General features: G+C 42.8%; 4 protein-coding genes across 9 annotated transcripts; 1 reads left to right on the top strand and 3 right to left on the bottom strand.

Annotated features, from left to right (window-relative positions):
* Positions 1-3,386: 3,386 nt before the first annotated feature.
* On the bottom strand, positions 3,387-39,851 carry LOC307238416 (uncharacterized protein). The gene is made up of 45 exons (XM_080011383.1): positions 39,814-39,851; positions 38,333-38,386; positions 38,152-38,175; positions 37,797-37,865; positions 37,073-37,126; positions 35,372-35,452; positions 35,194-35,238; positions 34,079-34,126; positions 32,058-32,150; positions 31,305-31,373; positions 31,084-31,149; positions 30,791-30,844; positions 29,816-29,881; positions 29,636-29,707; positions 29,338-29,406; positions 27,835-27,903; positions 27,380-27,439; positions 25,808-25,867; positions 25,482-25,550; positions 25,326-25,397; positions 24,022-24,093; positions 23,772-23,834; positions 23,592-23,666; positions 23,426-23,491; positions 23,224-23,292; positions 23,054-23,128; positions 22,603-22,671; positions 20,962-21,030; positions 20,804-20,869; positions 19,700-19,768; positions 19,557-19,625; positions 19,337-19,405; positions 15,332-15,403; positions 15,145-15,216; positions 14,735-14,803; positions 14,518-14,586; positions 14,370-14,426; positions 13,257-13,331; positions 13,013-13,075; positions 12,852-12,914; positions 12,663-12,737; positions 12,425-12,464; positions 12,033-12,084; positions 5,392-5,806; positions 3,387-5,244 (listed from the first exon to the last, which is right to left on the bottom strand). Exons 2-45 carry the CDS (start codon positions 38,378-38,380, stop codon positions 3,928-3,930), a joined length of 4,458 nt encoding a protein of 1,485 aa, XP_079867509.1. The 5' UTR covers positions 38,381-38,386; positions 39,814-39,851; the 3' UTR covers positions 3,387-3,927.
* A 1,393-nt stretch (positions 39,852-41,244) lies between these two features.
* apol1 (apolipoprotein L, 1) lies at positions 41,245-60,220 on the bottom strand. 6 transcript variants are annotated; one of them, XM_080011041.1, is made up of 34 exons: positions 59,833-60,220; positions 58,930-58,974; positions 58,294-58,365; positions 58,009-58,074; positions 57,827-57,904; positions 57,661-57,735; positions 57,502-57,573; positions 57,220-57,288; positions 56,707-56,778; positions 56,522-56,590; positions 56,370-56,432; positions 55,123-55,188; positions 50,832-50,900; positions 50,667-50,732; positions 49,492-49,557; positions 49,172-49,222; positions 49,049-49,084; positions 48,809-48,880; positions 48,617-48,676; positions 48,434-48,496; positions 47,829-47,876; positions 46,983-47,048; positions 46,680-46,757; positions 46,538-46,606; positions 46,374-46,427; positions 46,187-46,273; positions 45,643-45,693; positions 45,312-45,386; positions 45,142-45,192; positions 44,876-44,932; positions 44,109-44,186; positions 43,864-43,903; positions 43,586-43,637; positions 41,245-43,470 (listed from the first exon to the last, which is right to left on the bottom strand). In XM_080011041.1, the coding sequence occupies exons 1-34, from the start codon at positions 59,833-59,835 to the stop codon at positions 42,519-42,521; spliced, it is 2,991 nt and encodes a 996-aa protein (XP_079867167.1). In that variant the 5' UTR covers positions 59,836-60,220; the 3' UTR covers positions 41,245-42,518. The 6 variants fall into 6 exon arrangements, with proteins under 6 accessions (XP_079867167.1, XP_079867168.1, XP_079867166.1 ...); XM_080011042.1 differs by having other exon boundaries at positions 48,434-48,493; positions 49,049-49,087; XM_080011040.1 differs by having other exon boundaries at positions 46,538-46,603; positions 49,049-49,087.
* A 1,715-nt stretch (positions 60,221-61,935) lies between these two features.
* On the bottom strand, positions 61,936-100,860 carry tep1 (telomerase-associated protein 1). Its single transcript, XM_080011618.1, has 56 exons — positions 100,791-100,860; positions 99,431-99,930; positions 98,607-98,789; positions 98,315-98,464; positions 97,436-97,600; positions 96,412-96,546; positions 95,712-95,783; positions 95,420-95,547; positions 94,360-94,517; positions 94,112-94,221; positions 93,905-93,983; positions 93,121-93,313; positions 91,790-92,135; positions 91,170-91,322; positions 91,005-91,070; positions 90,732-90,853; positions 90,514-90,585; positions 90,262-90,405; positions 89,187-89,478; positions 88,982-89,103; positions 88,722-88,835; positions 88,370-88,487; positions 88,012-88,200; positions 87,724-87,911; positions 87,486-87,627; positions 87,114-87,293; positions 86,817-86,909; positions 86,019-86,154; positions 85,396-85,555; positions 84,409-84,542; positions 84,236-84,324; positions 84,021-84,135; positions 82,652-82,687; positions 81,538-81,745; positions 81,253-81,373; positions 80,670-80,794; positions 78,964-79,063; positions 78,337-78,492; positions 77,574-77,789; positions 76,778-76,834; positions 76,106-76,241; positions 75,279-75,530; positions 74,384-74,541; positions 73,222-73,329; positions 72,980-73,084; positions 72,233-72,362; positions 70,122-70,207; positions 69,754-69,880; positions 67,198-67,337; positions 66,982-67,103; positions 65,446-65,592; positions 64,550-64,649; positions 63,956-64,067; positions 63,571-63,653; positions 62,281-62,385; positions 61,936-62,068 (listed from the first exon to the last, which is right to left on the bottom strand). The coding sequence occupies exons 2-56, from the start codon at positions 99,926-99,928 to the stop codon at positions 61,949-61,951; spliced, it is 7,896 nt and encodes a 2,631-aa protein (XP_079867744.1). The 5' UTR covers positions 99,929-99,930; positions 100,791-100,860; the 3' UTR covers positions 61,936-61,948.
* Positions 100,861-104,143: 3,283 nt separating this feature from the next.
* Positions 104,144-107,862, top strand: LOC307238415 (uncharacterized protein). Its single transcript, XM_080011382.1, has 5 exons — positions 104,144-104,874; positions 106,050-106,145; positions 106,328-106,433; positions 106,630-106,730; positions 107,835-107,862. Exons 1-4 carry the CDS (start codon positions 104,340-104,342, stop codon positions 106,685-106,687), a joined length of 795 nt encoding a protein of 264 aa, XP_079867508.1. The 5' UTR covers positions 104,144-104,339; the 3' UTR covers positions 106,688-106,730; positions 107,835-107,862.
* The last annotated feature ends 15,989 nt before the right edge of the window (positions 107,863-123,851 follow it).

A 123,851-nucleotide genomic window follows, 5' to 3' on the forward strand; every position in this document is an offset into this window, starting at 1 on the left:
GAGGTTAGTTAGGGGGTGATGGATGTTGATTTGTAGTTTTCCCAGTGCATCCAAGGCAATAGCTATATATCCATGCCCATGTTTTCCTACAGATGAATCTGTTATCCTCCTCTACATTCCTTTTTACTGTCCTAGTATTGCAGGAAGTTTGTAGGATACAGATATACACAAACAGAGGAAGCGTTAGGGACATTAGCACAAAGCACCTGTCCCTCTTCATGGTCACTTTCAAGGTCGAATTCTTGACTTCCCCAATTTTTTAGTGCTCCCAGTAGTTCCCCATAGCAATCCATGGCAGGGAAACCCACCCTTTATTCCTGTTTTGGGCTACTCTGCCTTTTCTCTCTTTCTGTTTCATCCACATCTCCTTGAATATTTACCATTCCTTTCACCACCGGATGCTGCCCTTGATTGTATGGCAGTGGAGGTACTTCTGTTGGCCCTTCTTCTATTTTACTTTTCTTTATCTTTTCCTCCTTTTTTCCCATCAGCATTTCCCAAGCTTTTCTCGTGCTTTTGTTCCATCCTTCTCCCTCTTGTCTGAACATTTTCAATATATCTTGTTCCCTTTCTCTGTTTCTCTGTTTCTCCTTTTTCTTTTGTGTCCTATTTTGTAGTTTTTTTTATCAGGGTTTCCATCTCCTCTCACAACGCCTGGTCGAATGTTCCCTCTATTGGCCACTTGGTTTGCTAATTTCTAGGTAAGCTTAGTCCATTTTTCTGAAGTCTTTTTGATTTTCTGCTCCATTCAGTGGGAACCTTCTCTCCAACATCCACAAAATAGAATGCATAAAATCAAGTAAAAGTGAGTGCAGTGCAATAAATTAATATACTGTTTAGTAAAAGGCAGCGGCAAACATATAGGTCTTGATTTAAAAGAGGTCAGAGTTGCAGCAGACATGCAGTTTTCAGGGAATTTGTTCAAGATATGTGGTGCATAAAAACGGAACACTGCTTCTCCATGTTTAGTTTTGACTCAAACAGAAAACAGTCCCAGAAGACCTGAGAGATCTGGATGGTTCATAACGTAACAGAAGATCAGAAATGTATTTTGGCCCGAAACCATTATATGCTTTATAAACCAACAGTAGTATTTTGAAATAAATTCTTTGATAGACAGGAAGGCATTGTAAAGATCTGAGAACTGGAGTGATATGATCTACTTTCTTGATCTTAGTGAGGACTCGGACAGCAGTGTTCTGAATCAACTACAGCTGTCCGATCGATCTTTTAGGGAGACCAGTAAAGACACCGTTACAGTAGTCTAGTCTACTAAAGATGAATGCATGGACAAGGTTTTCCAAATTCTGCTGAGACATAAATCCTTTAATCCTTGATATGTTCTAAAGGTGATAGTAGGTGGACTTTCTAATTGTTTTAATGTGGCTGTTAAAATTAACGTCCGAGTCCATTACTTCACCAAGATTTCTGGTTTGGTTTGTGCTTTTTAACATTACCGATTGAAGATTGTTCTTCCTTGGCTCCAAGAACAATAATTTTAATTTTGTTTCTGTTAAGTTGGAGAAAATTCATAGATTTGTTTAAATGCACTTGCTCAGTGATCGTATTGGACCATAGTCCCCTGGTGATATTGTCATGTAAATTTGTGAGTCGTCTGCGTAATCACAGGAACAAATTTTTGTTGTTTTCCATAATCTGAGCCAGTGGGACCAAGAAGATGATAAACAGAAGAGGCCCCAGAATGGAGCCTTGGGGAACTCTGTAGGTAATTACACATCTGAGCAGACAAAAATGACATGCAGACACAAAGTAGTCCCTGTCCTTTATGTAGGATTTAAACCAGTTTAGTACTGTGCCAGAAAGTCCCACCCAGTTTTCCAGTCGGTCTAATACTATATTGTGGACAATTGAAAAACAGCTTTTTCAATAATTTCACTTAAAAACGGGAGGTTTGATACAGGCCTATAATTGTCCATTAGTGAGGTGTCTAGATTGTTCTTTTTTTGAGAGCAACTTGGCAGCGAAATAGTACCAGGGAGGAAATTTATTACCCGGTACACAGCCCTCCTGTTTCTTGGTCGTATTGTTGGTGCTAATTAGCTGTGTGCTAGCATTATCTTGTCCACTGACTTGAGTCCATGGTAAAGTGGTGTCGTTCCCACATAGTCCATTCACTTCCACGTTCACTTCTAACAGGTGAATTGTGGTTTCCAGCACTGCAATCTTCTGTAGAAGTTTGTGGAAGTGGTCTGTGGAGAAGGGGGGCATCTTGCTGCTAATAAGTTTAGCTTACTGAAGCGAGGAGAGCCGTGTCCAATGTAGCTAGTGCTGGTAGTAATCCTTTATGAACAGTTGGAAAATAAGTGTCCAGTTGTTAGATGGAGCCGCTGTTTCTTCTTTAAGTGTTGCAACAGGAAAAAGGTGCTGAGATGGTGAAAATAGAAGCAAAGCAAAACACATCTGCTCCGCATGAAGGACAGACGAGAAAGTGTTCAAGACTGTTGTGTCATCAATAGTTCATTTTGCAATTCACACATTTAGCCAAGCATTATTTTCAACAGGTTATGGTGGAAATGGTGTTTTGAAATCTTATTCCCGGGGCTTGTGACTGGATGGGGTGTCTGGCTGGTTGTGGTGGGGTGGGCCTCGCGCTTGCGTGGGGCGCTGGTGCGGCAGGCGGTTCAGGCAGGTTGTCAGTCTGTCGGTGCGAAACCTGACTCTGTGCCTGGCATCTACGGCCCGGGTTCTGTGCTTGCAGCTGCGTCTCGTGCCTGCATGTGGGGGTGGGTTGTATGTGTGTGCCTCAGGGGTGCAGGGTCTCCTTGTGCTCTCTGGGACCGGTTTATGTGTTTCTCCGTAAAACCCCATCACCACACACTCAGGAGAGGAGGCCTTGTCATGACACATGTCCATCTGCTCTGGGGCTTGTGGTATCAAGCCCCCTCTCCACAATAAACTGTTTTCTAAACCCCATCGTCTTCAGTGTTTCTGTGCCGGAGAGTCCCTATTCAGGTGCCACTGTGGCAGTTCCGCCTGCCACATGCCACCCAAGGTGCGTTTTCAGGGCCCTCCGGCACAGAAACACAGAAGATGATGTGTTGTAGACACAGTCTATTGTAGAGAGGAGGCTAGGTGAAATTAGCCAGGAGCAGATCAAACATGCTATCCTGAGTGAGTGTGAGGATGTTTTTGTTTTTTTTACCGGTTGCTCGTTAGCCCAACCACCGAGCAACAGGTATGCTACCCAATCACCTAGATCCAGGTCAGGTGTGGCTCAAACCATCCCATCCCCACACCACAAATACATTGGATTTATATATTGCTTTTCTAGGTACGCAAAGATGCTTTACAGGGCGTGTAAAGATACAAAAAAATATATATATATTTAAATATATTTTATTATAAAAATTAAATCCATGACACGTTTATCTGAAAAATTAGAAAACCGGCACCAATGGAAAAAAAAATACCACTGTCAGTAAAATGAACCCAGACAGATAAGTTCTCCATTCTACACATTGAAATAGTAAAAAACTATGATGGCACGAACAGAAACATTTTTTATAAAGAAGCAAAACCCAGAGGACAACAAAGACGAATGAAACACCTTGATAAAGTGAATAGAGTGTAAACATCTTTCTAGAAACATTTGTAGAGTGTAAATAACTTTAAGGCACTAAGCTTCCATTGTGTAGACACATATTTAGAATCTCACTCTGTCTGTTTTCAGGCACATTTCCCATGACAAGGCTTACATTGGTTTTAAACCTGAAAAAGACAAAAGTGGAATATAATTCAATTTGGAAAATAACAACAAGGACTTGCCCTGAAAAAAGTCAAATAAAAATATGAAAACCTAAAAACGTAGATTTCAGTGTGTGGAGCTCTTAAAACTCCTACTTTCACCTCCCCGAAACACCAGATGTATGAAAAGTAAAAGGTATGGACACGATCTACTAAATGAAATTAAATATACAGCCCCCCATCTGAGAGGAGGTCGGAGCGCCGGCGAGATCCGCGGTGAGCGGCGTCTCTCTCCCGAGCGCTCCTTCCCCGTTCTCCCTCCCCCCTGCTCCTTCTCCAACACTCTCCATCCGCTCTCCTCTTTTCCGTCTCGCGCCGTCTCCGCACTTCCTCCTCCCCCTGCACGGGACAGCCACCGCGGCTCCTGCCGTCCTTACCTCTCTCGTTCCTGCTGCTGTGGTGTCGTCCGCTCCTGCCTGCCCTCGCCCTCTCCGCCTCCATCCCTTCTCCTTGGGGATCTCTCTCGCTCTTTGAGTGTCTCCTCTCGTGCCGCCTCCCACTCTTTGCCCTCTCAGAGTCCACCGACCCGTCTGTCCACCTCGCCTTTCCCCTCTCGCCCTTCCCCTCCTCCTTCTTTGCTCGCTCGCACCCAACACTCCCTCTCTCGATTGGGACTCCTCTGTCCACCGACCCTCCCCTATTCTTCTCCTCCTCCTCCGTCTCAAGCTGCAGTACTTCTACCGAGATCTCCTCCTTGGAGGTTCTCACGCTCTCCCTCTTCCCTCGCTGTTCATCCTCTAGCTCCTTCCCTCTCTCTTCCTTTTCCACTTTCCTACTGTGTTTGTTTTCCTCCCAGCCCTTTTTCTCCGTCTCCTCCTCCTCCACCTCTCCTTTCCCCTTCAGGCTCTGCTCCTTCCCCTTTGTCTCGCCTTCCTCCTTCCTCTTTTCTTCTTCCTTCATGCTCTGCCCATCCTTGGCCATCTTGCTCCCTTTCCGCTCCTCTTCAACCTTCTTGTCCAGCTTCTCCTCCAGAAGGTCCAACTCACGCTCCAGCTCAGCCAGCTTCTCCGGGTCTGTCTCCAGCTCATCCTCCACCTCTACCTCCACCTCCTGCACCTCCTCGTACTCTTCTAGCTCAATGCCGTCCATGGTCTTCTGCAGCTGCGTCTTCACCTTGTTGAGCTCCAGCAGACCACCCTGCAGGTCCTTGCACACCTCACGGATCTTTGTGGCGAACTTTGTCTTGGCGCCCTTGTGGAGCTTGTGCGAGTCTTTGGCCAGGAAGAAGACATCCAGGGCCAGGAAGAGGGCAGACATGACCCCTGTGGTGATGCTGATGGCCTTGGCGGCCCTGGCGGCCCCGCTGGCAGCACTCAGGACCTGCACAGTGCTGATCAGCTTATCGGTGTTGATCATCAGGGCTTTGCCGGCACGGCCGCCCTCCTTCATCACATGCTTGATGTTGTGGTTCAAAGCCTTCTTAGCAGCACTCTCGGAATACTTCTCGAAGTCCCACTCCTGGAGAGTGTCCATACCTTCCTATGGGATGGGGATACAGAGAAGGTTTTCAAGATGAATACTCTTAACTACATCTTCTGCGAACTTAATCACCTATGCTGCTTCCACACCCACTCTGGACTGGCACAGTGAAGAGAAACTTTGACATGCGGTTCTAAAAAATGTTACCTGCACAAACTCCATGCACTCCTGGATGTCCTTGATCTCGTCCTGGTAGCCCTGGATCATCTTTTCCACCTTTTTGCGATCCATGTTGGAGTGCACTGTGTCAGTGATGTTTGCCGTCGCCGATGTGATGCTGCCAGCCGTGGCTACACCGATGCCCACCGCCGTGACGATGACCGATGCCCCGAAGGTGAAGGGCGCCAGGATGAGCCCCGTGATTGTGGCCACGCTGCCAGCCACGCTGGCCACCCCTCCGCCCACAGCTGCCGACACTGTCCTCTTGTGGAACTGGTCAGCGGCGTCAGCCTGGGCCAGCAGCTCCAGGATGCGGTGCTGCAAGGACGCCCCCCGTTGGTTGAAGAGCCACACAAACAGGCGCGCTGCCATGAAGACACGGTCGGCAGCCTGCTCCACAGCCCTGAGTGGGAGAGTAGAAGGTCATAAGGGATAAGAAATGATGGGATCGACTATGGAAGTGCCCCTTTTTAGGGGACTACATGGAATCTCAAGTAATCATAGACACCTTCGTTTAAACAAATATTTTAATACTGCGTGGTACAAACCCCAAATTAGAGGTAAACAAAAGGTTAACAACATACAAATTTGACAAAGTGTATATTAAGGAACCAATAAAATAAATGTGCTCAGCAATAGCTGAGCATCTAAAAAATATTCAAAACTCCTTCAAAACGCTCATGTTAATTTAGGAAATAATATGAAAGTTGTGAATGTTATATGAATGTTTTGCAATTGTAGTTACGGGCCAATATCACTAGTATTAATTTGACTGGACAGGGAACTAGTAACAAATTTGAAGTGTGTAATGAAATTGAAGCATTTGACTCTTCTGGCTTTGTTTGCCCTGCAAGAAAACTTTTTAAGGTTCCAGTAGACAATTTCCTCCTGGTGTGGCCCATCCACTGTGACTTATTTCTATGTTCAACGCTCAACCCTGGCTATCGGCTGGATGATGTTTAGTCACCTCTGTCCCTCCATTACCAACACCTCAACCTCCTGCTCAGTTCTGATTGGCTGGTAGTGATGCAACAACGCTAACGGAAGTGACAACTCCAGGCTCCCGTTCAGAATCAGGAGTCAGAGATATGCAAGTTACATCAACTGAATCAAACAAACCAAGAGAATTCAATAAATCTTGAGCCGAATCTTCAAAAAAGCTGAATCTTTTCATCACTGCTGGCTGGCTACTACTATAATTGCCAAAAATGGAAAAATTCAACTACATAGCTACAGTTATGAATGAAATATGAAATAGAAGCACAGAAATGTTCAACATAAATATAAAAACTGACTAGAATATATCGTAACATTTTAAGGAGAACCAACAGATAAGTAAACATGTTTTTGCATTGTGTATGCCACAATTAGACAAAGATAAGGAAGGCTTCCTAGGGGTCCCCCATCAATCACCTATAGAAAGGTGATGCAGGGAGTTTGTTGTCACAAATCAACATCATGAACTATACATTTGCATGAAACCAAGATATACTGTATTTAGACATATGAACAACGTATTCAGACAACGTGAATAAGAATGAAAGCATCTCGCCAGAGAGGCCTCTTCAAAGCTGGAGGGGTGTGGGTCACTCTGGGTGACCTGAAGCCTTTCTCAGAAACGGACTAGGCTTCTACCGAAATATTTTGAACCCGGAAGTTATTGTCTCCATCTGGTGGGTCATAAGGTCAGAAAAATAGGAGTGAAGAACACCTAATGAGAGGTCCAGATGTTGAAGACATTATGAAAACTAGGAGTCGAATGATTTGAAAAGAATATAAGATTCCACAAGCCCAGACTTTGTTAATGTATTCTGCAGACCTCACTCAGTCTTATCTGTGAACTCAACTTTGCCTCAAGTGCTGCCTGTTTGTGAAAGAAGCCCAGTGTGGTTTCTCCACGACAGAATTGGCGCTGCGAGCAGGTTTGAGAAACAGGGTCCGCACTGGGCCACACAAACAGCAGGCGGCCGCCTCAACTTAAGAGGTTAGCGACGTTCTTACTGATTAGTTAGGAGCTTTGTGTGGTTAATGCTGACCGATTGAGGCTGAGCAGTAAGTAGGACTCTCCAATTAAAAAAACAAAAGTATAAATTTAACAGCAATTGAGAAAAGCATGTGCATGTATAAAAAAACAATGGATTCAGCTTTATGGGTAGAAATGAGAGGAAAGGCACTATAAAGGACTGAACAGGCAGGTCTCTAAGATACCGCCTCAGAGAAAGGTCTCTTGAGGGTCTGAATGGTTAGAGTAAGTTGTACTCCGGAGATACCGCTTTAAGGAGATAAGTCTTGATAGATATCTGCTTGGTCAGAAGTGAGTTTTTGTTCATGAGATACTACCTCTAATAGAGAGGGACTGCTTGGTCAGAGGAAAACTCAAGTCTATGATACCATCTTAAGGAGAGAAAGCTCTGCTTGGATAGACTGATAGGTTCTGCGATACTGCCTCAAGAAAGTGCTCTCCTAGACGGACTGCCTGGGGAGCAGGGAAAGTGATAAACTTCCTCACTAGTGAAGTAATACCTTGATTTGGTATTCCAACAGACACCAGGTAAGATAACGGATCATCATTTATGCAGAAGGCAGTGAAACAAGTGATGCAGCACCTGAGGATAAAGCAAAGGCTTGGATGTGTGTATCACCCACAAACACAGGGAAAAATTGAGAGAGTGAATGGCACGCTTAAGGTGAAAAGAAATAAAATCTGTGCAAGCACGAAACTAAAGTGAGTGGACACATTGCAGCTAGCACTAATGAGCTACTGCATGCAAGCTAACCGAGAAACGCATTCAACCCCGCATGAAATGCTTTCGGATCAACCCATGCCGGTGCCTGTGTTACGTGGACCACATGAAGGGCCACCATTAGAACAATTGCATATGGAATTAAGAGAATATATCATACAACTAACTGCAATACATAAAGTGATATACCAACAGAAAATACAACACAAAAGATACCTTTATAGAAATACAGAAGTTAGAACAGGAAGGTGTCACACAGCACGATCTGCTGGCGAGACAGCTGAACTGCACCAATAAATGCACAAACCATTAACAATGCATTTTACAGGGCGATTTCTCCAAGGTGGCTTAGGCGGTGTAAAAAAACACTTCAATTTAAAAACCCTGCCTGGGACTGGGATCTGAAAATTATTCTAGGGGGGGATTGATCGGATGAGAGGACTTTTCGTTATGGATATTGTGTTTTGTCCAATAAGGATTGATGTCATTCTTAGTTTATATCCAGATCGGAGGAATTTTCTTATAATTTGGTCTCATTGGCTATATATGCCGTCCTTCAATGACATATACATAACATGATCTGATCATGCTCACGTGATAGGACAGCTGCACATACGGCCACCCCCCTAACCTTCATGGAAGATGGCAGCGTATGTACTCTGTAGTTATCTGCCTATTTGTTTCAGGTCTGTTAACTCAGAACAGTCTTGCGTACATCTCGTACATCCAACAGGAACTTTTGAACATCGGATCTTGGAATATTGACAATTTTTTTGACGTTCTCCGGCTCATTCCAGAGATCACCAAGACAACGGAGACTACCAACCCGGCTACACTGGCCGCTAGGCTAAAGCTAACTCCTCACCAGCTATCTGCCCAGCATTTTCTTTGCAAATGTTGGGTCTCTGGCGAACAAAATTGATGAGCTGCGGCTGTGGATCACCACTTACAAAAGGATTATGGACTGCAACATCCTGATTTCACAGAAACATGGCTCAACATGGTTCTCGATAACCCATAGAGCTAACAGGGCGCTACGGCCTCCGGGCTCATGACTCCGGTAAGACCAGAAGTGGGGGACTGTGCATTCATGTAAACAAAGCTTGGTGCACAGACACTATTATTATCGAGTCACTGCTCTGCAAACCTCAAGTATCTCATGGTTAAGTGCTGCTTAAGATGGGGGTACATAAGAGCAGCACTGAAGCTACTAGCTAATTGTTAGCATTAGCTAGTAGCGGTAGGCTTCTAGTGTATCATTGCGTTCACCAGCTGCTAATAGCTTACAGTACAGATATACACACGTCTTCCTATTATTATTCAAGTTCTCTCCCAACCACCCCCACAATAAAATTGAGTAGCTCCTTTTACTGCCTTTGTGAGGCAACTTCCGGTTTTTCTGATTCCAACCATCCGATCATGACTATTGGGGTTAGGGGTGCAACAGATCATAAAACTCACGGTGAGGATTGTATCACGGTTTTGAGTCACGGATCGGATAGTTTTTCAGTTAAGCAATAAAACAAAAGAAAAAAGAAAGGGAGACAAATATAACTTTGCTTTCCATTTATTCTGTAAATCACTTAAAGGAAGGAACTTTTGCCCATGGCAAATGCAAATGCCCATGCCTGTTTAAGATATCCAGTGTTTAAATAAAATGTTAAAAAATGTAAAATATTCAATGTTCAATTGTTAAATGAAAGTTCAATATGAGGCATGCACGATACCTTCTTTCTTTAAACATGATAGTAAATGAAAAAATAGGATTAGATCCTCCAATAAGAAACCAGTATCATGTTCAATTTCTCATGTTTATAACAAACTAAATTTCATGAAAATCGGTTCAGAATTAAGCGAGTTACAGTTAATTATGTAGAGAAGTCTCAATAAACATGGTATTTGCTTGCAGATCTTGACAGCTCCAATATGGTGGACACGGAGACACATAGCCGCGATATTGGCTTCATTCACAGCTCATTGATGACATGTTGTAAAGTAGCAGCAACATAGCACGACGTACGGCAAACCAATCATTGCGCTTCAGAGTAAAACAGCACACAGCTGTGTTGTTTATCTGCTTTTCACCGCAACTGTGCATCGAGATTTCTGGAATTATTGCTGTAACTATTAATTACAGCGATAGTAAAACTGTATTTCACTATGATGGTTACATTTTGCAATGATTCCGCGGTTCACACGTGTGCTGAACCGTGAGGGGTGACCTGTACGGATCGTGGACTAACTACATTCCGTTACACCACTAATTGGGGTACACTTTATGGATATAAATCCGATTACGACTAGAATGTGATCGGGCCTCCCCCAATTATTAACCATAAAAACTGTGCTTGATGTCAACACTCTCACTGACTGTAAACAATATGTGCAAATGCTTGAGCCATGGTGTTTTCCGGATAAGTAAAAAACAGAAAAAGCCACTTTTACCCAAAACAGTGAAGCAAGTGAAGCAAGATAACAGCATAAGCAAGTACTGCTGGATGAGCTGTATGTGTGAACGCAAATGTCCGAATCATTTGACCCAGATATTACACGGACATTACCCAGCCAGCACCCTAGTACAAAGTCCGGGCAATGTCCGATTGAGCAGTATGTGTGAACAGAGCAGGTATTATCCGGATCATTTACAGCGAGCGAGTGGGCGTCTCTATCATGCAACAGTTATTTACCTTTGTGTGAATCTTCGTGCAAGAAGCATATCCATCTATCGCGATTGACATTGATGACGGACTTTTTTTTTTTAATCCGCCACAAAAAAATCTGAGCATTGAAACGGTGAGTGCAGTGTTCCGAAACTGGAGCAGAGAGAGAGAGAGGGAGGGAGAGAGCTGTCGTCCTCTCCACTCAACACACCTTTTTACAGTCCCATGCAGAAATTTTAAAAGGGGCAGGTGCTTAAAAAAATCAAATAAAAATAAAAAGGCACATGGCACCCCCAGCTCCCGTTCTAGGCATTTTGCCGCTTTAGGCAAACAGAGCAGCACAGCGGAGCACTGATCACTGGGAGGAGACTCCCCATCAAGGCGCCTGTGATCTGCACTCTGCTGCGCGCACATTGCATCGCGTGCCCCCCGCAAGCATGGCAACATACAATATAATCTCATAGGGAAAGATTCCAATTTATTTAATTTCTCCCTGTTGCTATGGGACTTGAATGCTTGAATTTTAACATTTAGGGGAATTTTGTAAAAACTGGATGCTTTTTTGTCTGGATGCTTTACTTGATAATAATAAATACTGCACTTCTGGGGGGAAAAAAAAGCCAGGCTACTGATAAGTGTGTAGCCTCGTCCGCCATCTTGGGTGTGCTGTAAAACTCTGCAGCGTTATTGCGTCACCTCCTGCCTCCTGCACGCTCTACTCAGGCTTCACCCCTCGTCTACACAAAACTGATTATTTATTAAGTAGCTCAAAATAAGTAGTACGTAGTCGTCCAACTGAAGGGTGGAATCACCTGGATATATGCATGGCTGCAGCGAAACCCTGGCAGGACTTTGTTACATTCTCTACCTGGAATTTTTCCCTACCTCTGTTCATTTAGAACCGCATTTGTAGTCCAGATTGAGCCTGGTTGCGGTTATCCGGTGCTATCGAGCCACCTCACCTCATGAAACCCTGAAAATGTTACTCTGCCTTCACAGTTCACCCCTCTGGTTGTGAAAATTGTAGAGCTGGTTGTCTAGTAATCTAAAGGTTGCTGGTTCGATCCCAGGCTCCTCCTGCTAGCATGCTGTAGTGTCCTTGAGCAAGACACTTAACCCCTAATTGCTCCCGATGGCTGCGTCCGTCGGTGTTTGAATAATTGTAAGTCGCTTTGGATAAAAGCGTCTGCTAAATGCAATGTAATGTAATGTAATAATTACTCACATCTGCTCATCCTCCTCCTGGAAATTGGTCGTATCGTTCCATTCTGCCCAACCTGGAAAACCACAAAGGGATTGATAAAGTAAGCAGAGGGACAACAAAACAAATAAATGAACAAACCAAAAGAGATTAAACATGATCACTCTGGTACCTTGTGTTCCAATTTGAGTTCTGTGGCCATTATTGTTTCTATTTTGGTTACAATTTCTGATGGATATTTCATTAATTTAAAAAAAGTTTTTTTTTGTTTTTTATTGTTTTACTTTGACACTCTCTTAATCATTGGAGTATACTGTCCTGCGGTTTAATATCTAAATTAAAATGCACATTTACTGATTCCGGGAATTCAACAAACAAAACAAATTTGGCCAATATTGGATTCTGGTCGAACGCACCTTCAACTCTATTCCACCATTCCATTAAGGCTTCCCTTTCCTGAAAACAAAAAAACTCATGTCAAGATTGACACCAAGACAAAACATCTAGTAGGCTCTCTCATACACACACACACACACACACACACACACACACACACACACACACACACACACACACACACACACACACACACACACACACACACACACACACACACACACACACACACACACACACACACACACACACACACACCTCTTCACCCCCCAGGGAGCCCTCTTCTGTGGCGTACGCTGCCATCTCCACAGGCTGGATCTCCACTTGATTCTCCTGGATCACACACAAACAAGCACACACGCACGCACACAATTATTAAAACAATCCATTACCACGAGTACACAACCGATGTATATTCCCTTATGAGCTCTGCCTCCCTCTGCCAACCTGCACTGGGGCCAACTCCTGCATCTCCACACTCTCCTCCAGAAGAGGAAGCTTGTCAGAGCTCTATGAGGCAAACACAGGAACATAGCGTTTAACACAACTAAATTTTCGGGAAACACAAAGTGAAGTAACCGCTCAACATCCTGCGATGGCGGCAGTACCTGTGCAGAAAGGTTTGGCATCGGAATTCCAGGAAGTGTCCTCTTGATTCGAAATGAGACTACCTGAGGGAAGGGTGGAAAAATAATGGCTTCAACAAACAGAAAAAATCTGAATCTTTCTGCCCTGTTGACACTTTGCCATTTTGCAGTGTGAAATAAACGCCACTTCCATAAACGCAATTTTCTTTCTTTCATATGTGTTTTTTTTATAACGACTGAAAAATATAACAGAATGACAAGTCACCCGTTGCTTCTTTTTGATGGTCCTCCTGCGTCTAAGTTGGCTACCACCCTCTGGTGGCTCCATGTTATCCCCATCCTGAACAAGAAGAAATGGCTGTTAAAGGGGAAATAAACAACTCTTGCCCCGCTGTCGCAGACAACCAGATCACTTTACAATCGCTCAGAGCGCTCCGAGGACATGATCAACACCACTTTGGAAATAAGAGAGAAGAAAGAGAAAGGAAAAGAGAGGAGCTGCGTTTTTTTCTGGATAAAAAGCACTAAACTGATAACCGATTTCAATGAGTTGTTTATATATTCAAGGGTTTATGATCTACCTGGGGTCAAATGTCAAGATTATGCATTTATATATCAAGGAGAATGAAGTAATATACACATATACTGTACACATACACACACACGCATATTATTCATATAAACATAGAATATATGTATACTATTTATATAAAATATTACTGCAGGAACGAGACTGAGAACGGTGATGCGCGATGAGATGCTTGACGCTCAGACGCAGCACGCATGCCGTGCTATTGTATGCAGCCTACAATAGCGACTGGTCAGAGAGCTGGTCCGAAGTCTGAACGGTCGCTAAGTAGTTAAGTCGTTATGTAGGTTGTTAAGTGAGGAGTACCTGTATCTATCTGGATGAATAAATGTAAAAACATATATATATTATTTTAAGTATTTCAATTATTTTATATCTCTACCTAAAATATTTTGATGATTATGACAAATTATTATCATCATTATTATCATCATCATTACTTAACCTAATTTAAATAAAATGCTTATAACTCTAATCCCAATTCTACAATCAAAGTTTGACAACAATTGCCACACTTACTACTACCAACAACAATGACGCATGGTTTTCATAGATACATCAGGAACAACAGCATTATTATAGTATTTAGTTTAGTAAAGTAGTATAGCATATTAGTATTTTGTTTATCACTGATTGTTCATAATGACAAGCAATAATTTGTTTGAATGTTTTTATGTTTGTCTTATTACCGAGTGCTTTTGTAAGTGTACAATATATGTGAAAGTCAATAAAAATATTTGAATAACAATTCTGTATTTATTTAGTATGGTGAAGCTAATGAGGGTTCACCTGTTGCTCTGCTGCTTTTGGCCTCCTGAACATCGCCCCAAAGCTGCCTTTCTTCTCCTGGTCGTGTGGGGGGGGACAACAAAATAATATACAGAGACACGCCCCTAAAAAAAGCCCAAGTGAAAGTGTTCTACTGATCAGGTCTTACTTTTGTGGTTGTGTTTTCGCTAAGGCTGTCGTTGCTGGCTGACAGCTCGCTGTGCAAGGGCGCGTTGTCCTGTTGAAAAGGAGAAACGGCAGGCACCCATTATGGCTGTATGGCTATGTACCAAGGTCATGATATTTCGGTCTTGATTGATTCCCAAAAAAATATAAAGTGAAAGCAAAAAACACCAAAGTGTTCTCTCCTCTGTGGTGAAGCTCACCTTGGCGGCTGGGGTTTCTGGGAGGCTGTCGCAGCTTGCAGACAGTTCATTTGAGCCACTGAGGGGGTCCTGAGAAAAGAGTCCCGATCTTAAATTATGGGCCAATCCATGACTTTTACTGATTATTATTTATACGTCTAGCATATTTGACATGGCACTAGTAGGTTGATTTTAGTATTGTGGAATACTGTGGAATATTTAAGCCTATCAGATATTCAAACCTATCAAAACTATCCATCACAAATGAGAATAACTGCTTGAAACTGCACTGAGATAGGCGTCGTCTCTCAGTTTAAATATCCTGGAGCTCAGTGCGACATCCTGACACGACACAGTGTTTGGAAAGGGAACTTAACAAATGTCCAGGGTGTGGTAAATTACACACACCACCGGAGGGAATTCAGGAATACCTTGAGGGCCGTGGATCTTGGAGCTGGTTTGGGACTCCTCTTGAACATGCCTGAAATTGCTCCGCTTTTCTCCTGCAACATATCAAAAGAATCAACAATACTGAGACCTTTTTTTTTTCCCCCTGCATTTTCATTTCATTTCATGACACCCTGATTCATATAGGGATATAATTTCATACCAGCATACCTTTGGTGTGGCAATGGATGAAAGATCACCACAACTAGTGGAAAGCTGCTGAGAAGTCCCCGGGTCCAACATCTAAACAAACAAGCAACGTGGTTACATTTCAGAAGTGAATAAAATTGAGATTGACACAAAGGCATTCAACAAGGTGCAAGTAACAGTACAACTCCCACTAATATGTTCCGATAAGTCACAGATATCGCCATCTTGACTTCTACATAGATTCCAAAACAATACTTTTAAAACTTTTTTTTAAACCTGATTTCAATTATTTGTTCTCCTTAAAGATCAAATACTGCTTTGAAATAAAATGTTTTATTTTTTACATTACATTGTTTTTTTATTACAATTTTTGCGTACTCTGCTTTAAGTCTTTAAGCACGCTTGTACGGCGGCCCTGAGAGCTCAACGCACTGCAATTTAAGAAAACATGCAAATAGACAAAACACAAGCAAATAACAAAAAACACAACGGCCTTTACAGAAAACACAATCACATTACCAGAAAACACAAATGTGTCCCACCACAGCAAAACTCGCCATCTCGCGCAATTCTAAAATCGCCAGGAGCAGCCAAAGGTTGAAAAAACCTTTTTTGAAGGAAAATTAACATTTTTTCAGATTCGCGTTCCTTTGTGTTTTTTTTATCTCTCAACATATTTTCAAAACCGAGTTTGATTTATAAATAGTAGAAAAATGTTAAACCGTGGAGTTAAATATTCCCGTTAGATTACATGGGGAAACACAGTTCACTTACCGGTACGTGGAACAGTGCTGAATAACGCCGATCGAAGGTTTCCTTTAATGCGACCGTCCAGGTGAAGATCATTCATCCATATTCCATGTGATATGAAGTCACAATGTGAAACCATTTTGATAGAATTCAACCTTTAAATTGTACTACTTTTACACACATGGAGCCACTGTTGTGACAGGTGAAGAAGAAAAATACTTTGCGTCACGCACCTACCTCACTTCCGCGTACAGACAGTTAAAGCGCAGCACGGGGGTGTTTCGGTCTAACTTTTCTGTTAAAACGTCCTCCTCCGAATCGTTATGGATTACACAAAGCGGGTGGCGGAAGCTCTGAATCATAATTCGGACCTTAATCTGACCAGTGCGATCGATCCAAGTCAGTGTTCGCAACGCGTACTGGCCTTCATTTTCCGGGATGATAGTCAGTTCTCCGACAGCGACGCTGAATCTGATATTACTCCGGACTTGGAGAGCATTTCAAACAGCAGATTTCAGACTTAATGTGACGATGAAACGGAATATTTTTAAGAACCATCGGAGGAGACCGAGACAGTACGTCCAAAGTTGATGACGTGATGAAATCCGTTGAGGTTGGTGACATTTTCAGATTTCAGATTTTCTGAGACTCATAATATTGATAGACTTTACATTTTGTTGTGTTGTTCGTACTTTTAAACTCCAAAATAATTCAGCTTTTATAAAACATGTTTATTCTTACTGTTAAATAAAAGCTTTTTAAAAAGCAAAATGAGTTGTGTTGTTGAGCTGTTCATGATTGGCCCATTCAGCAGTATGTAAAGTAGCCATGAGGCTTTGTTTGTCCGCCAACCCTATTTGCATTCTGGGAGCTGGCTGAATGAACCTGGTGTGGGTAAAACTTTTGAGGTGATTATCTCAGAAAGACAGTTTGCCACACCCTTGTCACCAACAAGTCATAGCTTTAAAAATATTTGCTTGATTTGCACAAGTGACACCTTGTTTGGAAGCTGCTTTCAATGATGCAAAAAAAAAAAAAAAAAAACCTCGAAAGCTACCAAATGACCCTTAAGTACGCGCAGGTCACAAATGCAAAACCACATTATGGAAGTGAGCCACACCATTATGGAAGTGAGCCACACCGGATGCACTGATTCATCTGCAATATATTATATGAAACTAATTTTTTTTGTGTCTGTAACCCTCCGTCTGCTTCCTCTATTCAATTAATATTTTGAAAAAAATATTGATTGAAAAATCAATCAACAGTTTTTATTTTAAGCCAGTTGAGTTCAATGTTCCAGAGAAAATAGCTTCTACCAGCTCCATGATAGTGTGGTGAAGTTCGCAAACGATTAATGCGGTTGTGCTTCCTGTTAATGCGGTTGTGTTTCCTGTTAATGCGGTTGTGTTTTTCTTAAGTTGCAGTGCGTTAGCTCTCAGGGCCACCGTACGCTTAAAACTGAAGCCTTAATATGTCAGGGAAAATGGGAGAGCTCGTTTTTTTCCCCTAAAACAACGCAAACATGTTGAGAGGAGGTGAGGGCCCAGGAGATGGCCCATTGTGGTAAGGAGTACAGAATTGAAATCCTGCACTTGAGTATTGGCAAGTGCATGTTGATCCGTTAGCATTCAGTCACCTTCGCAGATTGCGATCTCATACTGAGAGAATCCTCATTGCAGAGTTTGACAGCAATCCAGTTATAACCATCCTTGATGTCTACTCACCCACCAACGCTGCCCCAGTGGAAGTGGTCAACAGGTTCTATGAGGATCTTCGGACCAGAATCAGGAGTGTACCAGCGCACAACTTCCTGGCAGTACTGGGACAGACTTTAATGGAAAGCTAGGTCCTGTCGATGCACCATTCACATGACACCCCAAACCAGAAGGGGAAATATCTAGCAGAGTTCATGACCGAGGCATGGTGTTCTGACCGTGAACACTCAATTTCAGAAGAGACCAGGAAAGATGTGGACTGGAATGCTTCGTCACACCAGAACTTGAACAGTAACCAGTTTAAGGAGAACAAGAGTGCATGGAAGGAGGCTCAACAGCAGCCCTTCAACACACACAACAGGCTCAAGGAAGAGAAGCTGATGGTGAATGTGTGGAGGATAGAGGTGGAGCATCGCGAGAAGAAATACGGCAAGGCCTGGAAACTCATCAATAAAATCACAGTGCACAAAAAGGCAAAAGAGGGACTGGTTGCAGGGACAAGCTTGGAGGAGAGCGTTACCACCAGGTTCACTCTCTTTTGTAATCTGCTTGGCAGTACTCTAGATGTGGAAGGTGCTGATGAGGAGATCCCCGACATCCTCATGGACTGGAATATCAATGACGGGCCTTTTACTGCCAAAGAGTATGCCAAAGCCAGAGAGTCCCTCAAGCATGGAAAAGATGAGGGCCAGACAACATACCTCCGGAAGTTCTCAAGAATTGTGACCTGGATGACGTTGTGCTGGGGATCAGAAATTATGCACTGATGAAGAATGAAAAGCCAGACCAGTGGTCATACTCCAACATCATCCTTTAGACTGGCACGCGATCCCAGAGAGACAACTACAGGGGTATCAGTCTGTCGTGCATTGTTGTAAAGATACACAATAGGATAATCCTGAACCAATTGAACGGTGCGATTAATCCTCACCTCAGAGACAACCAGAGTGGATTCCGAGCAAAACGCTCCACTGTTGCTCAAATTTTGGCCCTCAGTCCAACAACTTATCAGCAGTGTTGACGTTCATCGACCTCAACAACGCATTCGATTCTATCCATCAGTGCAAGATGATGAGAATCTTGACGGCCTCCGGAATAGCACCCCATCTGCTCCGGTAATTCAGTCGAAGCATACCAACACACATGGATTCTTGATAGTGAATATGGTGACCTCCAACTTTAAAGTTTTTTTTCTATCAAATAAAGTAATTAACGTTAAAACGTTAATTACGTCATAAGTTGAAATAAGTGACTTATTGACTTAGTTTAAAGACCCATTCCTCTAAAAAAAAAATTAAAAAACAACAACAACTGACCGACCACACTTCCGGTAGCTGTGTCAGACTGAAACGAGAAAAATTTGAACGCATCTTGGAGCCTCAATGGAAGCTTTTTGTGCAAAATCCCACTCTCCATAGCAACGAATGGACTTACAGTTTGTTCTTGTCATTTGTCGTTTTAGTTGTGAAGTAGGCTTGACTCTTAGAGTACCAAGTTTTGCACAAATGTGAACTCTTTTAGGAGTTTTGAGTTTCATGTGCACTAGGCTCGCTCTCACCTCGCTCTGGAGCAGGTTTTCGGTGCTGGTCGACCTTTTGAAGAAGCCGGCCAGACCTCCTTTTTTCTCCTAGAAGAAGGTAGGTGTTTAGATATGGATTTTGGCCAAAAATGATGCCAAGTTTTATGTAGTGGCAATACAAAAATGTGATACTTAGCCATTACTGCTGCATTATTGTCATTAGATAGCAGAAAATTGTATTCTTTTGACACTTAAGTACCTTTTGAGCAGCGGCATCAGAGAGATTCTCACAGCTAGTGGAAATGTCCTTTTCAGCAGCCACATTTAACTGCTGAATACAAATTATAAAATCAGTGCAAATCAATATCGGCTCTACTACCCATTAAGGTAAATGTAGTTTACCTCATCTGCTGCAGCGCTTTCAGGTGCTTTCTGGGGCTTCTTAAACATGCCACTGAAAATACTTTTCTCCTGAAACACAGGAAGTTTACGTTAGGTGACGGGATGATATCACTGGTGCTTAAACGGTATCAATGATCTTTTATTTTGGTCCGGTTGTTTGAGGAAACCTAATACATATGTCAGATAGAAATGAAGATGGTTATGTTTCATTTGAAGTTAAGTTGAATTTTGCCCAAAGACCTTGACAGGTTTTGACAGAAATTTCTGGAGTCCTGAGTCAGAGGTTCTTTTCCTATAGCAATTTTGTGTTTTTTATACTGTACATACTGCATTAAAAGTCACACATTGCTTTTAAAATCATCCTCAATTGTCATCTCTGCCTAATAATTGGAAAAAAAAAAAAAAAAATTCTGTTGCTCAATTGGTATTGAATGCCACAGGATTCAATGCCACTTGATTCATTTCTTCATCTTCATACGTATATAGGATTTTTGTTGAATATCATTTTTGTGACGTTTAATGTTTTGGTCCAAGTGAGAAGCGTAGTATAAGCTGTCCACCCAAGTTATTTCAGATTGTTCTATATCAGTTTTAGGTCATTGAACCAAATTAAGCTCAATAATTTCCATTCCCTTTCAATCACTGATCTTGTTCTACTTTTTCACCGCCTTATGGATTTTATTATAACTCAATATTTTCAGCACAGTATCCTCTCTCCTCCACGTTAACTTAAGCTCAATAAGGCCCCAATTTTGTTTTACATTAATTTATGAAAAATATTAATATAAAATGATTGCCTACACCCAGGAACATTTTCAATTTACTTAATTAAAGTTCAATATTTTTTGTCTGATTAAGCCATTTTGACAGTAAGCCCTTAAGGATGTCCCTGCTTAACAATAAAGTGCATTTGCTGTCAGTTTATTATTGTGTGATTCAAATGCATAAAAAGTCCCCAAAATGCACAAATCAGGGTTTCATTTTCTGAGAGAAGACCCCTCTTGGGCTTGGAAATTCCTATTTCCATGGCGGGATGTTTCAAGAATATTTTTAAGTGCCATTACTTATGTTTCAATTGGAAAAAAAAACAACTTCAGAACACACCTTAGTGTTTGGAATTTCAGACAGGCTGTCGTTACTTGCTGAAAGCTCCCTCTGGACATCTTTTTCCTGAAACAGAAAATAATACATGGTAAAGACAAAAACAGACCCCACAGCCACAGATGATTAAAAAAAAAGAAAAAAGAAAGACAACCACTTACCTGTGCAGTTGTCTCATCTCTGGATGCTTTGGGTGTCTTTTTGAGAAGTCCGCTGAACAGCCCTTTTTCCTGATGAGAATCATGAGTGACTGATAAGATCATAAGTGACATAGCATTGAATTTAATGACACATCTTACCCAAAAATGTATGAATTACATTTTATACGTCCATCTACAATACTTCAAATTAAAACTACATACACTAAGTAGCCAATATTGACGGAAAGAGAAGTGGCTAGTTTTGAATTTGTGGTCTCTTTTGCTGTTAGCGAAACAATTGCGTAAATATTGTGAAATATGTATATAATAATTATTTTTTGCTCCTGTAGAAGCCTTAAGTCCGTATGATATCATCCTTGTTGTAAGAAAAGCATGTTGTGGTGTGGGGATGGTCTGGTTGAGCAGCCACACCTGACCTGGACCTGGGTGGTTGGAGCCCAGGATCAGAGTGGCTGCATTCCTGTTACTCATTGGTTGGTCTAACCAGCAGCAGGTAAAACCGCCATCCCCACACACAGGGTAGGAGCGGGTAGAAGCAAGGAGCCCCTGTCACAACATGTTCTATCTGCTCCTGGTTAATTCCACCTAGCCTCCTCTCTACAATAATCTTCTCACACACACACACACAATAGCCTTCTCTCTACAACAACCCATTGTCCTCTGTGCCGGAGGGCCCTGAAAACACCATGTGTGGCAGGCAAAACTGCCACACATGTTTAATTTGCAATGTCATGGAGAAGTAGTGTAACAGCGACGTCTCTGATTGGAGCTCGCTTCACTAGCTGATGGGTACATAAACATCTTCAGCCAGGTGCGCAAACACTCACATTTATATACAGTTAAATTGTAGGGAATGACCCTATATCCCTATTCTGACCCAACATTGAATTTAATAGACCATTCAGAGAAAAAGCAAAACCAGTATCCCGCTTTAATTTTGTGCTAGTAAGAACAACATTTAAACGCATGCATTTAAAATTTGAATAGATACATGGCGCCCCCCCCGCAGTGGTGTACTTCCATCAGGTTAATTTTGGTGTACCTATCGGCGCCTAAAGTTGAAGAAAATCTCCTCATGATTTGATTTTGTTTCATGTAGCATAAGAAAATCTCCCCTTCAAATGAATTGTTTTAAATTTTGGGTAGCATGGAAAAAGTCGGACAATCGTGCTCCGGGACACAATTTAATAGATTCATTTTGGTGACTACTAGCACGAAAAAGCGTGATACCGAGTTGGTTGGCCATATTGTTAGGACTTTCAGAACTCTTTTCATGACATCGAACAATGGGGGTCCAAGGAATCTAACAGAGTTGGTTTGGTTGAAATTGGACAAATGGCCTCAGAGGAGATTCTAGAGAAAATTCTAAATGGTGGAAAATCTCATCAGGCGGAAGTTATTGTGCGACTTTGCCCTGATGGTGGCGCTAGACGCATGGTCCAATTGGACAAAATTTTGAGGTTTAGACTATAAGGATCAATATCTATCAATGTGCAAAATTGTGAAAAAGAAAGTGGCAAACAAGTTGCTGAATAATAATAATAAAACTAACATTACTTGACACTCTAATAATAACAATATAACGACACTGTTGGAGTTTAGGGTTTCTTGTTTGCTGAAGTGCAGTAGACTCCCTCTCACTTCACTGTCGAGCAGGTTTTCGATGCTTGTCGACCTTTTGAATAAGACAGCCAGACCTCCTTTTTTCTCCTAGAAGAAAAGTTATTCCAAATGTCTGAGTTGTACTAATGAAAGACACGAATAGAGCAGGAAGGGCCAAAACCTACAGCAATGTGTTATTTAAATACAGATTTTGGTGGCGACTGTACTAAGTTGCATCAAATAGCCAAATTCTGAACATATTGGATATTTAGGGTATGCAGAACAATGTAATTTCAATTTTTTTCAGTCGAAATCAGAGAATTAACTCAGACATTAATGATCCACAGCCTCGGCAAAGTAAGAATAACATTTACACTTAAGTACCTTTTCAGTGGTATCTAAATGGAATATAATCAGTGCAATATAATTTCAGCAGAAACCTCTTTTTCATTACATAGCAGAATTTTATTTAGTTTTTTTTTAAAAGTACCTTTTGAGAGGTGGCGTCGGAGAGACGCGAGTCACAGCTCGCAGAGATTTCCTTTTCGTCGGGAATCTTTAACTGCTGAATTCAAATAAATGTAATTGAATCAGTGCAAATCAGCTCCCAATTACGCTTAAATTTAGTTACGAGATAAAGTTGAGATCCAGTGTGAATACCTCATCGGCCGCGGTGCCTTCAGGCGCTTTCTGGGGCTTTTTGAACATTCCACTGAAAATACTTTTCTCCTGAAAAGCCAGCACAAAGTGGTAACAGATGTCGACAGTGGAATGCATAATGTGAACTCAGGAACATAAAAACACTGCAACAGGTTCTACTAAACAACTTTTTACGCCTAGAAAAACAACCTCCACAACCCACCTTGGTGATGTTGTTTACAGACAGACTGTCATCGCTGGCAGAGAGTTCTCTCTGGCAATCTGCACTCTGAAAATAGATAAATAAATAACCTTCTATTACATCTTGGAATAAAAGAGTCCAAAGAGGCCCGAGACTTTTTTCCAGAGGGGGAAGAAGCGTGACTTACCTCTGTACCTGTGGGTTCTCTCCCTGGCGCTTTCGGGGTCTTTCTCAGACGGACGCCAAACAAACTTCCATTGTTCTGATAGACATGGTCAGGAAAATGGATATTAACATAGTAAAGTAGATGTAATGGACACAATTGGACAGAATGGTCTGAGCTGGATCTGTTTAGGATTAAACTCACCTCGTTGCTCTCAGACAAGTTCTCGCTGCTTGCAAGGAGTTCATTGTGTGCAGAATGCTTGTCCTGTGAGCCACAACAAAGGAGGGAATATGCACAATATTCCCATTTTTTAATGTATTTATAAAACAAGGGATTATTTGTAGACAAAGCCTCTCATTTCCAGATGATAAAAAAGTTTTTTTTACTGTTCGAGTGATATAAAATCATCATGTGTCACAGTCACAAGTACTTTCTAAGAACGCATTCTTACCTCTTCAGGTGGGGATGTTTCTGCAGGTTTGGGAGACTTCCTGAACATCCCACTGAACAGTCCGGCTTTCTCCTGGACACACACACACACACACACACACACACACACACACACACACACACACACACACACACACACACACACACACACACACACACACACACACACACACACACACACACACACACACACACACACACACACACACAGAACTTCCGGTTGTTTCTTTTGAAGGCTCAACCCAAACCATTCAACATCTTCAAGTCCCTTTTATAATTTCAATTTAGACAATGCCTTTGAAATCGTGAAGGAAGCTAAATGCACCACTTATGATTGAACGCATCCATGCTGAGCTGTGTTTTGTAATAATGAAAAACAAATAGATAATAATAATAACAATAAATATAAATAATAACTCCAAGCAGCAATTTACAAGTGTCAAGCTAAAGAGGGAGAAGTTAGACCATAGAGCATCCAAATGAAAGTCAGGCAACGAGGATCCATTGTGGAATTACTCGGACAAAAGGTGTGAGTTGCACACATGTTTGAAAAATGTGGTCATCAGTCAAATGAATATTTTGACTTTGGCCTGTTGGTGGCGCTAGATGCATGGTTCAATTGGGCCAAAATTTGAGATTTTGACTACTGGGATCAATCCATCAACGTGGCATATTGCGACTCGTAATCAAGAACATTAAATACATCATGGATTATGGAAGTGTTCCGAGTTGCGACTAGTAGTGTCAAAATTGCGTATGTTTTAGAACGTAAGATACACTATGTGGTGCCAAAAGCACATAAGTTGTACAAGACTGCCATCTAGTTGCCACAATAAATAAATATAAAACATTTGTTTCAATTGCATGGAGGTCATGGACCAAGTTTTCCAAGTTTTTCAGAACATACGCCTACTTACTGTTTGAGCGTTTACGACTTACAGCTAGAAGCATGGTCCAAAATTATTACTATTATTGACCATTGGGATAAATCTCCATCAATGTGCCAAATTGTGAAAAAAATAGACTAGACGGAACATGGCAAACCAGAAAAAGTGGCGCAATAATAAGACTGACCTTGGTATTCTCAGACAGACTGTCACTGCTGGCTGACAGCTCAGTTAGCAGACGGTGTTTGTCCTGTGATACATCACTTAAGTTTGTATCCTTTATTATCAAGTATATATATAGATAGATATATATATAGATAGATAGATATATATATTATGATAAATAAAGTGAAACTTTAACCTAACTGGCAATAAACATAACTAATTGTTGAATATGGAAATATAATAAAGTGCCTACCTCCTGTTGCTGAGGGTCCTCTGCACGTTTGGAAGTTTTCGTGAACATTCCGCTGAACGCGCCTCCTTTCTCCTGAGGTGCGAGAGCTCACAGGTTAATTCTATAAGCCTCACTTTAGCATCAGCGTTAATACCTGAGCACGGCGAAGCAACCCACCTTGGTCTTATTGGTTTCAGACGGACTATCATTACTGGCAGAAAGCTCCCTCTGCCCAACGAGGCTCTCCTGAAACAAAACAAAAGGAGAAGAGGAAACAGACAGCTCTGTATTGAACAACACTTTTTTTCCCACAATTGCTCATGGGAACCATGTTATTTACTTCTCATAACGGAATGTGGGTTTTTTGATGGTCTCTCCCCCCTCCCCTATTCACTTGATATTCATTGTAAACTTCCTTCTTCAGGGTTAAAATAAATAGTAGAAGTCAGGATTATGTGTATATTGATCAACCAATTTCTGTTCTTACGAAATCATGAACTCACCTGCTTCTCCTTCTGTGCTTTGGGAGGCTTTTTGAGAAGTCCACTGAACAATCCTTTCTCCTAAAAAAAAAGAGAACTGTGATTTTTATTAAAAAAAAAAAAAAAAAAAGAGTGACAAAGCTTCCTTATTTTCAGAAATTCAAAGTGTCATTACACTTTTTCCCCCTGACCCTAACAGATATTTTGTTATGCCATGATTTTCAGAATAAAATAATAATGACAAATATGGCTGCAGGCAGCAATATGCGGGGTCCAGGGTAGTCGGTCCTTCGTTTAAGTTCAATGGACAAGTGTGCTTTGGCTCTCTGTTCCAGTGTGATTGGTAACTGCAGATGTTTGTTTATTCCAGCCTTGTTACAGTGTAATTCTATAATCGGGCGGTGTTGGGTGTGTTTCCTATGCCGCAACTAACAGCAGTTATTCTGAAGTAGGGCTGCATTATTATGGCTGAAATGATTTTCACAATTATTTTAGTCAATATTGTGAGCACGATTATTTGTCACAAAATATTAATCCATTTTGGGGAACACAATTATTTTATTGCACATTGTAAATCAACTGAAAACTGCCCTCACAGTAATAATAAATAATAAACTCAAATGTACAAATCTTTCAATCAAAATAGGACTTTCTTCACATGAATTCCGTCTTATTAAGGTTATATATAAATTACATCCAAACAAGAAGGTCAGTCACATTACACCTGCAGGTTTTTTGCAAGAAAAAAAAAAGCAGTCTAGTCCCTTCCCTGTCTACTTTAGATGTATTTAATTTTTCCTAATTGAACAAAACAAAAAAAGCCTGTGTCCTGTGTCCGCGGATCCTGTGTGTATTTGCGCGCTCCATGGAGCCTGCAGTGGGCACCCGCTGGCACACCGATCCGCGGATTATTTACTTTGCCACACCTGGAAAATTGCAATCATACGTAATACAATGGCAAATTGCATTGCACATCAGTTGAAAGTCCAATTGGCGAGCAGGCCGATTGGAGCCGACAACGCCACCTGCTGGAGCCGACGGCGGTATATTTTATGAGTACAGATTCGGAACGGCCTGGTAGACTGCAGTGCTATCACGTGATCTGTGTACTCCCTCAACTTCAGCATGCACGCAAGCATAATATATGTCTACGCATGGCACAATCTTTGTGAGCTGGCGATTGTTGATCACAAACTCTATCCAAACAATGCCATGTTGCAACTGCCCCGAATACAGATCTTATTCAGATTGTCTATGGGTTTGATGGATCCATGACATCCATGAAAGTCTGACGTCAGTCACAATTTGCAAATGCTGCCATCTTGGTGAGGACCTGCTTGTTGACCAATCACTAGACTGTAAGGCTTTCATGTGACCTGTGCGAGCAATCATTTGCGCATGTGCGTGCGCTGCAGCAATGCCGACGGTATGCCAGAACTGCCCTGATCACACATTTTATTCATCTTGTCTATGAGTGCGGTGGATCCATGAGATCCACAGACTACTGATGTCTGTTTTTCCGTTAACAAAAGCAATAGTAACTAATAATTAAGCTCAGTTTCTATGTGTTGTAGGTCTATAATGTCAACTTACCTTGTTCTCTGAGAGACTGTCACTGCTGGCTGACATCTCGGAGTGAACCTGGCGTTTCTCCTAGCACGCACACGCACACGCACACACACACACACACACACACACACACACACACACACACACACACACACACACACAAGTGCAAACTGCTAAATTAGTTGTGGATCCACTCTGGCCTCCATTTGGACGCCATTCAGGTCTTTGCTAATACAATTTATTTAAATATGCGGTACATACACACCACTCCTCTATAGCAAGGGACATATTTTGTTGGAATTAATCAGTCAGAATGGGAACACACTTGGTTGAAATGCTGGATAAAATCTAGTAATTTCTTTGCTATGCTAGATGAGTTTTTAAAATACCTCTCCAGAGCTTTCTCTCCTTGAATTTTAATGGAAAAAAAACGGATATGAAAGTTTTGAAAGTATATGAAAGGTTTCAAAACACCACACCTCATCTAGTTGGGAGCTCTCGGCGGGTTTGGATTTCTTGAACATTCCGCTAAACACACCTCCTTTCTCCTGAATCCCAGAGAAGGCCACAATAAAACATAGAATATGACACCATCAACGTAGTCATAATTCCTTTCTACACATGGGTAGGGCTGGGTATTGTTTAAAAAAAATTTGATACCAGTTCCCTTAAAGTGATACCGATACCAATAGAGTACTTTGTTTATTCTACTATACCTATCATGTGAATGGAAGCATTTATTTGCATAAAATGCCACCACTCCTCCCCATCCAAATGATTGTCACGTAAATACATTTTGAAAGTATTCAAATCACTGAAATAAGTATATATAAAAATGTAATTGTAAATAACTGTACAATGAGGTATTTGGGCAGTGTAATAAAAGAAAAAAAAAATTGCCAGTACAGGAGGAATGATTACGGCGAGTAAAACTTCTGTCACTGATTGGTTGACTACCGCTGCTGTGGTAGTCAACCAATCGCATGTCGCATTAAATCGAAGAACGCTTGCGGGAATTGGCTGCGAGCAAAACAATACAAATAGTCATTTTTCTTTGGATCTGGGTACAGAAAGGATTAAATGCAGGTATTTTCTGACTGGATAAGTTTCAATACTACTTGGTATTGGGTTATTTCTATTGGGTTTGAGTACTTATACCTAGCCCTACACATGGGGTAGCCGTCTTACGTCGGAATGAGCAGGGAGTACTCCAAGAAAGAAATGCGTTTGCTGGTTAAACTGGCTGCAAAGTTGTGTCTCCGCTGATCATGAGAGGGTAAAACATGTCCTCCAAGTTCAAAATGACCAAATATCTTCCTCTTCCCCAAATCACCTCTCTGCTCAGGAACTCTGCACATTCACATACTGCAGGTATGTGAAGGGCCAAAATAAATAAATAAATAAATAAATAATAACCATAATAATAATAATAAATTTTTTAATTTATTAAATAATATTAATATTAATATTAATACCCCTCCCCCTCCCTTTCCAATGACCTAGGAGAAGCTACGGTGGCTGCAAGCTAACATTAGCTAAGTAATGCTAAAAAACTATTATTCTTTCGTCTGATAGCGAGATAGCGTTTGCAGGATGCATATATTATTATCCGTTTGCTGAGTCAACGATAGAAGATAGAAGACCCGGTAATGTAACGGAGGTTAGAGGAAGAGGAAGGGCCAGTGTTTGGTCCATTCTGGGCTACTGTAGAAACATGGTGATGCAACATGGCAGCGCCCGTGGCAGGGGACTGCGCCTCATGTAGTTAAAAACAGATTCTAAGGTAACGAAAAACACAACAATTCTTATTTTCATGGGATTATACACTAATTAAAACATACTTGTGAATATTATATTACATTTCTGCCAAGTCCATTCTGTAAATCCTACACACTGCACCTTTAAAATAAATTAAATTCAATTAAAATCATGGAATCCGTCTGTTTTGTGTATTGTAGGAAAGGTGGAGGGCACTGCTTTACCTTGGTGCTGGTGCTCTCAGACAGACTGTCATTGCTGGCTGAGAGTTCACCGGACAGCGGCTTCTCGTCCTGGGTTGTTCCACAACAATCAAATCAAATTCGGTAAACGTGACCAGTTAACGAGGAAAAAGGCAGCAGAAAAATCAGTCACTGATCAACAGAAATTCAAAAACGTCCACAATATACAACTTAAGCGCTGAAAGAATTCTAAACCTCACCAGCTGCAATGTGTATCTTTTACATATCTCTAAATGTGCCAATGACACACTGACACACAACGGTAATTCCAATGCTTCACCTGCGCGGGCATCTCCTCTCCAGGCGGCTTGGGCGACTTCCGCAGGATCCCGCTGAAAAATCCCCCCCTGTCCTGCACGCGTCAGACGGAGCCAGTTGGTTACCTGATCCACGGCCATTACATAACGACAATAAAGCGCTTATCCTGAAGCTTTCCAGATGGATTCATTTGGGATCTCACCTTGGGGTTCTCGGAGAGACTGTCGCTGCTGGCCGATAGATTGCCGCCGCAGAGGGGCTGGTGCTCCTGAGGGAATTGGATGATACGCTTCAATACGACGGTCGAGGTAAAAGGGTTAAGCGCCCCGATATGACCCGTTTGACCAGGTTTATCGATCGTTGCGTAATTCACCCATGGAATGATGTCATGGTGGGCAACCTCTAGTTTGGGCCTATGTTACTATAAAGGGATATTCCAGAAGCAATTGTGATTCAAGCAGTAATGGTAATGGTCAATCAGTAATGGAGATTCATATCAAGCATATGAGATTTTAATTGGAGTGAGCATTGAATTGGTCAGTTTTACTTTATTAAAATAGACGTACGACATCCGTTTTGGGGACCAAAAGTTGGGAGGGCCCTTGTCATACTGTAGATACAATTTACACCTAATTCTACTTGGGGGGGGGGGGGGGGGGCTGGTAGAGAGGGGGGAGGGAGAGCGGGGAGAGATGGGGAGGGGGAGAGAGAGAAGTGGGGGGGGTGGAGAGGGAGACAGAAGGGGATAGGGAGAGAGAAAGATAGAGGGGGGGAGCGGGGGTGTGAGTGTGAGGAGAGAGAGAGAGAGAAAGAGAGAGAGAGGAGGAGAAAGGAGAGAGTGGGTGAGCGAGGGTGAGGAGAGAGGGAGATGGCCTGGGAAGGGGGAGAGAGAGGGGGAAGAGAAGGAAAGATGAGAGAGAGAGAGAATGAGAGAAGAAGGAGAGCGAGATAGGAGAGAATGAGAGAGAAAAGGGACAGGGGAGAGGGATGGCGGGGGGAGAGAGGGAAGGAGATATGCGCATATATATATATTTCCTTTTTTTTTCTATGTTAATATAAAATTAGGGTTTATTTGTAGACCATCATGAAGACTTAGACTTTTTACTGTTTAAGTGATGTATAAAATCATCATGTGTTACTGGCCATCACTGTAGAAAGGTACTTAATGCATTCTCACCTCTTCAGGGTTGGGAGACTTCCTGAACAATCCACTGAACAGTCCTGCTTTCTCCTACACACACACGCACACACACACACACGCACACACACGCGCACACACACGCGCGCACGCACGTAAACGGGGGGGGGGGGTGTAATACGCGGATGTAATAAGTGCAAGACATTTATTACACAATATGGCGTTATAACATAATGCATTGTTACACGGTAAAATAATGCCAGATGCCTGTTTTGTTCATTGTAGTTGGTCATGTGCTGATTGTATTTATGTAATTAAAGATCAATAATCACCTCGTTGTTATTTTCAGATAGACTGTCGTTGCTTGCAGAAAGCTCCTGGGGAATCTCAAGATTCTCCTATATTAGATGATCGAAGAAAATAAACAAAATAACACAAGACGTGAAATAATCATTGGCCATATGTGCTAACATGGCAAAAAAGGGGACTTTTTTTCACCTACAGTACATGCAAGCAAGCGCTTACATTAGAAGACTTGAGACCTAGAACGTACCTGTAAAGGTGTCTCTTCCACCGGCTTGTGGGATTTTTTGACAAGGCCAGAGAAGAACCCTCCTTTCTCCTGCTTATGAGAAATGTTAGGCACAACCAGTTTTTACCCTTCAATACTTCAAGTTCGGGCAACCATAATCCGCCCCCCCCCCGGACGTAATCCTGACAGTCCCATCTTCCACAGACTCAGAATCAATGGTCAATGTCAATACACTAGTTGGCAGAACTTAGCCAGTGGTGGAAGAAGTACTCAGAGCTTTAACGTAAAGTGACTCAAGTAAAAGCGAAATTATTATGTTGATGTTTCTAAAAGTAGATAAGTACCAGCTATTAAATATGTAAATAAAGTATTAAAAGTATTTAGTCATTCCTTTTTACTAATTTTACTGCATTTATGCACAACACCATACCTGCAACTAGTGTTTTGTGTAAATTGTTTAGTTTGTTAAAAAAAGGGGGGGGGGGGTCTTTTATACAAGTAAAGCGATCAAAAAAATAATAAAATAAACTTTTAAGTTTAGTTTAAAAATTACGGCAACCTTTGGAGAGTGTGTTAACATCAAAATGAAAGGCATCATGCTGAAAAAAAAAAAAAAAAAAAAACTACCCGAGTACATTTAATATTAATCATTTTACTTGACTGGAAGACTTTTACTTTTAATAATGTACTGTATTCTTAGGATATTTATACTTCTCAGATAGGATAGTAGGATACGATATGAGTACTTTTTATCCTACTGGATGTAAAACGTACTGGTTTGGGCTCTGTACGCTTGTCCTGCTTGTCCTCATCTTTAGCCAATCCCAGGTCCTCAGTGCGGGGGTCCGGACTGGGCTCACTACTGGTCTGAGGGGAGAGCCGGAACAGAAGGAAAACTTCAGGACCTAGTATGGCTACCACTGACAAAACAGCAGATGCTACGAACTAAAGACAAATTAAGACCACTTTGCTGTCCGGGGTCCTACATTTCCTCTTGGTCACTATATGAAATTAACTGAATAATAAAACAATAGAAATTCCATCTAATATTTGTCCAGTGTATACTCACTGAACAAATATTGCTGTAAAATACTGGATCATTTGTAAAAATGTATTTAAATCTTAAGATTAAAATAAAGCCAAAAAACTTGATAAAAACAAATAGAAAAATAAACGTTAAATTAAACAGTAAACAGAATGGCAATGACCCTCAAAAATGGCGATGTACAGACACCGATGCGGGGTTAGGCTTTTTGTTTTGTTTTAGTTATTGACAGTCAAACCATGACTCTTGCTGCACTGGCACATTGTTTATTCTCTTTTTTTACTTTTTTTCCTCTTTTAAAATGCAGATCAGGGGGGAGGAGAAGTCTAGCATAGGTAAGTAATATTCTTTTAATATTACACATATAAAATTATTAGTGTAGATGTATTTCATTTTTGGAGAAGAAGTTCACCTGTTACAAAGTTCGGAGTTAGCTACTAAGTTAGGGTTAGATTTATGGCTGGGGAACTGTTTGGAAGCACTGCTGCTTCCGAACACATAATACCATATAATTGGAATACCAAAGGGAATGTTGAATATCTAGTTCCTGCAATCATAATCTATGAGTTCCTGTTTTACATTTGGAACTCAGTAAATCAATCAAGGGTCTTCAAAGTCAATTTATATCAATGTTGTGTATTTGAATCAACACTCAACATCGACAAGTACGCAAGAGAAAGTACTCAATGCAAAGCAACGGAACTACTGGGATCCACCCAGATATCACAGTATCACTTTGTGAACATACAACAATATTTTCCTAAAAGAGTGACCACCATCACCACAAAAAGCCAATACGCCCACCACCCATACAGCCAGCACAAAGCAGTTAGTGCAAATCCAACAATGTGCTGTACCTTCGGCGAGGCCTTGAACGGTAATCCTTTCATCAGTTCTTTGAAGAGTCCCTGTCAATTAGATTAACGTACCACAAACATCTCTCCGATAACATAAGCAAGTGCAACCAATATGTATGATCAGACACACACACAGACACACACACATTTTTTAACACTGTCTGTTATCAGGCGCTTCCTCTTGTGTGTGTTTCAAGACTCGAGGTTTATTTGTCACATACATATACTGTACATACGTTCATACATATATGCAGCGAAATGTCAAGATTCATGATTCAAGAGGTTTATTCGTCACATACATATACATACTTTCATACATATATGCAGTGAAATGTAATGCAACGCAACCGGTGATTACACACATATGTCCTAGGAAAATTTCTTTCTACTAGACCAACTAACTGATTCCTAAAACGTAATACAGTATGTCGAATACTTATAGAATAAAATAAAAATGTATAGATAAAAACGGAAAAAAATACTAAGATGTGCAAAAGTCGACCGGAGCGCCAGCGACCGCAAGGGGCGGCGCCACTATCGCCAATGTCTTTGCAATGACTGTCAACCATCCAAATGTTAATGTTGGAAGATCTGTAAGTCCCACAAGCGTACACACGCTTATGGTACATGGTGGTATACTTGTACTTTTATATTTAATTTTCCTTGTGGTTCATTTGATTTATTGGGCTTTCTTGTGTTCGGTCACACTTCTGTTTATTTTTTTAATTTCGACTTTATATTATTTATACTCTGTTGCTGTTTCACTACACAACTTAAAATGTCTTCTCTGGTCTTGTGTGTTTGACCATCCAAACCGGTTTTGTTTGGTTTACTGGTTGCTTAAGGAACTCGGATGTGTGGACAAAGATTAACAGTAACACAGAGACACACACCTGTTTTCCACCAGGAGTCTGTATTGCAATGGCCTCTTCTGATTTATCCTAAGCAAAGCAAGTGAAGACATACAATACAATGAAAAATGTACCAGACAGACAGACAGACAGCAAAATGAAATCGACAAAAATAAACAGAAAAACAATTTAAAAAGTAAATAAATAAACAATCGAGCACAACATTAAAACCACCGACGTTTGAAGTGAATAGCATTGCTCATGTCATTCCAACAGCATGGGGTGGGATATATGAGGCAGCAAGTGAACAGTCAGTTCTTGAAGTTGATGTGCTGGAAGCAGGAAAAATGGGCAAGCGTAAGGATCTGAACGACTTTGACAAGGGCCAAATTGTGATGGCAAGACGACTGGGTCAGAGCATCTCCAAAACGACAGGTCTTGTGGGGTGTCCCAGGTATGCAGTGGTTAGTACCGACCAAAACTGGTCCAAGGTAGGACAAACGGTGAACCCGCGACAGGGTCATGGGCGCCCATGGGCTCATTGATGTGTGTGGGGAGAGAAGTCTAGCCCCTCTGATCCGATTCCACAGAAGAGCTACTGAAGCACAAATTGCTGAAAAAGTTTATGCTGTTATGATAGAAAGGTGTCAGAACACACAGTGCATCGCAGCTTGCTGCGTATGGGGCTGCGGAGCTGCAGACCGGTCAGAGTGTCCATGCTGACCCCTGTCCAACGCCAAAAGCACCTGCATTGGGCATGTGAGCGTCAGAACTGGACCAATGGAATGGAGCAATGGAAGAAGGTGGCCTGGTCTGATGAATCACGGTTTCTTCTACATCATGTGGATGGCCAGGGTTAGGGTTTGGTGCGGTCTGAGATCGAACATCTATAGGATGTGCCGCAACAACAAGACTGATCCTTGGGTGCCCCACCTCAAAACTTACAAGATTTAAAGGATCTGGACACCTTCAGAGCGTCTTGTGGAGTCCATGTCTCAACAGGTCAAAGTTGCGGCACGAGGGGAACCTACACAATATTAGGCAGGTGATTTTAATGTTGTGGCTGTGTCTGTGTAATCGGGAAGTTTGTAATGAGAGAGTGTAAGTCGCTGTAGTGTGCCTACTGATGGAAATGACAAAAATTGCACATAAAATACCTGCTTTGAGTCATCTTTGGGACCTTTGTCTGATGGAGGAGCTGCCTGTTATCGCAAAAAGGAAAAAATTAGATCATGGGATTAGAGAAATAAACTAGGGTAACTTTTTACAGCTAACCAAAAGAGCCAACATTTGTTTGAAAAAAACTTCCCCTTGAGTGTTTTGATTCTACTGTACCCTCTCTGCAGGCCTCGGAGGCACCACCCTGGGTCTGACCGCTTTCCCTTTGCTCTCCCCCTGCATCAGGTTGTCGTTGCCCTGGTGAGGGCAACGCAAGGGCAATACAAACAAACTTTAATTTCTGAGATATAGTAAAAATAAGTACATATAGCGAGACATTTGAAGCAATATCATGTCATCATTCGTTTTGACAGCAAAACTGTATATTACGATATGATACCATACCACTGAGAGCTTGTGCTAGCTACTGTGAGCACTCAATAGATTGATCGAGAGACAGATGTTTCCGAGGTTCCGTAACACAGATAGTATTGCACTGGGGTCACTGAATGTTCCACTTGTGTTGTTTAGTTAAAATGTCCCTCAAGAATGGTGTTTTAACTATTACGATCGTTCCTGGATCATGTAGTGCGGACACAAAAGAAAGAGACTGTTCCTTGAAGGGTTCTTAGATCTTCCTGCGGTGCGAAAATGCCTTCTGTGACCGATTATAGTTTTCGGGGTTTTGTGAAACGCAGGCTGAGTTACAGTTTTCGGTGTTTCCATTAGAGCAGTACTATGTAACTTTTGGGATTTGGGAAGGCACCCCTACAGTTTGAGTGCAATTGCACATTTACACCACGGTCATGTAACTCGGTCCGGTGTCTGAAAATTATTTATTTTACCGGACAAATTTGAATCTTATGGGTAGTGTTTCAATAACAGTCTATGTTACAAACGCAGACATAATATACACCTAGATTACAGCACACCAGAGCCCGTGTGGAAGGACAGTGCCCCCTGCTACCAGTGTCAGTACCAGATGTGCTTGGCCTGGCAGATTGGCTTGCAAACCAGAGAGTGATATAAAGCCTGTTGATGTGCGGCTGCTGGCCGCACCGCTGGCCCGTCTCATTCACGTCGTCGGGGAGGTGGAGCAGCTACGTTTTGTACGAGCATTATTACTGGACACTTTAACCGGCAAATTTATAATTAAAAAAACTTTTTTTTTTTTCATATACATTTTACCAGGCAAAAAAACAGTAATTACCGGAGCCAAACATCAAGCAAGTGACGTCATGGCGTAAACATAATGCACTTTTCCCACAGTTTCGTAACCGAACACAGAAGTAACATACAGTCGTGCAAGAACATGCGTTCGGGGGGGGGGTGAAAGAGGTGCCATCCTCCATATTACAAATCAGTGTAGCATCAAAATGGTTTTGAAGCTGTTATTTGAAGCTAAAAAAGTTACAGTGTTACTGAAAGCGCAGCGTCGGCTCGGGTTGTCCGTCTACGCGGTTGTCTGTGAACGCTATGTGGTCCCCAGGGTGCAAGTGGCTGGATGTGAATGAGTTCCGAGAGACGAAGCTTGGACTTATACAACTTTGAATGATGATGTCACAAAGCGTCCCGGTCCTGAAATCAAATTGTCTCGACGTTTTTCTACTTCTGATAAAATTACGACCATTTTTTCACTAATTTCTGCTCCAAATATAGATAGATACTGATCAAACTCAAATGACAAGACGTCTGACACGTCAACCATGTCTGTGCCTACTGCGAGTGTCATGTTCCAGATACTTTTAGCCCGAGAAACGCTGAGCAGATTAAAAATAAAAAAATCCCAGCAATAACTATAGTATTATTAGGTCATGCCGCTTGCACTTTAACAACGCCTATAATAAATAATAGTAAAAAATTATAACCATACTGCACCTCATTCCCTGCCATTTCCATCATCTTGATGATCTGTTGCGTCCTACTCAGCTCCTGGTTAGTAAATGAAAGCCAACAACAACTGATCCATGATCAATGCCTCAAAGATCTGCAGTGACCTTCGTCCCCCTGCTCCACTCTCATCAGCACCTCTATACAAAATAAATATATTTTGTAAACTACTGAAATAAGTGAATAGTGAAAAAAACGTGTGACACAGGGAATGGGGAGGAAGATAAGGGAGAGGATGAAAGAACAGGGTTCTTTCTGGCATTACAAAATGAAATTCAGGGACTTTCAAGGACTTGAAGCACTATTTCTTTTATTTTCAAGGACTTCACACCAAACAAATATAATCAATTTTCAATGTGATCTTTATTAATATAATTTTTATATAATCTTAGTCTCATTGTCTATTATTTAAATGTGTATATCTTTATTATTTATCTCATTGTCATCTACTATTATAAGTGTCTATTTCCAACCATGCTGGATTAAATTTAGCTTTTTTTTCCCCGAAAGGACTTTTCAAGCACTTCAGCACAAAGGGGGCTATTTTCAAAGTATTCTAGTACTTCAATTTCTGAGGATGAAATTCAAGCACTTCAAGCACTTCAAGCACATAAAGGACCTGGTAGGAACCATGAAATAATTTGTGATTGGCCAGTGTTCGAGCTCATTAAGGTTAAAAATAGAACAAATAAAAGAGAAAGGAAACACTTACAGCATTTTTAGAGCGTGGGGTCACTGCAGGTCGTTGTGTCTCTTGCGTCTCGGTGGGATCTCCATTGACCTGTATTTTATATTTACACATACATGGGTGTGTGTGTGTGTGTGTATAAATAAGATAAGCGATAAGATCAGATAAGAACACTTTGTTAATTCCAGGGGAGTGAGCAGGTAAAAAATAACATATTGAGATGTTTACGGGTTATCCCTTAGCTACATTGTGCTGATGTTTTTTTATCTATATCCAAATTAAATATCATAACACAATTAACTGTTATACATTATACGTCAAAGGAAATATCATTATATGGAAGTGGACCAAATGATAAAATGGGGAATTATGAGATTACCTCATATCCTGGCTTTGGTAGAATCTTAGAGAGGATAGAGATCATGCAACAGAAATTGATATTTTATTAGTAAGAATAATTCAGTCGTACTGTGAATACAGATATGATTAGTGGTTTTTTTTTTTTTGGTTGACAACAGATAAAGCTAAATATTTGCTGTGTAATTTGGAAGTCCTGTCACCGATTTCGGAGTCTTTTTGACGTCTGGTTTTCTCATACACTGCTCCATCTCCCCCTAAAAAGCATAAACAAACACAGTTACAGTTATTATTTAGGACAGAACCAAATAATACAATTAATTAATTATTATGGGTAAGTTAAGCTGGCAAGAAATAGAGAGGAGTATCGACGGTTCGATTTTTTTTTTTTTTTTTTTAATCAATGTGTTCTTGAGCAAGACGATTAAAACACACCGCTCCAAAGCAAAACACATGCGACGCTTCATAGACCAGTGCGCATGCGCAGAGTAGGGAGTACCGACAGCATAATCCAACTTCCCTGAACTAGAAAGGTTTTCCATAACAGTCCTTGAACAGGACGTGTTGGACATTATAAAGTACTTTTGATTCATTTGGTTCATTTCATGCAACTCATTAATAAAGTATATTACTAACGTATCCTAATTCCCGTTAGAAGGCTACCTGTAGGGTCCTCGACTTTAGGAAACGCTCTTAACTCCACATAGAGAAGTGCCATAAAGAGGAATTACAATTGTTGTAGCCTCAAATAAAGAATACGGGCTGAAATGTACGCACACCGAGGCCAACAGACCGCACTGGCGACTTGCCTGTCACCTTGGAGGCGATTTAATCCTGTTTTAACGTGCATCGAGCTTGGTTTCTATGTCCGAATAAATCAATCAATAAATAAATAGAACAATGACACGCGGTCCTGTGTTCGTCAAGACACTCCCGGCACTTTCTGCCCCCACACACCGGCACCGCCCGCCTCACATCTGTACAGGGCTCCCGAGCCGAGCCAACCCCAGCCAGACCGCGATCGCGACCGACAGGCTCGACTCTGTTTCCGAGACGCGGTTCCCGACGAGTCACTCGGTGAAAGAGTCGCTCGGCTTTCCGACTCTTTGGCGGAAGCTGGTGTGACGCACGGGTGAGCCAGCGAGGACTTCCGATGGACGATGGACGAGAGTCGGAGGAGTCGGTTGTAAAATGGAATTCCCACAAGAATAATTGAATTCTGTCGAAGTTATTTATTGAAGCAGAAGAATACATTGGGGATCCCATAAAAAAAAAAAAAAAAAAAAAAAAAAAAACGTTTGGCATAATTATCTCCAAAATATTCATTGTGGCAGAGAAATTACTGTGATAAGTGTGAATCACAAAAAAATTAAAAAATAAAAATCAGTTGTAAATCGGTCACATTCAACACAGAGTATGTTAACTTTTGCCTCGGACTTTAATGTAGTCCTCGGTAATTCTTTTCAGTTCGCGTCAACTTCTGCGCCGGAGTGACTCCCTAAGCCTGAATCGTTTAAATGATTCGTTCAGGACAAAGGAATCGTTCGCGAGTCTCGCGTCAATGGAACAAACAAACAGTTGAGAAGCTGCTACCGTGTGACGTGATGAAATATAGGCATATGATGTGAGTCGAAGAACTGTATCCCCACCAATGATTACAAAACTAACGCCGACGGCTTTTTACCTGGTCCCAGTGATCGGAGAAGATGTTTGACACCAACGCAGCCCTTTGTCTTCCTCACTCACCTGGGGAATGGGCGGGGCTAGTTTGGCTCTACCTGTCAGTAAACCTGGCTCGATTTTCTTTTTTTTTTTTTTTTTTTACCTGAATATGACTCGTGTGACTGACTCACTAAAATCCAGTTTCACTGGCGTCACCAACAATGGGCGGTGTGTGCCCTCCCCGGGCTGGGACAGGAGGCCCCCAGGTTGCCTAAGGAGGATGTTTCCCAAAATAGACGATGACTTCCCTTGATCCTATCCACGCAACAGAATATAGCTTGATCGAATCCGGAGATACAAGCGTTTTTGAATTGAATGCATTGTCACAAAAAAATCCTAGGCCTCTGGGTCTAAGCAAAAACAATTATAAATAAATACAACTATTAAAAAACATAATAATTATGATGATGATAATAATAATCATCATCATAATAATAATAATAAATAAAAACAGTCGGGGGGGGGGGGGTGATGTGAGATATTTGGGCGTATAGAAGCTGTGTTGGTTTTAGTAATACTGCGGAAATACTCAACCGACCTCAACCTCTAATTCCATAGGCGCACGCACTCAAAACAGTGGAAAACTGGACCAGTGCAGACTTGTTCAGCTGTACAGCTCTCTTGCCATAAGACAGGAAACTTCACCGATGGTCATCTACCTTTTTTCCAAATCAGCCCTTTTGATAAATATGCAAACACAGAGAATGCGATGATACTTGATTGCGAAGTAAAATACTGATAGAATCTGATAGGACTACTCAAGTGTGATTTAGATAGCTCGAGAATAGTTATAGCACCTATAGCAGCCTATGCCATTTATGAGAATAACTTACTTTGAAAACATATGGCCAATTGACCTTCAATCTCCAGTAATATTCGTTACTTTAAAAATGGGTGGGGCTTTTATATCAATTCGCGAAATTATCAAACAAAGCCATTCAAATGAAGTCAGATTAACTAAAGCCTTAGATCTAGAGACAGACCCATCACTCATACTCACGGTGTCTTGGGCCTTTATTTTCCGATATTGAGCATTAGGGTGTGGATCAAATAACGTTCTAAAAGCAGTAGAATTAATTAGCCCAATAAAATAGCATCAATTTTAGTTTGAGTTTATATAGATAATGAATGTGACTTGTGGTGAATGTATAGTTTGGCTAAAATCAACTTATATGCAGCGAATGCCCAACTCCTCGAAAAAGCAAACAAGGTCGAAGGACATCATGAAAAACAAACTAATCTGGGCTATTTATTTAACAAATATAGATAAACAAAAACTCATGAGGGATGCTAACAATGGAGGTAGGTCATTGTATGTAGTGTTCAACATAGTGTATTAGTGTGATCCACGCTCAAAATGTTTTTTTAAAAGTGTATAGTTTATTATGTTACATACATTCATTAAATAGAACACGGATAAACTATCAAGGGCATTATTCCAGCACCCTTTTCTTTAAAAATGCTGATCAATGTCGTATGGAAATCCAGTTTACTGTCCCATGTTGTTACAGCATTATACAATCTGTCTTTGAATGTTAATTCTTAATCATTTTCTACATCTTAAAACAACAACATCGTATCACACTTTGAAAACCAACCTTTTGACCAGACACCAAGGATTGATTTGCATAGCAGCTTTGAAACCCACAAAACGGGAGTTAAAAAAATAGACCAACTCTGAAGGTGCATTCATTTTGACGTCATTCTAAGGCATTATAAAGAATAAAGGCAGTATTCCTAAATGCTACACAGAATCATTACACACCAAAACCAAATCCATATTAAATAAAACTGCTAATTGTGTTTGCAAACGCCCAAGCAGCATACAGTGAAAATGGAAATCCTTCAATTATAGAGAAATATAATTAATATTTTGAATCTAAATATCAAAATAGGCTTATTTGCTCAAGTTTAGTATCTCTATTTAAAAAACATGATCATGTCGGTCTTAGACATTGGCACACTCCAAATATATACCGAATACCGCAGAAATATAAGGCCCTTAGGTCATAAATTCACAAATGCTTTCCATATAGTTAAGCTTATTTAGTTATATTAATTATTTTTATTGAATTTTTAAAAGGAAGTGCGCACACGCATACACACGCGCACACACACGCACACGCACACGCACACACGCGCACACACACAATTAGGTTTCACGTAAAATGAAAAAGCAAAGTGAGAACATTTACACATCTTGGCATTCAAATAACTTTTAGTTGGGGCGGGTTTAGTTTGAGCTGCTCAAGACTGTATAAAGTAAAATTTTTTTAATGTAATTCGCGACTCTTCTTTCCTTCAGAAATTGCGTACATGGTTTGAAATCATGGTTTGTTCTCATATTTGTTGATGTTATCTTTTGACCGGTTTAGCCATCTCCCCCTGGGCCCCTGAGAACCTTTGGGGGGTAGGGTCTAGGTATTTTGGACCTTGGTTTCCCGTGCCCTGAGATTTTCATGAAATCTTTTATTTTATTTTATTTTTTCTAAATGTGTTGTACCTTCTCTAATACCTGCAGAGGGGGCATGATCATTTGTGAGGTAAAATCAGAAAATCCTGAAACTGAAACCCCCCCGCTTTAAAACTTGATAGCGTTGATGTATAACGTTAATATAAATCTATAATAGGGACTTTTTCGGGACTTTGCTAACCAGGAAGCTGTGTTCAAACGTACTCTCGGTTCTCGTAATCCTTTTTGATGGCTTTTTTGATGCGGTCGATTTCGTCTTCATCCGAACTGTCCGGTTTCTCCTCCTTAGCCTTCTTCTCGACCTCGCTCTCTGAAGTCACTGCAGCATCCTCGGAGGACTCGGTGGATTGCAGCTCCTGTCGTATGCCGTTGAGCTCCACCAGACCCTCGTGCAGCTGGTTGGCCACCTCCCTGATCTTGCCGGCAAATTCTGACTTGGCTCCCTTCTTGAGTTCTTTGGAGTCTTTGGCCACGAAGTAGATGTCCATACCTACGAAGAGTCCCGTGAGGACCCCCGTGGCCATGCTGGCGATCTGCACCGCCCTGGCCGCCGTGCTGCCCGCCACATTGGCGATCTGCACCACCCGCATGATCTCGTTGGCGTTGATGAGGATGGCCTTGCCCGCCATGGCGCCGTCCTCGTAGATGTTGTTAAGCGCAGGAAAGTCCCTGTTGTACGCGTGCTTGTTCATCTTGATCAGGTCAAACCTGCGCAGGTTCTCGATTCCCTGCTTGATGAACGTCATACACTTGTTGATGTCGGCCATCTTCTCCTGGTAGTCCTCCACGATCTTCTCCACCTTCTTGCGGTCCATCGAGTTGTTGACCTGGTTGGAGATGCCGGCGCCAGCTGAGGTGAGACCTCCGGCGGTGGCCACGCCGAGCCCTACGGCCGTGACGATCAGGGATGTTCCAAAGGTCACCGGCGCCAGGGCCAGGCCAGCGATTGTGGCCACGCCGCCGATGGCGCTGGTGGAGCCGCCGGTGATCTGGGCAATCTTGGTTTTCTTGTTGAAGCGGTCCAGGCCGTCGGCGATGGCGTTCAGATTGATGACATGCTGCCATAGGCTCTCGGCGCGCTCCGTAAATAGCTTGTTGAAGACCCGGATGGCCTTCTGGACCTTCTCCGCTGTCATAGCAAACGCCCTGGGAAAAGGAAACTCAGTGGTGAAGGTATACAATCACCAGCACCACTGTTTCTTGAGATTTATAAAGACATGCATTCATACACATAAAAGAGAGTACAATAACTATTTCTTACTTTGCTTCTTCTTTTTCTGTCATGTCATCATCTTGGGGCATATCCTCCCATTCTGAGTCAACACAAAGAAGAAGTACAAGAATCAATGACTGATCCCCCCCCCCCCATAAAGGCTAATCATCTCGCTCAAGATGAGACTTTACAATGTGAGGACGAGGTTAAGGCTCTGCAAGAGTTGGGGCCCTGAAATTCCTGTATACAATAGGAAAGAACCCTTTATGTTCTGGTCAACACAAAACAAATCTTTTGAAGAAAATCTGTACATTCTGATTACTTACGCTCCACAGTGTTCCACCAGTCCATGAGACCATCCATATCCTAAAAGAGACCAGCATGGTTGACTTGGGCTTTGCAGCAGGTTGGGGCCATCACGTACAGCAAAAAAACGTTTCATAAACTAGTATCGATAACTACTTAAAAGAAATGTGGAATGCTCCGCACTAATAAATAGAGGACATTGTAATCCAAGAGCCATACAATAAGAGTCTTCGTTCACAGCAAAAATTTTGCATCAGAAACAAACCTGATCGTCATCGGGTTCTGTCGGTTCGATACGGAGGTCCTCCAGCTGGTCAAACAAAGACCTACTGCCACCTTCATTCTGAGGACAAAGACAATATAGAAAATATAATTTTCTAAAAAATATATAATAATTGTATTAGTGTGAATTGAAATGCTGCTTTATTTGTCTCAGTTGAAATGCATCTCTCATAGAGATAGAGATTATTTTACTTTTCACGTCAGGCCCAAAAATAAAACGGAAATTATATTACGGTTTCTCAATGGGCTACATCACTTTTCAGATTTTGTTCACGTAGGTATTTATTTGCAGGAGTGGAAGGGCCACCATTTCAAAGGCAAGTGAGGAAGGAGGAACAGAAACAAGTCTGGGCACATTGCAACCTAATCTCATGTTGTCCGTAGCGCCCTGGGACATGTGTCAATAATATGCAGTAGTGCACTGTGTGGGAGGTGAGTGGAGGGTGGATGAGCAGGAAAAATGAAGGCAACGACAAAGAAAACAAACAAAAGATGAAAAATCACATGCTGGACATAATTGTCCCTATAGGGAACCAGTGAAACACCCAAGAGGCAATCTCTGAGCTGCAGCAGGAACAAGTTTGTTTTCAGTCCTACACGAAGGACTTAAGACAAGGCAGCCTTTCAAACAAAGTATTTGGACACTTTACAATACCTAAATCCAAGTTATTCTAGTATTTGTCTCAATTATTCTGTGTACTTCATCTGTTCCCATGAAGGTTTGTTTTTGTTGGAGCCAATTACACATACCTCTGTTGTATTGTTGCTGGGAGCTTCATCTGGTGTGTTCCTTTGTCCTGTTCGAATCTAACACACACACACACACACACACACACACACACACACACACACACACACACACACACACACACACACACACACACACACACACACACACACACACACACACACACACACACACACACACACACACACACACACACCCCAATAGCATATTAAAAAATGACATTTAAAATGTGACATCACTTGCACATGTCACATGTTTAAGGTTGTACCTTGACATGAGGCATGAAGGGATTGCGTTTCTTTGGCCTTCCGATGCTGGTCTGAAAACAGCACAATTTAAATGTGTTAACATATGGACGAGCACTTTTGTTTTCAAATTTCGATTTAGTGGTACTTGAAATGCACACGGGAACTCGAATGGATGGTTTAATCTCTCGACCTCCTCCCCTTTGTTCTTCTCCGCTTCACCCTCATTCTTCTCTTCTTCTCTTAGGCCTTCGTCATCAGAAGCCGTCTGATAAAGGTGATGGACAAATTTAAAGTAATGCTCACCTGCATAGAGTACTATCATTGTTTGGCTGTTGGAGCTGCATTTTGCAATGGTTGCACACATTTCTTATTAGTATGTAAAGCAGACACATTTGTACCCCGACTGAAATGAGGTTGGCAATAGGTTAGATGTAATACACAATGGGCATAAGTACTATATATATATATATCAGAGAGGAACTGATACGGGTAAACGGTGTGAAGATGAGTGCAAAACCCACCTTGTCCGTGGCACGCGGCATGAACGGATTATGCCGCTTGGGTTTTTTCACCTTGGGATGAAAAGTGACATCATAATCAATTGCTGGGATGAAGCAATTCCATTAGGACTAGCGGTTAATAAGAATTTAGCACAAGCTGCCGCCATGAAAAGCCTAATCCTTAAAGGCATAGGGGCGCACAAAAACAAAACAAGTTGATTTGATACCTGATCCAACCCTTTTTAATTTATAGTGACAATAGTTCTATAAGCCAACTGAAAACAACTTTGAGGTACTACAGGAAGTAGGCTGTAGGAAGTAAGGCTGTAGGAAGTAAGGCTGGGATGTTTTGCGAGGCACAGGGAGCGAGGAAAGCAGGAACTGCGATGACAATCAGACTCATCTGACCTCATTGCTTGCTTTAACCACGCCACAACAATCTGGACACTGTTCCACATCTCCTATTAACCTCATCTGCCAGCCGCACCAGTTACGCTTGCTCTCCTGTCAATGGCTGTTTGTTGTCTGGGGCAAAAAAAAAAAAAAAGAGGCACAGTGGACTCACGGCTTTATTCTCTGCGAGGTTAACCCCAGCTTCCTGTTTGGCCTCAGTCAGGAGGGAATCGCCCGCATTCACAGCCTCATCCTCCGACTGGGGCAAAAGCAGAAATAAAAACTCATGGTAAGAATATCCTTTTATATTCTAGGGTTTGTGAAAGTCAGTGTGTGTGCGTGCGTGCGTGCGTGCTTACCCGGTTGTCCTTCTTCTGTTTTTGCGGACCGCGTCTCGCGACTCTGCTCATCTCCTGAAATCAAAGCAGGGCATCAGCAGTTATCCTCAAGGGCAATATCTCAAATGGATTCCAGATGAGTCCAGGCCGGTCGTGACAACTCGACCAGAAAGAGCTTTCTTTACCTCCTCTGTGGGTCGGGTGGGAACGGGGGGAGTTTCTCTCTCTCTGGGGATCATGTTTTTGTTATTCTGCTAGTGACAAATTTGCAGAAGTCAGAACAGCCGCTTGAAGCTGAAACGTGGTTGTGCATATGAGCGAGCCTACCTCCTCTGCCGGTCTTGAGGGGAGCGTCGGCATTCCGGCTTCGTCTCTCCCTTCCCGCTGGATTGGACGGCTCTTGACCTAGCGAGATAGGACAGGTGCAGAGTTCAGTGTAGTGCAGCCTGCCTCCGATGGGCAAGGAGGTTTTATCAACAATTGCTGAGCCGTAGCAGGAGGGAACTGGGGAGGGGGGATTTTTGAAAGAGGTGTGCCTGCTGAGTGTGTGTGTGTGTGTGTGTGTGTGTGTGTGTGTGTGTGTGTGTGTGTGTGTGGTCACCGATGACACTGAAATAAAAATACACTGACCTTTTTCAGTTTCTCTTCCACTTGGTTTTCTATTTCCTTGGCGGCCTCCATCTCTTCTGCATTTTTCTGCTCGAGCACAAATGTTACAAACTGTTAGCCAATGGAACGTTACCGAGTGTAATAATATGGCTCTGAGAAATAGTCGAGTCTGACTGGTCAATAGTTGCAGCAGTCAATTATTTCTAAATACTGACCGTGGACTATTAAGAATCACAATCCCTCATTTCACGCCACCTGCATGCTAACCCTAACACTAGCTAGCGGTGATCCTACATAGAAACTACAATGGGAGACTTGAAGAGATGAATGCCGATATGAACAATTTCACATTAATAAATACATAGGTTAGTCAGGGATATGTAGGGTGAAGTTTCCTTTTTGTCGGGTGAATAGTTCTCCAAGTTGTTGAGGACAATTTTTAGAAGAAGGGGAAGCTTTGCAGGGATTCTAGTTATAAACTCAGTTCAAATCAATACTGTTTCTCAATGTATCCTTTCATTTTGTAAGTAGCCGTGGAATAAGCCAATAACGTGCAGCCAGCAGGTCATTATCGCAAAATAACCCCTTTCAGTAATAGAAGACCTGCTTGACTTACTTAGCTGACACAAACGTTACTGAGCAACATTACATGTCATGCCAACGATGGAATCACAGTGACACTCGAACGACATCATGATCACCCATGACAGTAATAAACATGTCTTCATCATCATCATCATCATCATCATCATCACCACCACCAATGCCACCAGTATCATCCCCATCGCCATTATTGTAATGCAAACCCCACTAATGCCCCCACCACCAACAGAACAACCACCACCGCAATGCACTGGACATCATTACTTTACTGCGGAATGGATTCAGCTTGGACATGGCTCCAGCCATCACGCTCTGCGAAAAGGAGGTGGGAGTCAGTGTGAGATTTACTGTGACGGTTTGAACGTGACAAATTTAGGATTTTTTTTTTTTGCTGTTATCTATACCAAAGCAGTCTATTGGCTTGCTTGCACATTCATAGGCTGCCATGAAGAATAATATAATGGCAGTTTTTTACAGGCACCTTCAGGTCGCTGAAATTAAGAGTACGGTCAATGGTAAGTGCTTCCGATGAGGAGGATGCAGATTCAACTCCTCAAGGGTTTTTGGAAGGTTTGGGCGGGGAATGGGACACTTTAAACCCTGGACAACTACGATTGAGACTCTTGAGACGGAGGCCCTTGTCTGCCCACAGTTCCTTGCTCAGTAACCCAGTGGATAAAGTCAAGTATCAAAGTAAACACATGGAGAAAAAAAAAAAAAAAAAAAAGTACGCTAATTAATCGTATCTCAGAAGTAATGTGCTGATAAAGTCTAATAATGAAGAACAAGTTCTCATTTTTGATATGAAACACGAACAGAAACAGATGTTCAGTGTACAAGACTAGAATGTTCTCGAATCAGAGCAACACCTGCTTGTTGCCAGGTGGTTTCTCGCCACTGGCTGACGGTTCCTCTTCATCCGACTCTTTCTGCTTGTGGAGAGGAAACGAGTACTCTGATTAGTCCAGATATAAAAACAAAACAGATGGTCTTCCATTCTGTATAAAAGGCTGACTGGATAAATGATACCAACAGCGCTCGTCCTTTCTTACTTTGCTTGCAGACAGATTTGCAAACAGATTCAGCTTGCTCATGGCCCCAGTCCGTTTATTCTGTAAATATAGACAAAGCGTTTTAAAGATGAACACACATTGGAAATCTCCCTTCCTCCCTTAGTTACACCCAATAACTGCAATCAATTTACAAAAGAAAAAACTAATTAACAAGCAAAATACATTACAAACCTGTTTGTTGCTGGAAGGACCCTCTTCACTTTCCTTCAATAGCTCTTCGCCTTCAGAGTCTGAGCCCTTCACCTGTGAGGTGAAATCACGCTTTACAAACATAAACACAAAACTAAAAGAACCCCTATATAGGACTTTTTTTTTTTTTTTTTAATGGAAAATTTATTTCAGAAAGGTTAAATAAAAAGGGTGGATCTAGATGATTGGACGGTAGAATGGAACCCATTAGAAGATGCCCACCTGCTTTTCTTCCGAATCTGCTGGCCGCTCAGCCTTCTCCTTGATCAACACAAAGCATTTTAAAAGCATATTTCACACAAAGTCTGAAGTTTAGAAGAACAGGTAGAAGAGTGGGACAGTTACCTGAGCTGAAGCATGGAACTGATTCTTAAAGAGCTTCCCCATCACTCCTCCCTGCGGAACAATTATGTTAGGGTTAGAAGTAAGGATACTCCATTAGGACTAAAATTGGGCTTAAGCATTCTCTAGCCCGAGTCTCGTTGGATGAAGTTCAATGAAGCAAACATCTGATAAGTGGTGGGATTGTCTGGTGGAAAATCAAGAATATAAGGGGATAACAGCTACAAGAATCACAACAAATTTATTTTCAAAAAGATATTGTGTTCCGAAGCCTGTATGCAGTTTCTCAATGAAACATTGAGATTGAGATTTTTCTTTTTCACCTTTGAAGTCTTCTCCGAGATGCTGTCACTGCTGGTGGATAGTTCTGTCTCTGCCGACAGGTCCTCCTGCCAACGAGGGGAAATGAGAATAGACAAAGCGGTGACCGTTACACAAACACATCAAGGAACTGTAAAACTTAATTACAAAGTGAAATGAAAGATAAGCCCCACAATTATAAAACAAAGCACAACACAATTTACTTTTACATTTTGGAGTCATCTTGAGACATTTGCCAACAGAACTGACTGATAGATAAAACATAATAATAATAATAATAATAATAATAATAACAATAATAATAATAATAAATATAGCTGCAGGTAGCAATACAAGGGGTCCAGTTTAGTCATGTTAGGTATGTATTACAGGTTTCCGAGGTTCCATAAATCAACACAAAAGAAAGGGACGGTTCCTCCTAGAGCTGGACGACGTGGCCAAAAATGTTATCTATTATGTTTGTTTTTATTCTTATATTGATCGATGTCAATAATTATGACAATAAATATGTATTATTATTAATAATAATAATAATAATAATAATAATGCTCAATTTCCAGTTTTAAGTGTATTCTCATGGCTTCTCAAGTTAAACACTGAATCAATATATAAACCAATTATGTAAACTAATAATAATAAAATCATCACTAATAATAAATCATATAAAATATATATTAATATATATTATATACGTTTAAATATATAATATAATTATTATTGTTGTATGAAAAGTTCCCAAATCTGCGCTCTGTAATTATATGTTGGGAAGTCTGGAGCGAAGCGAGGGGCGCTCTCCATCTGTGTCAGACCAGACATCACAAATCGCGGATTCTTTCTTTAATCGCTATCCTTTTATGGGGATAGGGGCCGGAGAGGGCTAGTATGAGATTAGGTTGGTGTCTGAGGAAGATCCGCTGCATCAGCTCCAGGAGGCCTCATCCTCTATCCCCGCTGCCCGGCACCTTCGACAAAAATTACAATTCTGAACATTTTTAAACCTCTGATTAAACCACTACGAACTGGGCAGGCAAGACCACCCACACCCACACCCACGACCGACCGATTGGAGAATAATAATGTTAAAAATCTGGCTGGACCCCTAATAATTATAATAATAAATGAAGAAAATGCATGGGGAATGACAGTTTTGTTTCCCACATGAACATGACACCCTTACCTGAGACTGAGACTTGGCCCACAGACCTTTAGGCTTCTTGAACACTCCGCTAAACATTCCTTTCTCCTGCAGGGAGAAATAAGAAGCAGGCGTTCTCTATACGACAGTCGCTTTGATGCAATTCTCGATAAAGAATTTATTCTTTAATATTAATAAAACCTTCACCTTTGTGTTGGTACGCTCAGAAAGGTTGTCAGTACTGCCGGACAGTTCAGCGGGTGCAGACAGATCATCCTTCGAGAGGGGAGTGCACACATTTAGGGTTATATTATTTCAGAAATCAGATCAGATATCTTAGAAATCTAGCTTTAATGTAAACATTAATACAAAACAAATATACAATAGCAGTCTTAATACTTCTTGATTGAGAAGTATTAACATTGTTGTTATATATTTGTTTTATTTGTGTGTTAACAGGAGCATTAGCTGTATTCACATTTAAATGCATTGTTAATTTATCAAAAAGATTTTTAAAAAAGTAGACAAGACAAGTACAATATGCAGAATTTTCCCCATTACGGTGGGGTGGGGTGGGGTGGGGATTATGGAATAATGGGATTGCTAAAAAAAAATCATAATTGACATGACAAGCGGCATAGTCGGGTTAGTGACGGGAAGTACTTTCTCTGCTGTCCAGGAAAATCCTACATCTGCAATCCTCTTGGACACTTTCTTGAATATGTCCCCATTTCGGTTCTTGTGCCCATCCAAATATCTCACTGTATTTTGCTCCCTCATCAAACTCAACATAAAAACACTTTGACTTTCTGACCAAAAGTGAGCGTATTTACCGGCAGTTGCCATGGTGTCTGCCGAAACAACTTATTTCCGGGTCAAACGTATGCGGTGGAATCGCTGGGATTTGTGGCACATATGAGTTTGAATACACCGATCATTTCCAGGTTGCGGCGTTTACATGCCACAATAAATGGAATGCTTGATTAAAAAAAAAAAAAAAAAAAATCAAAGTTTGTGCTTATTTTCAAATTTAACTTGATTAAGATAATCCGGGTAAGGTGTTTACATGACAGTTGCAATATTCAGAATATTGCTTCTAACTGATTGTGATTGGGTTATTCAAGTGCATGTAAACACACCTGCATGTGTCAAACCAAACTATCCTCTACCCCTACTGGTCAGCATTTTCAGTTCAAAAGCTGGCACAAATAACATTCATCTGAACAGTGTAGGGAAATACAGGACAAACTTTGCATACTTTACTTTGTACACTTGGTAGACTTCAGACATCTATAATTCTATTTGTGATGGAAAATACATTTCAGAAAATTTAAATAAAAAGATCGGATTGAGATGAATTGGACACATTAGAAGATGTCCACCGGCTTTGCTTTAGGTTTCTCTGAAGACAAAAGCTTTTCTCCACCCTGCATGACAATTCACACGACTAGTTACGTCTTCCCTTGGTTTACTCAGTGCAAGTCAATGTGATTGTAATAAGCCCTGGAAACCATACGTACAGTGGGGCAAAAAAGTATTTAGTCAGCCACCAATTGTGCAAGTTCTCCCACTTAAAAAGATGAGAAAGGCCTGTAATTTCATAGGTACACTTCGACTATGAGAGACTGAATGGGGGGAAATAATCCAGGAAATCACATTGTAGGATTTTTAATGAATTAATTGGTAAATTCCTCGGTAAAATAAGTATTTGGTCACCTACAAACAAGCAAGATGTCTGGCTTTCACAGACCTGTAACTTTTTCTTTAAGAGGCTCCTCTGTCCTCCACTCGTTTCCTGTATTAATGGCACCTGTTTGAACTTATTATCAGTATAAAGGACACCTGTCCACAACCTCAAACAGTCGCACTCCAAACTCCACTATGGCCAAGACCAAAGAGCTGTCAAAGGACACCAGAAACAAAATTGTAGACCTGCACCAGGCTGGGAAGACTGAATCTGCAATAGGTAAGCAGCTTGTTGTGAAGAAATCAACTGTGGGAGCAATTAATAGAAAATGGAAGACATACTGACACTAAACACTGATAATCTCCCTTGATCTTGGGCTCCACGCAAGATCTCACCCCGTGGGGTCAAAATGATCACAAGAACGGTGAGCAAGCATCCCAGAACCACACGGGGGGACCTAGTGAATGACCTGCAGAGAGCTGGGACCAAAGTAACAAAGGCTACCATCAGTAACACACTACGCCGCCAGGGACTCAAATCCTGCAGTGCCAGACGTGTCCCCCTGCTTAAGCCAGTACATGTCTGAAGTTTGCTAGAGAGCATTTGGATGATCCAGAAGAGGATTGGGAGAATGTCATATGGTCAGATGAAACCAAAATAGAACTTTTTGGTAAAAACTCAACTTGTCGTGTTTGGAGGAGAAAGAAAGCTGAGTTGCATCCAAAGAACACCATACCTACTGTGAAGCATGGGGGTGGAAACATCATGCTTTGGGGCTGTTTTTCTGCAAAGGGACCAGGACGACTGATCCGTGTAAAGGAAAGAATGAATGGGGCCATGTATCGTGAGATTTTGAGTGAAAACCTCCTTCCATCAGCAAGGGCATTGAAGATGAAACGTGGCTGGGTCTTTCAGCATGACAATGATCCCAAACACACCGCCCGGGAAACGAAGGAGTGGCTTCGTAAGAAGCATTTCAAGGTCCTGGAGTGGCCTAGCCAGTCTCCAGATCTCAACCCCATAGAAAATCTTTTGAGGGAGTTGAAAGTCCGTGTTGCCCAGCGACAGCCCCAAAACATCATTGCTCTAGAGGAGATCTGCATGGAGGAATGGGCCAAAATATCAATTTTTAAGTGGGAGAACTTGCACAATTGGTGGCTGACTAAATACTTTTTTGCCCCACTGTATATACACTTTATATATTTATTTATTTATTTTTAACCTGTGCTGTCAGCATATTGAGTATTTGTAATCCATTGCATCTAGGACAGAGTTAGTCTGCAAGTGGAGTTCAACTTCTCAACCTGCAATGAAACTCTTTATTAATTCTTTAATCATCAAGAACTGCTGCAATAACTCTGTCCTGTGGACGACCTGTAGGATGACAAGAGGACAGTTTTTTGTTGTAGGGAACCACCACCAATCCCCCTCTGGTTAACTATTTTTCCAGGTTTGGGTCTATGAACAACTAATCACTACTCCAAGAGGGGGAGAATCACCACAGGTGAGACAAATAAACTTAAAACCAAACAACACATTCACGGAAAAACCCAAACATCGGACGAATGTATTGAAAAAACAAAGTTTATTAGGTCCAGGAAAACTGTAACAGCAATTGGACATGTGGATTGCTTCCTGTCATAGTTATTGCAGTAAATTAGGGAGGAAAGGAGAAGGATGCAACCAGGAGGGTGTTGGGGTGCGTTCAAAGCAGGTGCCAGTGGCGTGAGAGAGAGAGAGAGAGAGAGAGAGAGAGAGAGAGAGAGAGAGAGAGAGAGAGAGAGAGAGAGAGAGAGAGAGAGAGAGAGAGAGAGAGAGAGAGAGAGAGAGAGAGAGAGAGAGAGAGAGAGAGAGAGAGAGAGAGAGAGAGAGAGAGAGAGAGAGAGAGAGAGAGAGAGAGAGAGAAGTGTCCACCGGTGAGTGTACAGGACTTATCCAAATTGGTTCTGGTGCATAAGGTCGGCACAATGCCGTGGTGCCTCCAATCAGCGGAAAGGGCCCCAGAGCCACCCTGAGCTCCACAGCCGCTCAGACACCCCACAGCTGCAGGAAAGCCCCAAGCACTCCGCCCTCCAGCCACAGAAGACCCCCGGGTCCCCAGAGAAGCCAGAAGCCCGTGGAGCAACCCCCACGCCCGGCCCCGAGGAGCACAAACCAGTCCCAGGGAGCACGAGGAGACTCCGCACCCCTGAGGCCCCATATACAATCCACCCCCATGTGCAGGCACAAGATGCAGACGCAGTCGCAGAACCTGGGCTGTGGGTGCCAGGCACGGACCACAGGCTCGGAGCCAGGCCACAAGCCAACAAACCGACACCCCACCCAAACCCCCTCCCCCCTCCCCACTAACACCAGCAGGCCAACAGAACCATATAGACTTTTAATCTCACATAGTTTGTGGGTCTAGTGTATTTTGTTGTAACTATATTGTGCTTAAAAAAAAAACTAAAAAAAAACCCAACTTCTGCGTTTAAATAAATCAATTGTAAATGTAAAGTGTCTGCACGTAAAGTAACTGAGCTTCAATTCAATTCATCAGCTATAAATAAATGTGTGACCCTGCTGATGATGTCTGTTCGGGATATTCAAATGGCATCAAATTGAAATTGAAATAACTAAAACTGTAATAATTTACAAGGTAAGCAGTGGTGTAATTTTAGGGTGACAACAATTCCACAAGAATGTAAGGGGATAACAGCTTGCACAAAGTAGTTCTGCCCAAGTTTCATAAAAGAAATGCAGATGCATTACATGAACACAATACCAAAAGCCGCAGCAAACACCATAATCTGCCATTTTTTCTTTGTTTACCTTTGAAGTCTTCTCTGAGATGTTGTCACTGCTGGTAGATAGTTCAGTGTCTGTTGACAGGTCCTCCTGCCAACGTGAGGATAGGGAAATTGATAAAGCGGTGAAAAGTTACACACAGCGAGGGACTGTAGAACTAAATTACAAAGTGAAATCATAGCCGCCGCCAAATTTATCAGAGCAAAGCGCAATAGAATCTACTTTTAAAAATGTTAGTCATCCTGAGACATTAAGCACCAAAACTGAGTGATAGATTTAAAAATACAATAATAATAATAATAATAAATATAGCTGCAGGCAGCAATACATGGGTCCAGTTTAGTCATGTCTGGTACAATTTTCAAGTTTCCATAATTTCTTCACATATTATTTCTGATGCTCATGTGTTTGACCAATAACCGTGGACCTATGTCTGGAGCAATCACCGTGCACTTACATCACTGAATGTTCCTCTTCTGTAGTTCAGTTTAATTATCCCTCAAGAACCGTGTTTTTACAATTATGATCATTCCTGGATCATGCAGTGCGGACACAAAAGAAAGGGTCGGTTCCTCCAAGGTTCTTAGAACATCCTGCGGCATGAAGGTGCCTTCTATGACCGTGTGGCTGGCCAAGAGAGCGTGGTCAAGCAGCCATTGCAAACAGGCAGTGCAGGCTCCCATTCCGGGGCCACTCAGCTGCTGCCGGGTTTAGGATCGGACGAATCAGCGGAGTCCCTCCGTTGATTTGCCCGGTCCTGAACCCAGAACTAATATAGGTTTAGTTGTCCCCGCAGTGAAGGCCTGCAAGGATTTAAGTTGTAATTTTGGCCCACAATCCACCTTTTTATTTCAACAAACAAAATACACTCCAACCGGCGCTGTTTTACCTCCACCTGCTTCCTCTTCCTCATTCCCTGGTCCTGCGCCAGAACACACCTCCACAGACCGATTATAATTTTCGACGTTTTTTTAAAACACTGAACAGGACACTGTTGTCCGAGTTTCCTTTAAACGCAGCATTGGCTCAATTTGTCTGCCTATGTGTCGCAAATGGCTGGATGGGAATAAGTTCCGAGAGATGGAGCTTGAACTTATAACTTCGGATGATGATGAAAAATGTAATAATCCCAGCAATAACAATAGCCCTGCGGACTGGACCCCTAATAAAAATAATTATAATATTAATAATAATAATAATAATAATAATAATCATCATCATCATAAATTAAAACATTATTTATTTAGCCCACATGGACACGACCCCCTTACCTGAGACTTTGTCCACAGACCTTTAGGCTTTTTGAACACTCCGCTAAATATTCCACCTTTCTCCTGTGGGGAGAAATAAGAAACAGTCGTTCGCTACACGGCAGTTGTTTCAATGCAACTCTCCATATGGAATCCAGAATGAAAACCCTCACCTTAGTGTCGGTACTCTCAGAAAGGTTGTCAGTGTTGCCGGATAGTTCACCGGGCGCAGACTGATCATTCTTCGAGAGAGGAGCGTACGCGTTTAGGTTAACATTGATTTGATCTAGTCATTTCTCACGGCAAAAGGCCGAAAGCAAGCGGAATTAACAACACCAACAAAGACAGAAAATCTCACCTGGGACTGCATTCTAGTTCCTAACGTCCAGTTAGACTTTTTGAACATAGCCCCAAACTTGCTGCCCTGCTCCTGGGAAGGAAAAAGAAAACCCCCAAAACAACAGTTTAAAATTGCGATCAACTACAGCATTCAAAATCCCCGAAAAGAAACAAACAGAGCATTTCAGCCCTTCCTATTGTTTTAAACATTGACAGCTATTGAATGTGTTGGATTACAGTTCAGACACCCCACAAAGGGCCGGCAACCCAGTCACAATAAGCTGAACCATGCAGGTTTACACACACACACACACACACACACACACACACACACACACACACACACACACACACACACACACACACACACACACACACATACACACACACACACACACACACACACACACACACACACACACACACACACACACACACACGGGATGAATGACATTACAAGAACCCAAACTTATTCTATGATCCAGCAATAGTAGGGAGATGTCACAGAGAATGTGTGTCTATTTACACTCACCTTGGTGCTGTTGTTTTCGGATAGACTCTCGTTGCTGGCAGCCATATCACCGTCCAGGGACAAATTATTCTAAAACACATACACGATAAGAATGATAATAACAAGCTTAATATTCCTCCAGCAAACAGCATTAGTTGGCTGTTATTTATAACGGGCGTTAAAGGTTGTATACACAGTAACCTGTTGGTGTCTTCCGCCTAGTAGCGCAAGCCTCCTTCAAAAGCAAAACACATATATTGTGCAATAATGTTCAATATGAGAGGTTTGGCAATTCGGATTTACCTGTGAGGGTGGACAGCTGTGACCTGGCTTGGGCGATCGCCTTAAAAACCCACCCATTATGCCGGTTTTCTCCTAAAAATACAGCAAATTAGCCATCTAATCAGATAGGTGGAGAATATCCGGAGTCTGGGGATTAAGATGTCGGGGACAGAAGCTCACCTTCGATGCGTTTTTGCCGTCGTTTAGACTGTCGCTGCTGGCCGACAGGTTATTATTTTGCACGGAGAGGGTGGCCTGTAAGAAGGCATACTGAGAGTTCATAGATACACAGTAAACAGTAAAAAACACTTTGGACTCTTCTCTGGAGCTCATCCCAGCGACAGACCTGAGTAGAAGTCTCTTCCTTTTGAGTCATAGGCTTGGTGCTCTTCTTCAGGATTCCTTTAAACATGCCCCCTTTCTCCTGACACATACCAAATGTCCAGACAACAGAACATGAATCAACACTGTTGTTTTATGACACAATAATAAAGTAAACTGAAATTAGAAGTGAAAGTTTATGCTTACCTTTACATTGTTTTCATTAAGACTGTCACTGCTGTTTGAAAGTTCACTGTTTGCGGAAAGGTTGTCCTGAAAAGGTCACATTAGGGTGTACTGTATATAACTTCATAATTGACTCATACCATAGAGATGAAGGGTTATACATGATAAGTTGTATAAGTATATCTTCTTAAATGGCATCGTAATGAAAAATTATCAAATCTACAGAATACTGTCACATCCGTTGGTTAAATCCATCCAAAAGTACTGAATTCCATTAAAAGTTGGTAAACTACCATGCCAATGTACCTGCGTTTCGAATGAGGGGTTGGTGGACTTGGACGAGCGTTTGAACATTCCACCAAATATGGCTGCTTTTTCCTGGATGAGGATTATTGAATGGTGGAGAGAAATTAAGCATATTTGAGTGATAGGGTTATCGCAGTAGTATCGGGTAAGACTAAAGCATTCCTATCGGGGGTCTAGACTAATAGACTAATGAGCGGGACACAAACAAAAAGCAGGATTTGTCCAAATAAACCAGTGTTTCAAACACACAAAACATCGGCTATCGTCACAAATCCTTGTTGGAGAGACACCAAATTGAATGTGATTCTTTGAATTAACAAACATAATACATGTTTGTTCATACAAAGAACCACATTCATTCACATATTATATTGTAAAGTAAATTCATGACATAAAGCCGCTTGCGAAATGAAACAACTTCCTTAAAACATCAGGCCCCGTAGTTTTAGTTTTTAGATACCGGGATCAAACAACATCTTGTTACTTTTCTAACTAGTAGGGTGCTATTTTAAATGGGTGCTGGCTTATTACTGTTCACCAGACATATATCACTTAAAAAATGGGATGACCTTATTTTAATTTTTTTTCAACAGCTTGTTTCCATAGTCCTGTAACGAGAAAAACCCTGCCACTCACCACCACACTTCCATCACACTCCAGATCCAGATGGTCATAGCGCTCCTGTCAAAATACACAGATTCGTCAGGAAACACGCCATCTTCAAGCAATGTGCTGAATATACTTCAAATACCTATGGTATCCAACACTAATATAGCAAAATGCTAGCTTAGATAGATACTTTATTCATCCCCAGAAGGAATGTGTTGTTGGGAATGTATTACAGCAGCCAGCATCAAAACAATGGGGAATAAAAATATTATTATCATTATTATTATTATAAAGTACTAAGACTAAAATACAAATAAATGGCAATTTACAATCAACTTAAATACTAACAAAAAAAAATGGCTATATACAATAAACGTCAAATTAACAATAAACCTGCAAGTTTGTTTGTATACATATAAAATAAAATCAGTACATAGGATAACACAGGATAACTATTGGCGCTACCATAACATATTTATGCACAAGAACTATTTGAGAAACAAGAATCACGAGTCATGTGGATATTATGACCACGGGCAGGCAATCATTGGTTAAACAGCTAGCAGCTAAAACAGTCTATGAAGTTCACACACGTTTATTAAAACATGGCAGTATACCTCAATACACCAATGACCCTGACACGATCCCTGACGACATCGCGTCTCATTGTCACAACATCGACATTATAACAATTGTATCGAGTAACGAGTGTACATATAAAATCACTGTGATGCGGCCTGAACTATAACATTTAACTACCGCGATATCACGATAATCAAACTGGCATGCGATATCTGGACTCGTATCGCGCTATTGGTATCACGTCGATACATCGCCGAGCCCTAAATAACTAATACTCATATGACATCACGGTATCTCAACCTCGCCAACACCGCGGGGGAATTGAATGGATCGAGACCTCGTATTTACCATGGCTGCCGTTGTTTACGTCGTTAAGTTTCCCCGCCGGCGGCTTCCGCTGGAACTTATCAACAGCAAGTTTCGACGCGAGGCGTTGTTGTCCCGGTGCTGACGGACTGCGTCGGCGAGCCGCTCTCTGGGATCGACGGGCTTTTGTCGACCTTCGTGAGGAACAAGAGCCTTCCCACACAAAACGGAAAAAAAAAAGAAAAAAGGAGAAAAGATAAGAAACGCCGCAGGGTTCCTCCCCGCACCTGAGCCGGTTCGTCCGGTCCGCCGCTCGAAGGGGGGCGTGGCCCGCGCCTCACCGGGGAGCTCTTTCGCCGGCTCCCGCGGGAGCGACGAAAGGCTCCTTTTCGGAGATTCGGCTTCTTGACGGAGCCACTCAGTGGGAGACGAGTCGTTCGGTTCTCCTTGGGCCAATGACTCGGTTGGGAACGAACGAGGGGAGGACTTTCTGCGAATGACCCACCCGAGCCCGGGGAGTGAGTTGGCTCCGAGCTGTGAATGCGATTCACAAGCATTCGTCCCACTGCCACGCCGCGCTTCAAGCGGTCATATTCGATACGACTCGCGCCCCCCCCCCCCCCCCCCCCCACGGTAACCGAATCGGTCGTGAATCTAGAGTCGCGACTGCAGACGCCAGAAACGAACCGTTCGCGAGTCGTGCGTCGCTACAACCAGGGCGCGTAGGATGAAAACACCGACAAATGACTGTTTTACTCTCTGGACTGGAACCTCGTCGGCAGGTCGTGTCGGGTGTGTGGGGTGGATTTCCTTCCACCTCCATGACAACAGCCACCCGAATTCCCGACACCGTTTTGCGGGTGTGTCCCGGGGGGGGGTGCAAGGGCGCCCCCCACAGCCTCATTCCGTGCATTGCAAACACACCAGGTCTAATGAACCGTATTCTTTTGGGGCAGATTCTCCGGCAAGTACCGGCATGGGGGACCTGTGTAGCTACACTTGTAACACAAAGAGGAGAAAAGTATACAAAACAACGTCCATATTATTCAAATGATCTTAATCAGTTTACAAAAAAGCTTAAAATGTACTACTGTAATGCATTTCAAGATAATATTCTCTCAGTGACTATTAATACAGGAGCGCCACTTTTGGCCATCGGGCCCCCAGTTGAATAGGCCTGACCTATATGTCACATGGACTCCGGCATCCCGAAGACCCCAAACAGCATTAATCAAGTACAGGAAATGTATATTTCATGGCTGAAATTTAAAAAAAAATAAAATAAAGGGTGAGGAAGGGGAAGATTAGTCAGTCTCATTTTGATCATAAGTCTTAATATGAATGTACTGTACCCAAATAAAGTGGATAAATGCCAATGTACGATTCTCAACGTACTGGGTAATGTTTTTTTGTTGAAATTTTCTGTTAAATTCAAAATGACATTCAAGACAAAAAGTTTCATTGATAATAAGCCAAACATTTGCAGGATTTAGGTACTTATCTTATTGCTACTACACTGGTCAATGATTCACTTGACGGAAGCAATTCCACTCAGACCCCAAAGCTGTTAAACCATTAAAAGATAAGGAGGTGTTGACATAACAGGCCACGTTGTCCCAGGGTGAAACAGAAGCAGCTTTTTGGGCCGTCTAATGAAAACATTAGTATTGGGACATTCAAGTAGTTAAAAGGTTTGACCAATGACATGCTCAGTTCCTAACAGCAGAAGAAAAACACACAATTCGTACAACTCCTTTATTGTCGACCCCAAATGAATTGATTCATTATTCTTCTAAACCTAAATTCTTCATTATTCCCACACCTCCACTAGGCTCTCATTTCATATTCCCGATAAATTTTCTAATTCCAAAACAAACAAAACAAAAAAAGACAGAATCAAAGCATAATTCCCAAAATAATAATAAATCGTTATTAGGTCGAAGGCACAAACAGAAACTTCATAGAGCGGCGTATAAGTCTTTCGTATTAAGCACTGAGACACATTTAAGAGTAAAATGCTGTAGGATAAGTCAAAGCTTGCGTTTGATGCGATGCTCAGTGTCCTTTTTGTCATATCCTTTCCATGTGTATTTACTGTGTATTATGCTTATTACGCTTAAGGCGTTCGGTCTGGTCTGGAGTTCGGGTTCGTGCGGGATCACTCCCTCCAGGAGAGGAAGTAGATTTTCCCCTGCGCGTCTCCGCACACCAGGGCGCCGGGCCGATGCAGGTTCACCTCCAAAGCCAGCACAGGGCCCTCGCACACAAACATGCCCACCTTGACGGAGAGGAAGGAGAGAGAGATAGAGCGGCAAAAACATGTGAGTACAGAGTGTGACCGCATGACCGAATAGGAGGAGATGTTTGACAAAGACATGGGGGATGAAATATGTCTTGAAAGCTGCTGATGAACTTCATAGGAACTCTCTGCGGGCTAATCAAACTCACACCCAAACCTGTGCGTTCTCACCACTCCAAAGCGCAACGTACCTGTTTCTTGGTGTTCCTGTTCCACAGTTTGACCGTCCTGTCGTGGGACGCTGAGATGATCGTAGTGGCGGTGGTCCTCAGAGCGCTAATCCGGCCGCTATGGGCCTGCGGAGAAAAGATCATTGTCATCCACAGCGGCAGAAATATCATCATCTAAAGTTGTGTTATATGGTGTTACATATGGGGCTTTAGTCAGTTATTATCGATTAAAATATAAGTACAAGAGACTAAGTTGGAGTCCAGCCCCCCCAACCAGTACAATATAATGGAACCCTAAAAGCAACCCTAACCCAAGTGGCAGTCAACGTAAACACAATTCCTCCAAACGGCGAATGGAGGTGCGATGAGCCAGCCTTCGTAATGGGGAGTGAAAGGGAATGCAGCAATCGTTCAAAACAAAGGTGAAGGACTTTTCTAAATGGATACAACTGTCTAGCTTAACAGACTTGTGCGAGACTTGGATGTAGCAGCTTGCATATTCATGACGTTTTTAACTTTTGATGCCAAAATACGGTGGCAACTGTGGAATCAATGTATCGCAGAGTGGAGTGCCAGGAAAAAGCTAATTGCTCGAAAATGCAGGAGCCCCGCGCTTCCCCTTTAAGTGTAACTTTCATACTTGTCACAGACAACTTTAGTTTATATTGGGCGCGGGTTTTGCAGACAGGTTTAATGTCTATTAGGACTAAAATAATCAAATTTAAATGAATCCAGAAGTAGAAAACGTAACTTTCATACTTGTCACAGACAACTTTAGTTTATATTGGGCCGGTTTTGCAGACAGGTTTAATGTCTATTAGGACTAAAATAATCAAATTTAAATGAATCCAGAATTAGAAAACGCCTTTATGAAACATTTCTTAAGTTAAGATTGATTAGCTCTAGACTAGGAAGTCCTAGACTAAAGTAATAAAGGACTAGTCAGCTCCTTCCGTCTGGTCTTGGTGTTGGTCTTAATCCAGATAATCCATTTTCTCTATTGTCAAAGTCGACCTGGAGGTCTGCATCCATTAATCCAAAATTAAACCGGCCTCTGGTCATCATAAATTTAAGCCTTCACTTAGACCTAGATTAGTTTAGTTAGATTAGGAAATAAGATTTTTTTTAAACCGTGACTAGGGAAATGCCATTCCAGTTAGTCCAGATTAAAAGTGTGAGTTGGGCAAGCCTTAGGTCTACATCCAATAAACACCAACCAATGAGTACTCAAAGGAAAAAAAAAAAAAAAAAAGTCAATGACAAAGACCTTCTTCCCGCATTGCCACCAGTAATCATTCTGTTCATTCTTACAGGTTTCCTGGGGCTCCAGGAGGAAAGCGCCGGTGGCTGGTTGAACCACATGTTTCCCTGAAGGTCTCCACACACGATAAAGTCTGGGGAAAAACACAAGTCACGTTGTTACAGCGACGATTGAAGGTTCAATTACCCCTTACCAATCTTTGGAGATTTCCACCAAGCAAAGGTGGGTATTGGTTGGATGAACACATCAAGAACCGTTTGAACTAACGAAATCCAACCAACCCAAAACGGAACAGGAAAATGTTTGACCGTCCTTAAAAGCATTCTGTTCGATTTTCTCAAATCTGTTTTTTGTAGCTGAAGCTGAAATCCATCGTGGCATTTCAACCGATTGAAAGGAAGTGCTGCAGCTAGAGAGTGATATTGCTCTCAGTACCCATGTCCAGGGTGACGGCTGTTATCAAGGTCGCCTTCTCTGCGGGAAGGTCGCACTCCAGTGCGGCTGAGCTGAACGACGAGTTGAGTGTACTGGCGGGGCCCAAGGAAAGCTGAAGACCATGGGAAATGGACGCATCACAGTTTGAAGTTGTACAAAAAATTTTTTTTAAAACACATCAATATCCTTTAAATGTGGTTCATCCGTCATAGATTGGAAACCTCAGAATAGCAGCTGTATGTAATTTATTGCTCAAATCAATTCAGCCAGTTTTAACAGCATGAAAAACATTTTCTGGTCATTATTCCTTCTGCAACAGGGTTTGTTTGTTTGTTTAGAACTTTTCATCTTATATTATATTTTTATTGATTTTATTTATGTTAATTGTTTCAATTTTGTCCATATTTTGTCATTTTATTTTTATATATTTGTTTGTATTGCTTTGTTTTTATTTTGCTTACTGTTTTGATGTGAGCTACTGAGACAATTGCAATTTCCCTTCAGGGATAAATTAAGTGTCTATCTATCTATCTATCTATAAACATAACAGGAAGGTATTATGAATAAATAAGGGGCTGGCCATGTGACACCCACTATGAATCCCAGATGAATGGCTCCTTCGCAGTCTCCCACCAGCCACATGCTCTTAGCGTCGTTGGGGATCGTCCGCAAAATGCGCACGGTGTTGGTCCAGCTGCAAAGCAGACGGAAACATAGAGAATTGATTTATACTGCAGATCAATATTTTGTTCACTTTGGTGCAGTGTTTTTTGGTTTACGTCACTTTTCAAAGCATATTTTAGATCAAAAAAATAAGAAGCAAGCAGAGTTAGATAAAGGAACCAAAATAAATGCATTGCACAAGATAACCAGACTGACTTAGTATGTTCTGACGTGTTAAAGTAAACCTAACCAAATGTGCATTTTTAAATCTAACCGAACTTTCTATATTTGACGCATTAATGAATACCGTATTAATTATTCACTAGAAAGTGTCAAAAAGCTGCTATTTTATACATAGGATTCATTCTGACATTACAAAATGAAATTCAAGAACTTTTTTTTTTTTTTTTCAAATTTTCAAGGACTTCATGCTTAAAAATTTAATCAATTTTAATGCAATCTCCATTCACTGAAATAATATAATCTTAGTCTCACTGTGTAGTATTTATATGAGTAAATCTATCATATCTACGGTATATATATTTCCAACCATGCTGGATTAGATGTACATTTCCGTGGCATCATCTAAATATGTTAAGATATTATTTGAATAACAAAACCAGGAGGAAACATCAAAGATGTTCACAAAAGGGGCTATTTTCAAGGTATTCCAGTACTTCAATCTCCGAGAACGGGATTCAAGCAATTCAAGCACCTCAAGGAGCTGGTATGAACCCTGCAGAAATAAGCACTTTGGAAGACATTGTGTTTTTTTGTCTCCTCTACAACTTTTAACAGTTAGATAAGTTTAAGCGTTGTTCTTTTACTGGTGAACGCTGCGTGACCACTTCTTCTCCTCCTCGCTGACATCGACGTCGACAACGGTTCCGCTCTTTAACACGGCCATGAGGAAGGAGCAGTGGTAGAGGTGAAGTGCTGGCTCTGCCATCTTGTACGTGGAAGTCTTCACAAAGCTGGAAGCAAACACACACACACACCAATCATTATTCAGCAGAGTTTATAGCTTGAATAATTACGCTCTCTACGTATAAAAATATCTTTAATATGAGGGGTCCAGTCGGCAGGGCTGGATCCCGCTTGTTTTTTTATTATTTTTCTCCTTGGCATTTCTCAGGCGAAAAGTTTCTGGCCCAAGACAACCAATGAACCCACAGACATATCGATCTACATTTGGAGCATTAGTTAGTGAAAAACCGATGACATTTTACCGGAAGTAGCAGAACGTTTGCACATCGACAATACGCCAACGTTCTACAACTTCCCATCGGGTGGTGGAGCAAGATGAGTTCATGGACCGGGACGCTTTGTGACATCATCATCCAGTTTGTTATATATGTGCAGGTTGTGGCGCTGGGGAGGCATTGGCATCATGCGAGATGTAGACGCCAGTCGTGGTTGCTTAGGGCAATATCTGCACTGGGTTGAGACGACGTGAGACAACACCCAGCTTTTCGTTTGATACTTTATTTACAAAAAAAGGGGAAAAAAACAAAAAACGTATCTAACCCGTTGCTATGTTCCTCCTTATTTTGCAGCATTCGAGGCAGTTGCAACTAGGGTTGGGCACCAAAACCCTGTGCCAATATGGCACCAATTCCTATACAATCGTTATCCACTAGACCAAATCGTAATGCAGATTTGATGCCTCATTTCGGTGCCACTCAAATGAGCACCAGGAATCTTATTTTCATCGTCATCGCAATATGAAGATGCACGATAAACATATTGCAAAAGACTGAAGCTGCACGATAAGCATATTGCAAAAGACTGAAGTGCGAAGGATTAGAAAAATAATTTAATTTACACACGCCATGCATAGTAAGCTGCCGGAAACCTTTCTCACCCCCAAGTCAGTCAAAAACATATTCTGTGTATGTGTCCTCACACATGGAGTTTGCTTGCAAATCCAGAGCAACGGGTCTGAATCATTTCAATTTTATTTTAGTCCCAAAAGACTTTAAAGTTGATGAAATGCTTCTGAGGGACATGCAGTGTTTAATCCGTTTGAATGGAACCTCGTTGTTGGGAACTTTCACACAGAGTGATTTCCTTCCAGAGACACTGTAAGGCAGGACTCTGGACTACAGGTAGGAGACAGCCACGTTCTAACTTTCAGGATAAAGATAAATAACACGAAACAAGTGTACCGGCTCTCATAGCGATATCTCCACCATGCACAGACAGGGAAAATTGTAACTTGTAAACCTATAATTAGTCACAGAGAGTCGTCACTGCATCATTGCGTTCAATGGAAACTCAGAAAATTGTAACCTCAGGGCTCAAACACGACTGACTAGAAGGATCAAAGTCCACTGTGGTGGTATGTGGTGTTTCTGCATCACCTCGCATGGCTGCGCTGAGGGTTCCACACCAGCTTCCACACATCAAGCGAGGGAGTACCGCAGCCCACGGCAAACTGGCCATCGGGCATGGAGCAGGCGGCTGTGATGGGGTTTCGGGAGGCCTGGGAACGTGCGGAAAGGAAGACCTGGCGTTCAGTTACAAAGTTTATTTCTCAAATCTTTCATGCTCAAATGAATATAGACCACAACGTATACCTGCTTGTGGCCGACCACAGCGTTGTGCTGCCAGATCTCCACCAGGCCAGATTCATATCCTGCCAGCAGCAAGTTGTCTCGCTTGCAGTAACACACCACTGTTACGGGGCCTTTCAGGCTGGGAGGACTCTCTGCAGGGTCTGGAGGAACCACAGGTGTTTGTAAATGAATTTTGGAAGAGATATCTATCTATCTATCTATCTATCTATCTATCTAATATACAGGTACATCTCATAAAATTAGAATATCATGAAAAAGTTCAATATTTTTTGTCACTCATTTCAGAAAGTGAAACCCATATACTGTATTCTATAGATTCATTACACGTAGAATGAAATATTCCAGCCTTTATTTCTTGAAATTTTGATGATTGTAGCTATAGATAATGAAAACGCAAAATTCAGTGTCAGAAAATTATTAGAATTGTTAGAATATTACATAAGATCAAAAAAAAAAAAAAAGGATATTTTAAACATAAATGTTAGGCTTCTGAAAAGTATGAAAGCCCAGGTTGCTTTGATAGCAGCCTTCAGGTCATCTGCATGGGTCTGGTGTCTCTCACCTTCCTCTTGACAATACCCCATAGATTCTCTATGAGGTTCAGATCAGGTGAGTTTGCTGGCCAGCACAGTTGAACCAGCTTTTGGTACCTTTGGCAGTGTGGGCAGGTGCCAAGTCCTGCTAGAAAATGAAATCAGCATCTCCATAAAGCTTGTCAGCAGAAGGAAGCATGAAGTGCTCTAAAATGTCCTGGTAGATGGCTGTGTTGACTGTGGACTTCAGAAAACACAGTGGACCAACACCAGCAGATGACATGGCAGCCCAAATCATCACTGACTATGGAAATGTCACACTGGACTTCAAGCAATGTGGATTCTGTGCCTCTCCACTTTTACTACAGACTCTGGGACCTTGATTTCCAAATGACAAGAAAATTTTACTTTCATCTGAAAAGAGGACTTTGGACCGCTGAGCAGCAGTCCAGTTCTTTTTCTCGACAGCCCAGGTAAGACGCTTCTGACTTTGTCTCTGGTTCAGGAGTGGCTTGACACAAGGAACGCTACCTTTGTAGCCCATGCCTGGGATTGGTCTGTGTGTAGTGGCTCTTGATACGCTGACTCCAGCCTCAGGCCACTGCTTGTGGAGCTCCCCCAAATTCTTCAATGGATTTTGCTTGACAATCCTCTCAAGGCTGCGGTTATCCCTTTTGCTGGTGCAACTTTTCCTACCACACTTTTTCCTTCCACTCAACTTTCTATGAATATGCTTGGACACAGCACTCTGTGGACAAGCAGCTTCTTTAGCAATGACCTTTTGTGGCTTACCCTCCTTGTGGAGAGTGTCAATGACTGTCTTCTGGACATCTGTCAAGTCAGCAGTCTTCCCCTTGATTGTGTCGCCTACTCACCCAGACTGAGAGACCATTTCAAGGCTCAGGAGTTTGGAGTTCATTAGCTGATGAGGGTGTGACACCATGACTTTCCAATATTGTACTTTTTCACAATAATCTAATTATCTGAGACACTGAATTTTGGGTTTTCATTATCTATAGCCACAATCATCAAAATTTCAAGAAATAAAGGCTTGAAATATTTCACTCTACGTGTAATGAATCTATAGAATACAGTATATGAGTTTCACTTTCTGAAATGAGTGACAATTTTGAACTTTTTCATGATATTCTAATTTTACGAGATGTACCTGTATATCTACATAGGTATGTATAATATATATACAAATGTTAAAAAGATTTGTCTGTGTGTGTGTGTGTGTGGGGGGGTGGGGGGCACAGGAGAGAAGGCGGGGGACAGACACAGAGCAGAGCCTCCGCTCCGTGTCTGCCCCGTTTCTGTGATCGCGCTGCCCTTTTTTTTTTAAATATTTTTTTTTATAGAAAGGTTAAAAATACGCAAGATTTAAAGGAAAATATTTTAACGGGAGGACAGCGGGAGAGTAGGGTAAAATAAGGCAGTATCCCGGGAAAACTGGAGGGTTGACAGGTATGTGCACTTATGCACACACCTTAGGCAGTTATAGGCAGCTTGTGGCTCACAGTGCCTATGATAGGCCAGCAACAGCCTTGACAAAGACACATTGATTGATTGACATACAGGCAAATCAGTATTAAATTCAGAGGCATGGTGCACTGCTTGTTTTTGTTGATTGGGTTAGGTAATGAGTGGGACAGAACATCATAAATGTCTATGTAAGAGCTGAAAACAAGTATAGTATTATTATTGTGGTGAATGGACAATGTCTTGAATCTGGTTGTGAAAGTTGAAAACCTGGACATTTTAGTGTTTTACAGATATTTGTTTGAGGTTGAGGTTGTAATGTTATGATTTGAGCATATTTTTTATGCTAAATCCAGTACATTTCAGGGTTTCTGGACAATATAAAAAAAAAAAAAAGAGAAAATATTAAACACAATTTGGAACAGATAAATGTGTGATTAATTTGCGATCGCGATTAACTATGGACAACCATGCGATAAAATATTTGTATTGATTGACACACACACTCCCACCCCACCCCCATGAATTTAGATTTCATTACCCGTCGACAATATCCAGCACCTCAGCGACAAGTCCTCGGACACGCTGAGGAATTCTGGGACTCCCCGCTTGGAGACTACTCCGCGTATGGCGCCGTTGTGCCCTTGGAAAGTGCTGAAGTGCTCCACCTGCCCATGGAGAATTGCAGATGGATCATTGTAATTCAGATCAGTCGTATATTTTCTCAATTCTCAACCTGAAACTATAAAACTGAATAGGGAAATTTAGTGTCATTTAAAGATTTTCGGTCTCAGAAAAGTATAGTGGGTTTGCTGATGAAAGGTTCACTGCCATTAGATAGTGAATTAAATAGTCCCTAAGAATTACTGCCAACATCGATTTAACCAGTGTACATGGGACCAATGCTACCTGGAAGGGCTTCCAAAGCTGTGCAGTACCGTCACCAGACGCAGTAGCGATCACCATCTCCTCCAGGACAAACTCTTTGTTCTTGTCTAAAAAACAAAACAAAAGTTCTATCATTAATATATCATCGTTGAACACATATCATCAGTTACATTTCATATTAAGGTGCACCAATGAATTTTAAGCAACACAGAGTCTAACACGTTGTTCCAAAGAACACTTTGGACCTTGATTTTCAACTTAGGAATGCTGTTATAATAAATTATTATTATTATTATTATGAGTGCAGTGCCCATTAAAAACATGCCTGTTTGAAACAGCTGCACTGCGGACATACACCGATCAGCCACAACATTAAAACCACCTGCCAAATATTGTGTAGGTCCCCCCTGTGCCACTGAAACAGCTCTGACCCATCAAGGCATGTACATGACCTCTGAAGGTGTCCTGTAGTATCTGGCACCAAGACGTTAGCAGCAGATCCTTTAAGTCCTGTAGGTTGTGAGGTGGAGTCTCCATGGATCTGCTTGTTGTTCCAGCACATCCCACAGATGCTTGATCAGACTGAGATCTCAGGAATTTGGAGGCCAAGTCAACACCTTGAACTATTAGTCATGTTCCCCAAACCATTCCTGAACATTTTTTTCAGTGTGGCATTATCCTGCTAGAAGAGGCCACTGCCATCACGAAATACCATTGCCATGAAGGGGTGTACTTGGTCTGCAACGATGTTTGGGGTAGGTGCTACGTGTCAAAGTAACATCCACATGAACAACGGGACCCAAGGTTTTCCAGCAGAACATTGCCCAGAGCATCACACTGCCTACACCGCCTTGCCTTCTTCCCATAGCGCATCCTGGTGCTATCTCTTCCCAGGTAAACCACGCACTCGCACCTGGCCATCCACATGATGTAAAAGAAAATGTCATTCATCAGACCAGGCCACCTTCCACTGCTCCATGGTCTAGTTCTGACACTCACATGCCCAATGTAGGTGCTTTCAGCGGTGGACAGGGGTCAGCATGGGCACTCTAACCGGTCTGCAGCTACGCAGCTCCCTTACGCAGCAAGCTGCGATGCACTGTGTGTTCTGACACCTTTCTATCATAGCAGCATCAACTTTTTCCGAAATTTGTGCTACAGTAGCTTTTCTATGGGATCGGACCAGACGGGCTAGACTTCGCTCCCCACGCACATCAATGAGCCTTGGGTGCCCATGACCCTGTCGCAGGTTCACCAGTTGTCCTTTCTTGGACCACTTTTGGGAGGTATTAACCACGGCATAGTGGGAACACCCCACAAGACCTGACGTTTTGGAGATGCTCTGACCCAGTCACCTAGCAATCACAATTTGGCCCTTGTCAAAGACGCTCAGATCCTTACGCTTGCCCATTTTTCCTGCTTCCAACATAGCATATATGTATGACCATATGTATATGTATGTGACATATAATCTCTTGAACTTCAACTTCAAGAACTGACTGTTCACTTGCTGCCTAATATATCCAACCCCTTGACAGGAGCCATTGGAATGAGATGATCAATGTTATTCACTTCACCGGTCAGTGGTTTTAATGTTGTGGCTGATCGGTGTAAGTGACTCAGTCGGGGAGCCCTAAAGCCCCACCCTGCTGCTGCACATGGTTCGCTGTTTGCGAAGCCCCGCCCTACAAGTTGAGTGGCTTGCTGTTTGTGCGTTTATTTAAAGTTTATTACTATTACACATGTCGCATGTCCAAATTGCACAAAATTTGACACTGCACATCCTTGGGAAAACAGTGATACACCCGGCAATCGTGAAGAAGATCGGATGAACGGTTATCGAGATAATCAAAGGAAAGACAGTCCTTATAGTTTGATTATTATCATCAGTTGTATTAGTAATAGATTATTAGGACTCTCTCATATAGAGTCTGAATAATATTTATAATAAATAAATAAATAAATAAATAAATAAATAAATAAATAAATAAATACAAACGAGTCAAATAGTCTCGTGTCTTTTTTTGTTTATTTAGATTTAGCAGGGTGTGATTGAATTCTAAAGGGCCCAGCTTGTGCAGCTTTGTATTTATTTATTTTTTGTCTGTGGCATGTGGTCTGGGGAATCGTGCCTTTGCTGGGAACGATGGAGCAGTGATGTATGCCTTGGCGATGGGCGATGATGTGGCTGGACTCTGAGAATTTCCCCCGATTCCACACGTGTAGCATCCCCTCTGAGCAGCCGCCAATCACATACTGCCCCTGGGTAATGCCAAGCGACAGAATAATAGGCACAATAGGCAGAGAACAGGTCTTCCAAAAAGCCTTCCCAAAGAATATTTAAAATCTTCTAAACAAAACATCACAATCAAAACATCACCTCTGCTTTAATTTAGCAGACACAGTTAGACAAACAAGTGTTACATGAGTATATAGTTGGTGACAGGACTGTGATAGATTGAACATTTAGGGGCAGTTTCGCAAACAGGGTTTCATCTAAATCAGGACCAAGATAATACTACTTAAATTAATCCAGAATTTAAAAGTGCCTATCTGACATGTTGCTTAATTTTTTTAAAGATTAATTAGTTCTAAACTAGGAAGTCTGAGACTAAGCTAAGGATTTAAGGACTAGTCAGCTTGTTCTGTCAGGTCTTGGTCAGATAATCCATTTTCTCTATTGTCGAGGTCAACCTGCAGGTCCACATCCATTAATCCAGACATAAACCTGCCTCTGGCCAGCTTTGATTTAAGCCTTCACTTAGACCTAGATTAGCTCCTATCTTCCTTCTGAAAATCAGTTTTCTTAAACCAAGACTAGGGCAAGAATGAGACTATTACAAGTGTATTTTACATTTGTAATACTGAAGCCCACTCACCAGGCAGCAGAGAGAGGTCATCCGGCTTTTCCAATCGGTCTCCATCATAATGGAGCCAGACTCTGGATTCCACATCCTCAGCCGGCCGTCGTTGGACGCGCTCACCTGGTAGCGACAGAGGGAGGGAAGCCGAAATGTGTTAATGGTGGCGGTGGCGTGGAGTTCCCTCCTGCAACATGTTTCCTCAGAGGTGAGTTGTTGTCAAATCCAGTCGAGACAAAGGGGTGCGACGTTGGACTTACAGCACAGTTATCGAGCCAGGCGCAGGCGGTGACCCAGTCCCTGTGGGCATGAGGGCAGGACTTGGAGAGCGTTGCAGGAGAGGAGCCGACGTCCCAAAACATCAGCGCCTAAAGCAAAGAGGCTCACATGACTACCACTGTGGTATCTGGCACCAAGACGTTAGCAGCAGATCCTTTAAGTCCTGTAATTTGATGAGGTGGGGCCTCCATGGATCTGCTTGTTGTTCCAGCACATCCCACAGATGCTTGATCAGACAGATCTCAGGAATTTGGAGGCCGAGTCAACACCTTGAACTATTAATCATGTTCCCAAAACCATTCCTGAACATTTTTTTCAGTGTGGCATTATCCTGCTAGAAGAGGCCACTGCCATCTGGGAATACCGTTGCCATGAAGGGGTGTACTTGGTCTGCAACAATGTTTAGGTAGGTGGTACGTGTCAAAGTAACATCCACATGAACACCAGGACCCAAGGTTTTCCAGCAGAACATTGTCCAGAGCATCACACTGCCTACACCGCCTTGCCTTCTTCCCATAGTGCATCCTGGTCCCTTCTCTTCCCCAGGTAAACCACGCACACGCACCTGGCCATCCACATGATGTAAAAGAAAATGTCATTCATCAGACCAGGCCACCTTCCATTGCTCCATGGTCTAGTTCTGACACTCACGTGCCCAATATATACCACACACACACACACACACACACACACACACACACACACACACACACACACACACACACACACACACACACACACACACACACACACACACACACACACACACACACACACACACACACACACACACACACAAAAAACCTTTAGCATTTAACTAAATTATGCTTCTAAATCTCTTCTTTCTGAGTGGAGAAAAAAAGTCGGCAGTTCATTTTGTAAAGTTTCTTATTTTTCCTCCTCAGAAAAAAAAGAAGATTATTAAATAAACAAATTATTTTATTCACATATGTAATTCCAGGCCGATTAAATTAATGAAAAATAAATACCACAACCTATTGTTAAAGATTCTAGTCTTAAGACTTAAGTCTTTATTCAAGATTTTCAAGTCTGACGTGTCTCCAATAGCAGTGACATCTGTTCGTTGGGTCTCACGAGTTTCACCAACACTCTTTCCCAGAACAATAAAAACATACCCCCTACCTTGTCTTTCCCGCCAGAGAGCAGCTCCCCCCCGTCGGGGCTGAATGCCAGGCAGGTGACCCCCCCACTGTGGGCCCTCAGCACTGAGACCGCCACCGGGTCGACCCACGGGTCGCAGCTCAGGTCAACGACTGACCACAGAGCAACAGTGCAGTCGTCTGGAATTTAGAATAAAAAGGTGTGGAGCCGGGGGTTATGTGGTAGGTAATCACTCAGAAATGTTTTTTTGTTTACAACCTTCTAAAGACTAATAATCATATTTAAACCACAGCTCATTCTGCCATTACAACATTAAATTCAAGGACTTTAAAGTACATTTTTTAAGCACTATTTTTTCCATTTTCAAAGACTTCAAGCTAAACAAATCCAATCACTTTTCAATGTAATCTTTATTCATTAAAATATAATATAATCTCAGTCTCATTGTCTATTATTTATATTATACTGTATATTTATATATCTATTATACATCTCATTGTCAGCTACCATTAGTTCAAGTTCAAGAGATTATTTATCACATATGTTGTCTGTTTCCAACCATGCTGGATTAAATGTACATTTCCCTGGCATCATATATGGCTTAAAAGTGATTCAAGAAATGTTTTTCTTCCATTTCCATTTGAATAACAAAACCAGAGGGAATATCACAGGTTTTCAATGATCACATTTCCAAGAAACTTTCAAGCACTTCAGCACAAAAGGGGCTATATTCAATGTATTCCAGGACTACTTCTGGGGATGAAATTCAAGCACTTCAAGCACCTTCAAGGACCTGGTAAGAACCCTGGGTCTGGTATATTTATTGTGAGCGTGAAGGCCAATGTACAAACACATACTTCATTTTCAAAACCGTAATCCATGTAGTTTTAAAACAAGCCGCCGTTTTGAAACTCACCACTGGAACTCGCCAGGTACGATGAGTTTTGGGCCAGAGCCAAGATGGCGCCCTCTTGCACCCCGAACTCTCTACAGGGTTCCAGCTTTGCCGTCTCTTCCTCCGTCAGGCCCGTTGTCTTCCACACCCGCAACCGCTTGTCCCCTCCACCAGACACCAAGAGCTCCGGACCTGGCCGCTCCGTGTCAGCAGCCAGCCACAGCAGGCACAGGATGGACACCTGAAGGCCCTCACTGGCCCAAGCCATCTCACCTGACAGGCCAAAGAATAAAGACATCAGAAATGACCAAGTGACATGCTCTGAGACACAAGACACACCCGGAAGAGTGATTCCACAGGGTTTGCGAAAACAAAATCAAATATCAGGGTATATCTTTTGACGAATACCTATATTGATCATTTCACAATATTTTGGGGATGACTATTGCTTTATTGTACATGACTAATTTCTCTATTATCTTTGAGTTTAACTTTCTGGTTCATTGTCATGTTGATTTCATTAGTTAATGTATATGACATTCCATGATTTTTTGTTGTTTGTTCGTTTTTGGGTAAATTATTTACATTTTTTTCTTTCTGTTATTTTTTAAGGTTAAATCTTTTTTTTTTTTTTTTTTTTTAAATAATCATTAGCTTTAGTGTATATTGGCCTGTTTCTAATGTGTTCAGCTAACTGTTAGGTTTTATTGTACATTTTCACAATTTCATATATTGCGATTTTATTTGTTATATTTTTCCCCCTCTAATTGTTTAATTATTTTCGCCTATCCTGATGTGAGCTGCTCCGATGCTGTAATTTCCCTCCAGGGATGATTAAAGTCACCTACCTGACTCCAGACTGAAGAGCTTGAGCCCGTTACCCTGGTAACCCACAGCTGCATAGCCTCGGTTGGTGACCACACACAGAGCGGCAGGATCCGAGGAGCTGGACTTGGGTTTCTTCTGAGGAGGCTCCACCCTCGTCTTGAAACACGACATAAGGAAGTGGACGTTTCATTTTAAACTCTTGTTTTAATCACTCAGAAAAGTTTGGTTTGTTTTTTTTGTTGCTTTTTTTTTTTTTTTTTTTTTTTTACACAACCCACTGAAGATTACAAATCATATTTAAACCAGGATGAATTCTGTCATTACAAACTGAAATTCAAGGATTGTTAAGCATTTTTTTTTTTTCCCATTTTCAAGGACTTCATGCTAAACTAATAAAATGCATTTTCAATTTGATCTTTATTAATTACAATATAATATAATGTTAGGCTCAATGTTTATTATTTATAATAGTATATCTATTAGTGATCTCTATATTTATATTATTATCTCATTGTCATCTACTTTATAAGTGTGTATTTCCACATGCAGGATTCAATTTAGATTTACTTCCCTGGCATCATCTATGTTGCAAGGAGAAAGGTTTTCAATAATCATGTTTTTTTTGAAGGGTTTGAGTAGAAGGACAACTTTGTGGAGAGTTTTGGGAAGTGAAATAACGGACAGAAGTTTACCTCGTCTTCTTTGAGCACCAGCACTCTTTGGCCGAGCCCACCCGACCAGAGCTGGAGCTGTTTAAGAGACGGAGGAGAAGACAGAGGTTAATTACGTGTCGTTTGATTAAATAAGCACAGGGTCTCATTCACTAAATGTGAGCAGGACAAAAAAAATGTACATCAAACAAACGTTGTGGCTAATTTACATAGGGATGGGAATTCATCCATTTTTCAGTGGCTGCTTTTCATTTTCTTGGTCTTGAATGAATTTCTAATATTTTCTTTTTTCTTTTTATTTTTTTGTATTTTGACAATTTTTTTTTAATTGACTTTTTATTCTATTACATTATTATTTCATATCATTATTATTCATGTTTATATCATATTTTTTTATATTTTTCCATCTTTTGTAACAAGAGCAGTGACAAGAGTCTTTGGCTTTGTGTTGTGAATGGAATACTCACAAGAATTGAGTCGAAGATTCACTCACTGTGACCCCGGAATCCCAAGTAATTTAAACTTTTTTTTGTTAAGAACCAATCGTTTACGAGCCTTATTTTACTAGTGTCTAATTCAGAGTTTTTCCAACCTCCCAGAGGAGAAGACCACCCCAAAAACATCATTGTATCTCATCGTCATGAAAGGTTCGACTCTTTATTCAGATTCGGTTCTTGACGAGTGACTCTGGAAAAAGAGTCATTCGATTTGATTCAGTTGGTGCAAGGCACGGTAAGAATTTTTCCCATGATGTAATTGAAATGTACTCTATGGACCGATCTATGATTCAGCAGATTGAGTCGGCCCCCACGCTCACCATATGGTCCGAGCCGGCACTGAGGAGCATGCTCCCCTCGTCCAGAAAGGTCAGGATCTCGGCGGCTCCTGCGTGAGCCTGGTAGCAGCCCACGCAGGTCCCCCCGGGAACTGACCACACCCTCACCTCCCCAGACAGCGAGCCGGAGCACAGTGTGGAGGACGAGGACGGGGAGAAGGCGAGACTGCGCACCGAGCTCCCGTGTTCATGCTGGGACTAGAGAGTGAGAAATGTCAGCACATTGAGAGGGTTGTGTTGAGCCGATGATAGATAGACAGATAGAACTTCCGGTAAATTTGCAACCATTTTTCACTCATTTCTGTTCCAAATGTACATCCACATCGATGAAACTCAAACTACAAGACATCTCAAAAGTCCCAGTTCTAACAACAGCTCAACCATGTCTGCGTGTACTGCGGTTGCCGTGTTTCAGATACTTTTAGCCGGAAAAATGCCAAGAAGATTAATAATAAAAAAATCAGCAAAAACAATAAGGTTCCAGCACTGCAGGCTAGACCTTTATTATTATTATTATTATTATTATTATTATTAAAACACCTATGACACAAATATACAACACAATTGTTTTTCTAAATAATGCATACAGTATATAGTGAAAATGTTTTTGGTCATAATATGTTTTTGTAACATTTTACAACCATAGCTTTGTAATTTTTCCCCCAATCAAACCGAGTAGGCATTTTCTGTTTAGGGTAACAAAAGCAGAGCTCCTATTTTACATTTCATTCATTTACTCACCCACCATCACAAACTGCTTTCGGAGCAAGTTCCACAACATCACGGTCCCATCCCAGCAGCCGGCGGCCACAAGTTCACCTTCAAGGTTGAAGGTCACACAGTTCAGTGGGCTGCGGCAAGGCCAGGCGGCGACCTGGTGACATTTAGCAGCGTCCCATACCTGTGATGAATAACAATGACGTTCAGTGATTAATTTCACAAATCCCATGATTAGCTGGACAGAACAATAGAACAGAGGTAAGGGTTATAGGATAAACAACAAAGTTATATAGGGGAGGCTTCGCAGACAGGGTTTAATATAAATCAGGAATAAGATAATCTTACTTAAATTAATCCAGAACTCAAAAATGCCTTTCTGAGACGTTGCTTAAATTAAGATGAATTAGTTTTAGACTACGAAGCTCTAGCTCTACTAAGGGCTTAAGGACTGGTCAGCTCCTTCTGTCTGGTCTTGGGGCTGGTCCTATTCCAGATAATCCATTTTCTTTATTGTCAAGATGGACCTGGAGGTCCACATGCATTAATCCAGAGATAAACCTGCCTCTGGTCAGTTTAAATTTAAGCCTTCACTTAGACCTAGATTAGCTCTAATCTTTCTTCTGGAAATCAGATTTTTTTTCAAGAGGCTTACTTTTATGTGGTAGTCCAGGGATACGGTGGCAAGGTGCTTCTTGTCCGCAGTGACATCACTTCCCGTTATCCTATTAGTGTGTCCGTTAATATGGGCGGTCCTGCGGAGAGAAGAAGAACATTTGGGGTGATATGTTAGGGTTTTTGCCTATCAGAATGAGAACGAGTTTATCCTGCCAAGGATATTCATGTATATATTTATATACATATGTGAAATTTGTCATGGTGAGGATTGGTGCATTTCTGTATAGACAACAAGTATTAAAAAAAAGCTTAACAGTCTGAAAAAAAATGTAAAACAAAATAACAATAATAAATATAGCTGCAGGCAGCAATACATGGGGTCCAGTTTAGTCGTGTTGGGTGCGTTTTACAGTTTCCCGGCTTCTCAGAAATGCAGCACGACTTTCCAAGTTTACTTGAACGCAGCATGGGCTCCTCCCTGTCTGTCCTCTCCTGGTTGCTTGTCTTGTGCAGCAACCGCTATGTGGTCTACACAGTGCAACCCTCCTCTCTCTAAAACAACCGTCCATGTTTGCCTGTAAACCAGAACTTCTCATTGGTAGAACTCACCATGTGGTCTGTGGAAATACAGTAGAGCTGTACTCTCAGTGACGGTGGCCGTTTGGCGCCGTGTCCGGCATGAAATGTATTGAGTTTTTCCACTTGGGTTACATTTTCAGTGAGTTACGTTTCTATGAAATACGAATAACCTTGTGGTATTTCTGTGGGTAATTACCATTGCACGGCTTTTACTTTTCCGACGCCTCGCTGGATCTTAATTCCATCACGGAGTCGCACATGTCAGTGTTTTCGAGGGACGTGCTGATTAATTTTTAAGGATCGTTTTGGTTTTTTTTTCATTAATCTGGCAAAGTACAGTAATGTGGAACACAGATGTAAAATATCAATCGAACAGATCTACTGACATCTACCAGGTAAGTTGTATAAAAATACACGTAAATTAATAGTTTGGTAATGTTTAAAGACTACAAAGTGACAGTCTAGACCGCACACTGGGCACCGGTCCAACTGGACATTCTAAATGGAAATCTGTACGTTTATAGTAAATAATATGATGTCGTCATAAAGTGTCTTACTGTAAATCTCATCTTGTTCATTTTAGAATGAGACATCTGACGTGTCAGTAAACCAAGACCAAGTAAATATTTTGGGTCAAATTTGTTCAGTTTTTCACTAATATCTGCCCCTATGTGGATCGATTTGGATGAAGTTCAAACCACAAGATCCTGTGACAAAGCGATTTAAACAACTCAACAACTCAACCAGGTTCGTAACTTATGCCCAAGTATATGTTCCAGATAGTTTTAGCCAGATTGGATATATTTAAACGTCAGATGTACTGGCATGTCTGGGTTAAAATTGCTCAAAATTTGGTTGTTTTTTGGCCAATATCTGCTCTGTATGAAGATGTATTTGGATGAAACTTAAACCGGGAGGTCCTTGTGACAGCACAATTCAAACAGGACGTAACCATGCTCGTGTGCAAAAACAAAAAACACAAAAAGTCAAATACGAAAATAAAAAATACAAAATATTAAAATGCGATTCTATGCATTACTATATTCTAGTATGTCTTTTTTACATAAACTCAGTGCATATTTTGAATCCATTACTTACATTATAAAGTATATGACTTTAAAAAAAGGTTTTTTTATAAACTATGCATGTAACATTTCCCATCACCTGCATCCATTGTTGATGTCCCAAATCTCAATTTGTCCATTGTAGGAGGTGGTCGCCAGGAGTGCGTCACTCATGAAGGCACAGCTGGAGATGCCGTCGCAGCGGCTCATCAATGACTTCACTTCCTGTCAAAGGAGAGAGTTTCTCTGTGCATTCAAATTGCATTCTTCATAACCTTACAGATGCTGTCATTTTTGAGTAGTTGCTTTATCAAGTCATATCCGAAAAGAATGAAAAAAATCACTTAAACCAGAACAGGTACATATATGGAACAGTAATAGCCTGTGGTGATGGTGCAGAAATAGTGATTTTGTTTTCATTTAATTTTTCCAACATAAACAAATACATCATCCAATACAAATACACAACAATACAATGAGAAACATAAATGTAAAAAAAAAAAGTATAAATAAATAATCTTATATAATAAAAGGCACATCAGTTGTAAGTTATAAAGGAAATCCGCCAAAAATTTGAGAAAATCAATCAATGAAGCACTGGACGGATGGATAAATAAGATACATAGACAGAGACTGACAGAAAGACAGACAGAGGTATAGAGGAACAGACAGAGTGTAGCTACCTGTCCTGTCTGTGTGTTGATGAAATGCAGTGTTCCCTGCCCCGTTCCCACCACCATCAGCCTCTCGTCAGGGCTCAGAACCACACAGGTGGGCTCGGAGGAGAAGGTAGACACCAATTCACTGGGTAAAAAAAAAATAATAATAAAATAAAATAAAAAAAATAAAAAAAGGAATAAACAACATTTCAAAAAGACCAAACATAAACCCCCAACGAACAATAAATTACTTTTGGCTCCACATAAATTCACTTAAGTTCAATGTCCAGTTGTAATATGACAACTGACCAGTTCTGCCCTTGACTCTTATCTTGGTGGTTTAGCAGCTGGACGGCCTGGATTCCGCCATTTTCCGCCAGGCTTTGTGCCCAGGTATGAGCGGAGGTGCCGGGGGGCTCGTTGAGCGCCTGCTGAGCGAACAGGGTGGGCCAGGAGGACAGGAGAGGGGCAGGGCGGTGGAGGAAGGCTCGGCAATCCTCCATGTGACTTTGGCCAGCTGAGTGGACACACAGAAAGGGCTTTAAGGAGGGTTAGATGTCCAAAAGGGACTTGGTGCGTCAGGAGGCTTTAATCCTGATACGAACGCCACCAGAAGTGTTTGCTGTCCTTTATACACATTTATTTTTTCTTCCCTGAGAAAGACAAAAGAGGCTTCACAAAGCTGAGATCGCTTCTGAAATAATTTCCCCCATGCCTTCTCACGACCGGCACTGGTCCGCAGCACGGTGGTTGGGAAGCCACTTGTCAGATTTTCGGAACAAGCAACCATATTATTATTATTTTTTTTTTATACCAAGCCCAAAGAAATGCAACCTTGACCCGTGATCTTTTTCAAGCGACTTCAAAAACCAAGAAGCCCAAATTTGCATATTATAAGCGGACTCCCTCTGTCCACACTCGCCTGCTGCAGACAGGCGGGCTTGTGCGGAGAGGGAGAGAGAGTAGAGAAGCTGGTACGGCTTTAAGGAAGAAACGGGTTATGTATTTTAACACAACATCAAACTATATCAATATAAATGGTATTGTCTCATGCTATATCTCGTTTGAAAGTATATCGATGCACTGTAAAAAAAAAAATCTGTATACCGCCCAGCTCTACCGAGGGACACTTTATTATTTTTCATAGGTTCAGAGGTTTATGACAATGACAGGCCGATATCCAATAAAACGCAAATATTGTCAAACCCTAGTAGCAGCAGTGAAGAAATATGATGCAATGGGCATTAGTAAAGAAAGTGGCAATCCAGCAGCAATAAATACAAAATATTTTACACACACACACACACACACACACACACACACACACACACACACACACACACACACACACACACACACACACACACACACACACACACACACACACACACACACACACACACACACACACACACACACACACCTGAATTCTCTTCTTGTCTTGACTCGCTCTTCTTTTCTACAGGAGAGAAAAGAATACACATCCGTTTTAGTTTGTTATTTTTGTTGGGTGCCGAGGAAGAAACTTCATATTCGCACTCATTCGAAATATTCAAACTATCTAAACATCCAATATGCCAGGAGAACACTGAGTTAGTGCTCTCCCGCAGTGTCCCGTAGGGGCCGCTCTGATATGACCCAAGAAGTTAGGCTTTCTTGCAAGCTTCCCATGAGAACTGATTTCACTGAAATTCATAGTTTTGATCGGTTTGTCAAAACTGTAAATCAAAACCACTGTGATACTCTTGGCCCTTTAGCTTCTTACAATCGCTCTGCTGTCAAGAATCTTGGTGTAATATTTGACAGCGCCTTTAAATTTGAGACACAGATTCGACCAGTGGCCAAAACCTGTTTCTTCCAGCTTTTTCCAACCCTCCTAGCCAGGGTTAAGACATATCTCTCTCCTAATGACCTTGAAAGAGTTATTGATGCTTTTATTACTTCTTGGTTGGACTACTGCAATTCTCTGTATGTGGGTATCGATAAATCTTCTCTAAATCGTCTGCAACTACTACAACACACAGCTGCTAGTCTACTAAGTGGAACCAGAATGCATTAAGTTATAACACCAGTATTGGCTTCCCTTCACTGGCTTCCCGTCTTCTTGAGGATTGTTTTTAAGGTTGTCAATGGGCTGGCGCCACCATATCTTGCCCGTAAAAAACCTTCAAGTCTCTGTTAAAAAAACACTTGTGTTCATTGACATTCCCCTTGAGTAACCGGTCAACGTGAAAGTTTCGTCTGTTGTCCTGCAATTATTTTATTGAGCGACACACACACACCCACACCCACACACACACCTTCCTTTTTTAATAATTAGTTTATCTTCATTTTTACGTGTATGGTTTTATTCTCTTTTATTTGCTATATAATTTTTTAAATGTAAGCTATCCAATATAACTGTTTAACTACATTTCTAGGGTGCTCTGTATTATTCATGGATTTCAAATTTCAAGTCTGTTCAGCACTTTGGTCAACTACGGTTGACTTAAATGTGCTATATAAATAAACTTAGAAAAAAAACACAACATACCAGACAGCTCTACCTCCCCAAGACACTATTCAAATGTATGTGATGAGACCTGCAGAGAACTGTACGAATAAACCCTCTACTATTCCAAAGACATTTTGGGCATTTGAGACTTTATTCAAACAGTTCTAGTTTAATGACATTGTGAGGAGGAGAAAAAAAAAATAAAAATAACATTTCCCAGAAGCACTCAGTTTGACGGGTGTGATGCCGCGGTTGCAAACCTCACGGGAACTTGCGGGAAAGCCGCAGCCACACTTACCGTACAGGCTGTAGGTCTCCAGAAGGTGATGCAGAAGAGCGTGGCGCACGTTGGCGTACAGGAAGTAGAAACTGGAGAGCAGGGAGCGGACCGCCTCCCACTGGTCGCTGCTCATCTAACCGAGAGCAAATCATACCGTCATATTGTCATGCATTCTTCTGAGGAAAAAGGCTCATCACCAGACTGCCACTGATTTTGGCTGGATAGTTACTAACTAGGTGGGAGGGGAGGCGCATGATGGGATCAGCCTCGCAATGAAGGAAAGTGTCCGTTCCGTGGGGGTCGGCCATTGCCCAGAGGTGAGCTGTAAGGGACAGGGTGATGAGACACCAGCAGCTCCATTGTATCAACATACACATGTAACTTGTTGGCGTAGCAGGAGGTTTACCCGACAGGACGCGATGAGCTCTGGCTCTGTCGCTTTCTGCCGGAAGGAGGAAGTCCTCGAAGGCCCGCCTCACCTCCGGATGGGTCAGAGCCAGCAAGTCGTCGGTGCCGTGGCAGTGAGATGGCCCGATCAGGCTGCGGGGAAGGGAGATAATACGTATACGGTACGTCGACCATCCAGCATCCCCATTTAGATTCCCACTAAAGGGCGCACTTGACTTCTTTAGCTTCAGGAGAAACGCAGTGAACACAGTATCACAATAACTCCCTCATGTGGTCCACTTTAATACCAAGGCAGTGACATGAAAAAGGAGGAAAAAAAATAATTTCTCTTTTGAAAAGGAATCATATTCCTGTCCATTAAATAGTCCATGATGTATATTGTACTAAAACGTTATGATATTAAAGGTTGTATAGATGTCTGATATACAGTAAGGGCAACTCCTTGCATAACTTCCACACAATGTGAATTTGTTGATACAGCAGTGTTTGCTTACTGTTCATCTTTAAGGTTCATTGCCATTCTGTTTACTTTTAAGTTTTATTTTTATATAGCTTTTTGTCAAAGTTTTTGTATTATATTTAATATTATGCTCTTTTGTTTATTGTACATTACCATTTTTTCCCCTCACCTTAGGTTTATCTTGTTCTAGTTTATTATTATTTTGTTATTTTTTGGGTTATAGGTCATTTATTTTGTTGTTTTAGGTTTAGTGTATATTGTCATATTTTATTGTCTACAATTAATGGTTTTATTGTAAATTTCCACATTTTACATATATTGCCATTTTATTTTTATTCCAATTCTTTATTATCATTATCTTTTTAATGTACGCTGTTTCTGACACAGTAACTTCCTCTTAGGGAAGAGTAAAGTATCTATCTATCTCCAATCCCAGCATACAGACCGTACAGTTTTAACGCCACATGTCCCAGCAGCTATTTACGCAGCAGTCTAAATAAATTTGACTGCAATCCAATTCCATACCTTTGTAAACTGCGCAGAATATGGGTGAAGGTTGCCATGGGAAGGCGTCCTTTGGGCTTCCTGGCGAGGTTCAGTATGTCTTTGTAAGTGGGTTGGTCGACCCGCGACGCTAAGTCACCACATGTGTTCAGTATGGCGTACAGGTCCCTCTCCCTCACACCTAGCAGGGGAAGACAGGAATGTCGGGGATATACATATGTTTTGTTCGTTTTTTTCCCACCTTCCACCTGTGCTGTTCTTTTTCATCCATATTGACAGTTTACTGGTCAATATGGATGAAAGTAGGTATGTTAATTCACCGCAGCTGCCTTTCTCTCCTTGCGCATGCCCGAGCTTTGCATTGTTCCCGGGAAAGGCGGACCTCGCCACCAACAATGGAAACAGCATATACTCTCTAGACTGCCAGCTAAACAAAGAGATTTTTCCAGATAATAATCTTATGGATTACCACTTTAATATTACAATCTTGTCACATCCTATACATTATGCCTATGCATTGTATCGTTGACCAACACCCAACAAGCCTACACTGTGTTACAAAAAGGTACCGATAGGTACCGACAGGTCTGGCACCCGGAGGCGCAATAGAACTGAGTGCGAGGAGGAAGGTGTTGCCGTCTTACCATTGCTGCTGACGGTGAGGACTCCCAGGGCCAGTTGGAGTCCTACCACTCCTCTGTACTGGCGGCACACTCTGTCCAGGCTGTACTGTACCAGGTGGCTCAGAGACTGGGGGAGGTCCTGGAGGCTTTCCTTTATCTGAGAACACAAAAATATTATATCATTACTGCCTTTTCGGACAGCTACACTGGTAGATATGGTATACTGGGCAGCTTCCGAGGGTCCAATTGTCACTTGGGGGCCCAGACAGAAGGATGAAAACACCAACTTTAAATTATTAAAAAATATTCTGAAATAATTGTGGATTCATTCTTTTTTGATATCCTCTAAATTAATGTCATGGTTTATCAACTAGCCCGGCTCCCTTTCATTTCTTGCTCGTGCCCGAACTTTTTATTGTCAGCTAAATAGATGCAAGATAAACAGGGATTTTTTAAACAAAGTAATATTATGGATTACCACTTTAATCTAAAACGTCCAATAATGTCCAATAACTAAACCATTTACAACTGTCCGCATTGGTTCTTTGTGTGTTGTTTATGTTTACATTAAATATCTAAAATTATATTTTATAACCTAAACATTACATGTATATCTATTTATTCTCTATTATCCCCTATTGGTCACTACAGATAAGACACCCTCCTAGCACTGTGATAAAATAAACCGAGTGGCGAAATTGACTTCAGACAGGAGTCAACAGTTAAAAACTGGGCCAATTTCAATCTTGGAAAAATATAGTATAATAAGTATATGGTGAGCGACTTCTCCTATGGTTTAAAGGTTAGGTGCCATCAGACCTTGTTAAAGGAGGCAAAGTTCCTCAGGTCTTCACAGGCGAGGTGCAGGTAGAGAGGGCTCACTGCTCCCTTCTTCATCATTAGTGTCTGGAGCTGCACACACACACACACACACACACACACACACACACACACACACACACACACACACACACACACACACACACACACACACACACACACACACACACACACACACACACACACACACACACACACACACACTTTGTTTGGCATATGAAGACATCCCATTTATGAGTGTACGCAGAGCAGACATCTAAGAGTCTTTAGAGGAACCTGGTTGTTGAAAGCCGAATCACTCAGCTTCTTCCCAAAGACGTCCAGCCCCTTCTGAATGATCTCCTTCCTGTCCGTCATGGGAAGCTGTCCCAGAGGAAACAGGATGGCGCCCTTCTTCTTGGCGAGTGCCTTCAGCAGGGCCGAGCTGGATCTGACGCTCACCACCAAACACACGCCCTGATAATGGAAGTGTGAACACACCATTTGGACTCTGTACTCGAATAGCACGGACTTGACTAAAGGCCAACTTCAACAGAATAAAACTTTACAAACTGTATATGTGAGGAAACTATCACTGCTGCCAGTTTACATCTATGAGGTATTTAAAAAGGTGTACAAGACAATGAATAGAAATCAAAATTGACTGACCGGCGGAAGCAGCTGTGGTATCCAATCAGAATAGAGCTGGCCCCTGCTGTCCCTCACAAGGTCCGCCCCATCCACCAGCAAGGTCAGCGGGTGGTTCTTCTTCGTGTCGTTCAACCTGGTGTGAAACTCTGCCGCCAGATCTCTTAAAGATTAAGATCAAACACACACAATTGGACGAAAGTGGTGACTTGTATTCAAACATTTTGGAGAAATGGTACAAAGCCTCCATTAAACTCACTTGTAGGAGGAGGGAAGTGGCGATTCCTCCCCTGCGTCCATCCTCTGTCTCAGCCCCTGGACGAGGCAGCGGAGGAGATTCTCCACGGAACGCGCTGATTGGCTGGCGGCGGTAGAGTAGGAGATAACGTTGCGGGCGGGTTGCCGCTTGGCCTTGTTGGAGGTGCGGAGGGCGTTCGCCAGAGCAGCCTGTGATAGCAAAAAGTGAAATGGATTCAAGAATAAACAGGTTTTAGGTCCAGGCCCGGTGAAGGCTTCACGTCTTCTACGTTTAAGGACAGCAACCTACCATGAAGACTGTCTTGCCCTCTCCAGGCTCCCCCTCAACCAGCAGCACGCCTCCTTTCACCTGGGCCTCCTGAACCTTCTCCGCGGCCCCCACCAGCATCTTGGCCCTGCCATAGAACTGCCTCTGCAAGGCCCCCTGGTAGGCATCCTGTTCGCTTACATCTGATGACAGCTCGATCTCGTCGCCATCCTGACCCGGCCGGAGAACGCATGCGGGATGTTTGGTTGAGGGATCATGATCTGTACGCCAGTTTTAACAACCCCTTAGGGAACCCCAAATGGACCAATACTGTGCAGAACTGTGAGAATACACAGTACATAATAACTGTTTAGACTGTTCAATAAATATACAAAATTACTTGTGCATATTGCTCCAAGACAGCTGCCCAGAGATCTTCCAGCACGGCCTTGCCAAAGTCTTCCAGACCTTTCACGTAAGGATTTCCCTCCACGACACCTCCCCACTCGCATGGGTAACTGAGACAGCAGCAAAGCCATACAGAAGAAACAGGTCAACTATAAATAGGTAAACCATTTTGGGGGAAAAAGCTGGGAGAGGTGGGGGAATTTTCATTTAAATGCAACACGTGATGTATAAAACAAAGAAATGACTGTGCTTAAGACAACGTATAGCCTTCATGGCAGTTGTGGCTCGAACTAGAAATCCTAATAGTAACGTTAGGAAATCTGATTGAGAAAAAAAGGACTCACTTTTCCAGGACTTTCACGCCACTTGCCAGGATCCTTTCCTTTAGAGCACCCATTTTAGACTGGGCCTGCTTTGACTCTGAGGCAAAGTGGGGTCTCCATGCCACCGGGACCGACCTGATCAAACAACGCAGGAGACCGGGTTTAGGAAAACGCAATGAGAGCTGTGAGAGCCGTGGACCTTGACTTTAACTGCCATGGCTCAAGCTTCAGCGTCACAATGACGAATGGAAAACTTAAATACAGTAAATATTACAACATACTCAATCAGGTTGGGATCTCTGAAGTAGCAGAACATCTGCTGATGCGCCGTTTTGGGGTACAGAGCGAAAAACTGACGGATCTCCATCTCCGTGACGGACAGGCCGTCTGGGGTGGAGGCCAACTGTGCAGAGACTAGAGTCAGTTCCTCTTTGGTCACACCCAAAACAATGTTGTCCTCACTTTAAGAAAGGAAACCGGTCGTACCCAGGCGTACTGTGGCAGGTCGGGCAGGGTGGGCCGAGGGGGCACCAGGCCGTAGCGCTCCCCCAGGATGCCCACCAGCAGCTGGCTGCGGCACACCTCCGACAGGCAGAGCTCTGTGGCGCGACTGGACTCCTCCTCGGTCACGCCCCAACGCAGCTCCACCTCCTGCAGGTAGAGGCAGTGTGGCGCAGCACGGCGCCGTAGCTCGGGGAAGACATGGCGCACCAGCACGTCGCGCTCAGCGTGCATGTCCCGGAAGGTGGAGGAGATGAACACGCGCACGCCACGCCACCTGGGTGGATGGACGGACGGACACAGAGAGGGTGACAATTTGAGATTCTTTGTCGCAAGATTAAAGAGAGAAAGATTTTGAATTCTGATCCAAAAAAATATATCTATATTATAATTATTATTTTATTAAACTACACATATAAAGAAAGAAACTATAAAAAAATAATTGTAAATAAGAAGTAAAGAAATGAAAAAATAACAATTCTGGGTAACTGTTCGGCCAAACATACATTTTTTTGCCTGGAAAACACACATATACATACATATATATATATATATATATATATATATATATATATAAATAAAAGTATCTAGTTATAATATATAATAGTGTATTGAAGTTTATAATACACACCGGTGTGCTGTATGGAGTGGCAATGCCCATATCTATTCACCACATATGAAGCAGCACAAACATTTCCCTGAACATTTATGAGTTAATGAAAAATGTGCACAAATCAAAAATAAATAAGTTTCAAAAAATAAAAAATTAATTGCTGGCAGAACTTTGTCAGTCACAACTGACAAAAAAAGGATGTTTGGCAGTTGCTCAAGCATGCAGCAGATCCAATTTCACATCTCTAATTTCATCTGCTTACACGCTAATGCTAACACTAGCCAGTGGCACCATCCTGTGACATGACATCAAAACTACAATGGAAGATTTATTAATAGGCTAGTAATATTGCTATGATGTTGCAGCTGTTGTGGATCCTGTACATGCCATCAGGCTAATTACAAAGTATCACCAAAGCAAGTTATTTTAAATAGAGAAAGGCATTACCTTGACTTGGGGCTAGATGGTATTGGGGCAATGCTGGCGGTTGTCTGAAGGTGTTGAGCATCCTGCGGCAGAGGAACGTTATACACTTTGTCCATAAGCTCGACGTGATCCAGCAACCTTGACGACCCTCGCTCTGCCACAAACCTAAACGTACAGATAAAAGATCAGTCAAATAAAGCGGAACAATAATTGATCTTGCATAAAAATGGAATGGTTATGTCTCTCAATGTCTTCAAATGAGGAGATTTTCACCTGAGGATTTGGTCGCTAAAGCCGGGGAGCGTCACAGTGTTACTGATGGGGGAGTGTTCTTCAACACTTCTGCTGAACGGATGAAAAGTACAGGACTTTGTGAAAATACAGTGTGAGTAACACCAAGCAACGACCAAACATGCAGGCCGAACATTTTTAGCCTGCGTTGGCGAGTCCAATAATTTCGTATTCCTCCGACAAATGCAGGACTTTCTTACTTCGGTCCAAAAAACAGATTCACCAGGAGGGCCTTGTTGTTCACATCATTCCTGTAGCGGTTGATGCTCCACATAATATTCTGATCCATCCAGGCCTCGCCAATAAGGATTATGTTGTCCACCTGGTTTCCCCGTCACAAAGAAAACATGATTTAAATACCTGGAATATTTGGTTAGTCACCCTTTAATGTCAATGACCACGTTTGTTAAGTCAAAAGTGAGTCAGCCAGTCTTAAATAAGGAGCTACAGGTGCAGGGTACTCGTAAACACACCTTGCTTTTCTTCCCGAACACGTCAGAGAGGAAAGTGTCTGAAACAGGGGAGGACTTCTCCAGTTTCTATGGGGGAAAAAAAATAAAAAAAAGATCAGCGGACAGCTCGCGTTTAGCCTTTGTACAACTGTGTTAGTAACTTGACATCTGGTCCAACAAACCTACCTTTAAGTGCTTCGTTACACTCCGGACATTTTCCAACAGGACGTTAGACTTGAGTTTGAGCTCGCTGCAGCCACGCCAACTGAACACACCCAGCTTGGCATCCTCGGCGCTGGATCCAATCATCAGACCCATCAAAACAGCCACTTCCTGCATCTAAGAGGGTTGGAGGGCTGGTCAAGGACAGCCTCCACTCAACGACACAATCAAAAAGCTTTGCGAGTCTATCGAATCGTGCGATATCGGCTCATCCAATTGGAATCCACCCATTCAATTCATGCAAGGAATTCCATTTCCCTTTCCAACCTTATACCTAAACTTAACCATCTCTAACCTTATACCTAAATTACCTTTGTACCTAAACATGACTGTCTCTAGCCATATACCTAAAATTAACCCTTTCTAACCTTATACCTACCTATACCATCTTTGAAGCTTCTACAAACCATTTAATTGTGATGTTGCCAGGGTTCAGAATTAAGCGTTAACATTGTGTAACACAAACAAGTCGTACCTAAGCATTAACATTGCTTTAATTTTTATGTCGCCTTCATTGTTTAAACTGAGTTGAGTATCAACTTTGGAGTCTCCAAACAACCACACAGAACACTAACAAGACTTACAGAAGGAGTGAGCTTGTCATTCTCCTCGTCTTTCCTGTTCTCCACCTCCTCGTCCTCCTCCACCTCCTCCTCGACCTCCTCGTCCTCCATCATATCCTCGTCCTCCATCACAACCTCGTCCTCCATCACAACCTCGTCCTCCACCCCCTTCCTCTTGTCCTCTGGTTCCGGCGGCAAGCAGAAGTCATATGGGCCCTCCCCCTTATGGTTGCAGGTGAATTCTGCAGCGATTAAGATGGCGGTGCGTCCAGGGATGGGAGGAATGTTGTAACTGCAGGAGATCTGCACCGCCGTCTCCAGCGCTTTGCAGTAGCGCTCCAGTAAAGCCACGCTGTACAGCCGCTGTCTGGAGACAGAGGATACACAATAAATAAGTAAGTAAGTGACTCAATAAATAAATATGTAATGTGCAAAGAATAATAAACAGCAATATATTGTAATAACACTGTAATAAGTTAGAGTAACCCATCCATTAAAAGCTGTGTCCATACTGTTGTATACATATCATCATTATACATTATGTACAGAAATATTTAAATACATTCATATTTAAATTCAAAAACAAGAAACTTGGCCTAATAACTGGAATTGATGCGCAAATACTTCCCAAGAAACATGAGCCCATTCAACCAGATAGCCGGGCTGAAATGAAGGTCCAAAAGCGCAATTTTGGAAAGGCCACGCCCCTCACACCATGACTGATTGTCTTGAAATTTGACACCCAAGTCCAGCTCAATGTGCGCTACAAAAAAAGCCTCTTGGACCATAAAGTCCACCATGATGGATTGTTTTGCTCTTTTGCATAATGTGAAAAACAGTAATGTGAATAGACGTTTTCTGGATTTTAACTGTATCAACACCAAATTTGGTTTACAGGACTTTTTCCATGACTTGGATGGTCCAAGAGGCTTTTTGACAGTATCAACACCAAAATTGATATACAACATTGCAGGATTAAGAGAGACAATTCCATTATAAATGAGCAAGATCAGTCAAAAAACATGGCCGCCATCAATTAAAATATCTTCACACAGGGCAGGGCTTAACAGGAAATAGGCCATTACTCAAGCTGTCTCAGATAAATCCTGATTAAACTCAGAGGAGACATCCCACACTATGTCCTGAACCTACACACAAAATTTCGCTGAAATCTGATAGAGGTGGGGCAAATGGCAGAACTTTGAGTGCGATATTATTGAAATGCTGCGTACATTGATGATACAACAATACATGAAAATGCACTTGGCCCAATGAACACATTCTGATTTTGAAGTAAGTTAAGTAAGTAAATAAATAAACACAAGTTTAGCTACTTGGCTTGTGGTACGTACTTGGCCTTCTGTAATAGGGTCTTCCTCTTCTTGTACATGCTGTAGATGAAGGGAGCGCCAAGCGCCACCTTCAGCCTTCTGCGGTGAGCCGTTTCCCAGTCCAGTTTCCGGTAGCATTTACTCTTGGGAATCTTCTTGAGAATGCCCATCAAAATCTCCTTGCAATTGGGGATTGCTTTCTGTGTAGCCAACGCTGGAGGGGAGGATCCAAGAGGACGTCAGTGTTCAGTTTATGTAGGACTATGTGACAAGTGTTGATGCCGAGTGTAAATTTTTTGCATCAAGGGGTCCCAAACTAAGCTCAGCAGCCCCCTAGGGGTGGGTGGGTTGGTCTCTCTCTGTCTCTGTTTCTGTGTGTGTGTGTGTTCTGGCAACTTTCTATAATAGCAGCATTAATTATTTCAGCAATTTGTGCTATGTAGCTCTTCTGTGGGATCTGACCATCAGTTTTTCGCTCCCTAAACGCATCAATGAGCCATGGGCACCCATGACCCTGTCATCTGACCTTCCTTGGGGCACTTTTGGTAGGTACTAACCACTGCATACCGGAAACACCCCACAAGACCTGCCGTTTTGGAGATGCTCTGACCATCGTTTTTCCTGCTTCCAACACAACAACTTCAAGAACTGTCTGTTCACTTGCTGCCTAATACATCCCACCCCTTGACGGGTGCCATTGGAATGAGATGAGCAATTTTATTCACTTCACCTGTCAGTGGTTTTACCGTTGTGGCCGATTAGTATATATGTGTGGGTTAATGTGTATCTTCTGTCTGGGGCTCACCCAAACTTTTCAACTTCATGATGACCTTGTAGGCGGCGAGGAACCTGAAGGGAAACTGTCTGCTCTGAATCACTGCTTTCTGAAATCAGACGAGATCATATTCTGGTAAGTACAATCATAATTGGCATTCTTGAATTTCCTTCTGGGATATAATAAAGCAAATATCTATCTAGCCGCCTCCACTTGCTGGCCGATGTGTTGTCTCACCTTATTGGACAGCTTGCTGATGATCTTCTGGTGATGAGCCTCGCTGATGCCCCCGGTTATCATGTTCCTCAGGTTCCTCAGCATAGCCATGAAGGGAAGACTCTGGTTGTCTGTGAAGCAGAGAGAAAACAGTTCAAGTGTGTAGCAGACATCATTTCTACATGTACCTACTTCTTTAATGGGTGTATTGGGAGTTATTGTGTTCTGTACCAGCTCCCGGGATTGGAACAGAAGAGAGCCATCTCTACCTATGAGCTTTTCCCAGGTGGCGGCCTTGTTGCCGTGTTCACTGAGAAGGTGCTCCCAGGTCTCCGGCTGTTTGAGCTTCATGCGCTGCCCGGCCTTCTCCCTGTCCCACGCCCCACTCAGCCCACTGCGGGTGAACTGCTTTGCGTCAGCAGGGTACCTGCCACAAGACACAGAGGGACAGACCAGAGTGAAGGGGTGACAAAGGTGTTTTGGGATATCGATCACCTGTCAGGCCCCAAGATAACTCCACCATACCTCTAAGCCAGTGTTTTTCTAACTGCTCTGCAATGGTTTTCAAACTCAACTTCAAAACAATGGAAATTAGCTCTTGTGTTGCAAGATCAAAATTGCAAAGCTCCACTAATTAATCGGTTCCAGCCAGAAAACAATCTCCAGCAGAACAAGTTTTACTCAGAGTGAGGAATGTTCGTAGTGATGAAAGGTTTGATTTTTTTTTGAGATTTGGCTCTTGACAAGCCACTCAGTAAAAAGGGTTGTTTGATTTGCTGATACACTGTTTATTTGATTCAGATGGTGTAACACACGGTGAGCGAGGGAGGACTTTGTGAACGATGAGTCAGAAGAGTCGGTTGGGCTCTCAGTTGCCATTTCATTCTGTCAAAATTACTTTGGTGAAATGCAATCAGCAAATTCGGCCTTTGTTGCCTTTTTGGACTTTTGTCCAGAGTAATTATTTTCAGTTTATGGGGTCTCTTCGTTTCACTCTTTTGACGGAGTGACTCAGTCATTGAAAAGATTTGTTCGCTACGAACGAATCGTTAGTCAGTCTTGCATCACTATTAGTAGGCCATAAGTTCTACAAGTGTGACATTTTTAGTGGTGAAAAGGACCGTGGTGTGCCGTGGAATTATTTCATTATAAAAAGGTGTGCGGTAGAAAGGGTTGTGTTTGAAGAAAAAAGTTGGGAAACACTGTTCCAAGAGAAATACATCAGCGCAGCAGCCATTACGTGTGTGTGTGTGTGTGTGTGTGTGTGTGTGTGTGTGTGTGTGTGTGTGTGTGTGTGTGTGTGTGTGTATGTGTGTGTGTGTGTTTTACTTTCTCCCGAGCAAGGCCATAACGTGCTGCGCGGGTTCTTTGATGTGGAGCCTCTTGATCATCTTCTTCATGTTGAAGTCCTTCTGCTTCTTATCCACCACTACGCCATTCTTGGCATTCAAATCCAACTGGAGCAAACAGTGGAAAACATGCTCAGAATCCATGTTTTAGAATTAAGGTCATGACAGAAAACTGCCTTAAATACAAAACCTCAAAGGAATATGACGAGTTATTCTTTCTCTCCATTCAACGTAGGCATACTCTCGACGTTAATATAAGAGCACGGACTCACAAAGTTACTCAGGATACTTTTATCCGCTCTGACCATGTTCGCCCACTTCTTCAACTCGTCCATACTGGGTTTCTGGAAAGAAAAAGAGCAGAGTTACACTGCACATATGGTCTACTCCACAAGGTAAGATAACACTACATTTAAAGAGATAAGATGAAATAAAAAAATAACGAGAGAGAGAGAGATTTTTAAAACAATGTCGGCATCTCCAACATGCCGTTAGGTATGGTTGCCACCTTTACAACTACATTTCTTAAAAAAATAAAATAAATCTCTAGGGGAAATCAACACATTCAGGAGTTATAAGAGTTTCAGCCTCCATCACTCACAGGCGATCATGTCATGGTAGAGTACTGTGGTAACGCAGAACAATTGGCGTTCCTTATTGATGAAATGTATTCTTTGTAACGGGACGATTCCGTATTACAAAGGGACGGGCGCCAAGCTCACATGCGGTGGAACCAAACTATTAATAGCCATTGCACTTGTAATGATGGACTGTGGTGTACCTAGCGCTGAAGTCGATAGTTGAGTTTGTAAAATGGGGTACATTTCTTAATTAAGCACACAGCAAAACCAGTTTTCCTCTATGCTCCCAGGCGGGTGGACCCTGCACGGTGTTTGATTTGGAGGGGGAAAAAAAAAAAAAAAAAAAAAAAAAGGGAGGGAACCTAGGCAAATGCAGATGATTGATTGCTACCTTTCTCTGGGCTTTGCGGCTGTGTTTGCAGCGTTGTTTGCGTGTGTTGTACTTGGCCAGCTGGTATTCGCTGAACTGCTTGAACTTGTCAGCCATGGCCTTTTTCAGGCACGCCGGCAGGGAGTGGCTGAAACACTGGAGATGCGGAGAGAACAGGTTTTGGTCGAGTGGGTTGAGACAATCTCACACGCACTTAGTTAATGCAATACATTCGACAGTTTTACAGAATCGGGATAAGCCAGCAAATATACAGCATATATACACACATGACAAGCTGCAAAGAGTAGAAACGAAGCATTTAACACGCAGATGAAATGCAGCACGCAGATAGGGAAAACGTGTTTTAATATAATATGGTGAGAAACAGGCTCCCAGGTATGAATATTAAAACAGAATCTGTAGAATTGTTAAGAAGAGCAGAGTTTCACCTCGTGCCTTTGTCATGAGGTAAATAAAAGATGAGAGCTTTGCATCGTACTAGATCTAGGAGATAGATACCTTCACTTTGAAACAAATGTAGTTTATTTTTCATACTGGTTTCACTCGTTTAAAAATTTTGAAAACTAGCTTCACTTAAAAACCAAACCCCTTTTGACACAAATAGAATTATAAGACACCTTTACTCTTACTGTACAGACCTTTAGTTCTATTTTTGACACACCACCCGCGAAAGAGATGAACTACTGAGGTATTAGGAACACAGTTTGGCAAATACCATAAAAGTATCGATCATCGACATTCAGCCCTAGTATGCATCAGATGGCAATGAACCTCAAAAACGCCAACCAATGCTGGGAGGTCAGCAGAAATTGGAAACAAATTTCACAATAGAGACAATAATCCATATAGACGCAAAATTATTTAAAGGTGTATAGAGGCGATGAAACATGCATGAATACATGATACAAAACCTATTTACCTTATTTCACTCAGGGACTAATTCGTTTTTTATCTTTTGTTTTGTTTATAAATAGATGGACAACAGTGAAAGCTCAAGAATCAGACCAACAGGTGGCAGACTCACCATGCTGTAGATTCTGGCCACTTCCAGCCAATCGGACGGCAGCTGAACGGCGGCGCAGAAGTATCTGCGTACGTGTGGCTTGTTGGACGGCTGATTGGCAGCCACGGCCAACAGGAAGTTGGCGGTGATGCGGATGTTCAGCTCCTGTCTGGTGTAAACAGCCACCTGGATGGTCGAGGAAACATCATGTACTGTCTATCATGCACCAGTCACATGATAGAGACGTCATCAACATGCAACACACCCACTCGCTCGCTGTGAATTCTCCGGACAATCACCTGCTCTGTTCACACATACAGCTCAATCGGACATTACACAGACTTTGTACTAGGGTGCTTGCTGGGTGAGTCAGAGTAATGTCAAATCCAACCGATTCGGACATTTGCGTTCACACATACAGCTTCTCCAGGTAATGTCCGGATAATTTCAGGGTTGCAGTGCATGTGTGAAGGCAGGGTAAGATAGAAATGCCACAATGAACAGAACGTTTTTAATCGAGAGGCAAATTATCTGTCCACCCAAATGTTTATGTTCCAATGTTCATGGCTTTCTTTCCTGAGGTAGATGTGTATTATGACACTATTATAGTGGCCTAAAACGAAGATAAAATACTATTTATGTTCTATCTAAGACAATTGATTTATTCTTAATCGCAATTATTTGCATGGCAATTAATGACTGACTGCCCTACTTAAGGGGTTTTAGCTGTTGTAAAAGTCTTTCTCCCCTCATGTAACCTTTTTTCCCCTCCATCTGTGCTGAAATCAGTCGAGTCGGCCCAAACCATTTAATAAAAGAGAGGGCGGGGGGGAAAGGACATCTGCATTGAATGTAGTAAACAACACAGTTTTACAAACAATTCCTTCACTACAAACAGACCTTCAGGATAAACTCTGGGTCTGAAGCAGCGATGTCTTTAGCCAGGGCTATAATCCTTGTCCACAAGCTACTCTCTTCATCCCATTTGTGCTGACCTGGAGCCGTGTCCTTCCGGACCAGGGAAGAGCACACGGCGTTCAGCAACAGATACTGAAGTAAAAGAGAAAAGAGAGAGGGGTAAGAGGGTTCAGAAGTGAGAGGGAGCCCCCGTATTTTCACCCACCAAGCACAATAAATGCTCTCAGATGTGTCAGGGAAACGTTTTAACGAGAAGTGCACCGCAGCTACTCGCCTTTTTATTCTTCAGCTCTTCTTCAACTTTGTTTCTCTCTCCCTCTACTTCAGCAAATTCCTCCTGCCTTATTGGAACCATTTTGTGTCCCTGACCAGACAATTCCATTTCAAGAACAGGCAACCCAGCGATCGCGTTGTCACCCTCTTCTTCTTCTTCGGATAACGCATCTTCCTCGGAATACTGCAAATGCAAAAGATGCGAAAGTTGAAAGCCGTTTAGATTTCCCAGGATTAACAAACTCAATGGGGCGGTTTCGCAGATGAGGTTTAATCTAAATCAGGACAAAACTATTCCTACTTAAATTAACTCAGAACTTGAAAATGCCTTTTGGAGACGTTGCTTAATTTGAGATTATTTACTTCTAGACTAGGAAATATTAGAGTACGGTCATGAAGGACAAGTCAGCTCCTTCTTTCTGGTCTTAGTCCTGATAATCCATTTTCTCTCTTGTCAAGATCGACCTGGAGGCCCACATCCATTAATCAAAAGATAAACCTGTCTTTGACCATGCTTTATTTTAGCCTTCACTCAGACCTGGATTAGCTCTAATCTTCCTTTGGTAAATTTGATTAAAATATTAAATCTAGTCTCAGCCTAGTCTAAGACTATTTTAAACCACGACTGAGAAACGCTATTTCAATTAGTCTGGATTAAAAGTACGATGTAGTCTAAGACTAGGCCTATTCGGTGTCTGTGAAACCGCCCTAATGTGTCCTTAATATTAAAATAAGATAAGAAGAACAAATGCACAGGATAAAAAGGTCAAGAAAAAAAGACCAGCTGATTTCCCCCCCCCCCCCCCCCCCTTTTCATTCGAGTACCATTCTTGTTTCTTCTCTAGAGGACTGCAGCTCCCTGGATATCTCCTCCTCTCTCGCTCCATCTCCTCGAACTTCTCCACCTCCCTCCGACTCCCCTTCCAGACCAGGGAGGAGGGAGGAGGATGTGGAAAGGTAAGAGAAGCGCTGGAGCAACGCCCCGCTGGCAGTGTCGACGGGCACGGAGAGCACCGGTACGGTGATTGAAGAGGATGAAAGCAGCTTGTTCTGGGTGCTGAGGAAAGGGGAGGTGAGGAGAGGAGAGGAGAACGTGGAAAGCAGGGTGGAGGTGGTGGAAGACAGGCTGGAGGGTTGGAGAGAGGAGGAGGAGGTGGAAAGGTTTGATAGACCCAAGTCAGGCTGGGGAAGCACGGTTAACGCCTGAGCAAGCAGCTTGTTCTCCAGACTGGGAGGGACGTAGTTGGAGAAGAGGTGGCTTCCTGATCCGGCCGTCTGGTCTCCATGAAGCATGTCTTTCTGCAGCAGAGTCAACGCCCTCATCTCTATCAATGAAGGAGAGAGAAAACAGTCAAACACAGTATTGTCTTGACTTGTATCTTTTTTTATTTAGTTATATTTTACTGCCTAATGTGAACTTGGCATCATTAAAAATGAGGGTTCACCCCTCAATATATCCCTGAGAACCAAATAAAGGTGAAATTAAAAAGTAATGTTAAAAAATAAATAAATAAATAAATAAATCAGAAGAGCCAGTAGAAGTAAGTTTTTGGAAGATAACTTGCTTCACAGCATTCCGCTGACTGTGTGAAGAGGCATCATTGTATTATACCCAAAGCTGCTCCCACAACAAAAGTCTATTATGTCAAAGGAGTAATAAATGGGGGTAAAGTCTACAAGCACTCAGCTCAGGAGATAAGAGATATACACATACATACACACACACACACACACACACACACACACACACACACACACACACATACACACACACACACACATATACACACACACACACACACACACACACACACACACACACACACACACACACACACACACACACACACACACACACACACACACACACACACACGGGAATAAAAACTAGCATTAAAAAATGACCTGCAGACCTCCAGGGCGACAGACTGTTGAACCACGCATTCTTGAATACAGTTACCAGGGCTATTCATGTCCCCCGTCATCAAATGCAGAAGTATGACACACACACACATACATACAAAGAAATAACACAAAAACAACACATTTTTGAAAAATTGAATTCAGCTGCTTGACGGTAATCTCTGAGAAGTCACAGAGCGACACTTAATTCGGACAATGACTCAAGAGTTTGGGAAGGCGTGGCGGCTTCTGAGTCCTACAGCAAACGGAGGCGCAGACTCACCCTAAACAACAATCCACAGCAGGGGTGGAAAAGTACAACAACAACAACAACAACAAAAAAAAAACAACCCCTCCTCTGAGATTGACCGCATTAGACCCAACGCGCTGCGCTCGAGTCAAACGCGCGTCTCAGCTGACTTCCTGGATCAGCTGCGTAGCAACTGGGACGAGACGCTTCTTCTTTGGTGTTTATTGGTGGTTGGCAAACCAGAACGAGGACTGTGATTGGTCAGCGTCGTTGTATACCTTTTTACCGTAATGGCGCTGCCAAGGGCCGCCTGCCGTAATTTAATAAAATCACAAAGATCGAATCAATCTAAATGTTTATAAATAAATATATGTGTATTCAGCAATGGCATTCTGTTTCTTAAGCCATTTCGGAATTTATATATTTACTTATTTAGATGTTGCTATATTACATACAATATTTATGTTATATGTAATATGCCATATTCACGTAATATTCACGCCTTCTCTCTCTATTCAGGAGCTTGACGTAAACAGGCCGTTCAAAGGACAGAACGCCCCCAAGCCAGCTGGACCAGATGCTGCATCCCCTCCAAGCTGCAACACTGTGCAGACCAACCCTCTCCTGTGTTCACTCACATTTTTAACACCTCACTGGAGGCCTGCAGGATGCCAGCCTGCTTCAAAGCCTTCACCATCCCCGTTCCCATAAAGCCAAGGATCACAGGTCTTGATGAAGACAGACCCTGTGCTCTGACCTCTGTGTTGATGAAGACCTTAGAATGCCTTGTGCTGTCCCGCTGTAAATCAATCACCAACCCCCTTCTGGACCCACTATAGTTTGCCTGCAGAGCCAACAGGTCTGTAGACAGCACCCTCATCGGACTCATCTCTGAGAGGGACGAGTCTGCCTCCAGATGGGAGGTTGACCCCCTGGCTTCCTGATGCTGCCAGAACAACCTAAACAGTGGGGATGGTGGTTGACTTCAAGAGAAATCCAGCCCCCCTCACCCTGTGCAACTCCCCGGTCAGTCCTTCCATTTTCCTGGGCACCACAATTGCTCAGGACCTGAGATAAACATCAGCTCCCTCATCAAGAAGGCTCAGCAGAGGACGGACCTTCCTGCGGCAGTTGAAGAAATTCTTCCCGCCACAGAAAGTGATGGCACACTTTTACACAGCCATCAACTAATCCATCCTCACCTCCTCCATCACCGTCTGGTTCGCTGCTGCCACCGCCAAGGGCAAGAGCAGACTGCAGAGGATCGTTCAGTCTGCAGAAAAGATGACTGGCTGCAACCTTAAATGCCTCTAGGACCTTGAGACGGGCAGGGAAGATTGCGGCCAACTCTTTCCATCCCATCATCAACTTTTTGAGTTTACGGTCTATCAGGATCAAAACCTTGCGCCACAAGAACAGTTTCTACTCCACGGCAGTGGGGCTAACAAACAGCCCCTCCCCGCCCCCCAGTGACTCTCTCTCTCTCTCTCTCTCTCAATAACATACACTGCTCCCTTGCCCCCCACTGACTCTGGTTACTAAACGCCCAAACAGACTCACTCACTAACACAACCTGGGTAATAACTGTGCAAAATATTGTAATATTGTCATACTTGTATATTGTAATACAATGTAGTACTACAGATACTTTAATACTACATTGCAATAACACCATAGAATTGCAATAGTTTTATAATAACATAGTAATAACTTAAACCCACTTGCTCATTGTTATCCATCTCTGTAGCACTGTATATGTATTCATCTGTACAGTACATCCACCTACTTTTATTTTCTTTTATTCATAACCATAACTATATACGAGTAACCATACTGCCACTTTGCCACAGCTGTTGCCTTGAGCCTAACTTATCTTGCGCATAGTATTTCTCTTTTTTGTATATTGTGTATATTTTGTGTATTCTGTATATTCTGTATACTTTGGTATGATTTGGATTTTTGTCTTTTGTCTTTTGGTCTTTTCTGTACATTTGGTTATACTTGTTTTAATATATGTATATATACTGTGTATATATATATATATATATATATATATATATATATATACATTTATTTAATTTGTACAGCACAAAGACAAGTGCTTTACATAAGCCATAAAATGTATTATATAAGAGAAAATAAGAATAAAAGTGGATACATACATTTTAAAAAGAGCCATGTACAATTTAAAAAAGGCCGACACATGCGCCCATACACAGACACAGACACAAATATATATGTGTGTATATATATATATATATATATATATATATATATAGCGTGCTGATGTGTCCTTGAGCAAGACACTTAACCCCCTAACTGCTCCCCGGCCACCGCTGTATGGCAGCCCACTGCTCCTTGATACGTCAGTAACTGATGGTAAAATGCAGAGAAATTTCATTTCGTTGCCTCGGTACTTGTACTCTGTGCAATGACAATTAGCTGAATCGTATGTAATATTAGTAAAGAATAGACAGATATAGCAATATGTTGTCTATCTCCCTATTCATCGGGGATGGTGGCTCAGGAGGTAGAGCTGGTGGTCTAGTGATCCAAAGGTTGCTGGTTGGATCCCAGGCTCCTCCTGCTAGCATGCTGTAGTGTCCTTGAGCAAGACACTTAACCCCTAATTGCTCCTGATGGCTGCGTCCGTCGGTCTTTGAATAATTGTAAGTCGCTTTGGATAAAAGCGTCTGCTAAATGACTAAATGTAATGTAAAATGTAATTCATCTGTTATTTTATCTAGTTTCCCGCATATATTTTTCACCAATCACTCTATATCAATATTGAGGTGTGCTGGTTTAATGGATGGCGCTGAAACGTTCAAACCTTTTATTTTTATTGAACACATTTGTACAAAGTCGGAGAAAATGTGCAGCGAATCCAACAGCAAACAGAAATATAGGGCTGTGGGGGAAAGATCTTCAGAGTTGATTCCGAATATGGATTTATAATACTCTAAAGACGTATAAGTGTAATTCGAGGAAATTGGCCGTATATCAAAAAAAAACGGACCACATCCTCATGGTTTATTGGATAGGGTAACTATGACGATACAAACTTTTAGAATCAACCCGTTTCCGGTGGGTCAGTGGCAATTACGTCATAATCGTCGTTCCACGCGAGCGCCAACAAGCGGTGGCTGAAACACAGGGAAACGAGCGTCGACGAGCGGGTGCTTTCCAAAATAAATGACATGTAAATACCAGATATAAAAGAGATTTGACAAATAATTTGTGCGTGTGTCTATTTTCAGTCACTAGTTGCTGGAGACGGGTGACGCTACCGTAACGGTAAACGTAGGCGCGCGAAGCAGGAAGCGAACGGGCTTCACTTCCGCTGCACTGCAGTAGCAGCAGCCGGAAAGGGAGCGCGGAAGGAAGGAGGATGTGCGGACGGACGCGGAATTAACACACGCGGCGGGGACGCCGACTGGAATACATCGTTTGTTTGCGGTTGTGTTTTAACTCCGCCGTTTATTGTTCACAGTTGTTCGGCGCGGCGGTGGTGAACAGCGTAGAGTCGACCTTGTTCCGCGGGTCGCCAGCCAGCTAGCCGCTGAACGGCCGCCACCAGGGGAGATGGGGACCAGGGCGAGCCGCTTACAGGAAGACCCGCTTCCCTCGCCTTTCGGGAAGGATGGAACGAAGCGAGATTCGTACCGGAGGACCCGCTGCGCCAGGCCCGCGAGTCTCACGGTAGACTTCTCCGGCAGTTTCGAGGACACGGAAACGAACCATAGCCGATCGGAGGAAGGCAGCGACTCGGACGCGGGACAACAGGTGAGCCCCGCTGACGGAAGCCCCGCCGACCACCGCGGCCTCCCGTCCGGCATCAGCCAGCCGTCATCGCCGGCGGATGACAACAACGGCGAGGACCGGCCGGTGGAGGAAGAAGGGAACCTAAGCCCCGATGTCGCTGTCGACGCGGAACGTCGATCTGGGGAGGAGACTGGCCGCATGGCCCATCGCACTTTCTCCGAGCGGCTGCCCGGGAACCGGCATTCTTCCGGGCGCGGTGTCACTGCCAGGTCTGCCCGGGTGCGAAGCTCCGGGCACCAGCGGCCGGTGTCAGAGGCGTGGGTCGGCCTTTACCGCGTCAACAATCGCCATGGAAGTAAGTTATACTGATTGATCTTAACGGTACGGGCGGGTTTGTTTGCATATAGGGGATGAAAGGTCACTCGTATTTCATGTGTTAAAGACGACTGAATACATGTAGCTGTCACGATGACATTTAAGCTGACGGTTAATCGCAAATAATTGCAATTAACAATTCAGTTGTTAATGTCTAGTTTATGTTATGCCACAATGTAATAATACTGGTGTCATAATCATGTATACCTAATGCAGGAAATCTTAAACATAAAAATTCGGCAGTTAATCCTCAACTCAGCAGATGGAAACTCACTTAATTCTATTTATTGCAACATTAACAAAATTGTCTTAAATGTCCGTGTCAATTTGGATGGGGAAACACGATTGTGGAATAATGATTTCGCAACAAAAGATCGCCATCAGCTCAAGTAATTGCGATTATGTAATTACTGTGACAGCTCTCTTTATGCATGCATTCTTCATCATATTTTTACAATTCGACCCCCAACCTGACCCCTGAGAAATTGCCACAGATTATTCCGGGGAATTTACATTCCTTGACAGATAATCTGCTCTCTCGTGCTTGCATGCTGACTGGGATCATCTGAGGATCTATTGTACGTCATGGACTTGGAGGAGGTGACACACAAGACGTTTTCACAAGGCCCCCGTTGACCGTGGCAAGTCATCGCAGTGTGTAAATTATCAACCTGACGTAACGCATGAATTCTCTGGAAGCGGAATAAATGCGAACGAGCCATCTGAAGTTGTGGGCGGGAATGCGACGTGTCCCACTGTCAACGATAACGCCTCAAGGCTAACCACCCTCATAACAATGGTCTGAGCCCCTCATGATCCAGGAGCATGGCAGCCCCTCTAGCAAGTGTGGGGAACTGGGTCAGAGGCTTCATGTGCCCGCACAGAGGAGAATGTAGGGCACCGAGGTTCTGTTTCTACCCCCCTTCCCGCTCCATCTGCTGATGGTTGCATCCCTGGCCGCCCCTCGGGATTCTAGTCATAGCCGGGGATGCGGTCGAATGCTATGCGAGCGACATGAGACAACTTGGTTGTAGGCTGACAGGCGGACATACGTGTCGTGTATTGTTTTAGGCTGTTCTTGGCTACGTGCCTTGGCCCCCCCCTACCCCAGCCCTGTTAATCCCGGCTCCATTGTGTCTCTGCTTTTTGCTCCAGATATCCGCTGTCCCTTCTGCTCCAAGCCTTTCCCCGGAGGCAGGATCGAGGATCACCTGTTGAGCTGCCTCACATCGCCCCCGCTACCTTACAACAGTAGGTATTCCCCCTCGTCACGGAATTATGCCGTTTGGAGCGTATCTGGGAAATGCTAGTCACCCCCCACCCCCCAAGAAAAATCCCCTCATATTCCTGTGTGTGTGTGTGTGTGTGTGTGTGTGTGTGTGTGTGTGTGTGTGTGTGTGTGTGTGTGTGTGTCTGTGTGTGTGTGTGTCCAGCTGACATTCTCAGTAAAGACAGCGGAGAGTGCTCCATTTGTCTGGAGGACCTGGTGCAGGGAGAGACCATTGCCAGACTGGCCTGCCTCTGTGTCTACCACAAGAGGTACATCAATCCTTGCAAACAGCCAAAGCAAAGAAAGAACAAAATGTGACAAGCAAGGACATAACGTAATTGACATAAAGAGCGAAATTCCGGTAGAGTTTGAAGGGCTTTCACAATGGATACATGGTCCTAATCAGAATGGAATGTTGTCTCTATCCCCCTCGAATGTTGTCTTCACCCCCCAATCGACCTCCAGTTGCATTGATTCCTGGTCCAAGGTAAAGCCCTGCTGTCCGGAACATCCCTTCGATTGACTTCACGGGTCACGCGTATTCCGCAGTGACTGCTCTGACTCAGGTATGGAGGCGTTACACAAACGCAACCCCCCCCCCCCCCCCCCCCCAAAAAAAATAAAAGTGTGTGTGTGTGTGTGTGTGTGTGTGTGTGTGTGTGTGTGTGTGTGTGTGTGTGTGTGTGTGTGTGTGTGTGTGTGTGTGTGTGTGTGTGTGTGTGTGTGTGTGTGTGTGTGTTTGCGTGTGCGTGTGGTGGCCTCCGCTTAGAATGTCAATATCAGTAGCACCGAAGCTCATTATTGATGAAATATATGACTATGTACATAGAACTATCTCCTTAAAACCATATGAACAAGGCTTGTTCCAAGTGGTTAATGATGATGTATATGACGGAAAACCTGACATCGATGTAGATTTACTTTATTGGCGCAGTTTTTTGTCACTAAATACAACCAAAGTGTAAAGGGTTTTTGTTTTGTTTTGCGCCAAGCCTAATTTGCATTTGCACGGCCATGAAATGATTTTTAGAAATGTATACGCAATTTATTTGCGTGGGGGTTGATTTCTCCTACCTCAAAAAATAATGGCTTCCACCAATCACACCGGCTTATATGTTGAAAGTACTTGTTGAGAATTAGGATTTCACTTTTATTTTATGGCCAAATTTGTCCAAATGGGAAGCTAGCGTCTCCGCGACTCCCCAAGTGGCTCCTGGATCGGACAAGGGAACTCCCTTGGTTCCTCCCTCCCCTTCGGCTCACCCCAAGGCGTTTGTTCTTTTTGATTAAAAGGATGGAGTCATCGTCACAGGATTTACGGAGAATCCATCTCGTTGTCATTTTGACCCCGGTGTGAAACGTTCTTGAAGATCTAGCGTTGAAGCGTTCTCGATCACAAACGCGACCGATGGCACACAACTTTTGCCTCCGGATTCTTTCGTTTTCGTTTTGTTGTTTATTTGTGCCTTGTTTGATATAAAATGACTGCAAGACTAAAGAAAGGTGTATATACGCACGATTCATTACAAACTGACCCACATAGTAGTTCAATGAGGAGCTGAGTCTGGGTTAGCAGCAATATCTCTCGTTGGACAGCACATAGTGGACTCTTCACAGCAGGTTTGGGACGTTGTTTCGGTCGTCTGACGGTCCTTCTCTCCCCCCCGCAGGAGACTACACTGAATCCCAATACTGCAGAAAAGAAAATGATTTGCAAAATAAAAGTCCCCACAGAGGAGGGGGTGGGGGCTTATTTCAGCGGCGTAGAGATGGACCAAAGAGGAAGTCGGGAAGACCGGACGGGCTTTCCTCTGTATGGAGCGCTCATTCCACTTTGACTCGGAAGAATTCATTCTCAATATTCTCAAACCCCCCCCCCGCCCCCCAGATCCACAGAAAGAGCTCTCAAGGTGTAGAGGAGTGCGGGGACGACATCCCACCACCATTGACTCTGCTTCCTCTCCTTCCATATTTTGGTTTCCCCGTGTGGATCAGTTATTTTATCTGCCTTTTTTTTTTTTTTTTTTTTTTCTTGAAAAAAAAGTGTTGCAGTTTTTCATGTTCCATTGAACAATATTTTTTTGCTTTCCAGTGGCTTTTCTTGAGGAACCCCCCCCCCCCCCCCTTTACTTTTTCAATTTGCTTTTGAACCAATTGGGGGCGCTGCTTTTAGGTACTTTTGTGTTGTTACCATTTCAAAATTTCAGGGGTTTTGCAGCAGGTGAGGAGAGTTGGTGACAGATGGATTGTTTCCAGTGGGAGGTCGCTTTAGCCCGGCGCTCACTGTGCCGCTCGTTTGGGGTTTGGGGATGGTTTTCACCGTCATTTCACGGGGCTGTAGTAGTGTCAGCGCCATTTTGAGCACTTTTTAAACATTTCTTTTAAATATAATTCCTTGAGGTTGATTCTTTTCAAATAAGGTGTGTGTGTGTGTGTGTGTGTGTGTGTGTGTGTGTGTGTGTGTGTGTGTGTGTGTGTGTGTGTGTGTGTGTGTGTGTGTGTGTGTGTGTGTGTGTGTGTGTGTGTGTGTGTGTGTGTCTGTGTCTGTGTGTGTCATACTTCTACATTTGATGACGGGGGACATGAATAGCCCTGGTAACTGTATTCAAGAATGCGTGGTTCAACAGTCTGTCGCCCTGGAGGTCTGCAGGTCATTTTTTAATGCTAGTTTTTATTTCCACCCCCCCGGTGACGTCAGCCGTCTTGTTCCCATCCTGCTTCGGTTAAAGAATGCGGATCTGGTCAAACCCCCACCCCTCAAATCTCCCTGGGAACTAGTCCGGATTTTTTGTTTCATTTTTGTTTCAACATTTTTTCATGCCGGCCCCCGAGTGGTTGTCTGGCCATCTGTTGACGTAAATGCTGGAAGAAGAGTTGGAGAGGGTTCGATGGAGGGCAGGGAGAGAGGGAGCAATGGGTGGATGGAGGGATGTATTTTGGGGTGGGGTGCATGTTTTACGCCTTGTGTCAGCTGCATCTTTCCAAGCACTGGAGGCTACTGACAGCTGATGGCTGGTTCCTGGACGGACTCCTCCCATAGTCCCCCTTTTTTTTAAAACCTTTTTCTCGGAGGGGAGATTTACAGGCATTAGTCGTCACGTTGTGATTATAAATATTGCTTAATGTTTTCACGGGGCTACCCTGGCCTTTTTGTGTGTTGGCTGCCTTTGCCGGTGAAGGGGTTCATTTCTAAGCTGGTATTTGTATTGTTTTTAACCGTGGTGGTTGATGGGGGCGGGGTTTAAAAGCTAGCTGCGGGTAGCTTGAGAGATCGTTTTTTGTTTTTTTTGGGCTGCGGGGTAGACCGGCAGTGCAGATGGAGGCTTCTGCCGCCTGCTGTAAAGGCTTGCGTGTATTTACAAACTTCTGTCCCACTGTGGTATACATCAGCCCGACATTGGGTTTGCTGCAGGTGCTCATACAGACCCTGTTACTTTTCTCACCCCAGCTTTTGACAAATTCTTTGCTCCTTTATGTTCTGCAGCCAGAGGTGCTATGACTTATTTGCCACTAGAGGGCTACCCTGTGCATGTGTAGTTTTTTTTTGTTTGTTTGTTTGTCTGTTTGTTTGTTTGTTTTTTACCAGATTTTTGTATTACAAAAAAGAAAAATGATGCCAAAAGTCTGTCTGAGCTCGGGAGATCTGTGTGCGTGCATGAAAGAGACCTAGTATGGACGAAAAGTCACATTGATCATTCGATGTTATATTTTATTTTATTTTCGTGCTTGTTGAATTCTGTAAATTATTACCAGGGTCGGCGGTTAACCAATTGCAGCTCGGCTCGTCTGCCAAAGCAGAGGATCTGAAGCCCCATACCTTGATTTAGATTCTCAGCGCCCTGTAGGCTGTGTGGTGCAATACCTCAGTTCTCCTTTCTTTACCAATGCTCACTGAACACTCTGTGTCAACCAGCTCGCCAACCAAGGATGATATTTTGTACGTTGCCCTCCCCCGCATTTGAGACCAGTATTCCAATTTTAACAGATGACAATGTTTTTATTTTATTTCACCACGGTGGAATCTGTATCCCCAAGACATGTACAATCTGCCTCTTCTCTGGTATAGAAACAAATTTAGTTTTTATTTATTAAATTGTAAATATGTAATGCAATTTGAAAACAAAATGCTTGGTCTTTGTGTGTTCTAATATACGGTTTCTAAGCTCCAATCTTTTGTATGTCTCAGAAGTTGTTTTTATATGTATTTTTTACAATAAATATTATGTGTGAGATGTATTTGCCTCTTTTTTTGCAATAGAACACCAAACCATGACACAAGGTTGTTCCTTCCTCTTTGATTGTGTCCTAGACTCTCCTAGCTATTTCTCCTACACGGTCTCCTGCACCATAGATTCACAGTCTCCTACACTGTTTCCTATGATGTTTCTAGCTCATAGAAGTCTCCTAGCTGGACAAGACACACAAGACAGTTGTCTCCTACACAGGCTCATACAATGCCTCCTACCTCCTACTCTGTTTCCTAGCTCTTAGATCTTGTCCGACCCAGACTGTCTCCAACCACCTATGCATTTGTTTCTATATTGTGTCATTAAACAGTTTCCTAGACTCTAGTCTCCTAGCTCGATAGTTATAGTTAATAGTAATTGTTAACTAATTATTTTTATTTATTTATATGAATATAATTAATTTTTATTAAATGCTTAAGCTTGTTTCATGTTTTGTTCTATGACATAAAATAGGTCAGTAAATTCCTCACTCATGAATTCTGAAGCTTTTCTGCGTCTTAAAGGCTGTGGCTAAATGAGACTTCAGGGGTTGTTGGGGACGTCATCATGCCGAACATGGAAAGTCATCTACTCACTAGTCCGCCTTCAAAGCCTCTAGTTGTGTTTATACTCACTCTTTTGCAAACTATTCTAACTCAAACTTTCCAGACTTTTGAAGAAGAGGGAAACACGACCAATCACATGCCGAGTTGGAAGCTTAGTGGTGGTGACGTTGATGTGTAGTTTGTTTATGGCTTAACTTATTTTCTGCAATAATCCAAAATCCAATGGAGAAATCCCATTGGCTTTTTGTCGAGGGAACCAGGCCGATGCTAACTTCCGGGTTGGCCTACATACACTACTCACAAAAAGTTAGGGATATTCAGCTTTTGGGTGAAATTTCAGGATGAACCTAAAATGCACGATAACCTTTACAGGTGAACTTAATTTGACCTTCTCTAAACTTTTGAATGCACATGTCCAACTGTTCAATGTTTCAGTACTTTTTGCACAACTTGCTGTTCTCTAACAAGGAGCTGAACGGCAAAATTCACAGGTGTTTGATCCATGAATCAACCAATACATTTCCTGGATCATTTAGAATTGGTATTTAAACAGTTCTCTTCATCGTGCTGTTCACATTTTGACATCATGAGACTAAGACGACACTTAACAACTGATCAACAGCACCTCCCCAATGTGAGGCTTCAAACAGGATGTTCTCAGAGGGAAGTGGCCACTGAGCTTAGTGTCACAGAGTGTCATCAGCAGGTTCCAACAGAGATACAGAGAGACTGAAAGAGTCACAGAAAGGCATAGAAGTGGACGTCCTTTGGCCACATCCCACACTGATGAGCGCTTCATTGTGAACAGTGCCCTGTGAAACCGGATGATGAATGCCACTCAACTCCAGGCACATTTAAGGGAAGTGAGAGGCACCCAAGTGTCACGTCAGACCATTCAAAACCGTTTACATCAGCGTATGTGCTAGATGACCTGCAAGGGTACCTGACCACACCACCAGGCACAGGCATCATCGTCTTGCATGGGCCAGGGAGCATTTACGCTGGACGAGGGACCAGTGGCCTCAGTGCTGTTCTGATGAAAGTCGATTCACGTTGAGCAGAAATGATGGCCGCCAACGATGTTGGAGACGTCAAGGAGAGCCCTATGCATCAGCCACTGTTGTCACCAGACGAGCCTTTAGTGGTGGTGGTGTAACGGTGTGGCCAGGTGTATCTAGTCAATACAGAACTGCCCTACACTTCGTGAATGGTACAGTGACAAGCCCATACTACCTGAATAACATCATTAATCCAGTCATTGTGCCCCTGCATGAACAACACAGGCCTCATTTCATCTTCATGGACGACAATGCTCCAGCTCATCGAGGTCGCATCATTAGGGAACGGCTGCTGGAGACTGGGGTACCTCAAATGGAGTGGCCTGCACTTTCTCCAGACCTGAATCCCATAGAAAACCTATGGGATCAGCTGAGTCGTCGTGTAGAGGCTTGTCACTCTGTACCCCAGAACCTCAATGACCTGAGGGTCGCCCTTCAAGGAGAGTGGGGTGCCAGGCCTCAGCAGACAATAAGTCGACTTGTGAACAGCATGAGACGTCGTTGTCAAGCTGTAATTGATGCTCAAGGGCACATGACAAGTTATTAAGACATTGACATTTTTTGTTGTGGTAAACCCACCACTGTTGTTGGCTTTTGTTTCAATCAAGAGAGTTTGAGATGAGGAAATCACCATTGCATGCTTCTACTTAAATGCCCTACTTTCACAATGACAATGAAAATACGATTTATCGGTCAGCAACAATAATAGATATCCGAAATACTGCAACAATTTTTTTTCCCTCCTCACTCTTTTTCTGAGTTCTGTGGGTCGGATAGGATGCTTTGGCGGGCCAAACATGGCCCGTGGGCCGCCAGTTGACGGTCACGGTTCTAAGACCTGTACAAGTGGCCAAATAGGAAAATCACTGGGGGTTCGTGGGCCATGCAGAATACTTTGTCAATGAATGGCTACAAATAACTCTAGTTGCAGTAATGTTAATAGATATATTTCTACATGGAATAAATTAGTCACACGGATCCCTTTTCTTTCACTTTAATTCGATCATTGTAATTAATTCTAGACAGTTGCCAGTCCATACAAAAAAGTAGGAAAATTATGGTTACTAGGCTTGATACAAAAGTGTAAAAAGTTGCATCATCAGCAAGCATACAGAAGGTGCTTTAAAAACAGATCCATATCCATAGAATTAAATGCTAAATGCAAGATGAACATGGTAAAACATTATCCTTCAGACGAACAATACATTTGATTTGAAATTATTTATGGCCTCACTATCGACCACCCCTTCATTTTCATCTCTGAAGCCGCATGACGGTGGGGTTTCCCACTTCACAAATTTCAGTTCTCTTGAGACAGGGTCTTTTTTTTGGTTCAGACACATCAGGAAGTGAAACCCTACACCCTTGGTACTGTATGATAAATGACAAGAGAGGGTGAACGTTTTCCTTCCTTTTATTTCCTGGATCCCAAAGTGCTGCAGTGTTTTGGAAATGAGTTGGATCCTTACGGAAGGAATTCTGTGTCACAATTCACAAATAAATATAATGAAATCCCCAAATAAATAAGAAATCCATGAATTTGTATTGAGATTTTTAAATGCAAAAACAAACAATAAAAGCTCATCTCTCCATCCACAAATAAATGATGTCTTTACATGTGTTGTGTAAAACATTTTACAAATAAATGCAGCTTCACTTGTATGTGATTAAATATGAAAACCACAAAATGAAAACCGTCACTAATAACCACTTCTTCTGTTTCTTTCGGCTGCTCCCGTTAGGGGTCGCCACAGCGGATCATCTGCCTGCAATACCTTCTGTTCTGCGCATCTTCCTCCCTTACACCAACCGCCTGCATGTCCTTCCCCACCACATCCATAAACCTTTTCTTTGTCCTTCCTCTTTTCCTCTTGCCTGGCAGCTCCATCCTCAGCATCCTTCTCCCAGTGTAACTCTCATCTCTCCTACACACGTGTCCAAACCATCTCAATCTGGCCTCTCTCACTTTTCCACCAAGCTGTCCAACCTGAGCAGTCCCTCTAATGTATTCATTCCTAATCCTGTCCATCCTTGTTACTCCCAATGAAAATCTCAACATCCTCAACTCTGCCACCTCCAGTTCAGCCATCTGCCTTTTTGTCAGTGCCACCGCCTCTAAACCATACAACATAGCTGGTCTCAATACCGTCCTGTAGACCTTCCCCTCACTCACAGATCACTCTGGACACTCTTCTCCACCAGCTCCACCCTGCCTGTACACTCTTCTCCACTTTTCTCCTGGCACGGTGGTGCAGTGCATTGCACTGCTGCCTCACAGCAAGAAGGTCCTGTGTTCGATTCCTGCCTGGGGCGCTGTTGGCACCGTGCTCCGGCGGGTTATCTCCCAAATAGGAGCCTTTCTGTGTGGAGTTTGCATGTTCTCCCCGTGCTCACATGGGGTTTCCTCCACCTAACGTCAGTAAGGACCCCCCTCAAAAACATGCACCCATCATCGTCTGACCAGCGATGGACACTTACAGTGGGGCAAAAAAGTATTTAGTCAGCCACCAATTGTGCAAGTTCTCCCGCTTAAAAAGATGAGAGAGGCCTGTAATTTTCATCATAGGTACACTTCGACTATGAGAGACAGAATGGGCGGAAAGAATCCAGGAAATCACATTGTAGGATTTTTAATGAATTAATTGGTAAATTCCTCTGTAAAATAAGTATTTGGTCACCTACAAACAAGCAAGATTTCTGGCTTTCACAGACCTGTAACTTTTTCTTTAAGAGGCTCCTCTGTCCTCCACTCCTTACCTGTATTAATGGCACTTGTTTGAACTCGTTATCAGTATAAAAGACACCTGTCCACAACCTCAAACAGTCACACTCCAAACTCCACTATGGCCAAGACCAAAGAGCTGTCAAAGGACACCAGAAACAAAATTGTAGACCTGCACCAGGCTGTTGTGAAGAAATCAACTGTGAGAGCAATTATTAGAAAAATGGAAGACATACAAGACCACTGATAATCTCCCTCGATCTGGGGCTCCACGCAAGATCTCACCCCGTGGGGTCAAAATGATCACAAGAACAGTGAGCAAACATCCCAGAACCACACGGGGGGACCTAGTGAATGACCTGCAGAGAGCTGGGACCAAAGTAACAAAGGCTACCATCAGTAACACACTACGCCGCCAGGGACTCAAATCCTGCAGTGCCAGACGTGTCCCCCTGCTTAAGCCAGTACATGTCCAGGCCCGTCTGAAGTTTGCTAGAGAGCATTTGGATGATCCAGAGGAGGATTGGGAGAATGTCATACGGTCAGATGAAACCAAAATAGAACTTTTTGGTAAAAACTCAACTTGTCGTGTTTGGAGGAGAAAGAAAGCTGAGTTGCATCCAAAGAACACCATACCTACTGTGAAGCATGGGGGTGGAAACATCATGCTTTAGGGCTGTTTTTCTGCAAAGGGACCAGGACGACTGATCTGTGTAAAGGAAAGAATGAATGGGGCCATGTATCGTGAGATTTTGAGTGAAAACCTCCTTCCATCAGCAAGAGCATTGAAGATGAAATGTGGCTGGGTCTTTCAGCATGACAATGATCCCAAACACACCGCCCGGGCAACGAAGGAGTGGCTTCGTAAGAAGCATTTCAAGGTCCTGGAGTGGCCTAGCCAGTCTCCAGATCTCAACCCCATAGAAAATCTTTGGAGGGAGTTGAAAGTCCGTGTTGCCCAGCGACAGCCCCAAAACATCACTGCTCTAGAGGAGATCTGCATGGAGGAATGGGCCAAAATACCAGCAACAGTGTGTGAAAACCTTGTGAAGACTTACAGAAAATGTTTGACCTCTGTCATTGCAAACAAAGGGTATATAACAAAGTATTGAGATGAACTTTTGTTATTGACCAAATACTTATTTTCCACCATAATTTGCAAATAAATTCTTTAAAAATCAGACAATGTGATTTTCTGGATTTTTTTTTTCTCATTTTGTCTCTCATAGTTGAGGTTTACCTATGATGAAAATAACAGGCCTCTCTCATCTTTTTAAGTGGGAGAACTTGCACAATTGGTGGCTGACTAAATACTTTTTTACCCCACTGTATCACCTGGTCCCCGGGCGCGTCCACGTATGCTGCCCACTGCTCCTGGCTGTGGCCCCGGAGGAAGGACAAGCCAGGATGGGTTAACTGCAGAGGAACCATTTCACCGGCCACCATCCAAAGCATGTGCGTGTGTTGTGTGACAAATAAAGACTGTTTCTTCTCTCTGCTGCTTTGGATGGTCAACCCCAAGTACTTGAACTTATCCGCCTTCTCCACCTCCACTCCTTGCATTCTCAGCTTTTCGCCCGTCTCCCTCCCATTCAGGCACAAGTTTTTTGTCTTACTCCTGCTGAGTTTCATTCCTCTTCTCTCAAATGATTGCCTCCACTAATCCAGGCTCTCCTCAACCTGCACCCTACTCTCGCTACAGATCACAATGTCATCTGCGAACATCATAGTACATGGAGACTCCTGCCTGATTTCATCTGTTAACCTGTCCAGCACCATTGCAAACAAGAAAGGGCTCAGAGCTGATCCTTGATGCAATCCCACTTCCACTTTGAATGCCTTTGTCACGCCTACTGCACACCTTACTACTGTCTGACTGCCCTCATTCATATCCTGTACCACTCTTACATACTTCTTTGCCACCCCCAACTTCCTCATGCAATACCACACTTCCTCTCTCAGCACCCCATCATATGCTTTCTCTAAATCCACAAGGACGCAGTGCAACTCCCTCTGGCCGTCCCTGTACTCTTCCATCAGCATTCTTAAAGCAAACATTGCATCTGTAGTACTCTTTCCTGGCATGAAACCATATTGCTGCTCGCTGATCCCCACCTCTCCTCTTAACCTAGCCTCCACTACCCTTTTCCATAGCTTCATACTGTGGCTGATCAACTTTATTCCCCTGTAGTTACCACAGCTCTGTATGTCTCCCATATTCTTGAAGATGGAAACCAGTACACTTCTTCTCCACTCCTCCCGCATCCTCTCCCTTTCCAGGATGGTGTTAAACAGTCGCGTTAGGAACACCACTGCCATCTCACCTAAACATTTCCATGCTTCCCCAGGTATGTCATCTGGGCCAACTGCCTTTCCACTCTTCATCTTCATTAATGCTGTTCACCACCTCATCCTTGCTAATTTGCTGCACTTCTTGATCCACTATCCCCACATCATCCACTCTTCTCTCAATCTCATTCTCTTCATTCATCAACTCCTCAAAGTATTCCATCCACATTCTCAACACACTCCTCAACAGTCAGCACATTCCCATCATTATCCTTCATCACCCTAAGCTGCTGTACATCCTTCCCAGCTTGGTCCCTTTGTCTTGCCAATCGGTACAAGTCCTTTTCTCCTTCCTTACTGTTCAACCTCTCATACAACTCGTCGTATGCCTTTTCCTTTGCCTTTGCCACTTCTCTCTTCGCCTTGTGCTGCATCAGCTTGTACTCCTGTCTACTTTCTTCATCTCTCTGACTACCCTATTTCTTCTTCACCAACCTCTTCTGCTCTATGCTCTCCTGTACTTCCTCATTCCAGCACCAAGAGTCCTTGTCTTCCTTCCTCTTCCCGCATGATACACAGAGTACCTTCTTGGCCGTCTGCCTCACCACTTCTGCCGTTATATCCCAGTCATCTGGTAACAGTTCATTCCCAGCTATTGCCTGCCTTAGCGCTTCCCTTAATTGCATGCAACACTCCTCCTTTTTCAACTTCCACCATTTTATCTTTGGCTCTTCTTTCACTGTCTTCCTCTTCTTGGCCTCCAGAGTCATCCTACAGACCACCATCCGATGCTGCCAAGCAACACACTCCTCTACCACCACTTTGCAGTCACTAATCTCTTTCATATTGCACCTCCTGCATAAGATGTAGTCCACCTGTGTGCACCTTCTTCCACTCTTGTATGTCACCCTGTGTTCCTCCCTCTTCTTGAAATACATATTCACAACAGCTAATTCCATCCCTTTGGCAAAATCCTCCACCATCTGTCCTTCCACATTCCTCTCCTTGACACCATACATACCCATCACCTTCTTGTCACCTATGTCTCCAATCCCTTCGCCAACATGCCCATTGAGATCTGCTCCAACGACCACTCTCTCTCCCTTGGGGACGCTCTCCACCACTACATCCAACTCACTAAAGAATTCTTCTTTCTCTTCCATCTCACACCCAACTTGGGGAGCATACGGACTGACCACATTCATTATCACCCCATCAATTTCCAGCTTCATGCTCATGACGCTGTCCGACACTTTCATCAGCTCCAAAACACTCATGACATATTTTTCCTTCAAGACTATCCCTACCCTATTTCTCCTGCCATCCATTCCATGGTAGAACAGTTTGTACCCAGCTCCGATACTCCTGGCCTTACTCCCCTTCCACCTGGTCTCTTGTACACATAGTACATCTACCTTCCTTCTCTCCATCATGTCAGCCAGCTCTCTCTCTTTCCCCTTCATAGTGCCAACGTTCAAAGTTCCTACTCTCGACTCTACTCTCCTACCCTTCTTCCTCTCCTGCTGTCTCCAGACATGCCTTCCCCCTCTTTTTCTTCTTCTTCTGGTGACAGAAGCACAATTTCCACTGGCACCCTGTTGGCTAACGGCACCAGTGGCGGTCGTTGTTAACCTGGGCCTTGACCGATCCAGTATGGAAATCAGATTTGTTGTCCGCATGTTTGATTTGGCATGGTTTTTACGCCAGATGCCCTTCCTGGCACAACCCTCTCTATTCATCCGGGCTTGGGCCCGGCACTGATGATACACTGGCTTGTGCACCCCCAGTGGCTAGATTTGTCACTAATAACCATGAATTATTACAAATAATTATTAAATTATTAATTACTAATAATGAAACTGTTGTGTAGCTCCCCCTGGTGCTGCCAAAACAGCTCTGACCATCGAGGCATGGACTCCACAAGACCTCTGAAGGTGTCCTGTAGTATCTGGCACCAAGACGTTAGCAGCAGATCCTTTAAGTCCTGTAAGTTGTGAGGTGGGACCTCCATGGATCGGGCTTGTTGTTCCAGCACATCCCACAGATGCTTGATCAATCCTAACCACGGTCATCCACATGCCGAGAAGAAAACATGATTCATCAGACCAGGCCACCTTCTGGACCATGGACCGGTCTGCAGCTACGCAGCCCCATACGCAGCAAGCTGCGATGCACTGTGTGTTCTGACACATTCCTATTATAACTTAGGGCGCCTGGTGCTTCCAACTGAGATGGAGTTGGACGTGACTCTGTCCCCACCTCCTACAGCTAATTTAACCCCAAGCCGGACGTCTTGCTCTCAGCTCCACATGGAGAAAATGTCTCCGGCCTACAGACAGTGAGTCGCACTGATCCACTGTACTGCAGAGGTCAACACATACATCCCTTTATAAATATACATCTTGCGATGCACCTGGACACATCATCAGTGTTGTATCCTGGGTTCATTAGGTGTTTCAGGTCTGTTTCTTGCAACAGACACCCTTTTCCAAGGGACAGTGAGTCCTAACAGGATGACCTTCTTTGAGGCTTCTGAGAGCAGCACTATGTCTGGCCTCAATGTTGTGGTGGCAAGAGTTGCTGGGAATTTGAGTTGCTTCCCCAGGTCAACCTTCAGCTCCCAGTGGTCCTGGAAGCTGCTGTTGGCCTCTGACCAGCTCTAATGAAAGCGATGGTTTTCTTCACTTGGTGGATGCGCTTGCAGTGGTTAATTCCACTGCAGATGGGGTCGGCGATGACCTCAAGGACTTGGTCATGATGCAGACGGTAGCACCCCTCACCCGGGGCTTTCAAGCAGGAGCTGAGAATGTGCTCCAGGGTCCCTCTCCTCTGGCACTGAGGGCATGCTGGTGACTCGACTTTTCCCCAGATGTGAAGGTTGGACAGGCTCGGTAGAACATCATACACAGCCTGGATCAAGAACTTGATGCGGTGGGGCGCCGCTTTCCAGAGTTCGGTCCAGGCTCCCTGCTGCCGCATTCCAACCATCCGAGTGGCTCACTCCTCCTCAACTGAAGCTCGTTCCTCCTACCTGGATCATGGCCCTCCTATCCTTCCCCTTCGCCTTATCGTAGGATAGTTTTGAGCTACTACCAAGGCCAGCCCTTCCACGTGTCACCGTGCCCACCAGTGCGCTGTGTGACTCAGTGACCTGGACGGCCTCTGCTGCCTTCCACTTCTGACCTGTTCTGATCTGGATGTCGGCCTGGGAGACCTTTGGGTCACTCGACTCCCCGTATTGCAGGACCCCCCTTGTACGGGTCACCCTGAACTCTTCATTCCGGCTGCTGATGGGGAGCTTCAGCATGTTGTTCTTCCCGTACAGGGCGATGTTGCTCAGGCTTCGAGGAAGACCCGACCACTTCCTTAGGAGCCTACGGGTGTGGTGCAGCTCTGAGAGAGCGCCCCTCTCCTCCCCACTCGCCTCCTTGTACTGACGCCACAGGACTGGATGATCTTGGTCGCCCGGTTGCTCATGGTGTATGGGGGCCTTTTGCGGCTTTCTTTTCCTCCAGCCCGAATCCCTTCACTGCTAGAGAGACAATGATTAAAAACCTTTATTTGATCGCCCGCCGGTGCTAACAGCGGCCCAGGCGAGCATCGAACCCGGGACCTTCTTGCCGTGAGGAAGCGAAGCAATGCACTGAGCCGCGCCGCAAAAGGATGTTGCATTGGCCGGGAATCGAACCCGGGCCTCCCGCGTGGCAGGCGAGAATTCTACCACTGAACCACCAATGCCGTTTCTTGTGGTGCGTCGGTCCGTCCAGCCGATGTGCTCATGCTCCCTCTCTCTGGGGGACGCAGGTCGGGCTGTTCACCCTAACGGCCCCCGTTGCCTCCCCTCTGGGCTGTCCCCTGCCTCTCCAGCTGTCGCCACTCTGTTCTAGGTGGTCAACCAGACTGTTCCTGGCGGTCACTGGTTGATGACGAAAGAAGCATTATAAATATACATCTTGCGATGGCGCCTGGACACATCATCAGTGTTGTATTCTGGGTTCATTAGGTGTTTTGGGTGTTGCAACAGACACCCTCGCCCAGGCAGCCCAGTCGGGATTGACCAAGTCCCGGCTTGTGTCCAGGTAGCACCACCTTACCCACGCCTCTGATCCACAGCCACCTTGAGGACATTTTAGCTGCCTCTGTGACCATCTTTATGGCCCTTCGCTTCCTCGCTCCTCCTCGCTCCAGATTTATCTCTAGCCAATTTCACCTCCTGTTCCCTGCCTCAATTTTTCAGGAGGAAAATGGGTAAACGCTCATTTTCGTGTGTCAATTTTTTGGAAATGGCAATGTTTTCGTTTTTTTTCCCGACATCAAGATTTACCCTCACCTTTGCTCTAAGACCTCACTTTCTTTTCTCCTTCTGATGAAGTGATTTGTTTTGTTTCCTTCTTCGTCACTTGAAGTGGTGGGATTATTTTTCCCTCCAAGGGTGCTGTTCTCTTTTGTGTCTTTCGTGCAGTAAGAAATTTTAACTGTGTTTTTCGTTGACGTGTAGAAATCTAATGTCAGGGAAGGATCACAAGGAGATGGAGTTGGTTCTTTGAAAAGCAGGAAAGCACCCAAACCAAGTGCTGAGCAGTCTGTTGACTGGTGAATGTAAAAAGTTACCTTTCCCATGATTTCATTGGAAATGGCATGGTAAGAAGCACTGAAGTTAAGCACTATTCATAGTTCAAGAATTAAACATTTCCCTGTTATTTATTTTTTATCAACACTACCTGTTTGTGGAATACCATATCGCCAGTTCTTATGAACATGTGCCATTAATAATCTTTTACCCAATTGTATTTCAGTGCCTAATGGTACATTGGTCGCCTAATGGTAAAGGCTTTAACTCTTTGTCATATACTCTCACATTAAGCTACAACGATCAGTCAGTTTAATGTCCTTGAGGTGCTTGAATTTGGTTCTCCAAAACGAAAGTACTCAAAAAGAAAGTCAGTGTCTTGCCAGGACTTCTACTCTGTGAGGTAACAACTGGAGGTAAGTTAAGGTAAGTTTCATTTAGGTGGATTTAAATGTATATTTAATACTACACAGACAATTAATTATATTATATAATTATAGAACCCAGAATCGCGATTGTGGCCCCGCCCCATGCGGCCGCCTGCGCGAGCGCCTCGTGTCAATTATGCACATTTTAGTATTTTTAGAGCTTATAGGGCTTATTGTGCGTAATCACTAGGTGTCATGACATTTCACTGCATATATGTATGACCGTATGTGTATGTTTGTGACAAATAATCTCTTGAACTTGAACTTCAACTTGAGCATGAACTTTTTCAGCAATTTGTGCTACAGTAGCTCTTCTGTGGGATCAGAGCAGACTTCGCTCCCCACGCGCATCAGTGACCCCATGGGCACCCATGACCCCATCCCTGGTTTAACGGTTGTTCTTCTTTGGACAAGTTTTGGTCGGTACTAACCACTGCACACCAGGAACACCCCACAAGACCTGTCATTTTGGAGATGCTCTGACCCAGTCGTCTTGCCATCACAATTTGGCCCTTGTCAAAGTGGCTCAGATCCTTACGCTTGTCCATTTTTCCTGCTTCTAACACATCAACTTCAAGAACTGACTGTTCACTTGCTGCTTAATTATATCCCACCTCTTGACATTGGAATGAGATGATCAATGTTATTCATTTCACCTGTCAGTGGTTTTAATGTTGTGGCTGATCGGTGTGTATTTTCATTAGGTTTTATTACTTGCCACTTTCAAGCGCTTTTACACGTTAACAGATAGAAGGGGGTTGGGAGTGAGGTTGTGGTCAAAGCGCAGACTGGATCCTCCACTGGATTGGACCAACTGTGCCAGAGGATCCTGAGATGTACACAAATATGTAAAGGTTTAAAAAATATAGATGTATCTATATGTAAATATATGTATTTATCTGTATCGGCTGCACATTATCCTGTTTATTATACTGCTACTTATTAAATAGAATGATATAATGACACAGAATATTGATTTGTAATGATTTTATGACTATTTTTATAATGATGAACAGTGATTAAATAAGATTCACATTCACTATGAATTATGACAAATGCCTATTTCTTTTTATGCCTTAAACCTTAATTTATGCACGCTCCTGATATACCCCAGGATCCTCTGGCACAGTGAGAGTCCACTCCAGTCAAGGCCATAGTCTGTGCATCCACTCCACCCTGCCGCCCCCCCCCCCCCCTATGAAATGTGACACAAATCACTGCAGAAGAATGTTACAAATAAAATAAAAAAGCCAAATGATCCACAAATGAATCAAACTTTTGTAAACGTGTGTAAGTGTTTGAAAGTCGGGAGCGATAAATAAACTAGGATTTCCGCGTTGCGGTTGTATGCCTCCACCAGCCAGTTAAGTTGCAGCTTACACTTGACCCTTGACCACCAAATTCTCATCAGCTCGTCTTTGAGTCTGAATGGACGTTTGTGCCAGATGTAATGAAATTCCCTTCAGGCGTTCCTGAGATATCGCATTCACGACAATGGGATGGACGGATGGACAACCCGAAAACATAATGCCTCCGGCCACGGCTGTCGACGGCGCGGAGGCATAAAAACAAATGAGGCTGTGGGGAGGCGTTCAAATGTTACAACTCTTGCGACAAGTTTCAGAGAAGACACTACTACCCAAGTAACATCTGAACTGGGAACTGGGATTCTCAAGATCCTCATCGGTGAAACCAATGAGCTATACAGAAAATAAGTCTCTAAGCATGAAGAAAATATCAGCTGAATAAACACATTACAATTGCACTACACAGTAGTAGACTATGTATAGATAGACTTTCCATCGGGGTTTAATGAAGTTATCTGGTC

This window comes from Zeus faber (assembly GCF_960531495.2).
Source record: "Zeus faber genome assembly, chromosome: 12".
NCBI classification, from domain to species: domain Eukaryota; kingdom Metazoa; phylum Chordata; class Actinopteri; order Zeiformes; family Zeidae; genus Zeus; species Zeus faber.

Bases quoted from the DNA above. Each gene is read 5' to 3' on its own strand.
- LOC307238416 (XM_080011383.1), bottom strand. From the start codon at position 38,380: ATGGAGCAGTGTATGAGAAAACCAGACGTCAAAAAGACTCCGAAATCG. The intron at 37,866-38,151 runs GTAATCTCATAA...TATAAAATACAG, and splicing joins TACCAAAGCCAGGATATGAG to GTCAATGGAGATCCCACCGA. The intron at 15,217-15,331 runs GTATGCTGGTAT...GATATGTTGCAG, and splicing joins CATCCATTGCCACACCAAAG to GAGAAAAGCGGAGCAATTTC.
- apol1 (XM_080011039.1), bottom strand. The intron at 57,905-58,008 runs GTAAGCATAAAC...GGTATGTGTCAG, and splicing joins TTAATGAAAACAATGTAAAG to GAGAAAGGGGGCATGTTTAA. The intron at 56,433-56,521 runs GTGAGGGTTTTC...TTCTCCCCACAG, and splicing joins CTGAGAGTACCGACACTAAG to GAGAAAGGTGGAATATTTAG.
- tep1 (XM_080011618.1), bottom strand. From the start codon at position 99,928: ATGAGGGCGTTGACTCTGCTGCAGAAAGACATGCTTCATGGAGACCAG. The intron at 86,155-86,816 runs GTCTGATGGCAC...TTGTGTTCTCAG, and splicing joins ACTTTGCCTCCTTTAACAAG to ATAAAGGAAAGCCTCCAGGA. The intron at 82,688-84,020 runs GTAAGTGTGGCT...TCTCTCCTGTAG, and splicing joins GGAGACCTACAGCCTGTACG to AAAAGAAGAGCGAGTCAAGA.
- LOC307238415 (XM_080011382.1), top strand. From the start codon at position 104,340: ATGGGGACCAGGGCGAGCCGCTTACAGGAAGACCCGCTTCCCTCGCCT. The intron at 104,875-106,049 runs GTAAGTTATACT...TTTTTGCTCCAG, and splicing joins CGTCAACAATCGCCATGGAA to ATATCCGCTGTCCCTTCTGC. The intron at 106,146-106,327 runs GTAGGTATTCCC...GTGTGTGTCCAG, and splicing joins GCCCCCGCTACCTTACAACA to CTGACATTCTCAGTAAAGAC.